The sequence below is a fragment of the Ictalurus punctatus genome, chromosome 16 (assembly GCF_001660625.3).
Source record: "Ictalurus punctatus breed USDA103 chromosome 16, Coco_2.0, whole genome shotgun sequence".
NCBI classification, from domain to species: domain Eukaryota; kingdom Metazoa; phylum Chordata; class Actinopteri; order Siluriformes; family Ictaluridae; genus Ictalurus; species Ictalurus punctatus.
This window is the reverse complement of record NC_030431.2, coordinates 16,463,692-16,607,870: the sequence shown is the minus strand read 5'-3', so window position 1 is coordinate 16,607,870 and position 144,179 is coordinate 16,463,692. Positions and strand designations below refer to the sequence as shown.

Genomic DNA, 144,179 nt, shown 5'->3' with positions numbered 1-144,179 from the left:
GCTTTCATAAGCCAAAATAGGCTAATAAATAATATATTTCTTATAATTTACAGAATATTGTAAATATAAATATCCTTAAAATGTTTTACTGTGTACTTATATTGCCTTTAACATATTGTAGAGTCTAATAATACAAATACAATTTAGTAAAACATCTCAGGCAATTTTACAATGACAATTACTCAAATAAATATATGTTATTGTTACAGGGGATGGCCAGTAGTGGAATTAGGCGCAGGAATTTCGAAAACCGATCGACGATCACCAGTATCACGGTGTTACCTTGTGCCTCCGGCAAGTCCGTTATGAAATCCAGAGCCAGGTGGGACCACGGGCGTTCAAGAGTGGGTAGAGGTACCAATTTTCTGGCTGGTAGCACACGCTGCACCTTAGACTGCGCGCAAGTGGAGCATGAGGATACGACGTGCTGTACCTCCCTAGGCATGTGGGGCCAACAATATTTCTCAGCCAGCAGTTGGTAAGTGCGGCGAGCTCCCGAATGACCTGTCGCTAGTGTCGTGTGGGCCCAGGTGATGAGTTCCAGATGGTACCGTTCCGGTACAAACTGTTTACCGGGAGGACAGGCTGTTGGGATTCATGACCTGGGGATACGGGATAAGGCTTGATCTAGGGTCCACTCCAAGGTGCCAACTATACAGGAGGGGGGCAAGATATAACTTTCCTGGTCCACCTGACGTTCTGGGGAGTGGATTCGAGACAGTGCATCAGCCTTCGTGTTCTTTGTTCCTGGCCTATAAGACAGAGTAAACTGGAACCTGGAAAAGAACAGGGACCAGTGAGCCTGGCGGGGCGTGAGATGTTTGGCGGTCCTCAGGTACACTAAATTTTTATGGTCCGTGTAGATTATGAATGGGTGGACGGCACCCTCCAGCCAGTGTCTCCACTCCTCTCCTCAATTTAACTGCCAGGAGTTTTCGGTTCCCCACGTCATAGTTGTGTTCAGCGGGCGATAACTTTTGAGAAAAGAATGCTACGGGATGCAACTTGGGTTTGTTTCCAAATCTTTGAGACAGAACAGCCCTCACTACCACCTCAGAAGCATCAACCTCCACGAAGAACAGTCTGGAGGGATCCGGGTGTCTGAGGATGGGGGCCATGGTAAAGGCCCGTTTCAGCTTCTGCAGAGCCTCCTGGGCCGATAAAAGTTTGCGAAACCAAGGAAACATTGCAACTCCCTGACGGTCCGGGGAGTGGGCCATTCCATGACCACTTGGATCTTGCGTTGGTCCATGGCGACTCCCCTCTGACACACCCTAGGGTAATGACATACTCTAGGAATGAGATCATGTGTTGGTGGAACTCACACTTCTCGGCCTTTACATAAAGCTGGTATCGCAGCAGGCGGCACAATACTTGTCGGACATGCTTGATGTGCTCCTCTAGGGATGTCGAATATACCAAGATATTGTCAATGTAGGTGATGATGCACCTCCCCAGCATGTCCCTCAGGACGTCATTGATTAGGTTCTGGAACACTGAGGGGGCGTTAGCGAGCCCATACGGCATGACTGAGTACTCGTAGTGCCCGGAGGTGGTACTAAAGGCCGTTTTCCACCCGTCCCCCTCCCTGATGCCAATCAGGTCGTACGCGCTATGTAGGTCCAGCTTCGTGAAGATGGTCGGGGCCATAGCTGTTCAAGGGCTGCAGGAACGAGTGGCAGGGGATACCGGTACTTCACTGTCACCTGGTTGAGGCCCCAATAATTACTACATGGTCGAAGGCCCCCTCTTATCTTCTCTATGAAGAAGAACCCGGCAGACGCAGGGGACGTGGAGGGTCAAATGTACCCCTGCTGGAGTGCCTCCTGAATGTGCTCCTCCATGGCCCGATGTTCAGCTTGGGAGAGCGGTACACATGGCCCCGAGGTGGGCTGGCCCCAGGTAGGAGGTCGATGGCACAGTTGTAGGGTCTGTGTGGTGGCAAACCGCTTGCTCTTTCCTTGTTGAACACCTCACAGAGGTAACGATATTCTGGAGGGACCTCGACAGGAACATGGGACTTAGGACTCTCCACTGTCGTGCTGGCCACAGGGACCGTGGAGTCCCTCAGACAGTTGTGCAAACAGTACAGGGACCATTGGGCAATTTGTTTGTCCATCCAAGAGACCTGGGGGTTCTGAAGCTCTAGCCAGGGTAGGCCGAGAATGACGGGATGTCTGGTAGAAACCGCGAGGTATAGGACGATGGTTTCGTGGTGGAAGGCACTAACTTGTATGTTGATTGGCAGCATGCTGTGAGATATTACTCCTCCTCCTATGGGGGACCTGTCTATGGACTGGATTTCACGAGGTCGGAGCAGGGGACGTATGGGGAGGCCAAGATTCTGCGCCGTCCTCTCATCTATGAAGTTCTCGGCTGCTCCGGAGTCAATGAACACTGAAAGTACAAGAGACTGGTCTGAATGTTCTATTACAACAGGTAAAGCAAATATGTGAGAAGAGTATAACTGGGTTGGACTCACCCGATGGCGACGAGGTCGGCTGTCTGTGCTCCCTTCGGTCAATTGTGGCCTTTTATGGGGGCACTGACGAATGACGTGGGTGCCCTCACCGCAATAGAAGCACCGTGACTCGTGACATTGCCTCTCCATCTCCTCCTCGTGGGTCCGGGTATGCCTGAGCTACATGGGTTCAGCTGGTGTGACCGGCTCTGGTGGCAGTGGACTACAAAGCATGGGGTGGTTCGTATGGTGCAGACGGTCCAGCCGTATTGCTAGGTCTATGAGGTCATCAAGGGTTAGCTGCTCGCCCCGACATGCCAACTCTCGAACTCAGAGTTCAGCCCCTGATGGAAAGCGGTCTTGAGTGCCGGCTCATTCCACCCGCTCTGGGCAGCGATGGTGCGGAACTCCAGGGCGTATTCTACCATGTCACGTGAGCCTTGTGTGATATTCAGGAGTTCTTGGCCAGTCTCCCAGCCATCAGGGGAATGATCAAAGGTGCATTGGAAATGGGCGAGGAGGTCCGCTAACGAGGGTCTGACACCACCTCCTCGCTCCCACGCCACCGTAGCCCATGCCAGGGCACGTCTGGTGAGCAACTCCATGAAGTGGGTCAGTTTACGGACCTCCAGCATGTCCAGGTGGCTCTCAAAAAACAACACGCATTGTAGCAGGAAGCCCTCACATTGTTCCGGCTCCCCAGCGTATCTCTCTGGTGTAAGCAGAGGCGGGTGGTGCACCGCCGGCGTGGCTGGAATGTGCGCAGCCGGCGTGGCTGGAATGTGCGCAGCCAGCGCTGGCTGGGCATACATTGGGGCGGCCGGCGGTGGATGCATAGTTGTAGCAGAAGGCGTCGCGGTCGGAAACGCGGAAGCGTTCAGGTGCAAAACTTGCTCGTGTAACTGCGATATCTGGTCCCGCTGCACAGCTATCACGCGGTTTTGTTCCAGGATGAAGCGTTGCCACTCTGGGGTGTCCGCTGTCTCCGTAGTAGGCGAAGTAATCTGTTACAGTACCTTGTCGGAGACAAGCGCGGACGAACAGTTTAGAGTGCGTGGATCAGGTGAAAGACGAAACACGGAAGGCTATAAAGGTCAGGCGATAGAGAAAACAATCCTAACAGGGCAAGGCAGAGAATCGTTATCCAGAACAGGCAGAAAATCCAAAACCCGGGAAAATCCAGACTACTAATAACGGCTTGGTGAAACGACTGAGAGAAGACTGCAGAGCATTTACTTCACGAGACGCTGAAGTTAACGAGGCCCTTATAACTTATGGTGAAGCACAGGTGTTCGTACTCAGTACACCGGCGAACTCGAGCGCGGGCATGGCTGGGAAGTGTAGTCCTCGTCCGCCATGTTTGTAGGCGGCACTGTATGCTGAGAACTGCAACTGTGAGTTCGCCGTGGGGTAACAGTTATGGTTATGGTAATGCATCATGCATAGAGGACCATACTGACTGACTTACTGATGACAGCAATTAATGCTATGCGTTAAAAGCATTCATGTATTATCATTTGCATGCAGTGATCTTTCAACTAAATATTTGTATCAGTTTTAAGTACAATACTGTGAATTCTAAGTAGTAATGAGAAAGTTTTGGATACATAGTTTTGGATAAAACTTATTTGAGTGAAAAAAATGAATTTTTAAATAGAAGGATGTAATCATTAACTGCAGGAAGAATGGGTACATACCAATGGATTATTCGAGAGAGTTCTGGCCCAGGCGTCTCTGATCCAAACTGCATCACATTTGCTTACTACTCCACTGTGAACTTCATTAAGGTGATTCTTATGAGTAGTGAATGAACACATGCACATTATAGTACCTTATAATAGTACCCTATTATAAACTAAGTATATTGATCTTTATACTTAATATGTTTTAACACTGATCATTCACTTAAGATGCATAAATTCATAATTATAGATAAAAACATTAATCATACCATGGCCTTTTAGGAAAAAAAATATAGCAGCATATGAATTTAACTTAAATGGAGCCTAACTGTAAGACCTAAATGCAAACTGGTCTTTGATTTACTGTAGACGACCTGGAGGAGTGGTAACTCTCCACAGAGTGGCAGCAGTAACCTAATGAAGGGCATTGCAATGTGATTCAGTACTAAATGAATGAATATTCTGGTGAAAACCCCCCAAAAGCTATTTACAAGCATTTCTTTAACACCCAAGAAATGAAATAAAAAAAGCTATAAATTTGACTCATATGTTGCCTGAACAAAGGAGAAGGGATGTTTATTTTATGACGGGGAAAAACTGTTTGTGCTTGCAAATCGTTGATCGTTTTGATTTGACTATTCATTTTCAAGATTGATATTAGAAGTGTGAGATGTTTTGAGGAAATTCAAATTTAATATCTAGCTAAACAAGTTAGCATGTCATAGACTATTTTTGACATTATGAACTTAACATGATGTGACAACTTGTTTGCTGTTGAATTGGATATTTAGGACACAGTCAGTGGGCTAATTGGACCCCTGGTGATCTGCAGGAAAGGGACACTAGACCAGAGAAGAAAAAGACAAGATGTGGATGCAGAGTTTGCTCTCCTTTTCTTTATCTTTGATGAGAACATGTCATGGTACCTGGAGCAAAACATTAAAACCCACTACAACAGCTCAAAACCATTGATCAGAAATGATGACTTTGTAGAGAGCAATAAAATGCATGGTGAGACGTTCCTATATTCTTGACTTCTTACCAAATGACCCAGGCCATAGGTGTTCGTTTTATATCTTTTATAATGTAAAAATAATTTTATAATATGCAATGTTGTGGGTCCATAATCAGTATATCCATTGAGTTCTATACTCGTCCCTCATGCTATTCCTCCTGCTTTTCTCAGCAATTAATGGCAAGGTGTATGGAAACCTTCAGGGATTGAACATGCAAGTAGGGCAGAAGGTAAACTGGTATCTGCTTGGGATGGGTAATGAAGTGAATCTGCACACAGTACATCTACATGGCCAGACCTTCATCTACAAGGTGATAATGAAAACAGATCATGCTAGACAAGATTCTTCAGCATGCTAATAGAACACAACAATTAAAAAAAAAAAAATTCTTTAACCAAAACCAACTATACACAATTTACAAGCTTGTTTCTTTCTTTCTTTAATTCTCTTCTTTGGAGCAGACAGACCTGCCCCACCGGGCCGATGTGTTTGACTTGTTTCCAGGCATATTTCAGACACTGGAGATGATGGCAGAGACTGAGGGAACGTGGCTGCTGCACTGCCATGTGGATGACCACATCCATGCAGGCATGGAGACCACCTACACCATCAAAAGTGTTACACCCTCCAAGCCAGGTAATTATTATTAGTATTTTTATTTTTATTTTACTTTACTACCAAAACACAACAAACAAAATCTCAAAATAGTTTATTTTAATCAAAACACCAGCACTTCTCTTTTACTAAGAGTGTGAATCATGACACAATGACCAAAAAACAAACAACTGTTGTGCAGTATACTGCATTGTTAACATTTAAACAATATTGCATGAGCAACAGTATCAGCACTGAATATCAGCATAGCTGTGTTTTGGCCATAGACATGAGGCTGATATTCAGTACAACAGCACAACTGAAAGTGTAAAATTGCGTTTATACAACAGTTCTAAAAACAAGAAATTAATATTAAGTAACTGAACTTTCAGACACAACACAATATGTACAAATATTTTGTTTATTTTTACTCCGTCAAAAAAATAGATCCCAGAGAAGCCACAGCTGGATGGATTGTTGCATGCAATGCACAGACTAACTGACAGCCCTTAGTAAGTGTATGGTTTCAGTAACGAAACATTGCTAGAATTTGAATTTTATCTAGAGAACACTGACAAGTGATACATACAGTACACGGAAATATATAGGAGCTGTTATAATAAATAATAGTCTTGAAATGCTGCTTCTCTAATCAAATATATGGACTCCAACTAACTGATGTATAACATAGGTTTTCATATTGTATTTGTTGAGTTTAGAAATGTTTGATTCCAAACAGACCAAGAATGACACGTCTTTAATGAATACATAATACACTGCACAACATGGGAAAAACTATTACAAATTAAAAGTACTAGGAGTAAATTCTTAAGTACCAAAAAAAAAAAAACAAGCTTGATCATAAACTTTCCACCTATTCTGGGTGGCTAATAGGAATTGTACCAGAGGTCAGTTGAATTCTCGAATCTGATTGGTCAGACAGTGTGAAATATAGTCATGTGAAAAAATAAGTACACCCCATGGAAATTGTTGGTTTGTAGTAATGTTCACATTTTAAATTAACAACAACAACAAAAAACCCCAGAACAGTCACATGGAAAAAGTAAGTACACCCTTACATTTATCATACCTTCAAATAGATATACATCTTTCCACCGTAAGGAAAATAATCTACAAATTGCTGCCAATTTGTCCAGTACTGGCTGTCCCAACAAATTCAGCCCAAGAGCAGACCATCTGATGCCAAAAGAAGTCTCCAAGAACCACAAAAATTTCATCACAGGATCTGCTAGTAAGTCTTGCAACTGTTGGTGCATTCATTGATTCAACTGTTGATGCATTCATTGATTCAACTATAAATTCTGCATCATATAAAGATAATTATGAGGCCAGTTATTTCTGCTAAAGGAGACAATACTGGTTTCTGAGGCCAAGGGTGTACTTGGGTGTGCTTTCCACAGAAGAATATCACATATATTGATATTTCTGTTGAATAAATGATTGAAAATGCTAATTGTCCTTGTGGTTTTGTTCAAATATATCAACTTTATTAATATGAACTGTTTCAAAGATAATCAAATGTTTGCTTGTCCAAATATGTCAAAAAAGCCAACAATTTCCATGGGGTGCTCTTATTTTTTCACATGACTATACCCTGTCCTAGAGCAACATCCAGCTTCATTCCATTCACCAATAATAAATTAATCCATTTTGGAAAAAGCACTGCTGAAGTTTATTCTGGTTTTACTGTGTGTCTTGTCGTTATGTTTTTGTTTTCAAGACGCAAAGTGATATTTTTGTTCACAGGACAGAAATCTGGCTGACTGACCGAGATAGAGCGGTGATGAATTTGTGTTGTGAAGGGCCTATAAAACAAACCTTCCAGACCTGAGGGCGAGTGTCCAAAATTTTTGTTTTTGTTTTATATCATTTATTACTATTATGTTTTAATATCATTTCTACATATTTTATCACTCTATGTGTACTAATAAGAAATGAAAAATATTGACCGTTGTACCTTTAATGTGCTTGTTCTAATATGCTGTTTTTTCTGTAGTAACATCTTATACAAAGGGACTTGTATGGCAGGTGCTCCACATAATCTAAGAGTAACAATAAACAAATAAAAAATGTTTTTTTTTTTTTGTTTTTTTTTATTAAATAATTTTTGTTAGGATAAATATATTTGACATTTATAGAAGGAGTCTTTAGTGTCAGTTGCAAAGTTTCTGAGCATGCTTTTTGGAGATAATGGTCTCTGGTTTCTCTGTAAAATGACAAGTTGCGGTTTTTGAGAGAGAGAGAGAGAGATGCTGGTGAGGGAACAACTGTATTGTTGATATACACCGATCAGCCACATAACATTAAAACCACTGACAGGTAAAGTGAATAACATTGATTATCTCATTACAATAGCACTTGCCAAGGGGTGAGATATATTAGGCAGCAAGTGAACAGTCAGTTCTCAAAGTTGATGTGTTGGAAGCAGGAAAAATGGGCAAGCGTAAGGATCTGAGTCACTTTGACAAGGTCAAATTGTAATGGCTATAGATGACTGGGTCAGGGCATCTCTAAAACGGCAGGTCTTGTAGGTGTTCCTGGTATGCAGTGGTTAGTACCTACCAACAGTGGTCCAAAGAAGGACAACCAGTGAACCATCAACAGGATCATGGGCACCCAAGTATCATTAATGCATGTGGGGAGTTGGGCTAGCTGAGAAAGTTAATGCTGGCTGTGATAGAAAGGTGTCAGAACATACAGTGTATTGCAGCTTGCTGCATATGGGGCTCTGTAGCTGCAGACCGGTCAGAGGTCAGAGTACCCATACTGATCCCTGTCCAATGCCGAAAGTGCCTACAATGGGCATGTGAGCATCAGAACCGGACCATGGAGCAATGGAAGAAAGTAGCTTTGTCCGCTGAATGACATTTTCTTTTACATCATGTGGACAGACGGGTGTGTGTGTGCGTCACATACTTGGGGAAGAGATGGCACCAGGATGCACTAGGGGAAGAAGGCAAACTGACAGACAGTGTGATGCTCTGGGAAATGTTCTGCTGGGAAACCTTGGGTCTTGGCATTCATGTGGATATTGACACGTACCACCTACCTAAACATTGTGCAGACCAAGTATACCCCTTCATGTAAGATGGCTGAGGAACTATAAGTTGTTAAAATGTGTGATGTGCTGTTTTAATAATAAATTAAACATTGTAATCATTGGTAAATAGCTGTGGTATAAGTGGAATAACAACATCCAGACGTGCTGTTATGTAAATGTAAATGTAAAATAATCCACTTTTCGGTGGTGTAACCGCATGGTCTATTGTGTGTTCTTTGTTACTTGTAGGATGAAAAGTGACTCCATTTTGAAATGGACTGAAAATAACAATGGAATATCCCATGAAAATAATCTGTATGTTTTCGTACCTGGTTACTCAAAAATTATATTAGACACTCTGTATTGTATGGGCAGGTTTGAGGTTTGTGGTATAGGAATCTATTAGATAATATTCCTGCACACATGGTGCAATTAATTCCTCTGATGCAGAACATTCGCTATGGTCATTTTTTCTTTATCTCTATTCAGTTTTAAGGTGTTGATTTAGTTCAATATACTATTTGCTGGCTAACATGGCTAACTGCTACCAATGTAATATCTAAATACTGAGATTGCTTTTTTTAAAATTACATTTGCAGATTGGTTCAACCCCCTTAAAAGTTGTCAGATTCCAAATGACACACAAATTGTTCCAGCCTGTATTTTTACTGCAAACCAATACGCTCTTAAAGTAAATTTAAAAAAAATTGTAAAGTCAGAATTCATTATTTACCAGCATTGTTTGCATTTGTTTGGAGGTGATTTTCACCCATTCTTCTTGTCAGATTTGCTCCAGCTTCATCAGATTGGTTGGATGTTGTTTGTTGACTACAATTCTCAGTGAGATTCAGATGTGGACTTGGCCACTTTTTAACTACTCTCTCTTTGTGTTTGGGACCATTGTCTAACTGAAAGGTGAAGTTTCTCTGATGCTTGCTTTATTTATTTATTTATTTATTTATTTATCAGCCTGAAGCAGGTTACTTTGTAATATCCCCTGTATTTTGCTCCATCCATTCTCTCTTCAGTTTTGACAAGAAGCCCAGGTTTTGAGGATGAAAAGTGTCCGGAGAGCCTTTCTGTAGATTCTCTCACTAGTCTCTATATTGTTTTTAAGTTAAGTTTTGAGGGAGGGCCAGGACTAGTAGTGCTTGGGTAGTTTGATGCAGCTTCCACTTCCTCACTATTGATCCAACAGTGTTTACTAGGATATCCAAGCTCTTTGATATAATTTTACATCCTAAATTCCTGTTATGAAACTCATTATCTTTAGCTCCCTTAGGATTCTCCATAGCCTTCATTTTCACTCCTTTCCATCAGACTGAGTCTTTTAAATGACAGTTCAACTTAATTAGCAATTAATTGCTTTGCTCTCAGGACATATCAGGGCATATGCTAAAATTTTAACAAATGCTAAAATATGCTAAAACATTTACTTAATTCTTTCTTTCATTAATCTTCTTAACTGCTATATTCTGCTCAAGGTAATTCTGGTGCCACTCCCGGTTACACTGGGTGCAAGATGGGAGAATTCACCCTGGATGGGACACCAGTCCATTGCAGAACATCATGCATACACACATTCACACCTAAGGAAAATTTAAAGTAGCTAATCTGGGAAGAAACAGTAGAACTAGACAAAAACCCACCAAACACAGAGAGAACATGCACAACTTACACACAGACAGACATATTTTTTTGTTTATATTATGCAGGAAACAAATGACTCTTTAAAAAAAAAATACAACACAGGTGTCAACCTGCAAAAAATTTTTAAAACTGGGAATATACAGTATAATGAACAAAAAAGTTTACTTCCCATGGATGAAGTGAATTTTAATCATATACAATGAATGGATATAAAAAGTCTACACACCCCTGTAAAAATCTCACTTGTCACAAGGTATCGATCAGGTGAGGGGTATACAAGAATTTCCAAAACATTAGATGTACCATGGAACACCATGAAGGCCATCACCAACAAATAGAAAAAATGGAGCACCACAATGACGTGAACAAAAACAGGACATCCTTCCAAAATTGACAAAAGTACAAGACAAAAAATTACCAATTACCAGGCAGGCTGCCAACAGACCTACAACAGCATTAAAGGAGTTGCTGGGATATCTGAGAAGTACTGTTTACTCTCTGCATGTGACAAAAAATCTCTTGTATTCTTCACATATCTGGGCTGTGGGGTAAGGTGGCAAGACAGAAGCCCTTTCTCGCAAAAAAAAAAACAACCAAAAAAACAGCCAAGCTCAACTAAATCACCCCAACCCATGTGGCAAAATGTTTTATGGTCTGATGAGACCAATTCTGAAAGGTATAATAATTCAACAATTCCAAAAGGTATGTTTGGTGAAAAAAAGCACATCACCAAAAGAACACCATACTCACGGTGCAGCATGGTGGTGGCAGCATCATGCCAGAACTGGGGCTTTTATCAAGGTGGTGGGAAATACCAGTCAATTTTAGTCCAAAACCTGCTAGTAAGATGAAGATTAAAAGGCATTTCACTCAGCATGACAATAACCCAAAGCATACATCCAAATTAACAAAGGAATGCGTTTACCAAAAGAAGATCAATGTTTATGAATACAACTAAAAATCTGTGTCATGACCTGAAGCAAACTGTGCACAGGAGACGCCCTTAGAATTTGATGGATCTAGAAAGTTTTTTGCACGAAAGAGTGGGAAAATATTGCCAAGTCAAAGATGTGCTATGCTGATAGACTCTTCCCCAAAAAGACTGAGTGAAATCAAAATCAAAAGGTGATTCAACAAAATATAGTTTAGGGGTGTGCACATGTATGCAACTAGGTTATTGTAACTTTTTAAATTTTTCCTATTTTTCTCTAAAATGTTCGATTGTTTTTCATTTAAATTTTGTACGTTGTAATTTTACGTTGAGGATGGAAAAAGTTCTGACATGATTTATCTTGGTTTCTTTTTTTTTTTACGTCACAAAAACCTGCCATTTTAACATGGTTGTGTAGACTTTTTATATTGATTGTAGCTATAGGCTATAGTGCTTATACAAAGGATCAATCTTTAACTTGCACTTAATACAAGAAGCAAGCATATGCATGTCAGTATGTGGAAAGTATGAAATTTAAACAACATTAAGCAATTTAACGCCGCTATAAATATTAGCCTATGATACAGGTTTTCTCTCTTATTGGTCCTTGCTTGCTGTGCGGGGCTCAGTTTCCTCATGCTTTTGGGATGTTTCATGTTTCACACAGGCTGAACCTTTCTGTCATCTGTCACCCTCCTCAGCATTCTTACCTTTCAGTGCACCTCATAGCCAACACGCTGCAGTCCACACTATGGACTTTCATATAAATCGGTGGTGTTTATTTAGTTTAATCAGTTTTTGCACTCTCGTTGGACAAAATGAAGGCATCACAAGAACCTTCTTCATCGGGATAAGAGAAGAAAACTGGGATTATGCGCCAGGTGGTTATAACCACATCACTGGGAAACCATTTACTCAGGATGAGTGAGTTTCAATATTTTGTAATTTTTTCGCAGTATTTTATTATTATATCAAGCTTGGCTCAATATATCAATATTATATCATTATATCACACAGCACTACATAAAACAAACACTGAGATAAGGTGTTATGTGATATGATTAAAAAGGCAATATGTTATTGAATAATATGAAACTTGTTTTTTGTTATTTGTTAACAAATTTGTTATTTGTTAATGTGTGTGTGTGTGTGTGTTTCAAAATAAATTAGCACATTTAAGATTCTTAAAAGCTAAAATTAAGTAATCAAGGACTGAGAAATTATCCCCTACTTAAGGGAAAGTAATTTAGAGATAGCGTTAAAATCTTACTCAATTAAAAAGTACTTAATCACAAAATGCAGTTAAGTGACAGTTAAAATGTTGCTATACTTTTAAAAATATTCTCACTGACCAGATGAGGGAAGAAAGACCTTTTATATTTGAAGGTTTAAATAAAAATATCAGGAGTATAAAAGTTTTCCTTAGATTGTTAATGCCCCAAAATTATAATTACATGCAGTATGGTATTTTCCACCCCTGAATTTTATTCTTATAATCAGTTTGCAATACATATAAGAAAAAATAGATGCACTTTAAAGACCATTTAATATGTATAACCACTTGTCTGGTTCAGTTTCAGGTACACAATTCATTGTCATGTTCCCTTTCAAATGAACAACTCAATGCAGGCTAATGTAGTGTCAGGTTTTGCCTTTTAATGCCATTAATACACATATTCTGACATGATTACCTTATCTTAGACCAGTTCTTTTGCTCCAAAATATTTATGTCAATTATTAATGTAAGTCAAATATGTAACAAGATACATATGCACATACATACCGCATATGCACACATATCCACACATATACAAATGTGGTTATATAAACCACGTTTAGTTTTACTTTCACGTTTCATTTAGATTTTTAGAAGCATTGACATCCTTTATTTCATGCTTATTATGCTGAAAATAATACTAATATTAGAAACCATTGTGTTGTTTGTTGTGTTCTAGACACGCATCTCTGTTCCTGCTTCAAGGTCCCCATCGGATTGGCCATGTGTATAAGAAAGCCATATATAGGCAGTACACAGATGCGACATACACACAGGAGATCCTCAAACCCATTTGGCTGGGTTACCTGGGGCCTGTAATTCGGGCTGAGGTTGAAGACGTCATAGTGATCCACCTGAAGAACTTTGCCTCCAGAAGATATTCAATTCACCCACACGGAGTCCACTACGAGAAGGACTCAGAGGGTAAAATGTTATTTAAAAAATAATAATCTTTTTAAAACACATTGAATAAACTTTAAAAATATTTGGTTTTAAAATTCAACAGCAATAAAGCAGAATGAAGTCAATGCAATGAAACATTTATTTAGTAGATCAGCTTCATGCTCAGGGCCAACTGTGGTAACTGTGGTTTGGTTTTGTTACTTGAAAACAAAACACCTTCCTTTGAAGAAAACAGGATTCCAGTAATGTGAATAATCATGAAAGATGTTTTGCGTCATAATGCAGTCATTATCTTCTATGTAGGACATCCTATTTCTTCAGTTTTATTCATATGATGTAGACTAAACTTGATAAGGTCTTGGAAATGACTAGGCTTTTTCTTTATCTTTTATTGTTTCTTAGTCAATAGGTTTTTTTTTTCTAGTACACTGACACCTAATATAGAGGAAGTCCTGTAGCCATAAAGTCGGAGCTCAGTTAGTGCCATTGTTACTCCTTTGGGCAGAGGGACACTGAACTGAAGCCAACCTCATAATGAGCTAACATTCTACACTGGCAAAATGTATTATCTTGAGACTGAAGGGCAGTTTATGAAGGCATGTTGAAAGTTGCTGATATTCAATTGCCAAAAAAGAAGAGCTTGTTCAACAGTATACCTCAATCAGCATAACCTCTTAACTCAAACCTATTACCTCTTAACTGATATCTTTACCAGTGATATCCCATATTTAGAAGACTGCAATGCTAGGACTAATTTTATTTTATGTGTACTAGGAGCCCTATATCCAGATGGGACCTCTGGAGCAAAGAAGCAGGATGACAATGTTCCTCCTGGTGGAAATTATACTTATAGGTGGACAGTAAAGCCAGAGTTTGCTCCCACTCAGGGAGATCCCAACTGTCTGACTTGGGCTTACCATTCACATGTGATTGCTTTCAAAGACATCTCTTCTGGACTTATAGGAGCCCTGCTAACTTGCAAGAAAGGTACTTTCATTTCAAATGATGAGTATTTCAAATGACACTCATTTGTTGTTTCCAGGCATTCACATACAGTATACAGTGTAAACACCTAGTAACTAACACTTAATCACTGAGATAAGGCATACAAGTAAGACATACTTGGTATTCTAACATAACTTTCATATCATATTGCTATAAAATTTTCAATGTATATCCATGTATATCTGACTTGCAGGAAATGTACAGCTCTCAGCCATGAAACAATGGAGTTATTGAACATTCCCTTCCATTATTTCCATTCACTTACACTATATGCACACCTCTGTCAACGGGGAGGGGGGGATATACAAGCATGTGAAGGGCTTTTGTGTGTTTGTTTTGGGAAATACCATTTATTTTGCTAATAATTTAGTTTTCTTTTACAAAACAAAAAACAAAACTTTTACGTCATATTGGTATAAAATTTAAACAGATTTCCTGGGCCAATGTATATCTATAGACAAGTGGTAGTAATTTGACTATTGTGTCTCTGGTTTCATTGTTCATTAAGTAAGACTATTATTAGGGGTAAAAGCCAAGGACATTATCTGTATCTGTCCAGTGCTTAAAATATTGATATCTCTTTTCACACTCAGATTTAAATCAGAAGTGGGCATGATCTACATCAGAAGTGTGTGTGTGTGTGTGTGTGTGTGTGTGTGTGTGTGTGTGTGTGTGTGTGTGTGTGTGTGTGTGTTTTAACTAACACACCCTGTGGAACTTTCTGACAAGCTTTAATGTAATATGGCTGAATAAGCAGGATAACTGTTTCAAAATAGTGATGTCTATCCCAAATCACAAAACTTAGGCTACAATAATAACTTAATACAATATGTTTTTTAGGCTACAGTAATAACATCTAATAATGTTTTTCCAGATTTACTTTTTTTTTTTTTTTTAGGTTTATTTTGCATTCCAGAAAGATTACAAATGTTCTCTGGACACCTTATCAGAATATATTATAAACCTGGGACACACTGGTTTACATGGGATCCTTTAAGTGGTATTTCATTATAATACCCATATGATTTTTTGAGAACATTTTATTTTAATAATGTTGGAGATTGATTATTTATAAATTACGAAAAACACGTGCAATGAATGTACAAGATTTATTGTATTTTAAAAATGAATTTGTGTTACAGGGGGTTAGTGGTTAGCACTTTTGCCATGTGCCTCCAGGGTTGGAGGGTCACTTTGGCCTCTGCCATGTGTGCGCGGAGTTTGCATGTTCTCCCCGTGCTTCAGGGGTTTCCTCTGGGTACTCTGGTTTCCTCCTCCAGTGCAAAGACATACATTGTTGGCTGATTGGCATTTCCAAATTTTCCATAGTGTGTGAATGGGTGTGTGAGTTTGTGTGCAATTGTGCTCTGTGATGGGTTGGCATCCAATCCAGGGTGTCCCCCACCTTATGCCATGATGCCAGGGTGTCCCCTGTGATAGGCTTCAGGCTCCCCACGACCCTGTGTAGGACAAGCTGTACAGAAATGGATGGATGAATTAGTGTTACACCACTGTTAACTTTTTTCCCCTGAATTTTGTTTGAATTTGTATTTGTATTCATTTAGGATACATTTTCTGGTCAATCCAAATAATGCCAAATATTCTATTTCTATTAATTTACAACCCCTAATATCCATGGTCTGTTTCAATCAGGAATCCTGCAGCCTGTTTCCGAAGTGAACTATTCCCAGGTATCATCAGTGTTTACCAACTCTCAGGTACTAAGGACAGATGTTGATAAGGACTTCCTCCTATTATTCACCGTGGTGAATGAAAACCTGAGCTGGTACCTAGATGAAAACATCCAAACATTCTGTTTGGATCCAGCTAATGTCAACCACTCTGATCCTGATTTCAAACGCTCTAACCAGATAAATGGTAAGTGTTTCTTTGGACTGTATACCTATCTTTGGGTCAGTTTTTGTAAATGTCATAACCAGAGGTAAAATTCTAAAAAAACAAACAAACAAACAAACAAACAAACAAAAAAACAACGATCAGAAAAAACTATCCATAGAATATCATTCTTCATCTTATTTTATAGCTATTAATGGATATGTGTATGGGAACCTTCCTGGGATTGAGATGTGCCAAAACAAAAAAGTTTCATGGCATTTTATTGGCATGGGCAATGAGGTGGACATCCACTCGGCATATTTTCATGGGCAGACGTTGCTGATTCAAGGACATCGTGTCGACAGTGTCAGCCTGTTTCCTGCCTCTTTCATGACTGCAGAGATGGAGCCCTTAACACTAGGAAGATGGCTGCTGAACTGTCAGGTTAACAGCCATATGCAAGGTACAGTTTTAGCTTTGAGGAAGGTACACTTTTAGCTTTCATTTGAAAGTATCTTCAAGAATGCATGACATAGATACAGATACTGTGTTTACTACAATCCCCATAAATTTTGTCTGAAAAAAGAAAACGTGCATCTATTTTATCATTTATCTACAAAATAAATAGAATTCCACATTGTTATAAAAGGTGTGTGTATCCTGTTCTTCCATGACAAAGGTGGTATTTGTACAAATCGTAACAAATATGTCAGAAGATTGGACAAACAACTTACTAGACTTAGAAGTTGGGAAGAATGCACATGGAGTACTTGGGTCGGGAGGATTGAATATTGCAGCTGGGTTGGTTTAAAAAGATTTGCAATCATATGATCAGAGATGAGTTATATTGCATTTATAAACAGATATGCAAACTATTTATATTGCAACTATATTTATTGTTATTTAGACAATATATTATGAATATCGTAAAATACATTTTAAAAAGTGGGTTTCTGAAACATCAATAAACAAATAAAAAACAAATAAATTATTTAAAAATTGTGGAACAGAATTTGTACTTTTTAAAAATTCTTATTTTTTAAACATTCATTGTCGGAAGTAAAGCAGACTATTATTTTGAAAACTGTGTTTTAGTGTATTTTATAAGAATATTTCTCCCATATTGTGTATGTACAGTTGATAGTCTACACACCCCTGTTAAAATAGCATGTTTTTGTGCTGTAAAAAACAAAAACAAAAAAAAACAAAACCTAGATAAATCATGTCAGAACTTTTTCCACCCTCAATGCAAAATTACAATGTAAAAAAAATAAGTGAAAAACAATCCGAAACATTTTAGGAAAAAATAGGAAAAATAAAAAAGTTACAATGACCCGGTTACATATGTGCACACCCTTTTATAATTGGGGATGTGACTGTACCACGGAACACTGTGAAGGCCATCATCATCAAGTGGAGAAAATGGAGCACCACAGTGACATTACCAAGAACAGGACATTCCTCCAAAATTTATAAAAGGACAAGAAAAAAAAAACCTTAACAGGGAGGCTGCCAATTGACCTGCGGCAACATTAAAGGAGCTGCAGGAATATCTGACAGGTACTGATTACTCTCTGCATGTCACAACAATCTCTCGTATTCTTTACATGTCCACGCTTTGGGGTAGGGCGGCTAGACGGAAGCCCTTTCTCACAAAAAGCATCCAAGCTCAACTAAATCACCCCAAACCATGTGACAAAATGTGTTATGGTCTGATGAGACCAATTCCAAAAAGTATAATAAGTCCATAATTCAAAAAGGTATGTTTGGTGCAAAAAAAGCACATCACCAAAAGAACACCATACCCACAGTGAAGCATGGTTGTGGCAGCATCATGTTTTAGGGCTGCTTTTCTTCAGCCAGACCTGGGGCTTTTATCAAGGTGGAGGGAATCATGAATAGCTACAAATACCAGTCGATTTTAGTGCAAAACCTCCAGGTGTCTGCTAGTTAGCTGAAAATGAAAATGAGTTTCACCTTCTAGCACAACAGTGACACAAAGCATATATCCAAATCACCAAAGGAATGGTTTAATCAAAAGAAGATGCTTTTAAATGACCAAGCCAGAGCCCAGAACTGAATCCAACAAAAAATCTGTGGGGTGATCTGAAGCAGGCTGTGCACAGGAGATGCCCGTACAATTTTATGGATCTTGAATGCTTTTGCAAGAAAGAGTGGGAAAATATTGCCAGGTCAAGATGTACCAACCTGATAGACTCTTACCCAAAAAGACAGTGGTGCAATAAAATCAAATGGTGCTTCAACAAAGTATTAGTTTAGGGGTGTGCACACTTATGTACCTATGTTACTGTAACTTTTTTCTTTTTTCCCTAAAAAGTTTTTATTGTTTTTTTCACTTATTTGTATACTTTGCAATTTCATATTGGTGGGGAAAAAGGTGGGAAAAGGTAGGAAAAGATCTAACACAATTTATCATAGTGTCATTCTTTTACTTCACAAAAGCCTGACATTTGGGTGTGTAGACTTTTTATATCCACTGTATATTCTGTGGAAGTACCATCATGAGATGACAGTATTACCATGACTGGAACAACATTTCCACAGATATACATTTTCTTTTGCCTTAAACAAACAAAAAAAAATACATGCATTGTGTGCACTAAGCTGGATTGTTAAGTAAAACTGTGTGAGTGTTGCATGTCTACTCAGCTGTGTTGTCATGCTGGATATAGTAGTGGTGTTTGTGTGCAGATGGTATGCAGGCACTGTTCAATGTTTCACTGTGTGCTGGTGAGACAAACTCTGTCATTCCTCTGAATGGGACAGTGAGGAAGTACTTCATTGCTGCTGAGCTGGTTCGATGGAACTACGCCCCATCAGGGATAGACAGTCTGACTAACCTTTCACTAACTGAAAATAAGAGGTATGGAGCTGCACTAGTTTCAATTCATTTTCTTGTTTCTATTTCATAATGACATTATATCATCCTAATGTCAAACTTTGTTGACTACCTGTACAGTTTTTGTCTAGAATTTCCTCTTGCATCATTCAAATGCTATACTCTATCAGCATTCTTTTTTTTTTTACTCTTCTTAGGCATTCAGAGTTGTATTTTGGGAAGGGTAATGGTCATCTCGGTGGAGAATATACAAAGGTGGTATATAGAGCATACACAGATGAAACATTTGTGGAAAAGAGCAGCACGGATGCACACCTGGGCATACTAGGTAGACATCCCTTTTTTACATTATTTGGTAGTATTTGGTATATAAAGGTTCGCCAGTTATGGGAATAAATAATGATATGAATGAAAACATTATTATTGTTATATAAAAACAGTATGGGGGTTGTAACCAGAGATCATGATTTACATTCCAAACATATAAAATGTCACAGATACAGTAATTATATTTCCATATCATTCAGATACAGTAGTATCATTCAAATAGGGAGATTTTGAAATGTTCTGTTTTACTGATATTTCTATTGCCCTGTTCTCTACTATTTGCTTTTGTTTCTCTTCAGGTCCTGTACTAAGAGCTGAGGTTGGGGATACTTTACAAGTCACATTTCTGAACAAAGCTGATAGAAATTACAGTATCCAGCCCCATGGCCTCCAGTATACAAAGTCATCTGAGGGAGCTCAATATGAGGATGGTAAGAAGACAATGATACAGAACCACAACCAAGCATCTTCTTCCTTCATTTCCCAGTTATATTTTGCTGCTGTAATTTCATCTTTATCCTATATTTTACATGAGAAACATCTGGTAACAAATAAACTGAAGTTAAAGTTAAAAAGTATTCCCACTTTAAATGTAACCTAGTACTTAAAAGTAAAAATGAAATGATTTAAATTAAGGCACTGGTATTAAATATGAACTGACTTCAGGTGGTGTGTTGGCAGTCATTGTGCAAAAATAGCTATTTACTGTATCCATATATCCATGTATTGTTGTAATTTGATTTGATCAGTCCTGGCTCGTGACCATACATTTTATTGGGGCTGGACAACATTAATAAGGCCATAACCTCATACAGAAAGGTCAAGAGGCTTATGCTACAAACTACTACTGTATCTAGTGAATTTTTTTGAGTAATCCCTTAATTGCAGTTGAGAGATGACAACATACAGTCATCCAGCATACAAATTAGCAGCTTGTTTTTGAGTGGTATTAGAAGAAGAAGGACATGGTATCCTTTGTTCAGCTAACCCTTGTTCAGTTGTGTTTGAGGTATAATAATTAACCAGTGTTTATAGGTTTCAGCAGAACGTCCAGCCCAACTACATCTCAGAAACCACACAATCTGAAACAAGCCCAAAAAGTTCAGGAATTTTAAAAGGGAGACATGATTGTTCTTTTCCTCAACCTTTTCATGGGAAAAGTACTTCATATGTATTTTTGATGTGTGGACATTATCCACAGAATAATCCTTCTTTCCATCTCCTAATATTTGCAATATATCTTACAATAGAAATGGTTCTGGTTTTTAGACACAGTGTATGCACTTACAGTTTGCCTTTTTTATGGAAATGTATTACATATAATTCTTTCCCCCAGTAAAATTGCCCCTGCTCTTATGGCCTCTATTAACGCATGTTGCAGTTCCCATTATTGACCACAAGGTGCAATAATACTGTACGGAAGTGCACCCTGAAATGCTGTAAAAATAGTGATACTTTTTGTAAATTGCCGGTCACTTATAAAGATATAATTAGTATTTCAATGTAATTAAAATGCATGGAGTCAATGAGGAATTCAAACATTTGTATATATATATATATATATATATATATATATATATATATATATATATATATATATAGAGAGAGAGAGAGAGAGAGAGAGAGAGAGAGAGAGAGAGATGAATAGGTAGGTTTCCAGGTTTATCATGCTTGGTGTCTTTTATATTTGATTTTTAGATACAGAAAAAAATGGATCTCACGTGAAGTCAGGGGATTCCTTCAACTACACGTGGCATGTGAGAGAGGGACCATCTAAGACTGATCAGGACTGCATCTCTTACCTGTACTTCTCCTCAAGTGACCCCATCAGAGACACCAACTCTGGCCTCTTTGGACCTCTACTTGTGTGTAAGAGAGGTACACTGAGCTCCAATAATACTCAGGTATTATATTCTCTACAGTTTACTGCATATACCAAGGGAATACCAAGAAAATTATATGCATTTAGGAATACGAACATTTCCAATAATATATTTTTAAAATTTTTTTAATTCTTTGCTGATAATATGAGAAAAATGTGGACAAAGAGTTCTTCCTGCTCTTCACTATGATGGATGAAAACCTGAGCTGGTATCTGAAGAAGAACATTCAGACATATGGGACAAATGAATCAGACCCAGAGAATGAGGGATTTCAGGAGAGCAACAAAATGCATGGTAGCATACACATTCATTTCACTTACTCAACTCATAGAACTGAATTTTAAGTTTCATTTTCAATGTGAAAACATGGGAGTTGTTAAAGGTTTTGAATCATTCAACATTTTAATTTCTTTTAGGCAATCTGGTTTTCATTAATTACAATATGAAAATATGATATTACATGCTGGCTAGTTTGATCTGTGCGTTTCATCGTCGATGTGGTACAGCGGTGAATGGCTACATGTACGGGAATCTACCAGGACTGGAGATGTGTGTGAGTGAACGGGTCAGATGGCATGTCCTAGGACTTGGCACAGATGTGGATATGCATGGGATTTACTTCCAGGGAAACACCTTCAGCAGAGACGGAATCACCCGCGACACTCTCGCTGTGTTTCCACACACTGCTGTCAGGGTTTTCATGCAACCAAATAAAACCGGTCAGTCATGCCTTTGGTAAATTTGCTTATACTAATGTTTTTCTTTAAAATGATAATTTGTCTGGTTCTCCAGCTTCTTCCCACCATTCAATCAGGGGCTGATAGGTGGATTGGTGAATACATTAAATTGTCCATAGATGTATGTGAATGTTGGTGTATAGTTGTGCACTACTGAAGGTCTGGCAGGGTCCATTTTCACTTTGCACCCAGTGTTCCCAGGATAGGCTCCAGATACACCAGGTGATACTTCAGATGAGTAGGATAAGGTTGCTGTTGACGAGGAATAAATTAATTTCATTTAAAGCAAAATTTCAAACAACTAAATGGAATTAACCCAAAACACCTGTTTTGTGTCAGACATTCAGTGTAAAAAAAAATTGCAAGCATGAAAGTCATGTTTAGTGAACTATGTGAATTTGCATTATTGCCAAATAGTGCAGCTTATGTAGCTTTGTTAATAGCTTTGTAACGTGGTGCTGGAAAAGCACTGTGAAAACATAAAATTTTATAAACTACTACCTGACAACTATAAATTATTTCATGAAAGGATGTAACACATTAAGCAGTCAGTTGGAAGGCTGCATAAGACTGTGTGTTTACTTAATTATTCTACTTAATTTTTAATACTTTGCAGTTTTTAAATATTTCTCTAATATGTAATATTTTTTTAATCACTACAAATATACCACCGCTCAGGGGAAAATGCTAACCCCATCTGTTATGGTATGGTTCAGTGTGGACCCAAGTGCAGAGTGAAAACCTGTGCTTGCTTATAAATAAATGAGCAAGCAGGGTTTATATATAGGTAAGATGAAGGTTTAAGAGAAGGGTATGGGTGTGTTTATGTGCACTTTGAAAAACATCCCTGAATGGGACTCGAATAAGGAATGTCCACACTCTGCATTCTTCCACTGCACTACCAGGTACATTGGGCTACAGATGGGGCAGGCACTCCTGCAATGCAGAGTCAGGAAAAAAGTGGGAAAACTAATCAAAAGAGACACAAAAATTGCATCCTAAAACAATGGAATCTTTCTTACTAAATACAGACAAATAAAATGTGATTAGGCTCATGCAACTTAGAAATATCCAGGGGGGTGTTTCAAAGATGCCTTTTATCCATTAGTTCTCTCTTCTTTTCCATGATGTCATATATCTTTGTCTTAGTTTCTTTCTCTTTTCTTGGCCATATCTTAAATCTCTTTTGTCCCTTCTCTCTTTCACTTTCTAGCTGCTTTTCTTTTCAGCTTCTTTTTTATTCTTACTTTTCTTTTCATACTATACATACCATACAAGTCACCTTTCTACAAAATTGCTATGAAAGACTGTGTCAAAGGCTGGCCTTAAGTATCCTGTATGGCAGGTGCAGGCATTTCAAGTTAATCAGCCTGCTGGAGAATTCTGGGCAACTCAAGTTTTCGCACATGGCTGCTCTCACTGTGAGTTGCTGCTGCTCTCTGCTGGATGCCAGCAGTGTTCGCAGCCTCTTACACCATCACCCATTTAAATGAATACCACTTGCCAGTACATAGTCTGATGCTGTTGTTTTGCATACATGGGCAGGAATGGTTTTTGGGTTCAATGAGTTAAAATTGTCCAGCATTCTTGTATTTACTTAACCACTATAGCTATAATTTTGACTAAGGGTGTTTTCACACTTGGTCTATTTCAGTGCTCCAAGTGGTCTCAGATCAATCATTCTGCATGTTTATGTGCATATATGAACACAAAAAATGTCATCATATTTCAGCCAAATGATAGCATCATGTTAAGCAAGCATTTTGAATGACACTATACAATGTTACACATATTCACATATTCACTGTTAAACTATGGTAAAAGAGGAATGGCATGAACAAGTGCTCTGAGATCTCATCAATGCTAAAAGGTCCAGAAAGAGAACTGAGTTCCCTTTTGAGTCCACTTGGACTGTGAACACCAAAAGCACTGAGGCCATTTGCAGCTAGTTCCTTTTGGGTCCACTTTAACAGGCCTGAGTATGGTTAATATAAAAAGAACTATATGTAAAAACACTCTAAAGCACTTTTAATGTTAAAGTGCAGAGAATCACTGACTTATCACTCTTCTGTTTTTAGACTTTCAGCTGCTCTTCAGTGATGTGTATAAGAGGATTAGTTAAACCCACTGGCCTGTTGAACTGTGGGTGGTTCATATGTTATATGTGCATGTGTGTCTGGTTGTGTGTGAATACAGGGCTTTTTGAGGTGAGCTGCAAAGTGAGTGACCATTACATGGGAGGGATGAGGCAGCAGTACAGAGTGAAGAATTGTGGACAGAACTTGTCTGCTCTTCCCTCTGCTCCCACAGCACACTACTACATCTCTGCAGAAGAGCTAGAGTGGGACTACTCACCAAATCGCACCTGGGAGCTCCATCTCTTCAATGTTACAGAGGAGAATAGGTATATACAAACACACACAGACACACACACAGAAAACTCAGGTATCTAGACCAACAGAAATGGCATGACCAAATTTTTTCTTTTTTTTTTGCATTGAACAAATTGAATAAATTGAATTGAATAAATTGCATGACTTAGCGCTTTTGTACAGAATGTCATTATACAACAGAAAATGCAACAGAAGCACCTATAATTTTATAAAGAAATCCTTACTCTGTGACTATGGAAATTTGAAACACCCCTAAACTGATGTGGACTGTCTCCTATTACTAGTAAATTGGTAAGGCATGGTTTGAATTTGCATATTGGAAGCCTTATATGGAAGTTCAGATATTTTCTGACACAGTAAAATTGATCTGTCACATGTCCAATACAAACACATAGAGTGCACTTCAAAAGTATTCAGTCCCCTGAAAAGTCATCGGAATTGTCTTGATTACAAATAAAACAGACTGTTCCAGACAGTTTTTTTTTATTATTCCAAATCAATATAGTCTTAATTTAATTTTTCAATGTCAGAATTTATTATATGTCATCAGATCTTAACAAAAAATAAAACCATCATATTTCACCAACATATTTCACTGTAGGTATGGTGTTAATTGAAATATGGCCTGCAATAAAGCTGTAGCCCTGAAGTTTTTTTTTTTAGCCTCAAATAATTTTCCACATGAAGCAGTTTGTCACTATGTACAGTAACTGAACGTCAGTCAAAGAAGATGGCCGTGTTGTAATTTTCTATCTTCACTGAACGGAGGCAAGACCAATCAGACAGGGTTTACAGGAAAATACATGGAAATACTTGTCTTATTGGCTTACAGCTCTAAAATCTACCAAACACTAGCTCACCCATTCAGTTAGTGTGAGGGGGAAAAAAGAATATATATGTCATTTTATTTTTTTTTACCAGTAAAGGGGTTGAAACAGAAACACAAACATCCTTTCATGCTGAGCAGGAAAACAAGGTGTGTAAATTTTGAACATGATATGAGAGGAGCATAAGGACAGTTAATGTACTTTGCATGGCACTGTAGCAGCTAAACCCATGATAGCTTAGTTGTCTGGTGCACCCTCACTCCACTCTCAGCCACTGTACTCTGTAACTCCTTCAGAGTGATTGTTGGCCTCACTGTGGCTTCTGTCACCAGTGTCTGTCTAGATTTTAAGCTGAGTTTTGAAGGACGGCCTTGTCTAGGTAATGCTTAGGTGGTGTGATGCAGCTTCTACTTCCTCACTATTGATCCAGTAGTGTTTACTGGGATGTCTAACCTGTTAGATATAATTTTACTTCCTATTCCTAAGTTCCATTACCTTATATTGCCAGATATAGTTTTTTTTGTGTTTTTATTATTGTTGCAGTCTTTATTGAACTTGTAATGGATGCCTTGCTTCTTAGTCCAGGGAGTGTATTTGTGGGGACTGGTGAGAACAGGCTTGGCTCCAAATATATAAAAGTGGTTTATAGAGAGTACACGGATGCCACCTTCAGCACCAGGAAGCAGCGGCAGTCTTCAGAGAAACATCTGGAAATACTGGGTACAAAGTTATGGTTCTCTAACTGTTCTAAATGCTTTTGTTGCCATTAGTTAATTGTCATCTAGTGTGACTGTCATCTGTAAACCAATGACTCTATGTGTCTGTACTTGGGCATATTTTGTTAGGTCCAATCATCAGGGCAGAGGTCGGTGAAGTTCTTCATATTACATTTCTTAATAAGGCTAGCCGTCCATACTCTGTCCAGCCTCATGGAGTGAAAACCTCACCTCAGAATCCAAAACCTGTGTTGCCCGGTGAGGAATCTTCAACATCATATTGCAAACCAAACCTACAACACTGCTTAATAAAACAAGTTTTAAAGGTCTTGCTATCATAAGCCAATTTAGGCTAATAAATAATGTTACTTTTAACTGATTTAATATTGCAAATATATCGTATACTTAAAGTTTTAGTATGTATTTATATTGGCTTTAAACATATAGTAGAGTTCAATCTGAGTCTTTATTTCATTAGTTAATTATATTAATGCAATTTAGTAAAGACCTCAGGCAATATCACAATTACAATTACTCAATTGAATATTTAGATTGACAAAGCAGCAGAAGTTATGATAATGCATCATGCATAGATGACCATGCCAATAATTATATATACTGTGAATTCTAAGTAGTAATGAGACATATATCATTTTGGATATAATAAAAACATATTTGAATTAATCTGATGTAATCATTAACTACAGGAAACATGAGTATGTACCAGTGGATTGTTCCAGAGAGTTCCGGCCCAGGAGTCGCCGATCCAAACTGCATCACATTTGCTTACTACTCTACTGTGGACTTCATTAAGGTGATCTCTTAAGAGTAGTGTATGAATACATGCACATATTGGGACCTTGACATAGATTTTATTATAAACTACATATATTGTTCTTTATATACTGTATGTCATGTTTATCAGCGATCTGTCACATGCCTACGATGCCTAAATGGGTCATTATAGATCAAAACCTTAATGATAACATAGGCTTTAAAAAAATTATGTTTAACCAATAACTGTGAATTAGACTTGCAGCAGTGAGTAATGATGGGCATTACAATGTACTAAATACTAAATGAATTAATATTCTGATGAAAATCTCTAAAAAGCTAGTGACAGGCATCTGTTTATCAGACAAAAAATGAAAGCTAAACATCAGATATCAGAAGCTAAACATTTTAGTCACAGCCTGATTAATGCAGTATGGGTGCTTGTTTTGTGAAGAAAGAACTATTCTTTTGTGCTTGCAAATCCATCTGTCTTCAGAAAAGAGTTCATTTATTTTGATTCACTGATTGCACTAAATGGCCAAATCCCAAAGGTGTTCAGTGAGGTTGAGGTCAGGGCTCTGTGCAGGCCACTCAAATTCTGCCACACTAATCTTGGCAAACCATATCTTCATGGACCTCGCTTTGTGCACAGGGGTATTGTCATACTGGGCCTCTTAGTTCCAGTGAAGGGAAATTGCAAAGCCACAGCTTACAAATACTTCCTATACAACTATGTGCTTCCAACTTTATGGCAAGAGTTTGAGGAAGGCCCACATATGGGTGTGATGGTCAAGTGTTCAAAAGCTTTTGGCCATATAGTGTATATTATACAGTTACGAATAATACACAATATCTAAAGTCACTGCATCCAGAATATAAATACATTTTTGACATTATGAACTGAACATGGTGTGACAAATTTTCGTTTGTTGAATTGTATATTTAGGACACAGTCAGTGGGCTAATTGGACCCCTGGTGATCTGCAGGAAAGGGATACTAAACCAAAGAAGACAAAGACTGGATGTGGATAGAGAGTTCGCTCTTCTTTTCTTTATCTTTGATGAGAACATGTCATGGTACCTGGAGCAAAACATCCAAACCTACTACAACAGCTCAAAACCTCCAATCAGAAATGACGACTTTGTAGAGAGTAATAAAATGCATGGTGAGACTTTACCTCTTAACCTTCATTATCTTGACTTATTACCATAGCTGTTCATTTTATAGCTTTTAAATGGTAAATGGCACACTTACATAGCGCTTTTATCCAAATCGCTTTACACTGTGTCTCATTCACCCACACACTCACACACACACTCACACACACACACTCACACACACACTCACACACATACTCACACACATACTCACACACTCACACACACACACTCACACACACCAATGGTCGCAGAGCTGCCATGCAATGCGCTAACTTGCTATCGGGAGCAACTTAGGGTTCAGTGTCCAAGGACACTTTGGCACGTGGAGTCATGTGGGCCAGGAATCGAACCGCCAACCCTACAATTAGTGGACAACCCGCTCTACCACCTGAGCCACAGCTGCCCATGTTTATACCTTTACAATTATTTACAAATACTCAAAATTGAGGGTCCACCGTCAGTATTGTGCTATTCATTTCGATTTCTCAGCAATTAATGGCAAGGTGTATGGAAACCTTCAGGGAGTGGAAATGCGGCAAGGGGAGAAAGCAAACTGGTATCTCCTTGCGCTGGGTAATGAAGTGGATCTGCACACAGTGCATCTACATGGCCAGACCTTCATCTACAAGGTGATAATGAAATACAACAAGTTATGGTAGTCTTAATTATTCAGATGCAAATAAATAACATCAATAGAAATTTATTTTTTAAAACAAGAAACTGACCAAATGTAATTATCTTTCTTTAATTCTGTTCCATGGAGCAGACAGACCTTCCCCACCGGGCTGATGTGTTTGACCTGATTCCAGGCACATTTCAGACACTGGAGATAGTGGCAGACACTGAGGGAACGTGGCTGCTGCACTGCCATTTGGATGACCACATTCTTGCAGGCATGGAGACCACCTATATCGTCAAGAGATCAGGTGATTTTTTAAAGCTTTTTTTTTTTACTCTCTATGCAAAAACACATAAATTGCAGTTCATTTCATGACCACACCTTTTAATGAAAACACCAGCACCATTTATCTTCTACCAAAAACACAACAAGCAAAAATCACAAACTGTTAGTTAGTGTAAGAGATTATTTACAAATGATAATAAAATAACTTTTATAACTACCTTGATTGGCTGCAAACAAGCTGAAGGTGTTAATGTTCCATCAAGACATCAAGGGAAGTCAGCATATGGTGGGACATAAAGTTTTGTTACAGTCCACATAGGGAGTTGAGTACTGAGAAAGCTAGCTTTGAACTAAACTGCTTGTTAGCAATTATTTAAAAATGTAAGATGTAGAAGAGATTGCGCAATTGTTTTATGTTTTATATGAAAATTGTGTTTTAGGTGCCAGTGCTGTGACTCATCACCTGGGCGTAGTCTCCATCTTGGCCTTTATCTCCACCCTTGGACTAAAGTGTTTTAGTAACTAATTAAAGAATAGTTTATAGATACTTTATAGATACTTTATAGGTTTTGTTAAAAAAACAACATACATATATCTATTGTTTTAGTGGTGCATAATAAATGGAAGATTATCAACCAAAATCTTAGTTATACAGTCACTAACACAGAAATTCCAAAACCTTGAAGAAAATTTTATACATATTTTCTTCAGTTATGATATATTTTTTCTTAAAAGTTAGGCAATGTTCACCTGCTACACACAAATTTCATACCTAAACTCTTTTGCATTAAAAGCACATTTAATCCAACAGCACACTTAACCTTACTTTGTCATTCAATACACATCATTCCACTCAGCATAATTCAACTCAAATGAAATGTAGTTCTCATGGACTAAGCGCAAGCTTAAATGTTAACACATATTTCTAAAGTATTTCACACTGAATACACAGATAAAAAAAAAAAAAAAGTACTCAGGTGAGCTCTTTTGTATGTTTGGTGACATGAAGAGAGGCCAAATAGAGAAGGAGAAGGTCGAAGAGGAGAGAATGTGTCAAAGAAGATGAAGAGGAACAACCAAAGAAATATATGCAACTACCTATGAGAGAACCCAGACAGACCAGACATCTAAACCTCTGTTGTGTCTAAATCACTTCAGTAATCAGGATGGATGAAGAAGACTCTCTATATCTGTTTGCTTTTGCCAGACAGAGATGCATTTTAGTGAATTGATTTTGAGTGTTTAGATTTATATTTAGGGTTTAACTGTTTTAGCTGTTTAATTAAAACATGACTATAGCCTTTAAAAGTCTATAACATGACTTTTGTGTATCTTACAGAGCCCTGCTGGTGATATCCCTTTTTTAGAAAAATCATGTGAGGCCTGATTAATGCAAGGGAACTGGATCCAACTGCATAGCCATAACTTAGTAAGGCGCCATGGCTACCCTATGCTTTACTATGTGATCAGAAGCACGGCTTACTGAGAATAATTTTTAATGACATGTTTAGTAATGTGGGATACATAATTTCACTGTGTAGACCATTATGTATATAGGTGTAGGTCTTTACTTTCATCCTCAATAAAAAAAAATAATACTTTTATATATGTTTATAGAATTTAATGTAATATTTATTCATGGCATCAATGAATGAACGTTCAAAAACAAGAAAAGTCTTCAAAAGACCTTCAGCATATTCTAATACTAAGACAAATAAGTAAATATTACTACGTATTAAGATGTTGGTCTCAGTGACATTTTATAATTCATTTCTTATAGCAATAATAACAACAACAACAACAACAACAGGTAAAAAACAAATTGTTAATAAAAAATCAACATCAATTTCTAAAATCATTTGAAATCAGTACCTGAAATATCCCCGAACACTAGGCCTACTAAAATAATTCACTTATAAACATTTGTACATGATTTATATGTACTGTGTGTGTGTATATATATATATATATATATATATATATATATATATATATATATATATATATATATATATATATTCACAGTATATTATTTCTATATGGATCATAAATATGTGGAATCTATTAATCATGATGATTTTATAACTTCAGGAATAATCAATGCTTATATACTGTAATTGTTCCTACCTCAAGCTTTCGGGGTCACCACACTCCCTTATATGATTTTACATGAATTAAGTATGTTATGTCTATCAAGCAGTTTTAATGTAAGGATTAGTAATAGTTTTGACTTTGAATTCTCAGGGCAGAAAATAAATGCAGCAAAGTTAAACTGTCTCAATCTTTCTGAATATATCCAAAATTCAGCATATCCTTTAGGGTTTTTAGAGTTTAATATTATGATAAAGCCATTCTTTTGCGTAATATCTAAACTTATATCTCCTGCTTCCGGCACAAGGCATGCAGTAGTGCTAGCTCCCCACACAGTGGCACTAGTGGGTATCAATGTCATTATGACTTTCTTTGATTTGTCCATCCATCCATCCATCCATCTTTATACCGCTTATCCTTTTCAGGGTCATGGGGAACCTGGAGCACCCTGGACACGGTGCTAATTTCTTTGATTTGTTTCTTTCGAAATTATATGTTTATATAAAACAAACAATGTGGATGTGAGTTGTTGCTTCACCACTTACAGTGGTAACATCCAATATCTCAGTGACAAAACAGGGAGGCGGGTGAATTTGGGTAACAAAGTAAGAATTTCTGTTTGTGTAATTGGTAGACTATTACACAGGATTTCAGAAATAGATAATGTCATAACATATTGACAGGTAGCTATTTGTCAACAGATTCACCAATCGCAATAAATTTGAACTTGCTCTAATGCTGAAGAATGCTTCATATAATATGAATAAGATCAATAAACCAGCTCAGGTATATGAACTATGGGTGTAATGACCAGACGATTTGGATTGATGCATCTGTCAAGGCAACAATCATAAATTGATTACTATCTATTGGAATAGATTATGAATTGATTATTATCAAGGTGGACAGACAAATACTTAATATTTTTAAACCAGTTTGTAAACAGGCTAGCTGATTTGGCTGTAACTCTGATCTTTAAAATAGTCTTTCTCTACATTATCATTCGCAAATTAAGCATAGGCCTACCCCGGATTTTAAATGAGGCTGGTCACATATCAGTTTGAGACATATTGAGGCTAGTATCGTGGGTAGTAAATCATATATAGTATCAAAACACATTCAATGGTATGATCAAATGTCGAACCGTTGCCTTATTAACTGAAATTTAAAATCATATAATTGAAATCATATTGTAGTACTGTGATGGGTTGGCACCCTGTCCAGGGTGTCCCTTACCTTGCTCCTCAAGTCTCCTGGGATAGGCTCCAGGCTTCCCACGACCCTGTGTAGGATAAGCTGTACAGAAAATGGATAGATGGATCCTATTGTAGATTCAGTGGGATCTTCAAACTATCAAATAATTGCCTTAAGAATCTAAGTCTTATTGTATCATAGCAGTTTAAGTAGTATCATCAAATACTGAATAATTTCTGTAAAAATTGACATCCTTTCAAAACATATGGAGCCTGAGGTTTACATCCGTAGCAGGGAATGTACCAGGATAAAATACTGAGGTTGGAAGACCCAGGAAACAGCAATGATCAAGGAGAAGTGCCTTCCTAAAAACCACAGAACCACTGATGAAGGGATGCTATAGGCATTTAATAAGTCTTTAGGTCTAAACAGAAGTCAGGTCTGTGACGCCAGGCGAATCTTAAACGTCAGATGATGTGTGAGAACAATAACCTGTAGTTACAAAACCGTCTTAGGTCTTATTAAAAAAAAAGTCGCTGTTTAAGGGCCGGTTACACACCTGAAATAATCATCGACGTGTCCGTGCAATTCATCATGTAGGCTTTCCAGAATAAGCTGTTCTTTCAAGGATTAGATCCTTTGTAAGAACGACCTTAATGCTCCATTTTGCCGGTAAATCACCAGGGCGCACGAGCTCCACGACATCAGATTTTCTCATTCCAAAACTAACAACTCCCTGTTCACGGAGCCACCATGTGATCTTGTTTTCTTGTATGATTTTGAATCCCAGTTCTCCACTTTATGTGTAATTGTTATCATTATCATTACAACCGCGAGACATTGCTAACAACCCCGAAGTGGCGCATCTAAGAAAATGTAGTCCTTTGTTATTTTTGAGTAAAGACTCCGATTAAAGCGCAAGACATCTGAGGGACAATTTCCGGATGCTTAAGACTTTTTTTTATGGAGACGGAAAAGAATGCAGTCTGTAGTTAAGCGTGCGATAAGGATGAGTGATTGTGCTGATCAGGCTGTTCAACAACTGAACGCTGGTTGTGCAACAGGTCATCAAGTGGAGAAGAGTTGTGCAACACGTGAGCGAGTCGAAACTGACATCATCATAATCATCATCATCAATTCTCGACCGCGGAGAGCGTGCAAAGCTAGAAATCTTTACAACTGACAACATGCCAAAGATTTTTACAGGGCTGAACTTACACGTTGATCCCAGTGACATTTCTGCCAGCTTAGAAGGAAAAAAACATAAGTGAACAGCTCTGACTAAGCCCATGTGTGGAGAACAAGCTGTTGCGTAAAACTCTGCTGGGCATTTTTTTTAAACGCATGCAGCATTTTACTCTTGTTAACAGAGCTGTTTTTCTCTGCTTTGCATTGACAGGAAAACGTTTTTGCTTGTTTAGATTTTCGCTTATCTGCAGTGTTGCAATATTGCACTCGCATATAGCCTGTTTCCATAACCATTGACCAACAACTATTTAACAGCTAGTCATTGTCTTACAAGTCTATAAAAGTAGCCTATAAAATAGTAACTTAATATTAATTTGCTAGAAAATTAGTAAAACGTAAGGTTATTGTCACTTAAGTTGTTGATCTTTTCACAAAATGAGACAGAATTCTATAATAAATTATAGACTGCTTGTTGATCCATACACCTCATTTCTTTAAAAAAAAAAATAAAACAAATAATATAGTACTCGAACGGATTTATTTATTTATTTATTTGGCAATTACATCGACATTTCCCCCATGTCTAGCAATGATAGTGATGCTGCTGCTGATGATTATGATAATGATGGTGATGATGATTATTATCTCTCTCTCTCTCTCTCTCTCTCTCTCTCTCTCTCTATATATATATATATATATATATATATATATATATATATATATATATATATATATACTACTGCTACTATTATTATTATTATTATTATTATTATTATTATTATTGGATAATGTTCAGTGCCTCATCTCTTCTACTAAATTGTGGCTATGAGTGTATGTATGTATGCGCATTACCTGTTCACATTTAATCAGTGTACTTCCAACCTCACCGCTGATTGGCTGGCAGCTTCCACAGTTAGCCAATCAAAATCTTCCAGTGTTTTTATGCTTCAGCTCCTATAAATCGGGCCATTGCCAGATTGAATTTCTCGAGTGACGAGAGAGCACGAGAGAGAGAGAGAGCATCGACCTGTTTCTCAAAGGTAGGCTTTGAATCCATGAGTTATATACTGAAAATAAATATAGTCTGCATGTAGGAAGTGTGATTTTTTTATTAAGCATTGGACATGCTACTAATAGATTTATTTTTTTTAAATATCTGGTTTAATTATTGTATAAATCGTGATGTAGTGTAAAAACATATGGAAAATATATGATAGATATAAGAAGCTAACATTTAAGTGTTTAATTGTTTTAGTGGTTATGTTTGTAATTGCATTGATTCAAAAACCACATTTACTGGTAGTATTACTCAAATGTATGACATTACATACAGTTTCATGAGTTGCTAAATTTGTTCTGTTTTACAAAGACCCTAAATCTGACATAAAGAAACTCTGAAAAAAGGGAGTTAATCTTGCAATACCTTATACAAATTCTAAAGTTCATAATGCCTCTGATGACCAAAGATGCCCACAAGGCTGTTTTTGCAGGGAAAGAAATAGGTGTGATCACTTTATTTAAAGTTTCAGTTGCCCAAAAGATATCTAATTCCGTGTCATCTGTTTTTTAAATGACTGTCACTTCTCTCGTTCAGTTACAGATCTGAGCTGGTGTTTACATCAGTCCTCTCGTAGACCTCTCTCTTGTTCACTATGGCGCCTACACTGTCCACGGCGTTTGCTCGCCGCTGGTGGATGGCGGTGACGGCCATCATTGAGAACCTGCTGTTCTCTGCTGTACTGCTAGGCTGGGGCTCCCTTCTCATCATGCTCAAATCTGAAGGCTTCTACTCCTATCTCTGCACAGATCATAGTAAGAAACTCAAGTTCATTCAAGTCCTAAGAACAAGTATGCAGTAACAGAGATGCATGTAGCATGCCTTGCTAAGTTGATCATGTCTTGGTAGTGAAATTTGGTCATGGTTTAGATAAGGTTCCATGTGTAGGTTGAAAGGCCTTGTTTGACTTATATAGTGCTGTATATCAACAAATCAACACCTACTGTCTTGAATTTAAAAGGCTTGGAATGCATTGTCCTACAACAGTGCTAAAAGGCTTTTATCAGCTCATCAGCTGTAAACAAGCCGTAAAAGCCCTTTGTGCTCTTTTTCACCACGGATGAAAAATGGGTTCATCCTCCATGAGCTACTCCACTGGAGATTCTTAATCAGAGTCTCTGCATGTAGAGCGCTCTATAGAGCTTTGAAGACAAGAAGTTATTCCACTGGGATTCACTGACCTAACCAGTTCAGCCATAAATTGAGAGGCCTAAGGCTATAAAAGGTTTACAACCTTAAAGAACAGCTTAATAACAGTTTACCTCTGTGTAGTTTGGTGTTTTTCAACTTTGAAACATTCTTTTTTTTTTTTTTTTGCGTGACACAGTATTAGTCTTATTGATTGTGGTCTCAATTGATTAATTGACTTAAACATCGATCTCAAGGCTCAGCAGGGTCTAAAGATTGCACCTGAACACTCCTTGTTCCTGGAATTTTCTTTGGTTCCCTTGAATTTGAATCAGTGAGAAACTAGAAAAGTCACAAAAGTCATGCTAATGGACACAAAAGAGCAAAAAACAAGCTGCTTATGAATGGAAACAGTAGGAGCACAGAGACCTGCCCAAAATAATCTCTAATAGTGGATACTTAGAAACATTTGGTACACTTTAAAGTACACTTTTTTACTGTCTAGGTCCTACTGATTTAGGAGTTTATATTTGGACAGAATGCATTTTTAGTATGTCAAAGACATATTTAGAGCTTTAATCTTTAATCTATATTAGTTAAAGTCACTTGAAGGTAAAGAACTAGCATCAAGTGTAATCAGATGGGTTAGTCAGTTCAATCTGATTTAATTCATTATAGGTCTTAATGCCAATATATAAACTCAAAATCAGTCAGTAGGTCTCTTTTGTACACGATGAAGCTTGATGCTTGTGACCAAGCATAGGAGGACCCAGGTGTTCTAATCAACTTTTTCTTGGCATTGCAGTCTGATAAAAGCTCTCCTATGGTGCCAAAGTTCCAGTATTGCACATAGTATACAGGTTCCTCAGCAAAAACCTTAGCAATACAAGCCTGTGCCCTCGTCTTGAGTATATCTGAGTGCAAGGTGGCCTCATGTACCCTCTGTTCCTGAGTTTATCAGATCTGGACAGCACACTGTACTGGCAGTAAATAAGAAAGGACATTATCAGTTCTCACGTTAGTTTCTCAAGTCTTGCTTTTTTCTTTCACAATTTGCGACCTTTCAGTTCTCTCAAACTGAGAGTTACTTAAATGAGGTACTTAATGAGTTACCTAATAAGCACATACATACTCTCCATTACCACAAACTCCATCCACCTTGTGCTTTTCTTAACAAAGTCTACTATTTTTAGAGTGTATAGGCACTATTGCTGCTCATGCATATATAGTAGAGTTCTTTGTGCACAGCTTACTTACAGTACTTACAGTAATTAAACTCTATAAACTAAACACTTAATGAAATTAAATTAATCATACCAAAATTTATAAGATATAAAACGATAGAAAAAAATGTAAGATATTAAAATCCATTAAATTACATTACATTACAGCTGTAGATGTGCCTAGCCTTTATTTTCAAGTAGGTACAACTATTACTGACCTTGTTCTAAGTATCACACAAGATCAGCAGGTCAATGAGTTTTAATAAAGCACTGGATGAAAGAAACTGAAAAGGAACTGAAACCTACTGTAACTGACTGTTTTTACTATGTTTTTTTCTTTCGCTGTTAAATAAAAGCAGTTTCTGGTGAACCCTATGATAATGGTGATATATATATATTTTATAAGAGCAGTGATAAAATGTATGGTATGGTTGGTGTAAGATTTAATCATTTTGAAAATATGACTCTGTGCTGAACTTTCAAAATTATGTACTCCCTTATCCAGAGTGACTTAAATTCTGGTTACCGTCAGGTATCTTGGTGCTTGATGAATGCAGCTGTAACTGCACTATGCCCAGTTGTAAAAAATTTATGGCACCTGACTGGGTGCCAACACAATATTACAAATAAAAAAAAAAATGTTAAGACAGGGGGTTATGTTTCCCCAAACATGCTGCTCAGTCACTTGGATGGTTCACAATTAAAATTCAAGTTAACATTTATCTGAGCATTCTACAGGTTAAAATGTCATGGTTATGTCATGGCATGCCTGACTTCTCAGAAGTGTGAATAAGCAGTGTGTGCAGGGTTTTGGGGCCATGTGTGGATCTTTTGCATATCTAGCATATCTAGCATTAGCAAAGTGTGTAAATGTTTTCCAAGGCCAAACTGAACTAAAAGTTTTTGTCAAATTTGTCAAATGCTGACTGAACTGTGACAAAGTGTGTCCTAAGCACAGCATGAGTTAAAACTTCCAGTAATGCAGCTCAGCCACTGCAGCACATCAGCTATTATTCTTTGTTTTTTTTTTTACAACAGTATTTCTTTTGCTTCTTTTGTTTTCTTTTAAGTCAGTAATATGTATTTCACACATTTTTCATTAAATTCATGTGTTTAACTGAAATAAATAAATAATGCAAGCTTTAGAGAATAATCCATTTATACAAGTGCAGTAATTCACACCAGTTATACAATCTGAAGGTTTTCATTAGTGAATCTCCTTACATGTAAATTTCTAAAAACTCAGAAACTCTCACTAGAAAGAAGCACTTTTACGAACTAAGTGGATTTTCACAAATACCACATTTTTTTACTTAAATGCTTTTGCGAATGATTGCAAATAAATTAATTTATATCCAGTTTGAATAATGAGGCCCATTGTGAATGATTTAGAAGCCTTGACCTCCATTACTCATTTTTATATTCAAAGCTGTTTATAATCTTCTCAGTCTATTACAGTCACTTTTTTAGGTCATGTTTACAAACCTTACTTTTAAATGATCCTACCAGCAGTTACACTAAGGCACAGGGGATAAAATATGAACAGCTTGCAGTTTTTTGTAGCCAGAAGAAAGCTGGGTAAAGCTGGGTGGCGTTCTGCTGACTTAATTCTAGTCCTAAGAGCTCACACTTTTTTCTGTGTCAGCTCACTCTGAGGCCTTCTGCTGAATGAAGTAAGTAGGGGCAGTTCCAGTTACAGGCGGAGGGATTATGTAACATACCCAGAGTGCGACAGTAAACTATTCCAGCAGTATATAATAAAAGACCAGCAAATTGGTGCTTTCCTTCTGCCTATCACAATCTTATCTCAGTATTTTACTGAACTCTCCATGCTAATCAGCACTTTACTGCTTGCACAAGGTCATATGGTAAAGCTAAAAGGTAAAGTTTTGCTCTTATTGTACATGTTAATACCATGGCTTAATTATCATTAGATGGCTTGAAGGATACAATAAAATAACCCTTTGCCCTCAGATTGGACAGTCATAAATGCTAATATATTGGGCACCAAAGAAGATTTTATTGATAATACATCAGAAATCATGTAAGGGTGTAATATACAATACAAAATGAGCATAACATTTCTCACTCATTGTTTTGCTCTCATTTATAATATATATATATATAATATATAATATAATATATGGAAACATATATTAGGCATGCTTGCATATTATGTGAGGGTTTGATTTTTCCATGAACCGCTGTGCAATTCCTGGAGCAGCATGTGAGGCAGTGTCATAGAACAGCTAGTCCATCTATAAAAAACTAAATCTTATCTCACCTCAGACTTTCATTTGACTCATATGACACATGCTCCATTAGTGCTCATCTGTGCTGGGTCTATTGACCTCTCATTCTCTCTTAGACTTGTTACATTTGCATTCAACAGCAGAAACCATCAGCTGATTGTGAAGATGTTTTTGTGCTGTGATTGTAGTTTCTGAAACAAGTGTTAAAACTCGGAGTGTAAATACATATCCTGAACGTAAAAATCATGAATAGCAAGTTTGGACAGTGCAGACTTTGTTGTTACAGAAAGTTTGAACTGATAATGGTTTGATAATTGTCTGTCAAAATTTAATTTTCTTCTTTTTAGAAGTTATCAAATGTAATTTGTTTGACTCAGGTTTGTGGTGTTCTAAAGTCTTATTCGCAATGGTTAAAGACTTTTCCTGTGAGATTTCCTTTGAGTTTTCATATGGACTGTTAAATACACCCCTTGAAACACTGCATATTAAATAATAATAAAAAAAATCTTAGGAATGTTCAAGGAAACACTAACTATTGACTGTCTCTATGGTTCAGCTGATAACTTGCACTGATAACTAAACCATTATACAGCATACTATTGTGCTACTGTCCTTATTTCGAGTTCCTTGTATATATATATATATATATATATATATATATATATATATATATATATATATATAACAGTATTATGTTGATTTCTAGAGCGATCTAGATGAAATGAATTTGCTGAACTTGCTCTTACTCCCATTCTATTTTCCAGCTAACAGTACCACTTTCAACATCTCTACAAAAGCAGTGGCTCCACCAGCAGCAGTTGAGGAAGACTACATTTATGAGGACTTTCCACATGGCAATGAGGTAGAGATAGTTCCTCTGAAGCCAGTGGATGAGCCTCTGCATTTGAATGGCTGGCTGATCTGTAAAGAGCAGGATGAAATGCTAAATCTTGCTTTCACCGTCGGCTCATTCCTCCTCAGTGCCATCGCTCTTCCTCTTGGCATTGTCATGGACAAATATGGGCCACGCAAACTCCGTCTGACTGGCAGGTTAGTCCCATGTTCAGTAATTTTGGTCTTAAGGCTGTAAATAATTTTTTTCTGACTGTCGTCTTTCTTTTTTCAGTGCCTGCTTTGGCTTGTCCTGCCTGCTTATTGCCTACGGAGCCAGCAACCCCAAAGGTAGGACTATGGCTAATCCAACATCATGAGAACATTAATTAGATATATTGGTATGGGTGCAGTAAACTGACAAATGCTGTGTGTTTTTATTCCAGAACTTTCTGTACTCATCTTTATCGCATTGATTTTTAATGGCTTTGGAGGAATGTGCATGACGTTCACTTCCCTCACAGTAAGTGTGTTTTACTTGCATATTCTATTTGCTCTTGTGCTGTTCATTAAGTTCTATTTTCATTATATTTCTTTTCTCTTGCACACTCCCTTTACTGCTCTTCATCATTTTTTTCTGCCCTGTTTCCCTTGCTGCCACTTGGCTGAGTGCTTAAGCTTCTCTTTCATGAAGACCATCAGCCAATAGCCATTAAGGATGTTACCAGAGGCTCTGGGGTGATGAGTGGAGGGAGGAAAGAATGAGAGACTTTGTTTTTCTGTTTTCTAGCAACAGAAAACTTCTCTCTCTCTCTCTCTCTCTCTCTCTCTCTCTCTCTTTCTTTCGACCTGTTAGTGTACACTAGGTTAATTATTAGGCCCATCTCCCTTTCATACTTCTCTTTCTTGTTCCTGTTGACTGGGTTTTGCTGAGGCGTGAGCTTTCCAGTGTTCATTCCTGTTTGAGCAGTAGAGCGCTGACCTGGCAACAGCAGCCCAGGGTCATCACCAGCTCCAGGAATGCTTATGGAGTTGTGCAACCTTGACAGCATCTTGAACATTATGACTGTTTTTCCATTGCCAAGAAACTTTCTCAGAGGACTGATGGCATATTCAGTTTGGAAGGGTCACTTTTATGGTTTCAGAGGATAACAGTACTGAAAAGAAAGTATTCAGGTTACCAAACTACTTAAACTTTCGCAGTGTTTATGTACCAGCATTATTAAACTGCTGCTTAATAATGCCGGCGCTAGTATCATGACAGCACTAGTTTCTTAAAAGACAGCAGAGGAATGAGTGATGACTACACTGGTCCTATTAAAGAAACAAAGAGAAATAAGGACTATTTCAAGCTCCATGCACTGTAACATTTCTCTGCTCACTCAGAACTTAGGCTCTTTAATACGCTAGAATTCCAGACTAAATAAAATCCCTGTTATTTTGCTCATAGCCCTTAATTACCCCATGTTTCCACTCCATTGAGCAGTTCACGCAGCCCAGAGCTGTTCCGATCAGTCTCACACAGTGATCTGCACAGAATGCTGGTGTTCAGATAATAAGAGACAGCAAGAAGTATTGTAACTTGCACTAAATAGATAAAATAAGATAAAAAATATGTTTTGTTTGTCTTTTTAGCTACCCAACATGTTTGGAGACCTGCGTTCCACCTTTATTTCACTCATGATCGGCTCGTATGCGTCCTCAGCTGTCACTTTTCCTGGAGTTAAGGTGTGTAAACAAATTACAATCAAACTACATTCCTAGAGCATAGACTTCATGATAATAATGATATTTAGTCACTATTTGGATTTTTGTACAGTGCACTGTTTCCATCCATTGCATGCATACCCATTATACTGAGAAATCAAAATGAGAAAAGACATAAGGACAAAAAGAAACAACAAATGTCAAATGGAAGGTCAAGGTTTCAATGTGTTTTATTTGTCTCTTCATAGGTGATCTATGACTTGGGAGTGAACTTCATCACTATCCTGGTAGTGTGGGCGGTGTGTGCTGGCCTCGTCTTCCTCAACTGTTTCCTAAACTGGCCTCTTGAATCCTTCCCTGGCCCTGAAGACATGGACTACACGTAAGACATAAGCATATGTTAAACATATGTTAGCATAATGTTTCTTAATATGGTAGAAAATTGTAGATAAAAATAATATAATGCAATAGTATTGTTCTGTACTGTATTATTCTGTACTGAATACTGTAATAATGTAAAAAAAAAAATGGCCCATGAGAATTCCAAGTGGATTGTTAGTGTGCGTGTTTTCATATTCTGTGATATCAGTATTGCAAAAATATACCGATATTGTGTTAATTTATATATATATATATATATATATATATATATATATATATATATATATATATATATATATATAGACACACACACACACACACACACATTGCACATCCCTATTTCTTACCTGTCATTTTCTGGTTGGTCTTTTCTCCAGTGTGAAGATCAAGTTTAGCTGGTTGGGTTTTGACCACAAGATCACTGGAAAGGAGTTTTATAAGCAGGTGACAACAGTGGGCAAACGATTAAGTACAAATAACTCTCCCACACAGAAGGAGCTGGCTAACACTGAAGGTCACAAACTCTGCCTCTCCACCATGGACCTGGAGGTGCAGTGTGAGCCTAAAGATGAATGTAAGAACCAATGATTTTAATTTTGTTTCATTAATTATATGCATAACAGCTTGCAGAACCTGTTCCATAGTTTAATCAAGGTAGAAGAAATAAATTGTAAAGACACAGAATTGTCTAGAATATGGAAAAATAGAATAGAATACAGATATACTGTATGTAATGGTGTCTAAAATGTGTTGCTGTTTTTGGTTGCAGCTCAGTCTTTCATGCAGAGCATCTTCAGCCCCCTGTTCCTGCTCAGCCTGGTTACAATGTGTGTCACTCAGCTGCGTCTGATCTTCTACATGGGAGCCATGAACAGCATCTTGGAGTCCATGAGCCATGGAGACCTTGATACAGGTGCATGAAGTTTAAATGGAGAGATTGTTAGAGAGTTTTCTTTTCTCCTTGTGTATGAATTATTGCACATGGTGACAGTGGGTCAGTAGCTTTCACTGTTTTCGTGGTAATTAGTACTGCAATGGTATTTTGTGTTTCTTCAGTGGCATTGACTATTCTTTTTTCTGTTCCTCTTCTGTTAAATTCACCATGCTTCTTGGACATTTTCTGCAGTTGAGAGAATGGAGTTGGGTAAGAAATTGGTGGTTGTATATAGGGATGGGTGGTATGGTATCGATATTGCGATAAATGACACCATGATACAATTTTATGATAGTATCATGGTATCGTCAGTACTACAACAACACTGACTGACCCCAAAATCACTCACAGTAACAGCTAGCTTCTTTTTGTCATTTTATTTGAGCTGATTTTCAAAATGTCTGTTTTTATCTGTTTGCTATAAATATTACAGCAAAACTAAATATGATACATATTGTATTGTATTGTATTGTACTGTGGTTTGATATTTTTGCCATATCACCCACCACTATTTATAAGCTAGCCTAAATCACAGAATGTGCTTTCAGCTGCTTTGCTGACCCAGTAATTAACCTTCACCCATACAGGTAGCTGCTGGACAAAAATATTCCCTCAGTTCTGGCTGTCCTGTTTTTTGTGACATTGGAAACTAAACTTATTAATGCTTACCATGACTCATTCATTAACCACAGTAGTTACTGACTGACCTATGATTATTCATTAAAATGTACACTAATAAATAGTCCTCTTGCTTTCTCTATTATTCACAGTGAGTCTGTACTCCTCTATTTTTGGTGTGATGCAACTGCTGTGCCTCTTGACCACTCCAGTCATTGGTCAGATCATGGACTGGAAGCTGAAGGACTGTGATGATGAAACTGACATGAAAGATGCCAGCAAGTGCGTTGGCATCATACACCACATCAACACATTACAATACTATTCTGATACATCACTATATAGTATTAATACTTAACATATATTAGAATGTCAGAATCTGTATATAGTAAAACTTGTTATAATGTACTAATGGAAAATCTGTGTGGTTGTGTGGTTGCGCATAACTTCTTCAAATACACACTCGCAAACAGCATTTCTGCTATGATTGATCTGCTATGCAAGTTGTTACCATGCACTTGGTTGACACTGTATGTTTTTAGCTGATATGCAATGGCCTCAATGATCACCTAACAGTCCAGAATTGTTTGTCTTTTTTAAAAGAACGTCAATATCAGGCCGAACTAATTTTAGCCGCAAAAAACCAAAGCCATCTTTATAAAAGTTTGGTTTGAAGTTTTGCTTTTGTGTTTAGTAGTTACATGTAGTTGATGCTCTCTAAGCGATCTTTTCTCTTTGTAAATCTTTTCTCTTTGCATTATTTTTCAGAGATGAGCCACAGCCCAAGCGAAGAGACAGAAAAATCCAAAAGATAACCAATGCCACAAGAGCCTTTGCCTTAACTAACTTCATCCTTGTCGGTTTTGGCATCACTTGTCTTATCCCTATTCTTCAACTGCAGGTAAGTGAATGCAAACCTTTTTGCTCCCAGAAATGAAAACTTAGATGACTTGCCCTTACATGAACACTGTCAGGCAGGTGGATGTAAGCACAAGCTTAACCTTTATTAATGATTATTATTAATCTTTATTACGGATTATCCAAAAGGGAAGACAGAATTGTGGTTAAAAAAAACAAGAAGAAGAGGACAAACAACCTTCAATACAGAGAAGCCAGATCAAAACCAAGAAAACAATATTGCTCAGAGTTACTATTTGAAAAGATGGCAAATCCTCACAAAGAACAGACTGAGTTGCTTAAACACACAGTTTATTATGAAAAAACAGGAAACAGGTGTGTTATTGTTCAGGTGTGTGTGAGTGTTGTAAAGTCTCGGCTGGATTCGGATTGGGATGAAGAGTGGAAATAGGTCTGACAAACATTCACCATAAGCAGCACAAACCTGCTCTTGAATAATTGTTCCCTAAACTTAAATATGTAGTATTACCAGGTTATCCACATTTTTTGCCAACTTCCCCTATAACTAGTAAACCATTCTCCAATAATAACTGCCTTGAATCTGTAATTTCTGTACATTGTCTCCTCCCAGAGGACAAACTGACCAAATGCTTTACAAATAACACAGTATTAATAATTTTATCATATACAGTATATACATAGTTATTGGGCTTGAAATGAACACCCCAGTAGGTCTGGCTTGTATGTCTCCATGCTCTTGTGTGCTTTCCTCACTTACCATTCTCCCACCACTATGATTTCTATACAGTTTATCTGTTCTCACCTTGCAAAAGCTTAACTAGACAACATGCTGTGATAATTACCGGTCAAGTAAAAATGTAACAAGCAGCGTGTAATAAAGCATAAAGGGTGCAAAAGGCAAACAATTCCCAGTGGACATGTTATGGATGTCTTCCCTGAAACGGCTATCTTTAATATTTGATGACTCAGCTAAAGTATTGCCATGATTGTGTCTCTTATGATAAGGTTTTATGGCCACAAGTGTGCCAAATTCATCCAGTTAATCAGGACCGACAACTGCACACATGCAGTGTCCTTGCAGTAATGTGTAATAGATTGCTGTATGTTTGTTTTAATAATACGTAATAAATTAATGATAGAATTCACTCAGTTTTGAAATATAAGATGTAACATTTTTGGATATTGAAAAGACTGAATTTCTGCAGAGTCAATGTCATGCCTTGTATACCATTAAACAATAAAATTTAAAGATGTGTTCATTAACAACTAACTCACTTAGATACATAGGATTAATTGATACATGAAAGATTAGGTGATTTAAGCTCAGATCTTAACCAGCAATCTCTCTCACCAGATGCTGTCTTTTGTTCTGCATACCATTGTCAGAGGTTTTATCCACTCCGCTGTTGGAGGACTTTATGCTGCTGTGTAAGTCAAACTTTTAAACAGAGTTTAAGAGTCAACCAGAGATTAAGAGTCAATCGCCAGTGTAGAACTCCTCGTTGTAATTTAATAATTGACCATTCTTATGGATGTGCGTTTTTGTGTGTTTCTTTACAGCTACCCATCTTCTCAGTTTGGAACCCTGACAGGGATGCAGTCTCTGATTAGTGCCCTTTTTGCCCTGCTCCAGCAACCTCTTTTTATGGCTATGATGGGGCCACTGGAGGGAAATCCACTCTGGGTATAACCACACACATATTATCAGAATGAATTGCACTGTTAAGCAGAGGAACAGGAAGAATCTCCCCTGTGGAGTGTTGAGATCACAGATCTCTAAACTTTGTCGCTACATATTCACACTCATACAATCTCAGTTTCACATAGTGTGTAATAAAAGTGGTGGTGCAGTATTTGATGAACCCCTTCTTCTTTCCGTCCTCTGTCTTTGTGTATCTGTTCCAGGTGGATGTGGGTCTCCTCGTCCTCAGTATGTTTGGTTTCCTGTTGCCCCTTTACCTGCTGTGTTTCCGCAAAAACCTTCACCAAAAGAGGAAAGAGAAAGAAAACGAAGCCAAGATCTACATCAAAATCAATGGCAGTGACAAGACGGAAGCCTTTGTCTAGACCCAGGCCAGACCCAAAAACTGAAGCAAGGATATACAGAGACAGAGAGAATGTGTGTAATTTTTATTATGACACACGCATTCACATACACTTCTTGCTTAGAGGTTCAGTGAACTAATAATGCTGTCTTGGAAACTGCTATATCATCACTGTGAACTCATGCTTACAACAACAACAAAAAAGAAAGACAAAAAAACAAGTGGAATTAGTGAGGAGTTGTGTGTTAAACTGTATATTATCAATGTGAACTCATGCTTACAACAACAACAAAAAAGAAAGACAAAAAACAAGTGGAATTATTGAGGAGTTGTGTGTTAAACTGTATATTAACTCTTCTCACTGTGATGTGTGGAGAAAAAAAAAACATTTGCACATTCACGTTCTGCTGGCTAACTCTTGGTGGCTTACCGATGTGCTGTGCAAAAAAACACCAATAAGAATGGTAATGAGAATTTTGGTAATAAGAATTTTATATTTGTATGAGTTTATAAAGATACATTAAACAAGCTGGTCCATATGAGTTGGTTGAATGAATTGTGAATATTAGTGACTACATTTCTGTGCCACTTCCTCAATTAGAAATTCAATAACAGCAACAATCAATCAGGAAGTGCATATTAAACCCAGTAAGAGCCCTCCTGCTATAGTATTTGGATGGACTTAAAAATCCTGACCTGTGTCACTCCCTAGAGGCAAAAGTGGGAAAGGCTAAACTATAAATTCAGCTAGTGTTCTGTATTCTTCTGCTGCACACCACTTCATGGAGGCAGTATTTAACCAAAATCAAACACATTTCTGCCTGGTTATAGAGATTATGACAGGTACAGTAACTTAAGAGGTGCTATGGAACATCTACCTGTCAGGGATTTTATTTATTTACAATGAAGCATGTCATCAAATCCATAATATATTGGATTATTATTGTTATTATTATTATTATTTAAAATAAAATTAAATAATGTAATACAGAGAAGCATAAGCCGTGCACATAGTTATTCATAATTTCATAAACTTATGCATATATTGTAGGTTTCTATACATTCACACATTATAGTGTATACTATATACTGTAATTATATAAAGGTGGCTTTAGTTTTTCACACAGATTGTAACTGGAGAGAATGTTTGCTACTTTGGTCCACCTTTTATTGGGAACTACAGCACTTTTATTTTATACATATCTTTTAAATCCCCACATTCCCCTGCAGCTGTTCCTTCTGAATTGTTGGAATTCTGTTGATATCTTATGGACTGTATTCTTTTATTGTCAGACAGAGATCACAAATAATGTGTCCTTTAAAAAGTACAAAGATTTGGGAGAAAAATGCATAATGTTGAAATGCTCTGAACTGTGTATTTATTTGCTCTATTTCTTAAACTTTATATACAAGCAACGTGCTTTTTAGCTTGATAACCAGCTAGCAAACTATTTTCTGTTTTTTTTTTTTGTTTGTTTTTTTTTTTGAGGAATTGATATTAAGGAATAATGTCAAATAAAATGTGACTTTCCTCATTACTTATTTTGCCTTTACTCCCTTAAATGCAATTTTCTGTAAATGTCAGAATGTAATTTCCAATAAAACAATAACAATATTTATTTATATAGCACATAAAAACAACACATGTTGACCAATGTGCTTTACATGCCAAGGACCTAACAATACAAAATAAATAATATAATTAGACACACTAAGTAAAGTCAAAAGCAAGAGCGAAGTGGTAAGTCTTCAAATAAGATTTAAAAGCATCAAGGTTAGTACAGACATGGGGCTGCAACAAAGAAAAACCTATTACTTTTGATATTAAGTGAGACCTGGGAGTAATTAAATGGAAACTCTTCAATGACCTTAAAGATCTAGAAGACGTATATTGCTGAAGGAGTTCCGTAATGTAGGGAGGTGCCAAGCCATTTAGACCCTTAAAAACAAATAGTAAAACCTTATATTGAATTCTGAATTTAACTGGGAGCCAGTGGACAGACGCCAACACAGGTGAAATACTAGCATGTTTTCTAGTCCCAGTCAAAAGCCTAGCTGCAGCATTTTGGACTAACTGTAGACGTGATAATGAGGCATGAGAAATACCATAATACAATGAATTACAATAATCCAATCTGGAAGAAATAAAAGCATGTATAACAATCTTCAGATCCTTAAAAGACAAAAGGGGTTTCAATTTTGCAATAGTCCTTAGTTGAAAAAAGCCAGTTCTTAACACAGAATTTATATGCCTATGAAACTTTAAGTTGGAATCAAAAATCACACCAAGATTTCTTGCCTCATTGTGTAATTTACATGTGAAAGGTCCTAGTTGATTAATTTATAGATTTAGCAGAACTAGGGGGGCTGAACACTACCACTATAGTTTTAGAATCATTAAGCTGAATAAAATTTATTGCCATCCATTTTTTAATATCATTAAAACATTAAAAGGGTGATTATAAAACAGAATTGTCCCCTGGCTTTAAATGGAGATAAAGCTGAGTATCATCAGTATAACAATGGTAAGATATATTGTGTTTTTGACAAATATGGGCAAAGGAAGCATATATAAAGAAAATAAAACTGGACCAAATATGGAGCATTGTGGAACTCTGCTGGTAATTGCTGCAGAGGAGGAAGACACAATTCTACAGAGAAAGTTTTCCCTTTAAGATAAGAGGAAAACCATTCAAGGGTAGTCACTTGAATTCCTGCCCACTGAAATTTGCAAAAATACCATTTCCTTTTTTTTAAAAAAAGAACAGAGCTGATGATAAACAACCTTCTCTAGGATTTTTGATAAAAGGAGAGTTTAGAAATTAGTAAATAATTACTTAGTACTGTCGGATCCAGGTTGGATTTTTTAAAAAGAGGTTGCACCACAGCATGCTTAAAGCAGGATGGCACAGTACCACTTAACAAACTGCAGTTCACTATCAACAGTAGACTTAAACCAACGACATCCATAACTTGGATAAGAAGACGAGGGGCAACAATATCAAAACAACATGTGCAGGCTTCATTTGCTGGACTAAATCCACTAAGCAAGAGAGTGATACAGGTTCAAACTCACATAAGTGGGCTACTAATGAGGGTGGGCTAATATAATCTTTAAAATGATCTTCATCAAGATCAGAAGGTGAAATACTAGATCTAAAAGCATTAATTTTACTTGCGAAAAACTTTTAAAAATCTTCACAGGCTGCTTGAGTAATTTCAGGGAATGTACCTTTGACAGGATTTAGCACTAAATTTATTGTGCTAAATAAAGCTTTTGGACTATAGGAAATATTTTTGATAAGATCTGAAAAATAATGTGTCTTTGCAGCTTTAACCGACTGCTGACATTTGATCATGCAATCCTTTAGCATATCTTGACTGAGAAGACACCTGCAGCTTATCTTTCTTCCATTTCCTCTCTGCTTTCCTACATATTTGCTGAAGACCACAGGCATTATAATTGAGCCACGGCTGGAGTCAAATTTTTGGAGCTAAAGTTTTAAAAGGAGCACAACTGTCCATAATGACACTACAAGTAGAGTTAAACATTGATAATAACTCGCTTGAATCCAAACCAGAAGGCAGAGAGATTAAGGTACAAAATAGCAGAGACGATGTATATGCCTCACAAAACTGGCCAACTGTTGAGGAATTTGCAAAATGGACACAAGGGTTCACCAATGAGTTAGAGAAAGTAGTCTTAAAAATAACTGAGTTGTGATCAGAGAATCAAACATCCTCTATGTCCACATTATAAACTGGAACACCCAAAGATAAGACCAGATCCAAAGTATGACCTTGTTTGTGAGTAGGACTTACAGACTGAGTAAAATTAAATGAATTAATAAGATGTAAAAATTCAGTAGGCTTACTAGGACGGCAAACGTATATTAAAATCACCAAGTATTAGAACACTGTCAGAATTAGGTACCACAGCAGATAAAAACTCAGAAAATTCTTGAATTAAATATTTGTTATAATTTGGGGGTCTATTTATAAGTGCACAAGTAACTGGACTATTTAAATCTATCTTAAACAGCTGTAAGTCGAAACTAGAATAGCTTTTCAATAAGCGGCATTTGAATCGATTTCTGAATATTGTGGAAACTCCTGCGCCCCTACCCACTGTCCGTGGAGAGCTCAAAAAGTTAAAGCCACATTGAGAGGCTTCTGATAAATAGTCCATATCACCAGTATTGAGCCAAGTCTCTGTCACAACTAAATACAACTAAACGATCCAGTTCTGGAAGGTAGGAGAAAGTTTATTTATTTCGATAATTATTTTAAAGACATCATTCTGTCAAAATGATAACTAAATGCAGATACTTGTCATGAAATCAGTAAGGGAACTCTGAACTACAGTTCCCAACAGCCATTGCATCACTTTTGTACTTTGTTTCTTTATTAAAACTGTAAATTCTGCATTTGCATCCATCTCCACCTTTGAATCGTGACAATACTGAGCATTTTATAAGAGGTTTGGAGTTTTACATGTGCAATATATTTAATATGATGTTAAGCATAACATGATCAGATGCAAAATAAAAGCAAGTGAGTAGCTGATACTTCTTCTATAGAATGTCAGTTACATTTCTTAAATTAGTAAATTGTTTTATGAAGAATGGGACATAATACAGCTCAATAAAATAGTTGAGCCACTATTGGATAATGACTTTATCATCCATCATTGCAAATTTTTTCTAGTATGATTAGGTTTATGAAGATTTTGTTCTGCTACCACATTGATTGTCAATTACGCGAGGAGTCTTTTTATGACGGTTTGCTGACAGCACAAAACAATGATGTCCAGCATCTCATTTTTAGGTCTCTTGACAAAAAAAAGCTGTTTTCAGTGTTCAGAAGGTGGTGTGTGGGACCAGAAGCAGAGAAGAGACAGTGAAATAGAGATGCATCTCGTGTTGATCTGCCAGAAATATAAGCCCATAATTACATAAACATTTGAGAAAATAATTTTTTCCCCCTTACTTATATTCCCTAACTACATAAGAAAAGATGAGCTGTCTGTTTGGAGAAATTTGAAGAAGTGCATATATCTTTGTAAATTTGTACTTCTTGTACTCTTCACATTATAAGAAAAGAAACAAACAAAACTTCTCACACCAATCAACCATAACATTAAAACCACCTGCCTAATATTGTGTAGGGCCCCCTTGTGCTGCCAAAATAGCCCTGACCTGTCGATGCATGGACTCCATAAAACATATTTATATGACATATATAACGTCCTCTAACATACAACTGCTTTTATTTCCAGCATATTTCTTAACATGTGCAAATATGTGTATTAGCATAAAAACATTCAACAACTGAGACATAAACTGAACACTTCACAGAAAAACAGAAATGGAATAATGAGTCCTTGAAAAAAAGGGGGGGGGGGGGGGTGGTGGTGTCAATATCAGAAGTAACAGTGATTATCTGGTGTGGCCACCAGCTGCTTTAAGTACTACAGTGCATCTCTTCCACCAAGGCATTTGCAAGTTCTCGATCACGTCTGGGGGGACACATGGTTACAAGTGGTTTGCCACTGCAAGGATGATCAGCTCTCCATCCTGTCTCTTTGTAGCACTGTCTCAGGCATCTTACATTACAGACATTGCAGTTTATTGATCTGGCCACATCTGCAGACCTCATGCCTCCCTGCAGCAGGCCTATGGCATGTTCACGCAGGTGAGCAGGAACCCTAGACATATTTCTTCTGGTGTTTTTCAGAGTCAGCAGAAAGGTCTCTTTAGTGTCCTAAGTTATTGTAACTGTGACCTTAATTGCTTACCGCTGGTAAACTGTTCATGTCTTAAGGACTGTAACACAGGTGCACGTGCAGTAATTGTTAAAATAACAATTGTGTGGTCCTCACCAACTTCTATAAACAAATATCCTCAGGTGACAACAACAACAACAACAACAACAACAACAACAACAACAATAATAATAATAATAATAATAATAATAATACAGAAACACAAACACAATAGATTTCAAAATGTAGTAATTTGTTCCAAAAAGTAACCCAACATTCAGAAACCAGGTGGGAAAAATAAGTACACCCCATAACTCAGTAGCAAGTACAACCACCTTTAGCAACAATAACTTGAAGTGTACTTTCTGAGTTTATCAATCTCTCATATCGTTTTCTGAGAAATTTTGACCCACTCTTCTTTACAATATTGGTTTATTTCATTGATGTTTTAATTCCATTTAAATGTTAGTTTGCTGGTGTGCTTGGCATCATTGTCCTGTTGCATGCCTCAATGTCAGTCCAACTTAGGCTGCTGGACAGATGACCTCACATTTGTCTCAAAAATATTCTCGTATAAAGTGGATATCATTGTTTTCTCAATTACTGCAAGGTCCTGTGGCTACAAAACAAGCCCAAAACATTACCCCTCCACCACCATGCTTGACAGTTGGTATGAGGTGTTTGTGGTGATATGCTGGGTTTAGTTTTTGCCAAGCATGACACTGTGCATGATGACCAAACATTTCCACCTTAGTCTCACCAGTCCAAAGGTGAGCATAAACATGCTCCATATTCTTTTTGGATAGAAGGGGCTTTTTCCTAGCAACCTTACCATGAAAGCCATACTTGTTTGGATGTGTGCCCAGGGTATCCCCTGGCTTGTGCCCTGAGTTCCTGGGGATAGGCTCCAGGCTCCCCTGCGACCCTGTGTAGGATAAGCAGTAAAGAAAATGGCTGGATGGATATAACATCGATGAATGCCAGGATCCAAGGTTTACGACCAGATCTTTGCCTAGTGTATTACACTTCCTCTGCCAACTTGCCTTCTTCCCATAGTGCATCCTGGTGCCATCTCTTCCCCAGGTAAGCAACGCACATTCACTCGCACATTCACTGAACACACATTCACCAACCGATGTAAAAGAAAACATTTTTTATCAGACCAGGCCGCCTTCTACCATTGCTCCATGGTCCAGTTCTAAGGCTCACATGCCCATTGTAGGCACTTTTGACGGTGGGCAGGGGTCAGCATGAGCACTCTGAGTGGTCTGCAGCTATGCAGCCCCATACACAGACCAAGTACACTCCTTCATGGCAACAGTATTCCCTAATAGCAGTGGCCTCCGTATTGAAATGGTTTTTCAATAATAATTATAGTTGACAATTATGTAGCAACACATCATTGCCTGTGAGAAAAAAAAACAACCCCAAACCATTACTACTTCACAACCACCTATGGAAGTTTAGATGTTGTTTGACTCTACATCTTTTGTTTTTCTTTATTATTATTATTATTATTATTATTATTATTATTATTATTATTATTATGTGGAACAGCAGGTAGTGTTCCTGCCACACAGATCCAGAGACCTGGGTTGGATTCTGAGCTCAGATTACTGTTTGTGTGGACAATTTAGCATGTTCTTGCTGTGTCCACTTGGGTTTCTTCTGGGTTCTTTGGATATCTCCTACCTCCTAAACATGGTGGTAGGTGAATTGGCTACTATAAATTAGAGAGAGAGAGAGAGAGGGAGAGAGAGAGGGAGAGAGAGAGAGAGAGAGAGAGAGAGAGAGAGAGAGAGAGAGAGAGATTTATGCAGAGTATTATGCAGGCATGATATAATGCTATAAACCGATGCAGGTTTACTGTTACATAATTTCTGGCAGCTTTGTAGTGGAGATCACCGAGCCTTACATTCCACCAACCAGATGCCATCTCTCACTGGCCACAGTTTATACATTAAACCTGTAGACGGTTTAACACAAATTTCCCCATAGGTGTTCTAATGGGTTGAGACATATAATTTAATGTAATTATAAAAAATGTTAAGAGAGAACCCTGAACAATTCAAGGACCTCTGTCTGAAACGTTCAAAAAGATGTAGCTTTTTTTTTTTTTATATAAACAAATGCAAATAAATATGGCTTATAATATATATATATATATATATATATATATATATATATATATATATATATATATAAATTCCATGCCGTATATACTTGCATAAATATATATATATTTCTATGTATTTAGAGTCCCCTCCTGTAGTGTGACGTCACGCTGCTTACGCCACGGCTTCTGCTTGCGCGTTAGGGCGAGTGCGCCGCGCCCCCTCGGCCCCGATCAGGAAGCGGATCGGAGAGGAAAAGCGCTGTCTAGAATGACACAGAAGCAGCGCTGAGCTGTAGGAGAGACTGCGGTTAAACAGAGGACCAGCTCCAGCACGGCATCACAGCGTCATCTCACCAAAACACACAGCAACGAGAAAAATGCTCATCAAAGAATTGTAAGTAAGCGTTGTTCCCCCCTCCTCTCTTTCTTTTCTTATGGATGGGTTGGGAAAAGGCAGCATCCTCCTGAGTAGTGCAGGTGGACTGGCGTTCCTCTGATCCAGGCCATGGCGACATTGTAAAACTTGACTTTGACGTCAGATTTCGTCATTTTTTTCTGCTATATTTCTGACATACTGTCTAGATATATACACTATTGACCTGATCCTTATTGTGACGTCACCAACTGATATACCGTTAGTGAAGGGAACCATCTCGATACAACCTAGTACACTACACAATAGCACACTGTGTTCCTAAATTCACTGTATTTTAGGAACTCGTTTTTTTTGTTTTGTTTGTTTTTTAGCTTAACGTTATTAACATTTCGTTACACCTTTTTGTAGCGTACATTACCCTGTAGCTAATGCTGTGGTTTTTGGTCATCCTTTTTTGAACGTGTGTAATTTGAGAAGCTGTGCTTGTTGGTTTAGCATCGAATGATGGACTACATATCCAAACATACCTACCGGCATCCTGAAGTGTAATGAACGTGCTCCCTCCTTTAGGCTGCCAGTGGGGACATATCGTTTATCAAGGTCATTACCGAGATGAAGTTATCTAAAAACAAACAAGGTCGAATCAAGAGAGATCTTCTATAATATCACACTAAATTAGGATACTAGAAAATGTAGGATACATGTTAAGTAGCAGCTCGTCAGTATTGTTATTATTCGTTTGGAGCGCCAGGAAGGATAACGAAGACCTGCTCGAGCACAATACACAGTCAGAGTCTGTGATTGGTCTGTTCAGACTCGTGCGTTATCGCTGAAACGCACTCAAGGACCTCACGCGCACTGGAGTCCTGAGCTATGGCTGCTGAGGTCGCAACCTACTACTGTAATGTAGTCTACTGTTCAGTATTTGTAGTATACGGGTCGAGACGTGAGTTTCCAACCGCTTATTTTCACGCCATAGTTTTAAAGGTCACGGGCTATGAAGATTTAATATTTTTAACGGATGTATGTAGTTGTTTTGGAAGAAAAGCTTGCCTTTCTTCTTCAAGAAATAGTAAGAAATGTATATATTTGGATGTAAATATGGACAAAAGAATCGATTATAAACACAGTCAATATATTTTTACTGCTTCTTACCTTTTCTGTAAGTGAAATCCTCCTTTGAAGCATTCCACCTAAAACCATTTCCCTTGAGGACCAGTGCTACATGGGACATTAATGTCAAGGAATGTAGATTTGCTCATATCTTTTAAATTTGCATGTGTAGTTCAGGGCAGTACAGTGGTGCAATGGATAACATTGCCCTCTTACAGCTTTAGGGTCCTGGATTAGTTCCTGAGCTTTGGGTTACTGTTTTTGTGAAGTTTCTGTTCATGTTCTCCTTATATCTGTGTGGGTTTCCTCCAGGTTCTCCAGTTTACTCCAACCTCCCAAAAACATACATGTAGGTGGATTGCCTCCATGAAATTGCCCATAGGTGCAAATAATTGTGTGCCTGGTACCCAATCATGTACAGGGTATATTCCCACCTCATGCCTAGTGTTCCCCGGATAGCTAGCTATTTGTTTTACTGCAAAATAACAACAACAACAACAACAACAATAATAATAATAATAATAATAAACAACTATTGGACTGGTTATGGGTCTAGAACTGGCTTTTAGCATGCGCTGTCCATGGTACCTGATTTTGCCTGGTTTGTAGCACAGGTTAAAACTAATTTTGTTCAATTGCATGCAAGCCAAATATAATATTCTGACTCATATCTTCCTGACTGAATTATGTTAATTTGATTCACAAGGTCACAGTCAAGTTATGCTGTTAAAATGTTTAGGAATGTTTATGGTTTGGGAATTTGGGCATGTACATCAGGTGAAGCAGTGATTTCTGTCTACTTCGTTCTCTTGTGTTAGACCCACTTCTTGTTCAGAACCCTGTCTTCTTTGCTGGACTGGATCATCACCTGTATCATTTACAAATGTAAGACTAAAAAGTCAGAAAATAGAATCAAAGGGAGCAGTTGTACATTAAGTAAATCCAGCATTTAGGTAGCTGGGCACTGTGACTCAGATAGACGTTCATAATGCAGGAGATTGTGTTGTCATGGAGGCAGAGGAGAACAGAGACACCAGATCTCCTATAGTGACTGCTAGTGACTGCGCAGGCTATAGAGGTGCTCCGGCAGAAAAGGTGACTCTTTCTGGTGTACAGTAATTTTTACTTTACAATGCCTGCAGCCTTAGGAGGCTAGAGCTGAACTAGTCAGCACACTTTGTGTCAGACTTATGGCCATGTATATCAGTGAAGATGCAGCTGAGAATTTTGTGGTGTTTGATGTCTTAAGACAGATCGGAATGTAGATGGGAAGAGTCTAAGGCCAGTGAGCTACCGGTGTCATCTTACCCTTGAAGAGTATTGCTAAAAAATGCAGGCAGTTCAGAATGAGCTACACTGCCAGTGCCAATAAGAAGCACAAATAGCATCTTTAAAGTGCTGTTTCACAAGTTTCTGTGCAAGAGATTATTTGAACACACATGGAGCAAACAAGTATAGGATCACTTCAGAAAAACTAGTACAATGGGACCAAATGGGGCCATTTCAGAAAAGTGTTAAAGATGGAAAGAAATGAAGTTGGCTCTATCATAAGGAATGAATAGTTTAGCCTATGGCCACCAAGATTTACTCCGCCAGACACCTATGAATAAATGGTTTGCATATGCAAAGTATCCAGACTTCATGGTCACACTGGCATGACCTGTCTGCATTTGTCATGTCACAGGTATAAGAAAAGGAAACCCGGTTGTGAGAAGGTATGTTAAAGATTATGATTAAATCTGTTCCAGTTTCAAGTAAATGTTAATTAAGCAAGCAAGTAGACTTGAAATGCCCCCTACATTTGATGTACCAAAAGCTTTTTATTGTCTTTTAACTTTCAGTAAGGAAAACTCTCTGAGACTAGGTTTTAGCATGAATGTAATTAGATTCCACATTATTTTGTAGAACTGTATTGACTAACATGATGGTGATACTGATGTGGATGATAGTGAGGCCCATTGTTGGGTAAGTTACTCAAAAAAAGTAATCCATTACAGATTACTAATTACTACATTAAAATTACATTAAAATCTGATTACATTACTGATTACTGCATGTAAAAAGTAATCAGATTAGTAATTACTTTACTTTCACGTTTCTTTCAAAACCTACCAAACCTACAAAAATACACTACAAAGTGAAACTCATAGTTCTTTCAGTAATTTTAGTGCGCAATGTATGACATGATCAGAAAAAGTCAAATTTATCATGACACTTGCCTTGGGTGTTATCACTGTTTGTAGGACTACCAGACCAATAAAGTATAAAACTTTTCTAACTAGGCTAGTTTGGTGTCGCTAGCCAAGGGGAGGCACCACTGAACTATCATTGCATGAGTTTACCTGCTACAGTGCCAGTTCATTATCTTTCCTTATGCTCTGCTCATATCATATTCACGTAAACTGGAACTCATAAAGACATTTTACACACCTTGTTTTCCTGCTCAGCATCAGAAGATGTTAGTGTTTCAGTTTCAACCGATTTACTGGTTTAAAAAAAAATCAGCATATATACATTTTTCCTCACACTGACTGTGAGTTAGTGTTTGGCAGAATTGAGCCAGTAAGTGTGTTTCCACGTATTTTCCTGTCAACTATGTCTCATTGGTCTCACCTCTGTTGAATGAAGATATAAAATTACAGACGGTCTTCTTTTACTGACGTTCAGTTACGTAGTGACAAACCGCTCCAAGTAGAGAATTATTCGGGGCTAAAGAAAAAATCTTCTGAGCAAAACATGATTTATTTTAAAAGCATTTTACTTAATATTGTTTTCTTAATGGTAAATTTGTAACACAAGTAAGGTAATTTTATTCACATCAGTAAATATAACCAAATTACATAAATTTACAGTCTAATGCGTTACATTACTGCATTATCAAAAAAGTAATTAGATTACAGTAATGCATTATGCACAACTCTGGTGAAGCCGTTGGTGAAAAGGATGAGGCAGTGATAATGGTGATGGAAACAATGAAAATTGTGAAACAGTGCTGATTATGGTGGCAGTTATAACAATGGTAACCATGTCAACATTGGGGAACATAAACATTAGATCAGTACTTTTATGCTGGCTGGTTTGTGATCTGTATTTTTTGCTCTTATCGTTTCAGTCGAGTGATCCTACCCATTTCTGTGGAGGAGGTAAGTGCTAAGTGTGCACTCATTTTTTGTGTGTGTGTTTGTGCACATATGTGGTGCGAAGCAGGGTTTTGCACAGCGAATTCATTATTCATACTGGCTGCAAAAAACCTCAGAGTTATGATTTCTTTGCTTGTTTACAAAGGCTTGCCTTTGTCATTTCAAATCAGATCGCTCTCATGCATGTCACTGAGCTGTGTATTAGTCAGCTCAACAGGGAGTGAGTCCTTTCACTAAGTCTTGCTGTGTGTTCTTTTTACACACTTTAAAAATGACAAAATTACTGCTTACCTATCTGCCTGCCAATATTAAAAGCTGTGTCAGCAATTGTAGCCTCATCAGCAAGTCTCTCTCTCTCTGACTTTAATAATCCAAATGTAGCCACACAATACACTAATCAAGACATGTTTTCAAATTGGACAATTTTTCCCCTGTCATTAAATATTGTATTCATGTCTTACTCATCTTCTAGGTTCCTGTCACTGCCTCTGTATCTCATATGATTCTTTAGCATGTCACTCAGTTCAGCAGTTGCCTGGTGTTGAATAGCCAGTGAGATATCCAATATCACACTGTATCCTGCTCTTTCTGTTTCTCTTTCTCTCACACTCTCTCTCATGCTCCCTACCTTTCCATGCATTAATTTCTATCTTTATACTTTCATTCATGTCTTTTTCTGTCAGTTAGTATGTACAGTATAATTACGCTACTTACAAGTGTATAATTGCCCTATGCAAACTATAGCAAATATATATAAGAACACAAACACACCAGAGCAATATTTACTTGCTTGAGTACTGGGAAATCTCCTCCTGATTATTTATCAGTATAATTAAGGGGTGGATTATTGAATCTTTTCTCCAACTAATGCTGGGGGAATCCAGATATTAACAGAACAGAAAGGTACTGCCAGGAAGGCAGGTTTCATTGGATATAAAAAAACATAATTTTGTTTATGTCCTTTCAATTGTCCATATACATGATTTACTTGAGAAATGACTCATCATATGACTTTTTACAGTTTGATATTGCACAGTGATATCCAGCTAAAAGAGTACACACAAGCACTGTAAAAAGAAGCAAGCTGTCCGAAATTATGATAATAATTATATATAAATAATTTTTCTCCACAATTTGGTCCCCTGCCAATTCCCACCCTCCAGCCAGCTCTCCTCTATCATACAGTATCTCACAAAAGTGAGTACACCCCTCACATTTTTGTAAATATTTGATTATAATTTTTCATGTGACAACACTGAATAAATGACACTTTGCTACAATGTAAAGTAGTGAATGTATAGCTTTTATAACAGTGTAAATTTGCTGTCCCCTCAAAATAACTCAACACACAGCCATTAATGTCTAAACCGCAGGCAACAAAAGTGAGTACAACCTTAAGTGAAAATGTCCAAATTGGGCTCAATTAGCCATTTTCCCTCCCCGGAGTCACGTGACTTGTTAGGTCTCAGGTGTGAATGGGGAGCAGGTGTGTTAAATTTGGTGTCATCGCTCTCACACTCCCTCATACTGGCCACTGGAAGTTCAACATGGCACCTAATGGTAAAGAACTCTCTGAGGATCTGAAAAAAATAATTGTTGCTCTACATAAAGAGGGCCTAGGCTATAAGAAGATTGCCAAGACCCTGACACTGAGCTACAGCACAGTGGCCAAGACCATACAGCGGTTTAACAGGACAGGTTCCACTCAGAACAGGCCTCCCCATGGTCGACCAAAGAAGTTGAGTGCACGTGCTCAGCATCATATCCAGAGGTTGTCTTTGGGAAATAGACTATGAGTGCTGCCAGCATTGCTGCAGAGGTTGAAGGGGTGGGATGTCAGCCTGTCAGTGCTCAGAGCATACGCCACACACTGCATCAAATTGGTCTGCATGCCTGTCGTCCCAGAAGGAAGCCTCTTCTAAAGATGATGCACAAGAAAGCCTGCAAACAGTTTGCTGAAGACAAGCAGACTAAGGACATGGATTACTGGAACCATGTTCTGTGGTCTGATGAGACCAAGATAAACTTATTTGGTTCAGATGGTGTCACGCGTGTGTGGCGGCAAGCAGGTGAGGAGTACAAAGACAAGTGTGTCTTGCCTACAGTCAAGCATGGTGGTAGGAGTGTCATGGTCTGGGGCTGCATGAGTGCTGATGGCACTGGGGAGCAACAGTTCATTGAGGGAACCATGAATGCCAACATGTTCTGTGACATACTGAAGCAGAGCATGATCCCCTCCCTTCGGAGACTGGGCTGCAGGGCAGTATTCCAGCATGATAACGACCCCAAACACACCTCCAAGATGACCACTGCCTTGCTAAAGAAGCTGAGGGTGAAGGTGATGGACTAAACCCTATTGAGCATCTGTGGGGCATCCTCAAACGAAGGTGGAGGAGCACAAGGTCTCTAACATCCACCAGCTCCGTGATGTCGTCATGGAGGAGTGGAAGAGGACTCCAGTGGCAGCCTGTGAAGCTCTGGTGAACTCCATGCCCAAGAGGGTTAAGGCAGTGCTGGAAAATAATGGTGGCCACACAAAATATTGACACTTTGGGCCCAATTTGGACATTTTCACTTAGGGGTGTACTCACTTTTGTTGCCAGCGGTTTAGACATTAATGGCTGTGTGTTGAGTTATTTTGAGGGGACAGCAAATTTACACTGTAATACAAGCTGTACACTAACTACTTTACATTGTAGCAAAGTGTCATTTCGTCAGTGTTACATTAAAAGATTAAAAGATATAATCAAAAGATATAAAATATTTACAAAAATGTGAGGGGTGTACTCACTTTTGTGAGATACTGTACAACAAAAAACAACTAGGGAGGGTGAAATCTGGTATGTAATTCCTCCAAGATACATGAAGCCATCCAATCTCATGTTTTTACAACTGCTCATGATAAGTCACAGCACCGTATAACCTACTCATTTACGGCATTTGGCAGACACCCTTATCCAGAGCAACTTGTATTTGGAGGGCTCAACAGTGACAGTTTGGTAGTGCTTTGAACTCATGACTTTCAGGAATCCACTGTCAGGAGTCCACTGTCTTAACCACTGAGCTACCACCTCCCACAGGAAAAAATCTGAAGCAATTGGAGGAAATCTATCCTGTTCTGCATATATGAGCTCACAGATGGTATGATTGGCTGGTGTCACTGTCATTGACAGGGGAGAGAGTCTATATCCTCGCTTTCAACCAAACAGCACAGTGAATTTTGCTCTCTTGGTTCCTGGCCATGGATGGCTTTGGCATCAATGGGTTTTGTACTCGTAATCTCCCCACTCATTTAAAATTCTGGGAAACAGTACAAAATAACACCTCTTTGTATTTACCATACTTGCATGCACTGCACTTCACAGGCATATTTTAATAGAATCTTTGATAAATTATGTTTGACAAAGAAAACAGCTATTATAATAATGCAAATACTACGTCTAGCTAGGATTTTGGTGGGGATTCCCAATGATTGCAAGATGCAATATTTACATATAGCATGTGATAATTATTGAAAATTGTGAATTCTGCAAAATTATGAGATGCTGAGGCTGAGAGATGCAATACTGTGCTATGTAACCTGACAAATAACCTATCAAATGCTAGCTTTATGGCAGAATGCTTACCCCTTTTAAGCTGCTTACACCAGGACTAATGCCTGAACATGTGCATGGGAGTATCTAAATCTCATGCATGGAGTTTTATAAGAATTTTAAATTTACACATTAGACAGCCAATGAAAATAACAGATACTAGATATTCAGAAAGAAACCCCTGAATGTAGCTTTTATTCTTAGCTGCAGTGAGGGTCTTATTCATTAAGTGATTTGATAAAAGGTTATGGAAAGAGATTTTTCAAATTAATGTTAATGGTCCATGACTCTGTTTGTGTGGCTGTTGTCTTCTTGTAGCCTGTTCTGAATAATTGCGTAACATAAGCTCATGGAAACACTTTTTTTTTTTCTTCTGACTTTGTAAATTCATAAATGTGTAAAAGAGATAGTATAGAAGCATGCTGACTCATCTAGAATTTCGCTCAAGTGCAATTACTCAAGTCTGCATATAGTTGTGGGATGAGCATCAAGATTATCATTGTTAATTTATGGATGTATTTATGTCTATTATGCATGCAACTATATGTGACAGGGATATGATGTAATTTAAACTGTTGCGTTAAACATTTCAATGCCATCAAAATATCCCACTTTCTAGTCTCATCTCATACTCCTACCCTATAAAAAAATATAGAATTTAATATATGTTTTATTCATTAATTTATTAAATTATTTGTTATGTTATATTATGTTTTATTAAATTATTCATATATATGAATAAGTAGAATTTACAGTAATTTACCAGCAGCAGAGTTGAATTATGAAATTAAATATATCCCATGTGCCTGAGGCTTTTATCCAGAGTGACTTACAGGCTGGATACAACTGAGCAGTTGAAGGTTAAGGGCTTTGCTCAAGGACCAACCAAAAAAGCTTGGCAGTGCTGGGAGTTCACAACTGATCTGTAGCTCAAATGTGCCACCACTTCCCTCAACCACCACTAAGCCACCATTTCCCTCAAATAGCTTGCACTGATTCACTTGCACTAAAAGACTAGTTTTAGTCCTTTACTAAAATGAAGTGTCTGCTTGCATATACACATACAACAAAAGGATTTATGTTTCCCTAGAATATTCGCTACAATACATGGCACAAAAATGCTCCACTAATTTTCAGATGTTGACACAAAAAGAATCTTTAGCATTCCCACTCCCATCCTACAATTCATGCCTTTTTTCTGGCATTTTACTGTAAACCAATTTCCCACATAGAATCAATAGTGTTTACAGCACAATTCTGTAAAATCATAGATGATTATGTTGCTGTTAAATTAAGTGCTGTAATTTTACAGCAGTTTTTAAAGTGTATTCCTGTAGTGGATCTGTGTAGTCTTAATGAAGTACTTTCACAGGTATGTATTGCCATAATAAAACATTTGCATTCATTTTCATATTTACCTACCTGGCATGTCAGGGGTGGTACCACTACTCCAAAAGTGGTGGGTCAAAAGTTTTGTCTAAGAGAAGAGGTACATCAGTCATTTTCTATAAAATCATACAGACTATTTATTTTGCTTTTAGCGCTATATGGGGCCAGGGTCTGATTATAATACAATAACAGGGTACAAAACACCTTTTAATAAATGTCAGAGTAGTTTGTTTCAACATGCTTCATTTTGCAGTTTACTCCTCAGGTAGCTAATAAGAGCAAAAAATTAGTTCACAAAGTTAGATAGCACTAATTCTAAAATAGGTTTGAAAAAATCGAAGACATGTTCACATTCTACAGTAGGCTATTTGTCACTGTAGTAACTGTCTGTTTCAATAACATTTTCCCAGCAACCTTACTTACATTATTTGAAGAATATCATTCGAGGAATGTTCATGCAATTGATTCAGAATACAGAATATGTGCATATGTCACTTAAAATATTGAAACATTAGCAATACTGTTTCAACACACGATTATTAAGCTCTAGTGAGTGCCAAAGTGCAGATAACCCTTTATCACTCATAGGAGATCCCCTTTAGTAGAAATGTCCCCCCCACCCCAGCTGAACTGGAAGCTTTGATTGGTTTTTCAACTGAGTCAGACCTGTCTGTTATTGCCTGAAGTGCTGGGTCACCGTCCAAGTAGGTTGAAAAGTGGCGGGTCAAATGCCAGCTTGGCCCTATTGCTCTGGTGGCCCTGTGGCATGTACCTTTTGGATTTTGGAAAGTTGGTCAAATTACTAGTGTGCAATGACCTCACACAGTAAGATCAGCAGCTTTAAATTAACACCTCTGCTGTAGATTGGAGAAAGCTGGAACATAATGCACTTTGGAGAGCGCTTTATTAAAAGGTGTTAATTAAAGATTTTGCTTCACAGAAGTGGGTTTGGCTGGTGGTTCTGTTTTAAGCTGTAGCTAAATTAATGTTAAAATGGATTCAGAGGAACAGCATGGTTAATAAAGGACTGATTTACCTTCTGTGTTACTTCTCCCTTCCACTATATTTCATTTTTTAAGAATATGGGATCTAGTTTGTTCAGTGTGTTGATTTGTCTATTGCTGATTTGTCTGAGAGTGTTTTGGACAAGAAGTCTAGAACCTATCCAGAGCCTCAGCAAACCTTATTGAAAAAGAGGTTACAGTAAATGTAGGTTATTGTGATATATCAGTCCGTACAGGATTTTGCAGAGTTTTTTTGTGATTGTTGTGGCCAAAAATTCTTGATTTTGCTGCAGCTTTTTAAAAAATTGTGCGATGCAATTTGTTCAGTTTTTTGTGCTTTTTTTGGCAAAATTACAATTGCTAGATTCATGTCAAAGAGGGCTGTGATCGAATGCACATTGTGATGACAGCACATTATGCCTCTTGGGCCAAATCTGCAGAAAATCTGCGGTAATTATGAAAAATTGTAAGCTCCTCTGAATATTTTTCGAAGTTTGCTTGATTTTTTATTAATTTCTGTGATTGCAAAATTGTGAAATCCTGGAGGGACTGATATGTGGAATGCCAATGAATACATTGATACTGAATACAATACATTGCTTGAAGATGTTTTTCAAGGATATTCAGTGCCCTCCACTAATATTGGCACCCTTGGTAAATATGAGCAAAGAAAGCTGTGAAAAATTGTCTTTATTGTTTAACCTTTTGATCATTTGATGAAGAAGTTAATAAAAATACTCTGCTCTCATGGATATCAAACAATTGCAAAAAAATATCTTTGTTATATATAAGTGTGCAACAATTATTGGCACCCCTATGAATTCATATGAGAAAAAATATATTTGAAGTATATTCCCATTGATATGACATGACAAATAAACCACTCTGTACATTTGTAAGGTGTCTGAGGTCTGAAGGGCCATTACCACATTAGCTTGCTGTACTCCCCTGTGAAGGTATGTGTAAATCAAACTGAAGAACACAATATGGTTATTTTATTTTGTTGCTTTTAAGGTACATTTTTGTGCACTACATATCATGACGCATTATGACATTAAAAAGGTGCGCTGGATATTCCCCCATTATGTTTTGGATAGCACTACAAAATGGCAGACACCCAAAATAATGCACTATGTAGTGAATAGGGCATAGTTTTGGACACAGCTACTGAATTATTCAGTAATTGCAGTGAAACTAGTAATAAAGGCATGTAATTATGTAGGTGTGTGAGGGCACTTGGTCCCTTAGAAGGAACGGTCACTGCAAATCAGTGCAAAGTTATTCTGGCTGATCACCTTTATCCTATGATGAAAAATGTGTTACCTGTTCATATGCACATAAAAAAAAGACCTGACAACAAACAATAGCATTGTGGGATACCTTTGATTATGTTGCCATCTTCCAAACAACAGTAATCAAAGGCTCATAGTGAAAATATACAAATCAAAATTGTCTTTTTTTTTATTCACAGTGACAATAATACAGATATATTGTAGGAAATGCATATTTTGTGCAGGAAAGCAAAGTTACATAACATTTCACTCAGCTGATCGTGACTGGATTTTTTTTCTATCTGGGTAATAAAGCTGGCAGGAATGGAGCCAAACCCCAAAGCTGATCTTTTTTCTGTGAAGTAAAGTAGCATATTAAACCCATAAATCATTCACGTGAGAGATATATGGCCCTGTAGACTGAAGAAGAGGCAAATGCACTTCACCTTGTTCCTCTTTATTTCTCAATGTTGGTTCTTGTACATTACGTTCTTACACTGCTTCTCATTCCCTCTTACCATGTCTTTCTTTGGTTATACAAGCTTTCTGAAAATGTCTGTGTGTATGCATGTGTCTATATCTATCTATCTCTCTCTCTCTCTCTCTCTCTCTCTCTCTATATATATATATATATATATATATATATATATATATATATATATATATACATATGTATGTATGTATGTATGTATGTATGTGTGTGTGTGTGTGTGTGTGTGCGTGTGCTGTATGTGCTGCACAGTGACATGTAGTGTTTGTGGACTGGGATTGGTTGGAAAATGTAGCCTTTGATTGGTTGGGAGAGGATGGTGCAGAAGATGCTGCTGGTGTAATATCTCAGGCTTAGTGATGTCACACACACACATACACACACACACACATACACACACACACACAATGTTATTTTGTCCTTCTATACAGCTCATCTGAACATCTAAATGTGTTTACTTAATAGTCAATCTCATCACTCATCTCTCTCTCTCTCTCTCTCTCTCTCTCTCTCTCTCACTCACTCTCTCATTTTGCCATCTTCCTGTCATATAATCCTTGACACAGCACTAAAAATAAAGGCAACTGAAGATGCATCTCTGCACACCCTCCTCTTTTTTCTCCTTGGCCAGTGTAGTGTGGATGTTTGTGCTAAAAATAGTCTAGTCTGCATTGCTTTCTCTGTGTCTATGTTATAGATGCACACATTCTATATGAAGACACACATACACACACGCACAGACCTGTGACCTCTATTTTCTAAAAATAACACTTTCTTATATGTTTTGTTTTAATCTCAGTTATATATTCGATGCATGACCATAATGAGAATAATCACTTCAGAATTCATGCATTATCCTTCCATATTTTCATCACACTTTCCTTGTGCATATCACTACTGGCTCCTGCACTCACACATCTATCAGCACAGAAGTGCCAATAATAGGTGCAAAAAGATCAAAAGCTGGCCTTATCTGTATCTATCAGTCACTTATTTCTATGGATTGTAATTGTATTGTAAAAGTTTGTAAAATCGTAAAAGTTTCTAAATTTTACAGTAAATTTACATGTTCCAGTCTGAGTGCAGACACAAAGTCAATATATATAACAGTGTTTCCCATGGGTTGACAATTTACTTGTGGTGGTGGTTGGCGCGGCGTGTGTTCAGTAATAAACTAGTCAAACAAAGGTTTATGAATAAATATTTATTGCAAACAAATAAATAACTAGTCAAAATAAATAACTATATGTCAACATAAATAACTATTAAGAAATAAATAGCTACATATTAAAATACATTTTCCATTTTCAAAATATATTAAAGAACAAAACACAGACTCTGCTTTTTGATGAACATGTCAAAATAAAATAACTATTCAAAATAAATAACTTTACATTATGGAATACATTTTCAAATGTGCCTATTTGCATAGTTGGCATTGCTTGCTGGAACATTTAATTTTCCTTGGCTTGGAAAAAATCTTTTCCAGTGCCTGTCTGTAGGGGTATGCTTATTGATAAGCGTGTTATCAATACTTAGTTTGAAGATGGACGCTACAATTATATAAACAAAGTGTCTGCTCCATGACTGTCTGCAGCAGCAGACAGTCATGAAGACTGTCTAATCAGACTTGGAGACTGTCTAATCAGACTGATTAGAGCTGCACAACCCTGCCATGAGTACAAAGATAACATTAAAATTAAAGTCAGGCTTGTTGTCGGCTTCCTGACTAATTTTTAAAAAGATGACAGAGCGAGCTGACAGTACGGAGCGAGAGAGAGAGACAGCGAGAGCAGTGGTAGTTGAGCGAGCTAGACAGCTAATGAAGAGAGCGAGTGGTGGTAGCAAGAAAGCCGGTGAATGGGAGAAATAAAACGTACCCAAAAGTTGGTAGTTGTACGCTCTTGATAATGTTATCTAACATCAGTAAGCTGTTGTCTTAACTTATCGATAATATTAGAGCTCCGTCATTTTGACTGAGTGTTCAGTTCGGTGTCAAGGCTAGCTCTACCATTACTTGACAGCTCGCTAGCCTGACCAACTAATGTTACTATACCCTTGTAAGTTAAAATAATGTGTAGCGTTAACGTTTAAACATTTAACGTTAACACATTAGATACAAAAAAAGCATACTTTTTTAGGCATCCAATATCCTAAATTGCTAAGTGTGGTGTTTTTATTATCGAGTTATTATCTAAAAATTTACTTACTGTACCTCAAAAAAAGTTGCCGTTGCTAGTCTCCTGTTGAATTTTGATGTACCAACTGAATCGCAGTGTCATGCACGTCTGATACGCACATTGTCTTGAGAAGGGGGGGCGGGATGAAGGTCTGCTGGTTTGTATGCTTTAACTAACAGGTAAACAATACATAAACAGATCTATTTGTTGAGACAAAAAAACATATTACATCATAACATGGGTGTTTTTCACATGAACAAACATTTAAATAGAAGCTAACAAGAAACTGCATAGAAATGTAAGCTAAAATTCTGGGATTACAAAATACAGTGTAGCACTAAATTAAGTGAGCTTAATATATGACTCACAATAAATGTTCATTGCGGGTCCAAAAATTTGAATGTCCACATTTTCTAGAAGTGAGACGTTTCCTTCTCTAAAGCTGCAGAATCTGCAATTTCCTTCTCCATCTTTGTTGGAAGACAGACATTGTTATATATGGAAATATTTATTTTCTCTTCTTTAATTAAGTTCATTGAGATATTTGCCTGATTTCAGCAGCACAACTGTGTTTTATTTTTTAACCATTATAACCACCAAATGCTGTGAGAATCACTTGGATACCAAGATCGTTCAACAATTTCACATAGGAGAGTATGATGCCCTATTTGCATCTTTCCATTTCTTCTTCACGTCTCATATATCAGACCATAGCTATCCACTTGGCAGCGAGTGAGTACAGTTGGAGCTATAGTTTTCCTGTCCTCTAAAGCTGGGGATAGTATCCTCACATCTCATCTGTTCTACCTTGGTGAGTAAATTTTATATACAATACTAGCATATTTTTGTTAGAACAGTCCATGAAAACTTATTATCTACCACTCACCAAGCTGTTCATGAAGTTTGCTATGACCTCCAGTGTGTAGTTTTTCCTTTCTGCTTGGTAAGCAACACTTACCTCTCTTTCTCCCTGCTAGCACTACATCAGGATGCGCACTGATACATGCAGAAGTAATGTTGATTTTCTATGGATAACTTACAATATTGCACCATGTGTGGCACACAGTGCCAATACATTACTGTCTTACTGTTAGCACCAGAGCAATCTGTCCAACTATGGACTAATCTGGTTCTTTTTAATATACTGAAGTTGTCAAAAGTTCAAGCCATTCAACTACAGGACGGTACAGGTAGGTGGACAAGCACAATGCTTATTTTCTTGTGCTCTTCCAGGGTCAGACAATCCAATTAAAAGCCAATCCATTCAGCCTCTCTCTAGCACCATGGGTGATTTAAAGTTGTATGCAAGTAGCTTCTATTGGCCCCCATCAAGGAGAATTATGGCTTGGTCTCAAGGGTGAACTCAGAAATGAGGTGCATAACACTGAAGCAAGTCATATAATTCATCTGCCACAAAGGCCACAAACCAAAATATGTCCTTGTCTCAATGAGACGAGCACCCAGAATTGGTAGCCAGTATCTGGGAAATGTTTGGCAACATGCAGGTGATCTGCATAATGCCAATGTCATGTCAATACATTGCAGATTTGGGTTTTTCCTGGCAGAGCTGGACTGTTCGTTCGGACTATCTTACCATCCACTGTACACATTTCCTTCTTCAAAGCTGATTCTTCCCACATTGCATAGAATTCTGTATCCACAGAGTCATAAGCCACAGAGTCTTGCTTGTTGCCCTGAAGTGGTAGGCAATACCTTGTTTTACACTACTGCTTTTTGTGGTCAGATCACTATGGTGGCTTCAGGTCTGCTGTCCCAAATGGATGAACGATTTGCCACTCATAAAGGTCACCTCTCCTTGTGGGTTTGGCCAACTGTACCCCAGCAGTCCAGGAAACACTCCTGAATCTTAAAGCCACTAGTATACATGCCTTGTATACCCTTAGGTGGTGGGTCTAATAAGCTTATTACAGTCTTTCCCAATGGGGCAAGGTGCTGCAATCTGCCAAAAGGCTTGTGTGTTATCTCCCTTATTTGCTGGAGTCCCTTAAGGCCCCTTCTTACAAGACTATGGAACTGAAAGGACTGCTTCTGAAAACTGAAATTTGCTGATGATCACTTTGGCAAAAAGAGGGGGAAAAATTGCATGCTCTGGCAGTAAGGCAGGTGAATCTAGGTTGACCTTGAATCTGGGATTCCTGCCCAAGGTCATATTGAGCAGTTTTGTGAATCAATCAGTTTTCCTTGCAGTGTTCTATGAGGGTGAACCTAGAGAGCATTTCGTTTTGTGCCTGGTACATTCCCTACTGTACCCTTTTCACTCATTTCTACTTTAAAATGAGTCCTGTTCCTCATGACATTGTTGGCATAGGTTATCCAGGTGATTGTCACCCCCCTTGGAAATTATGAAAAATAAATCTCTAGTTAAACACACGTAATTGTGTTTACAAGAACCTTGGATAACTGCCATGGTTCTGTGTCCTTTGGAACCAGCACCAACCTGGTATCTTGCTGAGATGGTACCAGGGAAAGATGGCTGCATGACAGAGGTACTTAATGGAAATGTAATATGCCAGTATGTTACTTTGTTAGAAGTTTTTGGCATGCATGTATATTCCCAAGAAGGTAGGGCTGCAAAAAATATTGATACATTTTAGGTCAGTACTTAAATAAAGTTAAAATATTAAATTAATTAGAAAATGGTCAAACATTTAGAATTATTGACAGTGTTATTATTAAAATGTGGTTTGGTAAAATCCTTTTCCTCTTGGTTCCTCTTGTGGAAAAAATTAAATGGCACAATAGCACAACTTGCAAGAGCACATCTTGGTGAGACCTCAAGTAAGAGCTCCATAATGTTGACCTAACATTAACCTAGCCATTGGTAAAAGAATATTTAACCATATTGTAATAGGAAAAACAACTGATATTATTGAAGTCCCCAAAAATTAAGTACATGCTACAATTTTTTAAATACTTCATGGTGACAGTAACAGTCTTAAGAGCAGGTGCATTCTGGAAGTTTTCTATAAATCTGGTCTGTAAGTTTGCAGTGCTGAAAGTCTAGAATTAAATGCAAGTAACTGACAGCATCCTACTCTATCTCTGAAGGCATTGTTTACAGAGACAATAGCATTTAGTGCATGCTCTGGTACAAATATGAACCTCATTTATCATTATTACCAACAGAATACAATCTAAATAAAAGGTTCAAAGGTACAAACCACCATGTGCAAGTCCCCACATAAGGACACAAATTCTTTTATTAGGCTGTAAAAAAAATGCGGATTAAAAACTCAGTCTTAACCTTTTATTTAGATTGTATTCTGTTGATGGGATTTATGAAATCAATGTAAAAAACAATCTTGAGCTTTTCTTATTCATATAGAATTTTTTAATATCCTGGCCATTGTTCATCCGGATATTCAAAAACAAAAATAGTCTATACTTGCAGCTCTAGTATCATACTATAATGTCTTCTCATACTTGATTAATGGTATAGAAAGTAATTTGGCACTGGTATGTCCAAATACACTGATGTACAGTATTTATAAGTCCAGTGTCAGCCAACCTTCAAAGTATATAATCTTGTGCTGTTAGGTCATTTATTTTATTGCTACCACAATTATTGATTGCCTCACAAATTAGTGGACCATGCATGTTATTGATTTGGAAAATGTATGCTTGCAGATTGGATCATGACAGAGGTCTGTTTACACTTATAATATATATGGATAATCTGAACTGTTATTGGATCTGAGCAAAATAATGTGTTGAGCAATGAGGCTGGATGAACATGGATACAGCCTAAATATAACCAAATTACATTCTGAATCACTGCTAGGTGCTTTTAGTTTAATAGTGGTTTGAAATTAAGGGAGCACAACCCTGTACAGATGGATGTAATTCATAAACTCACAATGATCCATGAAAATCCACATTTATTTGTTAGTTTAATATCACAATTTCAAATGTTACCTGGTTAAACAATATGGAAATGTAATTTGTTTTGATATGATTTTTGTATTTATGGAAACTGAAGCACAATAAAAACTCTACATACACTTGCCTAATAGTTAGAATTTTTGTTTTTAATTTTGTTGCAGTAGCTCAGTGACTGACCCACAGTGGGAGGAGCAATATTTGATTGTTGATCTCTTTTGCTGAAATGTACTGAAATGTAAATTTTGTACCATCTCAAAGTTCAGTGTGAGCTTTTATGTTGTTTTCTGGTATAAAACCTGTAAGATTAGAACTAACTGCAAAGTGTTGCAGCAGAGTGAAATCAGCTTATTGTAACAAATCCTTAAGTCCTCACTAATATGCTTGAACTCATTTACACAATTACATTTTTGTTCTTCATGCTCATTTTCTGCATTTGTTTTTAAACAATCTTGCCTGGTTAGTGTACTGTATGTGATCTTAGGCTCTTTTGCACAATGTTGGAGGTGATTAAAGAGTGAAAGAAACCTTTGTTCAGTATGCACTGTGTGTGCACTACATGGAATAATGGCGAAAGGGTAGAAAATAGAGAATGAGGGAGGGAGAGCATGAGAGAGACAGCAGTTATACTTGAATGATGGCATTAAATAACGAGATTGAATTTGTGTAGATTCAACTGTCTTCTTAATTGAAAAGTATTATTTGGGTATCTGTATTTGCAATTAATCCAAATATCACAAGATTGTTTCATTGTATTGAGCTGAAACTGCTGTCTTAGTGTTTCTATTTGTGTGTGTGTGTTGTATAGTACCAGGTAGGTCAGCTGTACTCTGTAGCCGAGGCAAGTAAGAATGAGACGGGGGGAGGAGAGGGCGTGGAGGTCCTGAAGAATGAACCATACGAGAAAGATGGAGAAAAAGGCCAATACACACACAAAATCTACCACCTGCAGAGGTGAGTTAACACACACACATACCTATAATAATACGCATACATCATAAATACATGTGAGAAACACGCTGTGTCACACAAGCTTTTCTTCAATCCATTTTTCTGTCTTGCTGTTTTTCTCTTTTAGTAAAGTACCATCATTTGTGAGAATGCTAGCACCAGCTTCAGCTCTTAACATTCATGAGAAAGCCTGGAATGCATACCCATACTGTCGCACAGGTAACACACACACACACAATCACTAACTTCTATCTCTCTGTTAAATAATTAACTGATTGAGCAGAGTGGGAGTGGAGTTACAGCACAGGGAACGGAGGTTACCATGATGGCTCACACACGCATGCACACGCACGCACACACACACATTTAATTGACATAATTAAATTAATGCAGCTAAGTAATGCTAGCCCTTACCTTAACCTCAATAACCTTTTGAATCTTTCAATTTATAAATAAAATAATAGCTGTGTTATTGTCAAAAAAAACAACAACAGCAAAGGTTTTCCTCATGGGCAGCTAAACCTCCCTACAAGTTCAAATCTGTTAGATATTGTTATCCTCGTGGGAACATTTGGTCTCCACTAAGATATATAAACATGCCCACACACACAAACTGTTTTGTATATTTTTGTAGAGTATATACTGTGCATGTGAACATATACTTTATAGAGAAATGTACTATAGATACTATAAAATATATTATATCTGATGTGTCCTTTCTCCTTCCTTGTCATTTCTCTCCCTGTCTACAGTAATCACGGTGAGTAGATAACCACTTATACTTCACCTCACACATACACAGGCCACTGCACATGCACACACACACACACACACACACACACACACACACACACCAATAAATGTCAAATATCACTTCACCATGATTAATTTAATATATTGTATACTAATAATAACAATGCTCTTATCCTGCAGAACGAGTACATGAAAGAGAATTTCCTCATCAAGATAGAAACATGGCATAAACCTGACATGGGTCATCAGGAGAATGTGAGTACTCTTTATTTGCCTGAAAGGTCACTGCTGGGGTCACGCTTTCTCAGAGGAACTGAATGTGACTTTGAGTGTGTGTTTCGATTGGCCTGTGCAGGTGCACGGTCTGGACCCTGACACCTGGAAGAAGGTGGATGTGGTGTATATTGACATCGCTGACAGAAGTCAGGTGGAGCCAAAGGTAAAAACAGGCTTCTTGTCTGGCTGAATGAAAAAGGAAGAAAGAAAATGTTATTATTTCTCATTTTAAACTCCTTGAATATGCAGAGCACAACTGGAATGAAATTTATTTTGGCTTGTCTAAAAATACATATGTCAAAAAAATCATCATGGTTCAACTGACTTCAATTCAATTTCACTATAGATAGGAAAGTTACCAGAAAGCACAGAGGTAATTTTACTTTGTTCAACATTGTAAAACTCATTGAAGGCGCTTTTTTCTTACTCTTATATACGCATTTCATGTCTTATAGAAATTTTTCTTGATCAATACAGACTAGATTGTATGTCAGTATGTCACAGATCAATGATACTGCAAGAAAATAGTCAATTTCTACTTCTGACTATTTTTGCCTGCATTGGAAGATGACAGTTCCCCGACTACTATTATGTGGTATTTTATAATAAATTCTGCATCACTTAATAGCTTGTAAACAAGCAGACATATCAGACTTTTCTCATGTTTACTATTGTCAAAACAGAATAAGCTGCACTGCTATCTCTTTTAAACACTACACATAGGCCAAACATTTCAAAACATTTAGTTGTTCCCTAGCCTTTCTGAATTAAATTGATTGTGGAGAAAAAATTAAAATACTTTAAATCCATTAGCCTCATTTGTCTTTACCAAAGCAGGAACTTCAAAGGACATTCTGGCATTTAGTATGAGCTAGATCATCTCATCATCTCATCATGAGAATGTACTGCAATTTTATCAGATTAAGTTCTGTCTAAATTATCTTTAGTTTAATGTGTTTTTTGCTTCTTAGAAAACCTTATTAATCTATTTTTTGCAACCACTATTTTGATTTCGAGAAAATCCTTATAAAACACTATAATATACCAACTACATACAGTATGTACTGTGCTTTTTGTGTACCTAAATAGCTGGTGAGTTTAACTGTTTGACTATGTTTTAAACAGTTTTGACTTAAATATGTAATGATTTCAATGGACAACATTGCTCTGATTAGGTCTTAATCCTAGTCCAGGTGATCCCACACACCTTTCCTTCAAAAGGTCTGAAGGAAGTCTTCAAAAGAAAATTGCTTCCGGAAATCAGAAACCTGTACATGACAGGACTCATGGCACAGAAATCACCAGACAGATGAAGTACCTGGCTCAAGTGTTCAGTGCATTCAGATATCCCCACTGAGTCATTTTTCAGCTGAATAAGTAAAATCGGAGAAGTGGAAATGTGATTTTGAGGAATAACGTGTAATGCTGCCCTCTGCAGGACTACAAACCAGATGAAGATCCGGCCAAGTTTAAATCTGCCAAGACGGCCCGAGGACCCCTTGGGCCTGACTGGAAGGTACACAGTATACTACTTTAATATCTGTTCTTTTATTCTGACATTTTTTTTTTTTAAATACATTGTGTGTCTATGTGTGGTTGCAGAAAGAACTGCCTAAAAAGACAGACTGTCCGCACATGTGTGCCTACAAACTGGTAACAGTGAAGTTCAAGTGGTGGGGACTGCAAAACAAAGTGGAGAACTTCATTCAGAAGGTGAGTTCTCGTGCATTTAACTCTGAGGCAATGTCTGTTTATGCCTCAGATGATCCTTCGCGAAGCCTGCATCCTTTCAAGCTCTACATCAACAATGGGGTCTTCAAAGAGCAGATGAATTAACACATGAAATTCTAAGTAATTTTTGAAGCAATTCCTCCAATATTTCAGAAAACATAATATCAACAGAATAAAAAATTATGTAAGTAGTCTGTAGGTAAAACCTACAGATCCCCTGTCAAAATGTCAGGGATTTCCTCCCCAATTTGGTCACTTGACTATTCCCGCCCACCAGGTGGCTCGCCCATATCATACGGCAACTATCAACCAGGGAGGTTAACACATGGTTCCTTTGAGACATGTGAAGTCATCCAACTACATTTTTACAAACTGTTGCTCATGCTGTGTTTCAGGGCAGTATAAAATAAGAAAGCGCTATCCTCCTTCTTATGCATACATGAGCTCACAGATGGCCAGGACTGGCTAGTGTCTTTGTGATTGACACGGGAGAGAGAGTAATGCCATCCCTCCCATGCAGAGAGCACAGTATATTGGTTCTTTAAAGCACCAATATTGGTTCTTTAAATATCAAGCCATGAGGATTCAGACTTGTCATCTCCACTTTTCTGCTGTGGGTTTTGAGCAAACTTTTCCTTGTAGTACATGTGTTTTATATATATAGCACTGTTATATAACACATTTACAATTACATTTGTATACATTTATTCATTTAGCAGACACTTTTATCCAAAGCGATATGCCAAGAGAGAAGATTAAAAACAGCAAGATTTTTAATTGAGTGCTAGAGGAGCAAAGTGCACAGAGTAAAGGTGTAAGTGCAGATTTTTTTTGGTGTAAGTGCAGATTATTATTTTGAGTGGGGACAAGTTAGTTAAGTGTAGTTGAAGATAGTAACAGATTGTGCTGTCCGGATTGAAGTTGGAAGTTTATTCCACCACTGAGGGACAGTCACTTTGTAGGTTCTGGAAAGGGACCTCACGTCCCACTGAGTAGGCACTACCAGGTGTCAGTTGTTAACTGATTGCAGGTTGTGGAAGGGAACATAAACCTCAAGGAGGGTGTTGAGGTATGGGGGTGCCGTTCTAGACAAGGTCTTGTACGTGAATGTCAAGGCCTTGAATTTGATGCGAGTGGCTACAGGAAGCCAGTGGAGGGAGACAAAGAGGGGTGTGATGTGGGTCCTTTTGGGCTGGTTGAAAACAAGGTTTGCTGCTGCATTCTAAATGATCTGAAGCGGTTTGATGGAGCTGGCTGGTAGGTATGGGAGTACTGCATTTTAGTAATCCAGTTTTGAGATTACCAGAGACTGGACTAGAAGCTATGTGGCCTGATCAGTGTCATAGGGTCTAATTTTCTTGCCGTTATACTGAACGAACCTACAAGACTGTGTAGTTGTTGAAATATGGTCTGTAAAGTTCAGATGGTCGTTGAAAGTCACATGAAGGTTTCTGGTTGTCCTGGTTGCCTAGAGTGTTGTTGAGCCTAGCTGTACAGTGAGGTTGTGTTTGATTGAGGGTCAGGCAGGGATGATGAGAAGGTCCATTTTTGCCAAGGTGATCTTAAAGGTGGCGTTTCTTCATCCATTCTGAGATGTCATTTATCAAGATGTATGAATAATAATAATAATTCTACTTCTTTCCCTCTGCCAACAGCAAGAGAAACGCTTGTTCACTAATTTCCACCGGCAACTATTCTGCTGGATTGACAACTGGATTGAACTGAACATGGATGACATTCGCAGGATGGAGGAGGAGACTAGGAGGGAGCTGGATGAGGTGAGCGACAGAGATATATAGAGAGAGAATGTGTGTGAGGGAGAGAAATACAGCACACATCAGACCATTGCTCTGCCATCTGTTTATATCTATTGCATTATAATACTGATTTTTCTTCTTCATTATGTGCATTCTTAATATGTAATGAGCATTTTATTTGTTTTGTTTTTTAACATGTTCAAATATTTTTTATAATATTTCTTATATTTCTTCATATCAATTATTGAGTGAAGCTGATAATGAGGCACAGAGTGTGAGGACAAAAGAGTGTGAGCAGCCAAGCAGAGCAGGACACAGCTAAACTAGTCAGATGTTCTCCTCACATTTTAGTAGCTGTCAATAAAATGTCTCTGTAGCACCACTGGATCTGTAAATATAAATTTATTCATTTATCTTCAGTAACTGCTTTATCCTGGTCAAGTCATGGTGTATCCCATTAACATTGCAGGTTATGTACACACATTCACACATTTATTCACACTTAAGGGTAATTTAGGCTAGCCCATTCACCTACAGACATGTTTTTTGAGAGGTGGGAGGAAACTGTAGAACCTGGAGGAAACCTACATGGACACAGGAACAACATGCAAGACTACACACTGACAGTAACCCTAGCTCAGGATTGAAACAGGGACTCTGGAACTACTTGCTACATCAGCATGCTGCCCCATCACTATATATAGTTACTTAAATGTAAAACTATTTTTCCACATAATTCTGCTGCATATTTTCAAATACACCCTGCTCATATAACTTCAGGGTACACCTGAATGTTGACAACAGAAAAGGCCAGGTTTGTCATTGTGGTTTATCGTTCTATTACTCAGAACCCTTAAAGCCTTAGTTTACTTAATGCAAAGATGATGTTCTTGTGGTTTCAGCAAATAATATGACATAATTGCAGAGAAGACGAACAACAGAGGTCATGTGGAGGCTTTGCTCAGTGTGTCGTGCACATGGCAGCTGTGTGAAATCTGCAAATGACCATGCGACATGACAAAGCATGTGATTGGATCATTCATATGTGACAGCCAAAATGAAACTGCAGAGATTATGTGAGCTTTTAAACTTGAGAAGTTGGTTTCAGCTTCTCACAACCTTCACAAAATTAATTTCTCTGAAAGTATACTGTTTGCTCAGTGGTTTTATGAGTCACCTTTATTTATTTATTACATTTAAATGCAATCAAATGAATTGTATTTGATGGCTTTCCAACAAATAATTTTTTTTTTAATGTTTGCAAAAATGTATCGTGAGAATATTGTATACTTCACATAAAACATGACTTAGTCTACTTCTCTTCAAGTGTACTTAAAACGGGTAGTATGGGGTAGGGGTTGCATGGCTGATAATTTTTACTAGTCTGCCAGCAATTTAAAAAAGTAGTTAACTAATCTTTTCCTTAAAACAAAGCTTTAAAGCAAAATCGGTTTCATCTGTATTTTTAGGCTGTTTTATGTGTTCAACAAAAAATGTGTCAAACCACACTGTACAGATGTGGCTTTTGAAAACGCACCTCAAATGAAAAAGGATCCTGCAATTTCATGCGGGATCACGTGTTATCACGCACATGCTGCAGGCGCAGGAAAGACAAGACTAGTAGGGGGCAGTCATGTTTCATTTGACCAAACCGGTCTTGCTAGTAGATACAGTAGTTCTGCCAGGACATATGCTGTATACAGCATATATTCTTTTACCAACCAAACGGTGCTGTTTCTTGTACTGAAGCCCATGATCTGCTTGTGCTTAGCCCGCAAATCTGAGAACCTCTCTCAGAACCATTTGCAACAAGCAGCAGAGCACATTAAACATTGTTGAGCCTGAAAAAAATGGAATGTGTGGTCGGTTAGATTTAAGAAAAAAATACATATGGTTTACATAAAAATATTACGTTTCTCATCGAAACTTATGCTAAACCTTATTTAAACAAGCCTCTAATTACAAGATTGAAGTATACATAGTAGTAAGTCAGCAACCAGGGTTTGAGCCTCAGCTCAGTTGAGAGTTCATTTAATGAGCACTTTTTTTCAGTGTAGAAAGTTGATTCGTGTGTGCATGTGTAAATATGAATGTACTTCCTCAAAGTATCATTGTATGAATTCCATTTTCTCCTTTCTTGCCAATGGAAACCTTTCTTCTTTTCTTAGATTTAAAGTTTCACTATTGAAAAAAACTGGTTTAAAGTGAACACACAAGTCCACACACTGAAAAAAGCTCACTGAATTTACTGAATTTGGATGAGTATATATTGGTTCCATATGATTGAATTGAGTTACATTAACATAATTTGTTTCTGTACATTAAACATGATTTGATCATATATTTTCAATGTCCTGAATAAAATTAAACTTCACACGAGCTGAGGATTGAACCTCGATTGCCCCATGTTAATTTAAATACTATAGTTATGGCACCTGTACTGTGTGAATCGATCAAAATGAAGCCAAATATTGAAACATTTTATGTATTAATTTAAACAAGTGGCAACATTGATCAAATGTGGTGTTACAGAAAGAGCATATTCACAACATGATTTACAGGTCCTGACTATCACGGATAGTAGTGTATTGGTGTCATTTTGTGCAGACTTTGTCATAGGGTAGTTCCGTCTCGGACCAATACAGGGCACCCATGTTCCCTGTGTAGAATTTCTTCCTCTGTTGTCTCCTTCCATTTTCTGTGTAACCATACTCATGTGTTTCTTATTTCCCTGATTGGTTAGTGCTCTATTGAACTTCCCTGTGTTTCTTCTTTAGTTGTTGGAGCATTGTTTCATGTCAGGTTATGTTTGTTATGCTTGTGTTATTTGTTTTTGATTATTTAGCATTTTTCTTAGTGTTTATTTTCAAGTTTATTAAGTTCTGATAGTCCTGGTTCCTAGTGTGTCTACTCCTCATGTTTGTCCCTAAAGATTGTATTCTTGAGCCTGTTCCCCATGTTAACCCGATAAAGTTCTGCACGTATATCCGTTTCCATGGACTCTCCCTCGTGACAGATGCAGGTTGTAATAGTGCGTTTAGGTTGTGAATGAATCTGATTAATCTCTTATAGGATGCGTTTAGGTGAGTTAATTAACCTGCTAGTAAAGTGCCTTAGTTTACTGGTTTTCATTCAAACAGGTCACCCCTGCTGATGTCTATATCACTACTTTAGACCACCACGTCTTTATCTCCACCACTTTTCAATACAAAGTGATGCCCATGTATTGCCTGAACAAATACATTTCTGATCATTTTTGAATAAAATTAAGTTTTTATTAAATATTATTAGCAAACAGTATGCAGTAATTATTATCAGAATGATTTTAATCCAATGATTTTAGCAGTAGTTGTAGTATGTTTGTTCTGTGGATTTAAAATGCTGATTGAAGTCAGTTGTCTGTTTTGGGGAAGTTGGATGTGAGGTGGGGAAAAAAGTTCATCAAATGAACATTCTCAACTGAGCTGAGGCTTGAACTCTTCTGCACTGTTCTAGCACACACTGTTTTAGCCACATGAATTTAAATACTATAATTATTATACCTGTACTACGTGATTCGATCATGCTTACTTTGTATTGTTGAATCTTGTAATTAGAAAATTGTTTAAATTAGGTTTAGCACAAATTTTGATGAGAAATGTATTGTTTTTATGTGAAACATACATATTTTTTTTTCTTAAATCTAACCGACCACACATTCCATTTTTTTTTTTTTTACCATATTATTTGTTCAGCTACAGTATGTTGTACCATGAGCCACCTGGTGGTTATTGTGTGAAGCACAACAAATGAATTTAAATTCTGAGAACCTTAGGGTGTGGCATGATCACACAAGACTAATCTTGAAACCATGTGAAAAAATGCATACTCTTAAAGGCCACATCTGTAAATGAGAGCGATACATAGGCTACAAATTACACATTTCTAGCTCCACTGCTTTTTTCAGGCTACACTGTGAATAACAAAATAATCTGCTGTAATACATGTGCCAATTTAAAATCTGTTTCATGTTACACAATTTAATTACACATTTTTAAAATTAACTCGTATGGATGAGAAACAGAAATAGCTGATTCTAAACTGAGACTGCACAATGCAGATGTTCCTTATAGCTTAGTGATGAGTTGAGGATACGGTGTCTGCAGGAGCATCTGGAAGGTTTTTCCACCACATTCAACTCTGCATCTGATTTAACCTGAAATAAGATGCTGCTCTGACTGGGATTAGATAGTAATGTGCAACCTGTGGCTCCAAAAGTGCTCTTTCACACAGCATTGGACACAATGAAATTCTCACTGCAACAGTGCAACGATTTGATTTACATTTTATTTAGCTTTAAGGGAGACCAAAAAATAACTGTTGGAGGAATTCCTTCAGTAGTGGACAAGTGTTTGATTAAAAAAACAGCCTTGTGCACACCTCTACACTTCATGCAAAGTGATATCAAATTGTTAACGGTCCATTAAAGCAAAAGGAAATTTAAAAAAATACTTTTTCCAGAGTGATTGTTAAATTGGTTTTATCTAGTCTGAAATCTTTTCAGACTAACAATTTAACATTTAACCTTTTTTCCACCACCCCCAACTAGTTACCATCTCCCCATAACTGTGATTAGTGAATGTTTTAGTTGACTAGTTTATGCAACGCCTAGCAAGTATGCTTTATACTAAGTGTACTTCTCTACAAGTAAACATTTTTTTTTTCAGTAAACTTGGGTAAACCTTAAGTGTATACTTGAATTTACTGTTTGACAATTTCTCTTGTTTTGGAAAGGGAAATTTTCTGTCTGCATGCTTGTCAATAACGTTGCAAGCATATTGGGAACACTATAAGAAGATTTCGAGTGAAAACCCCCCAGCTAGCTTTAACAGTTCAATTACTTATTGATGGAGTTACTAGTATTAAAAAGAGGAATAACCAACTTTGTCTTTATTTCTGTCTCTCTGTTGTCCCCTTTCTCAGATGAGAGTGAAGGACCCCGTAAAAGGGATGGTGGCTCTTGAAGATTGAATCTTCTGTATATAGACGGAGTGTGCTACAATTTTTATTGGTGTGTAACAGAGGTGCCGGCTGCATTGCCGTATTGTGAAATTATAGGCTTCCCATGTCGTCACTTGTTAGGAAAAATTCCCTCGAAATATACATTATAAATGACTTAATTCTACTTAATGAGTGGCCTCATGTTACACAGTTGTGAGTTTGAAAATTTCTCATCCTTCATCTTTCTCCTCGTACTTCTTGATAAGTAATGTAATCTAAGTTACAATCTCTCTCACTCTCTCTCTAGCACTCATTTATATAAATATTAGACATCAGCTTCATCAAATTGGAAGAATTCATAAATGAAAATAACCAGGCTGATAATAGAGTATAAGAAATAGACACACAAAAAAGATGAATAGCACTTATATATAACAAAACAATCATTTCCCATGCACCATCACAAAACTGACACACCACAGAGAGACACAATAAGCTAATTAATATGTCAATATCAGATGGTGGTTCTGTATATATTCCCTACATATTGGGAGGTGAGCTATTTTCAGAGCTGTATAAACAGTTTTTCCAGTAATTACTCTTAGTAATTAATCTTAGATGTGTTTTGCGGACCAAGCCGACTCTCCTCAGTGCTCTGTTTTGAACTTCTCGTGATGTCCTTATTGTTATTTTAAAATCTTATAATATTAATTACATCTTCCACTGAAGCGAGAGCTCATTTGAAAAGTGGGCCTCCAGAATGACAGGTGCTCATTTGTGTATTCAGAGGTCAAGGCAGGGTGCCAGCCTACTATATTAAATATATTATTATTCATCATAAGGCAGAGAAAGTCAATAAAATAAGAACACTGCAGTGATTGCTCTGTGCCTTCTTGAGCTTCATACAAGTTTACCAGCACATCCTTTGTCTCACAGAGCAAGTGTTGATCAGTACATTGTGCTTCTCTATGGATCATGTAGGATGTTTCACAACCTTTTTTCGTCCTCTGTAAACAGAATTTGTGCTTAAACATTGTCCTTTTCCTCTATTTCTGTCATTAAGTGCTCAATTTCCTTGTCATTTCCTGTTTGCATGTGGGAAAGGGCAAAAGAGAGTTACAGAAATAAGGAAAGTACATGTCTGTGTGTGCATGCAAATTTATGCTAGAGTGTACATGGCTCAAGCATCCAGTCTCCAGCCATTTTTTGTTGAGATGACTTCACAGATCAACAAAGCATGCCAGATTTTAATAGTGCACAGGTAAAATATCTGTTTATGTGTATTTTTTTTTCATTTATGCATTTTCATTGATGTATACTAATTTCCTCTGAAACGTAGACTCTACTTGAAAGATAACAAAGGTTTGTTGTGCTTATTTGAAGTCTTTGGCCCATTCTCACACTTCTAACTGATAAAAGGAAACTTTTATCCAGATTTTAGCAATAATGTTCACATTTCCATCTCATCTCACAGCTTTTTTCAAAACTAAAACTTGACTCAGTGTCTTTTAGTGATTAATTCATACTGTTCCCAAAATGTTGCTAAGTGTCAGCACTCGACTGGATTCAGGAAACAAGGATTAATTTGAGTATGGTTGTCTGACTGTATTTTCTATGTATAACACAGTGTGTGTGTGTGTGTGTGTGTGTGTGTGTGTGTGTGTGTGTGTGTGTGTGTGTGTGTGTATCTGAAGTTATGTTATCAGTGTTTGAGGGATGTTTAAAATATGGATGGGCTGAGGGTTGCACTCTCATCCATGTAACTGAGTTACACATTCAACACTGTACTATCCCATTAGCAATACTCCACAACTGCATCGGCCCTCAGAACCCTATCATGGAGCTGTTTGGATGTATGTATTGAATTGTACATAGTATATATATATATATATATATATATATATATATATATATATATATATATATATATATATATATATATAGTTCAGACTGTCCTGCCAACCCATCAGCACTCGTCTTACACTTACACTATACTGTGTTTGCAGGATCGTGTACTTTAAGGGAAAACCCTAATGCTGCTGTTACTCCATCAAGGCCAATCTGAATTGCAGTAACACACTGATTTGCTTTTTGCACTACTTAGTGCAGTTTGGTTCTGTTCTTTCAGGATGAACAGCTGGAATGAGAATCGATTCTGAACTATTCGGTTCTGCTCTTTAAATCATAAAATGTAATAAATTGTTAACATAATGGCTTTTCAGTGTCCTCAGACACCACCTCTTTGGCAGGATAGTGTCGAAAAATATATTTTTGTTCCCTATTGTCGTCGTACCTGCAGTATGTCTTTAGTCTCCGAGCTCTGCTGCTGCCTATTATAATAGGTGAGGTCCTTCCCAGATGTCACCACCACTTTTTACTGGGCTCAGAGCAGTTTTGCCATTTCTTCATTATACTAAAATAGAGCAAAACTGGACCAGTACAGGGAAGCTTCTATCCAGAACATTTTAATAAAAATGAGAGTCTGAATAAGAGGTGACTTAAAAGCAGAATATCAAATGACCTGATTCCTCACCTGTACAGGAAGCAGATAATTGTGCAAAGAGACTCTCATATAGCTATGTTATTATTAAAGTTCTCGTTTTGTCATCAGGTTTACAAATCGGTTATTTCAGAATTAGAAATGATTCATTTTTAAATGTTTTTGTTTAATGTTGCTCCCTTGCTTGTTATCTGTTTTTAGTTAATTTTACTGTGAATTTGTGCCTTTTGTCATTTTATCTTCTGAACTACATGGAGATGTGAATAAAATAAATATGGAAAAAAATGTGGTGTTCTTGAATTTTTATGGTTTATGAATTTCAACACAAATCTAGTTCCATTTTGGACTTTATTGGAAGTTGCAAAGATGCAAAACAGGCCCAAACCACAATACCACCTCCACCATGTTTCACAGATGGGATAAGGTACTTATGCTGGAATTTAGCATTTTCCTTTCTCCAAACTTAGCACTTCTCATTTAAACCAAAAAGTTCTATTTTGGTCTCATCTATTCACAAAACATTTTTTTCCATTAGCCTTCTGGCTTGTCCACGTTATTTTCTGCAAACTGCACATGGACAGCAATGTTCTTTTTGGAGAGCAGTGACTTTCTCCTTACAACCCTGCCATGCACACTATTGTTGTTCAGTGTTATCCTGATGGTGAACATTAACCAATGTGAGAGAGGCCTTTAGTTGCTTAGAAATTATCCCGGGTTCCTTTGTGACTTCATGGACTATTACACGTCTTGCTCTTTGAGTGATCTTTGTTGGTTGACCATTTCTGGGGAGGGTAACAATGGTCTTGAAATTTCTTCATTTGTATGCTATCTGTCTGAGTGTGGATTGGTGGAATCAAACTAAATCAAACTATTTAGAGATTTTCTTGTAACCTTTTCCAGCCTGATGAGCATCAATAACTCTTTTCCTGAGGTCCTCAGAAATCTCTTTTATTTGTGCCATAATACACTTCCATAAATATGTCTTGTGAAGACCAGACTTTGATAGTTCCCTGTTCTGTAAATAAAACAAGGTGCTCACTCACACCTGATTGTCATCACACTGATGTCATCACCTACAAATGAACTGCAATCCTAGAGGTTCACATACTTTTGCCACTGACAGATATATAATATTAGATAATTTTCCTCAGTAAATAAATGACCAAGTATAATATTTTTTGTCTTATTTGTTTAACTGGTTCTCTGTCTACTTTTAGGATGTGTTAAAATCTGATCTGTTTTAGGTCATCTTTATGCAGGTATATAGAAAATTCTAAAAGTTTCACAAACTGTCACATCACTCTGGTCAAAAAGGGTGCTAATGCTACCAAACAACTGGGGTATAACTGCAATCTCCAATCACATTCTTTTTAGCATACATACAACAAAGTGACCACAGCTGCATCCCCCCTAGACATGGCTGATCAAATAGGGTCCATCGTGTCTTCATGAATTCTTTGGTATAATCGCCTTAGCATTTGTCCAACTCACTGGTTCTGAATGGTGAATTGAATTATTATTGAGTTATTTTTTATTTTTATCATAGAAAAGGTAACTGACAAGGTTTTATTTTGTCTTACAACAGATCACTGCTGTACAGATTTTTGGTATTTTTCCCCCCCATTTTAGTACTCTGACAATTCTCAAGCTACCAACCAGGGAAGGTGAAAGTTAACACATGATTCCTCTGAGACACCTGAGACCAGCCACCACATCTTTTCAAACTGCTGTTTATCCTGTATCACAGGGTGATAGGCATCACACACTCAGAGAAAAGCACTATCTGCCCTCTTCTGCATACATGAGCAGACACCTCTGATTGACTAGTGTCCCTGTGATTGACAGGGGAGAGAGAATTTATCACAATCACTTCTGAAATTCTTCAAAAATGTTTTTGAGTTCACGTCACTACCCAAAGGTAGTGAATTGTCAAAAGAAATACATGACATATGCCTGAGTAGTAAATACAGTCCCCTTTGAAACACCAAAGTACTGGAATAGCAAGGCCTATTCTATTGTTTTCACCATACATTATAGACATTTGGGTTTGAGATTAAAAGATGAATATGAGACAAAAGATCAGAATTTCAACTTTCATTTCCTCATATTTACATCTCGATTTATTAAACAACTGAAAGCATGGCACCTTTGGTTGCAGACCATCCGATTTTTAGGTGAGCAATATTATAAGAACAGATAAAGTAAATTAAGAAAAGTGCATCAAGTCAGTGACCCACTGATATCACCAAACTATTGCATATTTATTTTGTGTTGCTTTTCCAGGCTTGTATAACAGTTTATTTCAGTTGTTATTTGTTTTGGGGGGTTTCTCCCTTCAGTCTCCTCTTCAGGAGGTGAAATGCTGCTCAATTGGGTTAAGGTCTGGTGATTGACTTGGCCAATCTAAAACCTTCCACTTTCCCCCTGATGAGGTACTTTGTAGTGTTGGCGGTGCTTTCTGGGTCATTGTCTGCATGATGAAGTTCCTTCCAATTAGATTGGATGCATTTCTATGTAAATTTGAAGACAGATTGTTTCTGTAGACTTCTATAGACTAAAATCATGAGTTACATCATCAACAAAGATTAGTGAGCCCATTAAAGAAGCAGTCATGCAAGCCAAAGTCATGATACTAGCTCCACCATGCTTGACTGTTAAGCTTCTATGTTTTTGATAATGAGCAGATCCATTCTTTCTTCATACATTGGCTTTTCCATCACTTTGGTAGAGGTTAATATTGGTTCCAGAAGCTTTGTGACTCATCTCTATACTTCTTTGTGAATTCCAATCTGGCTTTCTGATTCTTACTGCTCAAGAGGGGTTTGCATCTTGTGGTACAGCCTCTATATGTTGACTAAGTCTTAGTCTTGGGCAGTTAGAACAGTTAAAACTCAATTTGGAAGCAAAGGAGAGGGAGATTCCTAAAAGTAAAAAAGAAGCACAGTTTTTAGTAGACTGGAAGGCATTTATTGAATGTCAGAGTGAGGTACATAAAAGAGAGAAAAAATGTCAGGCAGGGCCCTCATCTGTTTCTCAGTGTGCTAAGTTACAGAAAGCTGATCCTGACCTGGACTCTGCCCCTCCATGGTGAACACAACCAGCAGCAGAAGTGCATCCCTCAGCACCATCATCAGATTCACATTTCTATCTAGACCTCACTGCGCTGGAAGCTCCACTTTACTCAGAAAGTGCAATGCAGGACTTCTCACCACTAGGCACAAAATCAGGACTCAACCTCAGGAGGACAAAACAACTGTCTGAAGCACATGTCCACACCTCCCCAAACAAACAGGGATCTGTACATAAGGTAATAACAGCCCCTATGGTGGAGGTGGCAGGGCCTGATGTGGCAATGCTCATCCACCGGCCCTGGGCAATGGCAGACTGGACCCAGGATGGCAATGCAGCCTACACAGGAGCGATTGCAGCTCTCCAACAATGACTAATTGAAGCCTTTCCTGTGCGAATGGACATGAAAAAAATAGCAATGTGCAAGCAGCAAGATTCAGAGACTGTGTCCCAGTATCTATCTCGTCTCACTGAAGTCCATGATGCAAATTCAGGATTGGAAAGGCCAGTAGCACTGGCAGATGGACAAGCAGCCAAAGTCACGGCATGGGAAGCACATCTCAGAAACAGCTTCATGAATGGTATGAAATCAGAGATCGCTGCTCTCGTAAAACATTACCGCATCACCTGGGACACTGGAAATCTGACTCAGGTAGAACGATATGCAATCCACGCGGAGAAGCTCCTACAAGATGCAAAGGAAAGAAAGATGAAGAAGAGAGGAAGAGACCTTCACACAGCCTCTCTCACCGTGATGCAAGCCATCAACACACAAGCACAGCAAATGGAAGGCAGAGGAAGAGGCCCAGGGTGGAGAGAAAAACCAAAAGGACGTGGACGTGGAAGGCCAGGTGGCAACCCCCATAGATACAACTTTGCATGTTTTATCTGCGGAAAAGTTGGACATTTGCAAGAGACTGTCCAGAGCAGAACCAAGAGGAGGCCAACTGAGGGGAAGAGGAAAGGAAGGGTGAGGCACCTGGGAACAGAAGAAGTGACATCAGACACCCAAACTGTGAGTTAGCTCATAAAGAGCAGGCATATACACATACATGTACACCCAACACTGGTCAGACTAATAATTCCCAAATGCCTATACCAGTTATAGCCCTTAACCTTTTTAAATACAATACCTATATTGTATTTAAATACAATACATAAATACAATTTATAAATACAATACATTTTATATACAATATATTTTATATACAATAAATACAATTTAAATCTCCCTCTCTACACTTACCATGCATAGCTCTTGTAATTAATGGGCAGAGTGTCACATTTTTGGTGGACTCGGGGGCAACATATTCAGTACTAAAGCACAGCGAACTAAAAGAATCCCCAAAAATGAGTACACAGTCACTGCCCTCCATGGGCGGGACATTCAGTAATAGAACGTTTTTCTGAACTGTTGGTCTGTGAATGTGAAAATGGTAAAAGTGTAACCCATCAATTCCTAATCCCATCCTCATGCCCAGTTAACTTGCTCGGCAGAGACTTGTGTAATTAAGTAAATTAAGAAAACAAATAAATTTGATTTCCTCACCCCAGGGCCTGACAGTGACCGATAAATCATTGATGGGAATTGAATCTTTCACAAACAAAGAGCTATGTGTTTACAAATGATCCATGTGTTGGACAAATGTGGACAGATATGTTGATTTTATGTTGTCCTCTGCCCTCCATTGCACAGCACAAGTGCATGAAGTAAGAGACTTTAATTTTGAGAACGTATGGTTTATGGATATCCCAGAAAGTGAAGAGCTGTCCCTAAAGGCACTATATTGGTGTGACAAATTTTGTGCATGTTCAGTCAAATTAAGTGACACGCAGTTGTGTGCATTTTTCATCCCAGATTCAGTGACTTACATCTCACTAGCGAAATCGGGAAGCAGACTTTGGAAAGACGTAGGCCCATGGGTCAGATTATGTGAGAGTGGGAAAATTACAGACTGGAAACAGAAACCCATCTCTAACATATGGTACAGCCCAACGCTAGGAGTCTATAAAAAAGAATATTTCAAGAAACGTGTAAGGTTAACCAGGAGGTGATGTGGCATGACAAGGGGATGTTTCTGAACCTTGGGACAAGCCCCACACCCCTACAGACACACCTAAAGCTGAAAGAGGTGCCTCTTGGGCTGTGGGCCCAAAGGAAACATGATGTAGGCTTAATTAGAAGTGTACCACCAGTCGTGATCATGCCGAAAACTTATTTCAGACCTAGACAATCTCAATACCCTCTTATATCAGAAGCTATTGAGGGAATTAGGAGAGTATTTAATTCACTACTAAAAGCAGAGGTCATTGTTCCCTGTCCTAATTTCTCAGTGCACACTCCAATATTTCCAGTGAGAGAAGTAAGAAAAAAACCCACAACCTGATGAATGGAGATTTGTACAAGATTTGCAAGCGGTTAATTCAGCAGTAAAACAGAGAGCTCCAGATGTGCCAAGTTCTTACACTATATTAAGCCAGCAACTAGTGAAAGGTTTTCAGTCGTAGATTTGCGTTTTTCAGTATACCTCATGATAAAGATGGTCAGTTTTGGTTTGCATTCATATTTGACAGACATCCTTACACCTTCACTCGCTTGTGTCAGGGGTATTGTGAGTCACTAACGATATACAACCAAATGCTAAAGGACAGCTTAGCACCTCTAACGCTTTCTCCAGGGCACAGTGTGAAACTGACACTATTAAATTGTTGCAGCATCTTGCCAAAGAAGGCCACAAAGCCAGTCTCTGCAAATTACAGTATGTACAAGAAATGAGATTTCTAGGACACGACATCTCTGCCTGTGGAAAGAAACTCTCAGCGGACATAATATCTGACATTCAGAAGATTCCCAAGCCTCTGACGAAGAAACAAGTTCTCTCTTTCCTAGGTATGTGTTCGTATTGAAGAACTTTCATTCCAAACTATTCCATTCTAGAAGCACCGCTCAGAGAGATGGCAGATGCGACAGGTTCTATCCTGTATTCATCTCTCTGTAATAAAACATTTGCACCTGAGAGGATGAATCTACTGGCGTTTGTCTAAATTTCCACCACAATGTCAGCACTTCTTCCAATGGGTGATTGTATACCTTCAACCCTCCCATGTGGATGTTGTTAGTGAAGTCACTAACTATTGTTTTAGGGTTTTTCTTCACAGCTCTCACAATGTTTCTGTCATCAACTGCTGCTTTCAATGGCCTACCTATTTCATGTCTGGTTGTTAGAACACAGTGGTTTCTTTCTTTTTCAGGATATTCCAAATTGTTGTATTAGCTGTGCTCAATGCTTGTGCGATGGCTCTGATAGATTTCCCCTCTTTTCAGAGCTTCAAAATGGCTTTCTTTTCTCCCATAGACAGCTCTTTGATCTTCGTTGGTTTAACCTTTTTATCAAAAAATTAAGTCTTAACTGGCAAAACCCAGGGAGCAAATCAAGAGTAGCTATTCAAATCTATTAATTCTTTAAACAATCAATTTAACTGGGCACACCTGTGCAGTAAGAAACACTTATAAGTCATGTGTTCCAGTACTTTTGGTCACTTGAAACAATAGGTGGTTTAAACAAAAGATGCCATGTTCTAAGTTGTATCTAGATATATTGTCTCATATTCATCTTTTTACCTCAAACCCAATAGTTTTCAATGTATAGTGAAAAAATAGAATTGGCCTTGGTATTCCAATAATTTCAGAGGAGACTGTACATCAAGAATTACCTAGTCAGATCTCTTACCAATTAAGAAATTGTACAGAGGACTGAGATGGTTGCTATAAGTGAATGACTTTGTTCTGTGCATGGAAAAAGTAATGAAAGCCTGATAAGCCCTGTGAAAACTTTGGCCTAATCAGGATTTGGATAGATACAGTCAGATTGGTCTAACCCCGTGTTGACAAGGTTAGATTAGTCTAATCCTGTGTTCTTTATTTGGATCTCAGCCTGTGTGACTTGAATTATATGTTACTCTAATTTTTTAATTAGATGTAGAACCTAAATTAAATACATGCAGAACTCAGAACAAGTAGACACTTAGCAGTTATTTTAGCTAGTTATAAAAATATTAACTAACCATAACCATAATAAATAACCAGTCTACATAACTTTTTCCATCCTACTTAACTGCATTTTCTTATGAATGAAAATGTCTCGCTTGTTTAATTCTTAGTTATTGAGTAACCTAGTTCTACCTGATTTTTGACCATACTATTACAAGGTGGAATTTAACATTTTATATCCAGGAATGTCAGCCACTCAGAGACACCAGTTTCTCACCATTCTGAAACTCCAACAGGGCACATTGTTTCAAAGGCAACCATCAACAACCAATAAGAGAAGACATTTGAGCAGCACTAGTGTGGCGTTCCCAAGTGGAGGGAAACGTTTATCCTGCCGACTACACAAAAATGTGGCATTCCTAAGTGGAGGGAAAATGTTTATCCCAAATATAGTAAATCGAACTACGCCACCCTGGGGGAGAACCAGGTAAATACTCCCAAATAAAGGCACACAGATAAGTTTCACCAATCGGGGCAAGGAACATGAGAGTGAGATGCGAGTATGAATATAAATATTATATTTTATTATGACACTTAAGCATCATTAAAACTTAACATACAAATATAAAATTGCTCTCCCATGAAGCACAATTAGGATTTTAAAACTAAGCACTTCTCCAGGCCCAGGCTTGGCGGGAACAAGGCAGGCCAGCTACAGCTCGGGAGGTCATCCAAAGCCACTGCAAGTCACACTAAAATCATCAAACACTACCTACACGATAAGTTGGCACACTGAGCACGCTGTGAAGCACACACCACCAAATAAATGCAGCTAGCCTCCCCTGTCCCACCAAGACTCACTAGCTCCTGGAGAGAAAGAAGACACCGGTTAACCCAAAATTACACAAAAATAAACTAAAAGAAAAATTATCGACACCATGAGGTGGTGCTAGATTACCCAGGCCCACTGACACCACAACATAAATTAGAGGCAGTTAACAGCACCTAAGCAGGATCAAAATTATGGTAAACAGTAAATAAAATGAAAAATATAGCAACTATAGCATGGAGAAAGTAACGCTTAACGTACACCCTCTCAATAGTAAGGTGGTTGTGTGGAACATCAAACCTGAAACAGGTTTGAGACTGGAAAACATTAATTTACCACTTAGCCTCTCAGACTACATGTGGTTGCAGAGCATAAGCCAAACATACATCCAAAACTAAAGTCAACAAAACAGACACTAGCACAACAAACAATACTAGACAAAGCAAGACAATAAATAAAACAATGAAGCAAAACAGATCAAGAAAATGACCGTAAGACAAAACACTGAAGTAAAGCAAAACAGCAGCGGCGTCACATGTAGCGTCTTCGGCTAGGGATTTGTCTTAGAGAAGACTTAGCTGTTCAACTCCCCACTCTCACCTTAACACAAAGATCAGAGTGTCAACCTAAATCTACCAAGTCCCAATGTGAAAAAGGGAGAGGTGCACCATTGGGTTGAACAAATCACCAGACGCGAAGTGGTATGATTACTCACAGGTACCGTGGCTCGACATACATATACAGTGCATCCGGAAAGTATTCACAGCACTTCACTTTTCCCACATTTTTTATGTTACAGCCTTATTCCAAAATGGATTAAATTCATTATTTTCCTCAAAATTCTAAAAACAATACCCCATAATGACAACATGAAAGAAGTTTGTTTGAAATCTTTGCAAATTTATTAAAAATAAAAGACAAAAAAAAAGCACATTTACATAAGAATTCACAGCCTTTGCTCGATACTTTGTTGAAGCACCTTTGGCACCAATTACAGCCTCAAGTCTTTTTGAGTATGATGCTACAAGCTTGGCACACCCATTTTTGGGCAGTTTCTCCCATTCTTCTTTGCAGGACCTCTCAAGCTCCATCACGTTGGATGGGGAGCATCGGTGCACAGCCATTTTCAGATCTCTCCAGAGATGTTCAATCGGGTTCAAGTCTGGGCTCTGGCTGGGCCACTCAAGGACATTCACAGAGTTATCCTGTAGCCACTCCTTTGTTATCTTGGCTGTGTGCTTAGGGTCATTGTCCTGTTGGAAGATGAACCTTCGCCCCAGTCTGAGGTCCAGAGCACTCTGGAGCAGGTTTTCATCAAGGATGTCTCTGAACATTGCTGCATTCATCTTTTTATTCGATCCTGACTAGTCTCCCAGTTCCTGCCGTTGAAAAACATCCCCACAGTGTGATGCTGCCAACACCATGCTCCAGTGTAGGGATAGTATTGGCCAGGTGATGACTGGTGCCTGGTTTCCTTCAGACATGATGCTTGACATTCAGGCCAAAGAGTTCAATCTTTGTCCAATGTTTGGTCTGAGAGTCCTTCAGGTGCCTTTTGGCAAACTCCAGGTGGGCTGTCATGTGCCTTTTACTGAGGAGAGGCTTCCATCTGGCCACTCTACCATTCAGGCCTGATTGATGGAGTTCTGCAGAGATGGTTGTTCTTCTGGAAGGTTCTCCTCTCTCCACAGAGACATGCTGGAGCTCTGTCAGAGTGACCATCAGGTTTTTGGTCACCTCCCTGACTAAGGCCCTTCTCCCCCGATCGCTCAGTTTGGCCAGGCCTCCAGCTCTAGGAAGAGTCCTGCTGGTTCCAGACTTCTTCCATTTACAGATGATGGAGGCCACTGTGCTCATTGGGACCTTCAATGCTGCAGAAATGTTTCTATGTAATTCATTTTAGTAGATCTTTGTGTTAACAAATAATATTTTTTCTGTTATGCATTCTATAAAGAAAGTACAGAAACCAAATCTCTTCCCAATTCTCTGCTATTCATTTAGACCCACAATAAACAGAGCTGTTCACATCGAAAAAAATACATAAAAACTATCAAATGAAAACAACGAAAACAAACTGCAAAAAGGAGGTGTTATTTTGGAGTCCCTAACCGTATATTTAACATTTGGTCCATATTTCCAGACAAATGTAAGTTTACTTTCTCTCTTTGACTGAGCTGAAAGGAAGTAATCACATTACTAGTGCAAATATTCTTACAAAACCAATTAGCATTTCAATGCCTTCCAGTTTCTTTGTCCAAATATGTTAAGAAAACACTTAGCAATATAAAGATCAGTGCATATTTTGAGCCACTTAAAGATTACATCAACAAAGCTCAGTCACTCATTTTCACATACATTCTTCCAAAAGCCTGTATTCTTACTGCCACATAACTGCCTGGGTACTGTGGAACCAGTCTCAACCTGAAAACAAGGTTATACCACATGACTTCCTTTGTAGTACTTTTTTTGGCAAGTGTGTGGCAAATTCAGTGGCGCTACATAGACACCTGCTGCAAACAAACAGAGTGCAAAATCAGGAAGTGACCTTCTATGCTTCTGTGTGTTTTTGTAGTATCTATGTGAGGGGAAAAAGGCAAAAAAAAAAACAAAAGACATCAAGGAAAGAGTAACCTGCATTAGAAAAATTATAGGACTTCAGTCTCCTGAGATCTGAGTGACCTTTCCATTTTTGCTCATTCGGTCTCAATATTAATCATTATTATCTATTCAGAACTTCCTCTGTGGATTTTTTTTTTAATCAAAAGTAGGACAGATTCCTGAAATAATTTTGGACAGTATCTTAAAGCATATACATTGCCCTTGGGCCTGACTAATTCTTTAGAGCCTGGTTTTACTATGTAGTGGTTCGGCAGTGGTAGTAAAATGGCGATGGTGTTGGAAGGTACCCGAGCGCATTTAGATAGCAACAAAAGCACCAGGTCCAACAGGATGTGTTTACGCCAGAGCCCCTTACAGCTGCTCACTGTGTGGAGGACCTCAGCTTGATGAAGCCATCGAAGAGGTGTCCCGTACCCTGCTCCAAGCCTTCCAGCTCTGTGGTAGATATAGCAGGGAGTTTTCCAGGTGCCTGCTTTTGACTGTGATGGTTTTTCTTTCTTATTTCACCACTATTCATTAAATGCATGAGACCATACAAGCAAACCAACTTTATTTATAAGTGCTTGGGGGAAGAACAGACAACTAAGCTATTACCCTGGTAAGCTATTCCCCTGGAATTCCATCTAAGCTATTCCCCTAGTATTAATACTATGATTCTAGTATTAATACCAGGGGAATAGCTTAGGTGGAATCAAAAGTAGACATGTTTCCTATTTTGTTTTCTTTTTTCAGAATCAAGTTGCAAGAATGACCTTCTTTTAATTTGATCAGTACTTGTCTCAATGTTTCTAGAAGAATACACACACTTCAACTTAAATGACAAATATGTGTTTAGCTGATTTAAGCATATTAGGATGAATAGCAGAAGTTTTACACTGAAGAATAATGCAAATAATGTATGTGGTTTCATGGTATGAAAATGAAAATGAAATGTTTGCTTCCACACAACCAATGCTGATCATTCCAGTGCACCATTTGTGCACCATTCTGCATCATTTTGTGGTTTATTTTTCTTTGCTTATGGTTTGACCCTTTAGCATTCTGACACCTTCTGCTTTTGGTAAGCTTTGGGATGTCCTTTGACTCAAATTTTGTAACTAGGCATTTCGGTGCTCATGTTTTTATTTTTAAGGTACAAACATATAGCTTGTCCTTTAATTTTCAATTTGATAATTTCCCTCTCTCAGTCACTCTCTGTGTCTCAATTTCATTCTCTCTCTTTCTATCAGACCACATATAGTGACATGGACCGTTGGCACAGCAGATCCTCCAGTTGATGTGAGGTTACTCTTACAGCTTGACTTTGAGATTGATCTTTATGTAATATGGTGAGATATTTACATACACACAGAAAAGTACCAAACTCTATAATTTCTTGTCACTGGAGTGGTACCAGTGCTATCTTTTGTACCTTAAGTATATATCTTTTCTTGGGAAGGTGCATATGGTGTACCTTTGTTAGCTTTTGGAATAAATCTTTAAAGGTAGTCAATAAGTTCCAGTCATCTACTTTAAACAGGTACAAATGATTCTTGATAATACCACCCCAGCTTCAAAGAAAAGTATGGTTTGGTAGCTTTATTTCTGAGAATGCATGATTTTGATGTTCTCATATTTTGTAGTTATGTCACTTGAAATTTTTTTTCATTCTTATTTATTAACTTATGTTATAGGCTTTATTTTTTTCCGGCTTTATTTTATTCCTCTAATAACTGTGTAGTTACAAATAAATTATATATGGAATTATGGTATAATTACTGTGGATGTATGCAGTTTTACAACTAGACTGCAATATTATTTATTTATATAAACTGTCCTGTTAATATTGACACTTATGTACTTTAACAAGTTAACATTGTAGTTAACATTGTAGTTACACGTGTTGCAGTCTGCAGGAAGTGAGAGCCACTCCAGTGAAGTATGTGTTTGATCTGATAGCAGAAGACTCATGGAGCCACCTCTTCATGGATACTCTTGCACCATATTACTTTGTCAAGGAACAACACTGGACTGGGGGAATGATCTCATGATCAAATTTGGTTATGATGTGGTGCTGTTATTCTGCTATTCAGTTGAAAACGGACTAGGAAAACAATAGCCAGTTTCATGCACCCCCTCATTAGAAGAAGAGAGAACAGTGGCCTCTTTGTATTTCACCAGACTTGTGATGGAATCAAGATTTTGAATGGTTGACCTATTTCTAAGTAGAGTGAATAACTGCTTCCACAATGGAGTCAGGGCAGGCCGGTCTCCTTCTCCCTGATATTTTGCTGTTACTGCAGAGAAATAAAATGCTACAGTGACTGAATTTCTGGACTGAAAATGCTACAAAGGCTAAGATAACTATAGCACTGTCCAATTATAGCAGGTATTCAAATTTTTGTAAATAATATTACTGAACATGTAATTTAATATTGCCATAGACAGAATAAACACTAATAGTAGCGCTACACTATGCATTCTATAGCCATAGAAATGGACAGCATTAACAGTAAGCATAATCATGAGATGGCAACAGGATATTTTTAGTGCATAGTATGTGCTAAAATGTAATAATATATTTTGATTTGTCTTTTATTTATTTATTTCCAATACAAATGTGAAACAAAAAAGGCTCAATCATTCCTCACATGTAATAGAAACCAAAAAAGACCTACTATGAAGATGGGGGAAAATATAAGGTTAACATAATACATGTAATTAAAATAAAATATTGAGAAAAAAAAAAAAATCCACTTCACTATATAACCTACACTACAAAAATGAACAACTACCCCGATAATAAAAAGAGGAGAAAAAAAAACAAACAAAAAAAAGGCACAGCAACCCAGCTTATTGTACGATTTGTATAGTCATACATATTTATTTTTAATTAATACATTTAATATTGATATTCAATTACTATTATTAACAGGTAGGCCTAAACCCAAACAAGCTCCTATTTATTATTTATGTTCAATAGTGCACTATAAGGCTACCATTTGAGATAAAGCCCCAGAAAACTATTAAGTGTCTCATTATCTTTCTTAATTAAAATTAATGTAAAAATTATACATTTGAAAAGTATCATTTAAAATGTTTTAAACCATTATATATAATTTATATGCATTTTTGTATTTGTGTATATTGCATTAGGGGACTTCTGTGAGGATGCAGGGTTTTCTCCTCCTCCTGTTTGCTAAACAGGCCCATCTTCCTTTTATCCGTGACATCCAGACCACATACACCCACACCGGATTCTTTGGATATTGGGTACTACAGACACATGCAAACTTTCAGCCTTGCCTTGAGTTTATGCTTTAAAACTCTCAGAATTATTAATTATCCTTATCATTATATAATCATATGGTAGGGATCATACTGTATGATGCACAAGTTATCTCTTTACCTTCACAGGGGAATAAAGGTGGCATGTCTGTGCGGTTCTCCTTCTATGGTCACATCCTGTGTTTCCTAAATTGCCACCTTGCAGCACACCTGAATTATGCTATGTAGCGTGTGCATAAGTTTGAGTACTGTACATCCTAAGCTCACAAGATTTCGACTTTGACAATACACAACATGTGCTCGACCACAAGTCAGTGCTGCACCTCATTCACACATGCACTTAAATATTCAACCACATATATTGCAAATGTAGGAAGGTAAAATGGTGCCAAAAGATTTGCATGCACGGGGTAAGATTTGTAAAAGTGTACATAAGATTGCAAATGTAGCAATGTGGCGCGTTCATTTCGTACCAACTACGCCACCCCGAGAAAATGAGGAGAATAACCCAAATAAGGACACACAAGTACATTCCACTTAGAACAGGCAAGAGGCATGGGTTTCCATACAAAAAATACATTTTATTTTGAAGTTAAAAAGACTGGCCAAGAACTATTTTAAAAGAAACAGCCAACGCGGTCAGGCATTGGTCAAATAAAACAGTCACAAGAGGAAGCTAACAATAATCATAGGAGGGCTGAGGCTTCCTGTATGAAGGGCAGGCTAGTACGAAAGCACCAGCTATACAAAAGAGAAAAGCACCCCACTAATCAGAATCATACCCACAAAATTCACTGCAAATAAAGACAGCAATAATGACGATCCTTAATTAAGTAAAGCCTAAAGGTGCAGCAAAGAACTCCCCCCAGCCTCAGGAAGCACTCAGCTCCTACAAGGAGAAAACAAAAACACAAAGTCAATTACAATATGCACAAAACAGACAAAAGAATAAAACAAAACAAAAACAAGCTTACTGTCACAAAAACACAGATGACCCACACTTAAACTGAGTACAAGTAGCAAGTTTACCAAAGCTGACCAAAATCACTACTACCACATAGCAGTATCAGCATAACTGAAAGACTATTTCACAGTTGAATGAAAGAAAACTGATCTCAGTGACAGAAACCAACACAAAACAAAACAAAACCAAATCAAAACAAACAGAATCAAGCAGCACCAATCATCAAGCAGCACCAATCAAGCAGGCAAGCCCTAAGAATCAAGCAGCAAAGCGGCTCCCTGAGTGAGGGGGAGGCGCTATACCGAAACGACCACATCTCACTCAGCCAGCCTTAACGCATGCAAAATCGAGGACCCTAAGAACAAACAGGTGTTACAACCTCAATTTGGAAAGCATGCAAGATAGTTTAGCTCAAATAACAGAACTAAACGATTTACCTACCGTGATCCGAAGATATGATACTCACGATGGTACATACGAATAATAGCGTCTTTAATAGTTGTGACGACAACAGCTGGCGCTCCGACCGGAGCTACGTTAAATTATCATGCTACACAGCTGGGAGCCTTGACAGCACAGCGCACTGATTGTAAGCAGCACATCACACCCACACACAGTCTCAGTAGCCCAACGTCACACTAAACAAATAAAGCGCATGGTAAATAGACAACGCTAGCATCACACAGCTAAGCAACAAAGCTAAAAACACATACCTCTGTAGTCCGTAGCAACGAAAGGAAAGGGCGGGTTTTCGACTATGACACATTCTGAGAGGCCTCAACGACCATTTATATACTGTGGTAGGAACGAGCCCAATGGCCACGTAGTTAATAAGGGTGACGTTTTAACCACGACACACACCCCACTACACAAACATAAATTAAGTGAAATAATTTGGCTATATTACAACCCGCTATCTTGGGACAGGAAGTTTTTGTGTGCTGTGACATTTTGTGTGCAGGTCCGAACTCCCTCCCAGACATTCCTTTCCAATATACCACAACCTTTTTCACACAACCTTGTTGGGTTGTTATTCCCTTATTTAAAGATCAAACCAATGGAATCCCGGGCTGGTTACTCTGTGCGGCCCAACCTAAACTGGGCTGTAACAGCTACAAGAAGAAAGTAGACCCACCTTCCCCCTCATGCTTGCAAAACTCTAATGAGTGAGAGAATCAGGTCAAAATTGTAAGTGCAGCTAAAATGTTTTCCCTATGTACACAATAAGTTATTTAGACATTTGCAACAGCTTATTTTTTACACATACAGATTGGTTCTACACAGTCAATCTGTTTTTGAAGTTCTTCAAACCATTGTATTTGCTTGCAAATCACTGTTCACAGGCTTGCAATTCTTTTGGCCGTATTTCAGCAAAAAAAAAAGTGCCAAAAGTGTAAGCGCAGAAAAAATGGAGGTCAAAAGAATACAGATCATATTTATTTCAAGTCAACATGAAGCTGCAGTTTGACAACACATGAATTACACTTCCAAAAAAGTAAAATGCTTAAATCTTTTTTCCTTATGCTTGAAACTTGATTTACACCTTTTATAAAGCTTCAATTGTGCATGCAAATTTAATTTATACTTGCAATCTTATGTACATGTTCACAAATATTACCCTATGCATGCACATATGTTTGGTATCATTTTACCTTCATACAAATGCACCACAGTACAGACACACAAGCACAGTTTTTATACTGGCATACATATATTTAACAGATGAAGAACAACTTTATAAAATAAATTAATAAATAATTGTGAAATTGCTATGGTATAAGAATAAAATTCAACACTTAGGGATGCGTAGTTATTTGGAAAAGAATCAACTCCCACTTGGTAACAAATGCGCTTACATTTATATCCATTCATACTTTGGTTCATATTGTTGCACTTATTTTAAATACTTGTGTGTGTGTGTGTGTATGTGTGTGTGTGTGTGTGTGTGTGTGTGTGTGTGTGTGTGTGTGTGTAGGGTGGTATTTTTGTTTGGTGATCTCAACTTCCTCATTACAGATCATGGTCTGCACTTCCTGCGCTCCTCCATCGACAGTGGTCACTTCAACCTGCTGTGGAATAAAGACCAAGTCACGCACACACACACCAAACTCTGTAAATGTCCTGTGGATGATGTGGTGTGTAAATAATGTGTTTGCACTCTCATATCATGTCTGTGGATGCTCCTGTGTGTGTGAGTGTGTGAGTGTGTGTGTGTGTGTGTGTGTGTGTGTGTGTGTGTGTGTGTGTATTAGCTGATGATGATGAAAAAGAAGGAGTCACTTCTGCAGGAGTTTGAAGAAGGACTGGTAGAGTTCAAACCAACATACAAATTTACCCGATTCTCTGAGGCCTATGACAAGAGGTAAAATCCCTCGTCGCTCAGTAAATATACACGACACACACATACACACCAAACCTCCCATCAGAGAGAGGTTTGTGACTTCTCTCAGACTCAATAAACACTCTTCTTTCATTTCTCCCACAGCCTGGAGGAGACATGGTTTGGTTTTACGTAAGATGCTTTTCCAACCTAAATTCCTCACTCATCTTAACAAAGAGCACTAAACACTTCCATAACCCCCTTTCCCCCTTTCTCTACACACAGCTCTAACAAACTTGCTCTAGATGTCTGTACTGTGACAGTTGCCCCTACAGGATGACCTACAACAGAAACTGCATTTTATTTGGACATTGTATAATATTTGCAATGCAGTAAGAGGCTTACTAAAGTAGGATTAGGGATGCTATATCCGCTTTCTGTACTAGGACCTATAAAGTGTGTGCTTAATTCCACTGCAGTAGGTATTAAGCTGTAAGTGCAGAGTGGCAGTATGTCTCTGTGGGGTCAGTAACCATGTGTCAATAATCATTTGTACAACATAATCACAATATTCAACCAGCACAATTTGCTGAATGTTTTGTGGAAATCTACTTGAATTGGCAAAATTGCAATTGCATGAAATTGTTTTGCATAGTCTTTTGCAGTTTGCTGGTAAATGAGACCTTTTAGCTATACTCATGTTCGATGCATGTGAATTGAAGACGGCTTTGGCTGAATGCACATTGCTATAACATCACATGGCACATTGTGATGACGTGACTTAACGCATCTTGGCCCAAATATGCGGTAATTTTTAAAAATTGCAAACTCCTTGGAATATTGCGGAGTATTTCTTCGATTTTGAGTTAATTTCTGCGATTGCACAATCGCAAAATCCTGGAAGGACTGAAAACAGTTTTACAGCATGCAGTTTTATATAAACAGAAAACAGACATTTCTTTTAGTATACACTAGTAGACACCTCAAAATAATTTACAAAACCTTATACCACAGAACTTGAATCTGAATAATTTTACACCGAACATCCATAACTTTAAAACCACTAGTGAGGTGAATAACACTGATTATCTCATTACAATGGCACCTGTCAAACACCAGCTTGCTGTGTATGGGGCTGCATAGCCACAGACCAGTCAGAGTGCCCATGCTGACCCCTGTCCATCGCTGAAAGCACCTACAATGGGAACATGAGCATCGGAATTGGACCATGGATCAATGGAATAAGATGGTCTGGTCTGATGAATCACATTTTTTCTTGCATCATGTGGACGACCGGGTGCATGTGCATCACTTACCTGAGGAAGAGTTGGCACCAAGATGCCGGCGGAAGCAGTGTGATGCTCTGGGCAATATTCTGCTGGGAAACCTTGGGTCCTGGCATGCATGTAGATGTTACTTTGTTACTATGTACCACATACCTAAACATTGTTGCAAACCAAGTACAACCCTTCATGGCAACTGTATTCCCTAACTGTATTATCCTCTTTCAGCAGGATAATGTGCCCTGTTCAAGGAGTTCAAGGTGGTGACTTGGCCTCCAAATTCCCCAGATCTCAATCCGATCGAGCATCTGTGGGATGTGCTAGACAAACAAGTCTGATCAATGGAGGCCTGACCTCACAGCTTACAGGACTTAAAGGATCTGCTATCTGCTGCTAATGTCTTGGTGCCAGATACCACAGCACAAGTTCAGAGGTCTTGTGCAGTCCATGCCTCGACAGGTCAGAGCTATTTTGGTGGTGTACTTATACAATATTAGGCAGGTGGTTTTAATGTTATGCCTGTTTTGTAACAAAGAAAAACACATTTAGTTGATTTGGAGAAGGTTTCTATTAGGAGGCATTTATTAGAGAAATAAAACACTATGGACAGTGCTGTTTTCAGTATGACAGTTGTGCATCATGTCGCCCTGTTGTTGATTATTTTCCTGTAATAGCATGCTCTGTCATATTTTATTCATCATTTATTACCTAGTAAGCTTTAGTTATCTCTGTGTAGTTTAATGAAATCATCATTGTCTGCAGTTTGTAATCTTTGGGAATCAGAGACTAGGACACTGTCAAAGTGTGCTGTGATTGGTTGGACAGTAAAAAAAAAATATAAATACGGCACTCATGATTTGATCGACTAGAGAGATATAAAATGTTTATTTCTAACATTATGCAAGAGGCTTCCTGCAGCTCCACTGAACAATAGCACTGCTGATCATGTTGGTAACACTTTATTAGAAGGGTAGCCTACCTGCCTTCATAATTAATTTACAAGGATTGCATAAATATTTCATAAAGCAATACTGGAGGATTTATGTAAGGCTCATGTCAAAACCTAAAGGTTTTTATGAAGCATATTGCTTTGCCTTTACATGAACAAGAGAAAAAGGAAAAACCCTCAGTTACATTATGTGTTGACTGAGACTATATGTGGAATCTTTTACATTTTATCTTGAAATGTATTAAGAGCATATTCATAGAAAATTTCTCAATATTTCATGAAGTGTTCTGTCATTTTACCTTTTTGTAGATGTATTCACTGCATCTACCTAATAGGAGCATGGAATTGTATCAGGATTAAAATATGAGTATGATTTCAGAGATCCAATTCTCACTTATTTTCTTGCAGTTCTTCTTTATGTTGCAAGAAAAGGGGTAAAGAAAGTGCCCAAAATTATCCCTTCAGGTGCACTTGCTAAGTAAGTCTTTGTTTCCTTAGGCACTGGAATGTAGCTTTGACATGTAGCACATGGTTCAAGAGCTTAAGTCTGTTAAAGGAATACATTAATGGAATGGAGAACAAGTTTATGAGATCAGGGATTTTTTTTTCTGATTCCTTTTATTTTACCTAGCATGCCAAGTAGTGGTTAAAAGTAGGACATGTCATTCCTTAATTAAAAAATAATAATTGGCAAATTGCTGAGATATGAGAGAAAAAAAAAAAAAAAAAACTTTGGACAGTGCTGTTTTAGGGGTGTAAAGTCACACTACCCTGTAGCTGATTATTTTCCTGTAAATCACATTGTCCGGAATCCTGACATTTTATGAAAAACTGCTCAGAAAGTGTTATTATTATTATTATTATTATTATTATTATTATTATTATTATTATTATTATTATTTTACATTGGAATTGATTGGTGCATATACAAACCATTATTTCATGTGCATCTATGGCATGGCATGTCTCTAGCCAGTAACTCTAGCCACTAAATACACTGTGCATGTGTAGATGCACTTCTGTATAAGAGACATGTATGTTTTTGAACATGTGTTCGTATGTCAACTCTAAGGTATGTATGCTTTTGAACACAGATGTGCATGTAAAGTCTCGTTTGGTATATCTATATAAACACAGCTGTTAGTCATATTTCATCCTGTTTTTGTCTTTTTCAAAACATCAAAGCACCAAATAACTAAGTGTGTTGCCCTGATCATTTATATGGTAATGAATATACCAATAGGTTGTGAGAGGTACCACATGTAAAGTAATACAATAAGATGTGTGCTATACACATTGTTGACATGAAAAACAGACTTTTCAGACATATTTATAGCAATTTACTTCTTAAATCCACTAGGGGGAAGTGTTTTGCAAGTTTTTACAGTAAAAACCTTAAGTCCAATAGTAAACTCTGTTCAAAGGCTGCCACAAAGGAGTGACTCAGGTTCATCACCTCTAAAGCTGTGTCTAGACACCAGGACGTAATGACTCAGATCACATTTGTGTTCTTCTTTATCTGATTGATTTGGAATTGATCCAGTAGGCTATGGAAAGTTCAAATTTATCTGCCTGACTGCAGACTGGCTACAGCACTCTGTCCTGGATTTTGATCCATACACATTATCTATAACACTGAAACGTTGTTATATGCCTATAAATGCACAGTAGAAAGAAATGGAGGCCTGCCTGGACCGATCGGATCCTGTGGAGGATACAGCCTAAACGCTCACAAGATGAGAAAGAGAGTGGCTCAACAACATCATCAGCAGACAAAAAAGAATTTTCTTTGAAGGTGGTACAGCACAAGTACACATGCGACACATCATATGGTGTTAGTGACCATAAACCTGTCATTGGCACTTTTAACCTGGAGGTAAGCTCTGCTTTCTCTGAACTCTGAAAACCAAAATGCAAATTTAATGCTGTTATGTTGTAAGAACTGGTTATGTTAGTTACAGAATTTTATATTTCAAATACCACCGAACATTCTTCCTGTATAATTTTACATGTACAAAATAAAAGAGATTTGCTGCACAAATATGTGCCCCATGTTAATATTTACACAAATTAAATATTTAGTAAAAAGGAGCAGAAGGGTGTGTATTGATATTTTAGTGCCTTCATCGTCATCAGAACTTGTGTGTTTTGTATATTTGCTTCCAGATGCAGAAGAAGGTGGAGAAGACTTTAGTATGTGTGAGCAGTGAGGCCCACTGGAGCTCTGATGAGGATGCAGTCCTGACCTACAGCATCCAGGATAATTTTGCTGTCTGCACCTCAGACTGGATCGGCCTCTACAAGGTCACACAGTGAGGCGTGTAAACAGATAGACAGAGAGAATAGGATGGATTGCGATACACAAGGAGATCAAAAAGGAAAAAAAAAACAGTAAAAAGAGAAAAAGAGAATTAGCATTCATCATAACTGGGAGTGGGTGCTGAAGTCTGTTTTATGCTGAACATTTCTTCCCTTTAGACTAACTTCAAGAGTCCCTCTGATTACATCACCTTTGTGGGGGTCAACGAGGATAAGATTGCAGAAATCAATGAAATTGTCCAGGTATTAATGGAAAATTAACAAACGATGGCTTTTTGTAATGTTTCATGTGTGAATTTTTGAATGATTTGTGCATCTGTTTCAACTCTACCAGTTGAGAATGAATAAAGATGACCTCCCCTTGCTGGCAGGGGATTACATTCTGGGTTACTTCAGCAGGAACATGCAGTCCCTGTTGGTCTTGAGCCCTACTTTTCAGGTAGGATCCATTATACATTATACTTACAAATCACGATAAGTAAGGATTGTATTCAGAGTTGGCGACTTAACTAGGCCACTTAAATTTAAAAGATAAGTCAATAGCTTTAATGCATTGGAAGTTATTATGCTAAGCAGGTACCTTGACTTTCTGGGTGGACCCTTAGATTATTTAAAATGCATATTTGCATTTCTGGAGTTTTTTTTGACTGTCTAGGCCACCCATTTCAGCACAAGTACTTGCTTTTATGCCTTAAACATACTGATAAAACAGCTTCTTTTATGGGTCAGATAGCAGTGATTGTGGCTGTGGCTCAGGTGGTAGAGCAGGTTGTCCACTAATCGTAGGGTTGGTGGTTCGATTCCTGGCCCACATGCCTTGGGCAAGACACTGAACCCAAAGTTGCTCCGGATAGCAAGCTAGCACCTTGCATGGCTGCTCTGCTACCGATGGTTTGTGAGTGTGTATGGGTGAATGAGAACCAGTGTAAAGTGCTTTGGAACCACTAATGTTTAAAAAAGTGCTATATAAGTGCAGACCATTTACCATTACTTTATACAACAGCTACTTCTGGTCTATTAATTTATTTTGATAAGTGGCGTTTTGGTACATTTCACTGTTTGTATCACTCTGATTAGCCATAACATTAAAAGTACTGACAGGTGAAGTAAATAACATTTATTATCTCGATATAATGGCACCTGTCAACGTTTGGGATTTGTTAGGCAGCAAGTGAATATTCAGTCTTAAAGTTGATGTGTTGGAAGCAGGAAAAACCCGCAAGCATAAGGATCTGAGAGACTTTGACCAAAGGGCCAAATTGTGATGGCTAAACAACTGGATCAGAGCCTCTCCAAAACAGCAGGTCTTGTGGGCTGTTCCTGGTATGCAGTGGTTAGTACTTAACAAAAGTTATCCAAGGAAGGACAACCGGTGAACTGGCGACATGGTCATGGGCGCCCAAGGCTCATTGATGTGCGTGGGGAGCGAAGTCTGCGTAGCTGTGAACCAGTCAGAATGCCAATGCTGAGCCCTGTCCACCAGCGAAAGCCACATAAGAATCAGAACTGGACCATGGAGCAATAGAAGAAGGTGGTCTGGTCTGATGTATCATGTTTTCTTTTACATCAGCTGGGTGTGTGTGTGTGTCATTTGCCTGGGGAAGAGATGGCACCTTCATGTGTCTGTTACTTTGACACGTACCACCTACATAAACATTGTTGTAGATCAAGTACACTCATTCATGGCAATGGTATTCCTTACTGGCCTCTATCAGCAAGATGGTTTGAGGAACAAGGTGTTGACTTGGCCTCCAAATTCCCCAGATCTCAGTTTGATTGAGCATCTGTGGTATGTGCTGAACAGACATGTCTGATCCATGGAGGCCCCACCTCGCAACTTACAGAACTTAAAGGATCTGCTGCTAATGTCTTGGTGCCAGATACCACAGCACACCTTCAGATATTTTGTGGAGTCCATGCCTCGACACGTCAGAGCTGTTTTGGCAGCACAAGGGGGACCTACACAAATGTATAATTACAGAAAACTTCACCATGTCATGCTTTTCTTTGAAAATTAGTGTATTTTCAATCTGTTTAATATTAGGCTTAGATTATATTTAGCAAGTGACAAGTACATGTGAATTAACTGTTACTACAGAAATGATAACACATTAGAATGAGTGCTTTAAAATATAATATAGGAACCTGTGATTGGATTGCAGCTGACACTACTGTCATAAAAAGAAATATATGAAACTGTCAGCCACCACTGGGGATACCTATCTAGAATACAGGATACCTGAGACTGTTTTTGATTATATTGAGCTCTGAATACCAAATAGCTGAATAATACTCATCACTATGTCATTTCACAAATATGATAAGCCACCTCTTCAGTTTCATTTTTCATCTTAGACAAATCTAATGCAGTATTTACAATCAGTTATTGAGCTGAAACTCATACCATGCTTTGGTTTGTGTGTTTCAGATAATGGAGTCTAGGTTCGCTCTACTAGAAGACTTGGTGCCTGAGAATATTAATTAACTGCAGCCACAGTAACTTCATCCACAGAAAATAACTGAATGTTTAATTGTCAAAAATCTCAGACTAAACTGTACTGTGTAAACTGTTACTGTACTGTACTTGATTTGAGCATGGGAGCTGGTTACACCACTACTCCTTCTTCTCCCGTATGGTGCCTTCTTCATTGAGCACACAATCCATCCCCTGTGCACAAACACTCTTTAATAAGTCAAATAACAATCAATGACATTTGGGCAAATTTTCATTCAATGGGCACAGATTGGAAAGCGTGTGTATAAATAAAAACATGGTGAAAGCTCACTGACCAAAGGTGAGATTGAATGAATAATATAGTAAGTGTTGATGGTTAGCCAGTAGTGTGTAGATATTTACACACAATATAATCTACAGTAGCTGAACTTAATGTTCTAATTAAAAGGAGATTCAGCTGTGCTGACATCCTCTATTTTTGCACAAATCATAGCAAGGGGGAATCTGAGCAGATGTGTCATGTACAATTGCCAGCAAATGAGGAAATTAGGAAAACCAAAATATTACTAATTGAAAAAAAGTACAGTCTACATCACTTGATTGCTCAAGCATAATTTTTTTTTTGCCCAATTAGGCATCTGCTTAGTTCATACTGTATCAAGATTATTTGGCATTATTTTTTCATTTTTTATTAAATTGATTTTAGAATTTTTCATTTTTTATGAAATTAAAAACACATTAGAATGTGGGACTAATACGTTAAAAAAGGCTGTTCTGGTAATACAAACCGCATGGGCCTGCATTGCCTATTCATCTGAATATGAGACTGAAGATGGTAAAGCAGTTTAATTTTATAGAATGCTACCATTTCTTTTATAGGAAATGGATTGAAATACAGTGCATAAGAGAACTGGCTCCTGGTATAAACAATGCTGAAGTACTTTATAGTGGTAGCAGAGTGTTATTATAATCAATCAAGATGTAGCAAAATAGTTAGGTACTGTAGATGACATTCGACTTGCAAAGTCATGTGCAAAGTGCAATGCGAATAAGATTCTCATGCACAGATGATCAAATTTTGAGTAAAAAAAATTAAAAGACATTTTGCAACACTGTGCACTTTACATGTGTGGCCATTAACCGAATGTGATGTATAGGCTAACATACAGTGATCTCATTCTTAGTGGGTGAATCATCCAGCATCAGAGAAAGCTCCTCATAACATTCAGTGTAATCTTATTTATAAATTTTAGACAGATCTAAAATTAGTAGATCTAAAACATCTTATAGTCTATGCATTTGTCTGCTCCATTAAAGCATCTGCATATATAGTGCTTTCTTATGTTTTTGTGTATATCTCATACTAAATTGTTTCAGAAATTAAAACAAAATCTAAGATAAAACAAAGGCAGCCTTAATAAATACACAATGCAGTTTTTAAATGATAAATGTTATTTATTGAAGCAAAAAAGTGACCCAATATCAACTGGGTCTGTGTGAAAATATATTTGCCCCCGTAGTTACAAATTCCCCAAGTCTATGAAACTGAATTCATAATGAGGTTCAACTGGACTACACACAACCAGGCCTGATTACTGCAAACCATGCTCAGTCAAATCAACACTTAAATATAACTTTTTCAACAGCATGAATTTGGTTAAAAGGTCTTACCCAGTATCACACGATGCCAAAATTGAAAGAAATTCCAGAAATTATGAGGAAGAAGGTGATTGAAATACACCAGTCTGGGAAGGGTTACAAAGCTATTTCAAAGTCTCTGGGACTCCAAAGAACCACAGTGAGAGACATTATTTCCAAATGGAAAAACTTGGCACAGTAGTGAACCTTCGCAGAAGTGGCTGACCTTCCATAATTCCTCCAAGAGCACAGCATCTACTCATCCAGGCAGTCACAAAAGAGCTAAAGACAACATCAAATGACCTACAGGCCTCTCTTGCATCAATAAAGGTCACTTTCCATGACTCCACTATCAGAAAGCCACTGGGCAAAAATGGCATCCATGGAAGAGTGGCGAGGTGAAAATGACTGCTAACCCAGAAGAACATTAAGGCTTGTCTGAATTTTGCCAAAACACACCTTGATGATCCTCAGAATTTTGGGAGAATGTTCTGTGGACTGATGAGTCGAAAGTGGAACTCTTTGGAAGACAGGGTTCCTGTTAAATCTAGCATAAACCAAACAACGAATTCCACAAAAAGAACATCATACCTAAGGTCAAACATGGTGTTGGAGGTGTGATGGTGTGGGGAGGCTTTGCTGCTTCAGGGCCTGGGCAACTTGGCAAATATGAAAACTTGGGAAATATGAATTCTGCTCTCTACCAGAAAATCCTAAAGGAGAATGTCTGGTCTTAAGTTTGTAAGCTGAAACTCAAGTGCAACTGGATTATGCAGCAAGACAATGATCCAAAGCATAGGAGTAAGTCCTAGTCCTATAAGTAAGTGAAAGACTGATCTCCAGTTATCAGAAGTGTTTGGTTGCAGTTATAAATAAAATACTTTTTCACAGCAGAGTTTTTGTTTTCTGTTCTCATCTCATCAAACAGGAGCCTGTGTGAACTCATTTTTGTTAGTAATAGGATTAAAATGGATATTTGACCTTTTATATATCATATTTTGTTTGATTTTGAATTTGAAGACATTTGTCTAATTGTAATTTTCTTATGATGAAAAATACATGCTACAGGTTGAGTGCTATTTAAATGATTTGAGAATGTGTGTAGGCTACTGATAGCATTAATAGCACTGCTTGTTGTTCATTACTCCCCACAGATGGCAGTGTTGCTACTTGAATAATTATTCAAACCCTGTTTTCAAACATAATCGTTATTACTGTACAAATTATGACTAAGCTGATAATACCATAATCAGTGACCTTTTTTCTTGAAGGGTCCTAGTTATGTTGTTGTGGTTTAGTTAGATATGATTAAGTAGGTGACAGAGAAGGGCAGACGCAACCAACAGTGCCACATTGTGTGTGTTGGATTAAGTGTTCTAGAGGGTGAATGTGTGAAAAGAGTCTGGAGTATTTGTGGTGAATTTGCAGGATGAGATGTGTCTGATGCCCAACGTCTGATGCCCAACGTGAAAGAACAAATGCTGTTGTTCATAATTAAAGCACTGTTCATTTCACAGTCCAGTATTTCTGTTTATGTTGTTAGCGAAATAACTAATATTCTAACAGCAGCCCTTTTAATCAATGTTCTCAAACAGCTGTAGCACCCAGACGGGTAAGGTGCTCCAGAAACCCAGCACTCGATCAATTCTGGTGTGATTTAACCTTCATGATTCCAGCACACACACACACACACACACACACACACACACACACACACACACCACACACAGACACACACACACACACACACACATACACACACACACACATACATACACACATACATACACACACACACAAACATAGCTGTGGAGATGGTGTGTTGCACCAACTGGGAGTGTTTTCATGCATAATTACAGCCATAAATCAGCCTGAGGCACCTGCTCTGCTCCTCAACACATGCAGCCAGGAGAGCAAAGCTCAGATACCTCACCTCAAGCCTGCATATCTGCTCAAACACCAGCAAATCAGCACAAGCAGACTTGAAGCTATGCTCCATTCCTTCATTCCCTAGGGTACTGAGGCTGTTAGATCTATCAGAGATTTATCACACATATGCACAAACACACACACACAGACACACACATACACATGTGGGGTGGTTGTAAACAATAGGACCTTCATTATGAATTATTAGACATGGTCTTACCTCCCTAAAGTTTTGCAGAGAGATGGAGAGAACTACTACTGTATTCAATAAATACATTATAACTACATTAGGCAAGGTAATAAAAAAATGAAAATGCTGCAAACAAACATTTCAGCTACTTATATACTGAATAAACCTGAGATATGGATGACTACAGGTCAAAAAACATAAGTTCACATCCTTATTTTGCAACTTTGACTTACTTACCAGTAAAACACCAAAATTGTCAGCTAATGTAAAGTTACTAGCTAATGTTATCTGATGTTATACGACAGCTCTGTTGAATTCTCAAATCTGATTGGGCAGAAGGTGTTGAATAAAAAATAAGTTTTATATTAATGTGCTCAATTCTAATATTTCTACAGTAAATCATTCATAGATTGAAAAGTTTAAAAAGTGTTATTTAACAAAGCACAGTGTATTCATTGATGTTAGGAAGCTTTCTGTACAGAGATGGAAAAGTGTTCAGGACACCTCATGGGCACAGACTTGCCCAAACTGGACAGCTGAAGACTGGAAAAAGGCCAGGTAATTTTTTTTCTAATCTTAAACTGTCCAGTTTGGATGAGTCTGTGCCCATGATAGCCTCAGATTCTTGTTCTTGGCTAAGAGGAGTGGAACCCAATGTGGTCTTCTGCTGTTGTAGCCCATCCACCTCAAGGTTCAATGTTTTGTGCATGCCGGGATGCTTTTCTGCTCACCATGGTTTTAAAGAGTGATCATTTGAGTTACTATGTCTTTTCTTGGCAGCTCGAACCAATCTGGCAATTTTCCTCTGACGTCTTATCAACAAGATGTTTCCACCCACACAGCTATCCCATATTCAATGTTTTTTGTTTTTCACACTGGTGTAAACTCTAGAAAAAGTGTTTTGTGTGTAAATCCCAGGAGATCTGCAGTTTCTAAAATACTCAAACAAGCCTTCTGGTGCCAACAACCATGGCAAGGTTACAGTCACAGAGATCACACTTTTCTTCATTCTAATATATGACGTGAACATTAACTGAAGCTCTTGACCTGTATCTGCATGATTTTATGCATTGTGCTGCTGCCACATGATTGGTGGATTGAATAACTGTATAAATGAGCAACTGTACAGGTGTTCCTATTAAAGTGTTAATAGTAATAATAAAGTGCTCATTTATGTAGTTTTTTAATCAGCCAACCATGTGACAGCAGCAAAAATACATTTGTTCATCCCATATATGCATATCCAATACAACAGTAGTAACAAAGTTACAAATATGGTATACACAAATGTCTTTACATGATTCATAGAGATCACTTATGCACCTTCCAATTTTGCTATAATATAAGGATGTAGCAGACAGCAGGCTGATAAACACAGCTATTAGTGTCCAAATGCTTGAGAGGACTGCTTGGGTAAAATTAAAGCATTGCAATACATGATGCCAAAGTGATGTAATTAAATGAATTAAAGACAAAAATAATTAAGAATTGGTCATTAGAGTGATTAAGAGGGAGTTGGTCTCCTGCTCCATCACCATTACTGTTTGGCAGAGTTCTCTTTTCCAAGGGAACACACTCATTTGTACAAGAACCCTAAAGCCTAGGGCACTAAAAGGATTTTACTGCATCATGAGGTCACCTAATTCTACAAAAACTATTAATGCAGCACTAAATTAAACTTATGGACCTAAGATATTTAATGAATGTTGTAGTGAGATAAAGATGAGAGTATGTGTGTGTGTGTGAGTGTGAGAGAGAGAGAGAGAGAGAAAGAGAGAGAGAGAGAGAGAGAGAGAGAGAATGAATTAGTACAATATTTAAAGGTAAAGATGAAGGTACCATGCAGATGTTTAACACCTTAACTTCAGCACATGGCTGCAGGGTCCAAGCACACTTTGCAATTACCCAGTGGCCAGTCCTCGCCAAGTTATACAATACATATAGATTATAGAACAATAGAGAGACCATACATGAATATACTTTGTATATGTTTGTAATGATAGCTCAATGCTAACTGTATAAGATGCCTACTGAAAACTGATTTGCTGAAGGTGGCTGTGTTTTTAAGTAATTCAGTTATAATTAAAAATCCAGTTACACATTAGCAGACAAATGCAGCACACCAAATTTCAGTTCAATCAGACTTTTGGTTACTGGGAAATAAGTATTTGGTCTTAACCTCACCTTAACTTCATCTCCCGTAACTTCACACCCCTCATTGGCCATGTCCCAACATCCCCAGGACCTTGGATTGAACATGGCTTCCATGTTTGGTTGAAATCCATACAATCAATCCTGAAATTATGAACAAATTATGGACAAAGGTTACAACAGCTATTTGAGTAAACCAAATTTGCCTCCTTGGACATGGTCCATCTGTCCATCCATTTTCTTTACCACTTATCCTACACAGTATCATGGGGAGCCTGGGGCCTTTCCCAGGGGACTCAGGGCATGAGGCAGTGGACACCCTGGATGGGGTGTCAACCCATTGCAGGGCACAATTACACATGCACGTAAATCCATTCACATACTACAGACAATTTGGAAATGCCAATCAAGCTACAATGAATGTCTTTGGACTGAGGGAGGAAACCAGAATACCCAGAGGAAACCTCAGAAGCACGGGTAGAGTACATGCAGGGCAAAGGTGGGAATCAAACCCCCAACATTGGAGGTGTGAGGTAAATGTGCTAACTAGTAAGTTAAGCCAGTAAGGCCAATTTGAGTGACATTGAAAGAGCTGGAAATTACACAAACCTACCACTCAAGTTTTGTGATGATAGCTCAATATTTGCCCTGCCAAATGTCTGCATTTCTTTTTTAATTAATTGGGTCATCAATTATCCAACATTAGCACATAGATGCACTCTAGCAAAATTCAGCTCTAGTGACTTATCTGACCTAAGCTCCACCCCTATGTATGACCATGTGCATACACAGAATTTTGACCTGTATATGCTTTTCAAGTTCCATGCAAATCCTCACAAGCAATCATGAGTTACAGCTGTCTGAGTAAATTAGGTTTCACTTTGTTAGAATTGATTGACTGATTTGGTGGCCAATACTGTTTAAAAATGTAAACTTTTTTGTTAATTAGTGAGTTTCACACTATGTTGAGTAGTTTGCCATCAAATGTATGACGGTAACCCAAAAATCCTAGAACTAGTTCACATTAGTTTAGCTGATTAGCAGAATATATATAATTAAATTAGTGGCCAGGGGCTAGAGCAATTTAGCTTAAGCCAAGAAAAAAGAAGGAAATTTATTTTGAATGTTGAACTTATGGTCCTTGAAATATGGTCCAAAATTTTAAAGCTTGTGCTATAGCACCTGGCACCTGTTTGCCTGGGTATGAGCACGATTACTAATGGTTGACAAAGTTTCACATCTGTACAACTTGTGGTTTCGTCTGCATAATTAATTTCAATGGAGAATCAGAAGACGAGCAAGAAGAGGAAGGAGGAGAACAAGAAGATGAAGAAGAAAGTTTTCTTTCTATTTAGAAAGTTAAGGATGTATGGTGGCTGATAAACTAAAAATGCAATGCATATTTTATGACACACATGCTAAATTTGGAACAATTTTCCCAAAACACATGGTGTTTATCATCAGTACTGATATTTTTAACAGTGAAAGGGAATTTGAAATCATCTCTTCGTTTGTGTGTGACTGAGCAGCGCAGATTGGACCGGGTGTGGGTGGGCGATTATGGACAAAGGTTGAACATAACATGGAGACTTTTTGGTCAATGCATGAAACAACAATCAGGAAGCCATTTAGGTGCAAAATAGTGACAAGATAAAAAAAGATAAAACATAAAACTCTGAATGAAAAACAGAAAAGAAAGGAAAATATAATGACAGAGAGAAGTGGTTTAAAACAACTTTTCTGTTGTTGGAAATGTGCCATGCCCTACGCATTACATAGTGTGAAACACATTAAGAAATTTGAAATCATGAATGCATTTGCAATCTGCCTGTAAAAATTAACATTACAGAAACACCTTCACCATGAACAGTGCACTCTAGAGATGCAGATCACTGGGTTAAGCAAGCATATATACAGTATATCAGAAGCAGGGGGTTGGGGTAATCATGTATAAACTAAAAGCTGAGGTATAAGAGCAGACCAAAACCTCTTATCATCAACTTGCTGACCACAAAAAGAAGACATACATGAATTATGATTGACTCATGGTCAGTAGACACAGAACAGGGTTGGAAATCCAGGACAGCAAACCAGAAAAACAAACACCATTAACAACAACAACAACTAATAGAGTATTAACCTAGTTAATTGGCTATAATTTTGGTAGCTAGCTAATTAGTGACCAAGTAAAATATCTTACTAATTGTTTGAAACAAACAAGCAAGAAAACAATATTTGCTCTCAATTTCCTTGCCACTCTCTGAACTTCTATTATTTTAATTATTATTATATTTTGGGTTTTACTATTGATGATGCCAAATGCAATAACATGATTAGAATTTAGATTTATCCTATCTTTACAACACTGTTTGTTGCAATATGTATTCAATGGCCTTGAATTTGGCCTCTATAACTGTAAAGAGCAATCCCAATAGAGCTGGTGGATTAGGTGATTTAATTAATAATAATTTTGTGTAATTTTTGGGTTTTGTACACCACTTTGCAATTTTAGTGTTCTACTGAACACCATTAAACATTCCAAGCAGTAATTAACTCCTGCTTTGACCCATACATTCACTGGTCACTTTGCTCACCATATGGTTTAATGCGGAGTTCGATCTGCCACCACTGTCTGTTCTCATATCCAAGAATACGCACCAAACATGACCACAATCTGTATTAATGAATGCTCTGTATTTGTTTTAAGTACTTCAGTGAGTTTTTTATTGCTATTTTTTTTTTTGGTCAATAGGTGTTGAAAGAACTCATGAAATAGGTAGATTTAAGAAAAAATGATCAATCTAGTCATTTGTAGTTACACAATGCCATCTTCATTATTGACCCTGGTGATCATATTGTATGTACTGCAGTGTCCTGAGGTGCCTGGCAGAATAGTAAGAACAGGTTTTGTGCTGTTTTGTGTCTGCCAGAAGCACTGCACGCCAAGAATTGATTGGACGTGGTACAGGCTATGTACTAAATGGCATTTCTCTTTGGGAAAATGGATGTATGGGCCCAAATGTGTCCTGAATAGCCCAGAGTGTGTGTGGAGATGGGTGGGAAGGGGCACTTCTGTGCAGCAGGTAGAGGCTGATTTCCTCAGGGAACTGCTGGACAACTTCATTAACTGGGCTGGAATCCAAGAAGAGCTCCATCCCTGCCAATGAACCATTTCACCCTAGCTTCTGACACCAGCAAGAGACGACTGCTGATCCAGTGAAGGCAGCTTTACAGGGTTCCTATGGAAACATCGGACCAGAGTCTGTGTGAACAGTGTGAAGCTGCTGTGAAAAGCAGACACTTTTTGTAGTACTTAAAGAATATTATTCCATGGTGTTTACACCCAGACACTTAAACACAATAGCTGGAAAAAATACTAATGCTAAAATTCTGTCATTGTGGTCAACCTGTCTGAAAAAAATGGAATCGGGGTTTTACTCACACAAACACCAAGCCTGTTAATACACAGTGTCCTGATTATTTTAAGATGCTATATAGGTCTGGGAAAGCTGCAATAATGCTAAAAAAAAATCCACACTGATGAAAGCCATCTCAGAATTGGTCCATCAGATAGTTGTACTGTATAAACAAGCACAGAGTGGAAATGGGACCTAGAAATTAAGACTACTATAGCCATACTGATCTGTATTCTTTTATTCCTTCTGTATTCTCATTCAGTTTTTTTCATTCTGTTTAGAAAATGTAAAATATATATATATATATATATATATATATATATATATATATATATATATATATATATATATATATATATATTACATAAGTTCCTGCTTTCAAATCTGTTTTCAGCTGATTTGCCAAGTGATTATTGTCTGCATTAGCATTTAAACTAAACGTTTTTTTTTTTATCATCAGTCATTTCTTCACTTTCTTTTTCATTGTTGTATTTTTCTCTTTCGGTTTTTGTTGATTCTTCACTTTTATTTTGTTGTTGTTGTTGTTGTTGTTTAAAGAAGCAAATGGTGGTCATCCACTTCAGCTCTGCCTGTAATCTTCACCAGAAAGCTACGACTAAATGTTTGTGTACTGTATTAATTTCAGCATGGCCAACATTAAGCTTATATAGTTTGTTGAGTCAGGATGCTTAGTCATTCTACTTCTGTAATTACCAATACATTAATTGTGTGATAAGCATATATTAGTTAGCACTTGGTTGAGAATATTGCAGCATTAGAGGTGTGCATCCAGACTCAGCGGCACAATTGCTAAGCCAAAGCTAATGCTAAGGCTCACCCACGGGAGCACCACTCATCTCTGGTTCACAGATCAAACACGTTTGCTCTCCTCAGTAAAGCACCTGCTGAGAAGCCAGTCGAAAGAGTTGTGATTATATGAAGCTTTATTCTATGGCACATTAAATTAGTTAGGCCTTAAGGGGCACCATGCACATTAGTTAGCTGTGTACCAGGAGCCAGGGTGCTAGACATTACAGGTCATATTAGAGTCTTAGGCAAGCCTAGGTTTTCAAAGATAGTTATCCATGTAGAAGCTAAAGATGTGCACCTTTGTGAGTCACTCAGGAAGCTGAAGCTCCCATTTCTTGTAGCATAGTCTCAGAACTGGCCTAGTTAATGTGTGACAATTTAGTCAATTTAGTGTGACATTCAGTCATCACTTACACTGCAAAAAAGTAATTTCAAGAAAGTAAAAAAAAAAAAAGCCTTGTTTCTTATTTTTTGTGTATAAAGAAAAATAATCTTGTCAATTGCATTAGAAAAGTAAATCTAATTTTAAGAAAATACCTAACTTTGTCTGAATAAGGTATTACAGCTAATATTGAGCACGATTTAACCAGTAACAAGCTACAACGATGGTTTGCATAATATACCAGCAGAGGAACAAGATATTTTTCCTTATTTTAAGACTAAGACCACTTGCACACATACATTTTTCATTGAAGCAGCTATGTGTCATGGTTATGCTGACATCTACACTGAACTACATTACGCATCAACGCCAGCATGTCACATGACCATGTCACATGTCCCACTGATCACTCACACCTGTTCTATGTTTCCCCTAATAAGCACCCCCTATAGAAGTTCTAGGCTGCGTCCAAAATCGTGCACTACCCTACTACACAGTAAGTGAAAAGCAGTACGCCAGAGGTGAGAAATACCCAGATGGCGTACTGCTTGTGGCGAGATTTTGCAGTATGCAATCGATGGACACTATATGAGCCAAAAATCTCATAATGCAACGGGACAGGTGCAGATGAGCTCAGAAAAAAAGAAAAGAAAAAACATTGTGGAAGACAGTGCGTCGGCTCTCTTTAAGTGTAAGTCTTAAAACTAGGTTAAACAGTACTTGGTTAACAATACACAAATAAAGTGTTAGGTTGTTGAAGGTTTAAACAAGAAAACAGTTGTCACAGTGTTTGAAACCTTTTTACTGATCTCCAACATTCAATTAAATTTTATTTGTATAGCACTTTTTACAATGGACATTGTCTCAAAGCAGCTTCACAGAAACATATAAACACGGAGTAATGATTGGCTATGATGATGTCATGTGGGGTCAGGGAGCGTGGTCGCTGCTTTGCTCTCTCTCTCTCTGTGACCTTCACATCATGTGCTGACACGCGGTCTCATGTTAGGTACCATTTTTGGGATGTTTCACTCGGTCAATCCTCTCTAATGACTGACCTGTAACCATGAGTAAGCCTATAGTATCCTTCATGTAATAAACAGAGAACAGCACTTTCACTCCATGTCCGGCTGAGTTATATTATCTTTCCTGTGCAACCCATGAGGATCTAGCCGGATCCTTACAATTGGTACCCAAACTGAACCGAGTGAACTTTAAATGTAGCTTCCGTACTCGATGAACATTAAGCAAGTGAACTGTATGCGAAGTTTCGTTCGTACTGGACTTTTAGTTAGCTGGCATGCATGCTAGCGGGATAGACTAGCTACCACCGAAGTCTCACTACTGTGTTGGAGGAGAGAACCCGTGGGATAATTATTATTTTTTTTGCCACTATAGGTTTTCTAACTGTTGCGTCTACGTTTTTCGAAGGGAATTTCCCTCGCTATTTTTCTGCGTTTCCGAGTTTTTACTTTTTTTTCTTAAAGGGAAAAGAAGAGATAGGAGAACTTTTTGTGACTTTTGCTTGTGTGGCTTTGTTGTGAGAAATTGTGAGCAGCGGCATCGTCAGAGACCCGTGCATGCAAGGCAAGGACTTTGGACAAGGAAAGGCACGTTTCTGATTGACTGATTCGACAACACACCTCGGCGAGCTCCGGCTACTGCTGGCCTGCATAGTGGAGGAGAGGACAAGGCAGGACATTTGTGTCTGGATTCTATGGACAAACGAGCTAAGTAGCACTTCGTGAGCAGAGAAAAAAATGCACCTTGTGTTTAATACTTATGTGATCGGTGATTTAAAAAAAAAAAAAAAAAAAGTAAACACCCATTCATTTAAACTGTTGGATTTAAGGTTATCTGTTGCTATTGGGAGTACATGCAGTGACTGGGTATTTTGGGATACATGTATATATACATGTATATATTTTTTTTCTTCTATATATGTGTCTTAGGATCATCACTGCTGTCCACTGAGATACATTCTCTTAATGATGTTAATGTTAACTAATGTTAAGCAATTTTTTCCCCTTCTCATTTAATTATTGATAGGGTGTTCTGCAAGAGTATAACCACATTTCTTACTCAACTTTTGCAATGGCTAAGTGTTTTGACATATTCACATATGGGGGTGGTAATGATGAGGGTAGTTTGGTTTCACCTGAAATTTTGGATGGTGGGTCTTTCATAGTTCAGCGCCTTGCTGCTCAGGTAGATAAGTTGCAACGACAGGTAGACACACTGACATCGGCATTTAGTATGTCTGTTGACTTACAACGCAGCCTGCTGCAGCAGTTAGAAGATCTGACTTCTCAGCATTCACGTAGACAGGACACAAGGGCACACCCTATACTTACCTCAACCCCTGCAACGTGCACACTCGCTAGCCACACCAACCAAGATCATCAGACTTCTCAACAGACACAGGGACAAGCCTCTAATGCCTACCCTGTATTTAGCTCAACCCCGGTTACACACACTCTCACTGGCCACACTGGGCTGTTACATCCACTGACACCTGCTGTTCATTCAGCCCATCTCCCTGGACTTACGCCTTGATGGGGGTAAATCTCTTGACCCAGAAGAATGGCTTCAGTCTGTTTCTTTGTACACGACAATGCTTGGTTTATCTGACACTCAGTTCTTCCTTGAATTGACAAGGTTATTTGGAAAGGAGCCCCGGAAGTGGTATTCTGCCATGCAGCCTCACGTACTCTCATGGGAGCATTTCTCACATCTCTTTCGACAGGCCTTCCTGCCTACAGACAATGTAGAGAAAATCTGGAGAGGGATTTTGAACAGAGTTCAGACTTCAAATGAGCCACTCCCCACTTTTGTAGCTCACCTAGTGACTGAGTTCAAGCAACTAAAGCAACCGCCCTCTGAGTGAGAACAGATTGAAGTAATCTGCCGGCATGTCTCTGATCAGTATAGACTAGCCCTTCATGCTACCACACCTACAGACCTACCACACCTACAGAGCCCCCATTTCCCCGACACCTCCTCACCAGGACCTATACTGCTACAAATGTTTGACTCTGGGGGTCACCACACACAATTGTGGGAACTGTAGGAAAAATAGGCAGAGTGGTAGTGCTGAACCTACCGAAGGGGTAGCTGTAGAGTCTAAGATAGGCCAGGAGACCCCAGGTACTTCTGAGGTCACTAGAGGTGAGACTGGTGCTTCAAAGGTTTCAAAGGGCTCGTATGGGTAAGCAGAGAATGGAGTCAGGGACCAGTGCACAACAGACAGAGAGTTCACACATAGTTAATTTGGTGCGAAACAGCTCAAAGAGGTCAAAGAATACTCCACTGACGGCAGTGGTGGTTGTCAATCAGGTTTCATTGAAGGCAACCCTGGATACAGGCGCATCCATTTCAGCAGTCCATCCATTCACCCTTCTTAAAGTAATAGAAGGAGATGCCGTTCTTCCTTGGAATTTTTCCCCGCTGGAGTTGGCAGACTTAAAACAATGCACCCCATCTGGTGTTGTATGGCTACCTGTTCAACTACTGGAGCAACCGTTTACTCACTGCTTTGCCGTGATTCCAGACCTGTCTTGTCCCATTCTCTTAGGGACAGATTTTATGATTCAGGCTGATGTCCACATCCACCCAGCCACAGGAAGCGTTAAATTGGGAGATAATGCCACCTCAGCACCAGACCTATGCTTCGTGGAGTTTGATGATTTGGAGGGCCACGTAGCTAGCATCACCTTTAAGGATGTCCAGATTGATCTTGGTCCAGTGGTGGAACAAGCAGCCCTGTCTTCAGCGGACAAGAAAAAACTGGCACACCTATTGGGAGACTTTGTTGATCTTTTTGGGGCAAAGCTGGGACGTACTTCATTGGTTGAGCACACAATAGACACAGGGACTTCAAAGCCAGTGCGTCTTCCTCCCTACCGTGCTTCACCTGCAAAAAGAAAGGTTATCGAGGAGCAGATTTCCAGAATGTTGGAGGATGGCATTATTGAGCCCGTTCAGGGCCCTGGGCCTCTCCAATTGTGATAGTCAAAAAGCCAGGCACAGATCCAAGATTTTGTGTAGACTTTAGGAAAGTGAACAAATATACAGTGAAGGACTCCTACCCACTTCCAAGAGTGGATGACTCTCTAGATTTTTTGGCACGTGGTAGATTTATTTCCACGCTGGACCTTGCTTGGGGTTACTGGCAAGTGTCAGTGGCCCCAGATGCAAAACCAAAGGCAGCTTTCGTGTCCCACAAAGGGCTCTGTCAGTTCAAAGTTATGCCTTTCGGGTTATCAAATGCACCTGTAACATTTCAAAGACTGATGAATACTGTATTGGCAGGGCTCACCCAAAACTGCTGTATGGCATATCTGGACGACATGATGGTCGCCTCACCGACCTTCGACCAGCACCTGGAAGACCTCACCAGTGAGTTAGGGCGTTTGGCAGATGCAGGTCTTTCCTTGAAGCTGGCTAAGTGCCATTTTTGCACACCAAAGTTACGCTACTTGGGTTACCTGGTGACACCAGAAGGCCTTGGCCCTGACGAGGGTAAGGTGGCTGCGTTTAAACAGTTTTCCACACCGAAGACAGTTAAAAATGTGCAACAATTCCTAGGAATGATGAGTTACTACCGTAGGTTCATCTCAGGGTACGCCCGTATTGCCGAGCCGATGATTGCTCTCATGAGGGAAGATGCCTCATTTGTGTGGTCCACTGACTGCCAGGTGTCTTTTGATTATTTAAAACAACAGCTAATCAGTGCCCCAGTACTAATTTTGCCTGGCTTTAAGAATCCTTTTGCAGTACACACGGATGCCTGTGATATGGGCCTTGGTGCCGCATTGACCCAGATTGGTGAGGATGGCTTGGAGAGGGCTGTCGCTTTTGCGAGCCGTACCCTGCACAAGTCGGAACGCCTGAATTCCGCTTCAGAGAAGGAGTGCCTGGGGGTAATTTGGGCTCTGGAACATTTTCGTCCATACATTGAGGGCTCTAGTGTCACAGTGGTGATGGACCACAATAGCTTGAGGTGGCTGATGACAAGACCCTCCCCCTCAGGACGGCTGGCTCAATGGTGCTTGCGGCTGCAGGACTTTGACTTTGAGGTTGTCCACAGACCCAGCTCGGCCAATTTAGTTCTGGATGCACTCTCGTGAAAACTCTACCAGTGACCCTTCAGGACCTATAGACCTGTTACCACCTTACGCCTCAGTTGGCTCATTAAACCTAAGGTGCCAACCACTAATGGTGTTGGAAGACAAGGAACAGCTTCAGTCGCTCCAGCAGCTGACAAAGTCATCTCATCAATATATACTGACTTGGTGAGTGGCTCCTGTGTGGACTTGCCAGACTTCTGTATTCAGGATCTGGTTTACTTTATGGAAAAGAGGACTTCCTGCCGGCTTCATCCACACAAGGATCTATACTTCTATGTGCCAGAAGCTCTGAGGGGCACTCTGCTCAAATACTTCCATGATCACCCCATGGATAGCCACTTGGGTGTAACCAAGACACTTGGGCGTTTTCAGAAGTGAGTCTACTGGCCAGGTATGCAGGGTGATGTTAAAAAGTATGTACTGTCCTGTGTAACCTGCCACTTGTTACACATTTTATTTTTTTAATACTATTTATTTATTTATTTATTTTTTTTTTTTAATACTATGTCTATGAAGGCCTTATATTGGTTTGGCAGTCTATTGTTTTACAGGAGTATACATTTCTTAATTGGGTGACATACTGTGACATACTACTCCATCCATCCATCATAGATCTTCTACCGCTTACTCCTTCTTGTGACATACTGCTTTGTTTTTGAAATACTGTTAATGCCTATGTATCTAGAGGTTTTGATGTTACGTTATTATTTCAAACAATGTGAAGTTCTGAAAATGTTAATTGGAAAAAAAAAGAAATGCTGTTTTTGTTGCAGAATGTTGGACTGTAGTTACGTGGAACAGGCAAAGGAGTGATTAATGGTACTGCTTTCTGTAGCCCTATGTATGGCAGCTGTCACACAGGCACCTAGGCACTTTTAAGTTTCCTTTATATTACGGCCTGAGGACAGCCCTTGTTTTAAGTGGGGGGGATATGTAATGACCGGCTATGATGATGTCATGTGGGGTCAAGGGGCGTGGTAGCCACCTTGCTCTCTCTCTCTCTCTGTGACCTTCACATCATGTGCTGACACGCGGTCTCATGTAAGGTACCATTTTTGGGATGTTTCACTCGGTTAATCCACTCTAATGACTGACCTGTAACCATGCGTAAGCCTATGGTATCCTTCGTGAAATAAACGGAGAACAGCACTTTCACTCTATGTCTGGCTGAGTTATATTAACTTTCCTGAGCAACCCATGAGGATCTAGCTGGATCCTTACAATGGGATCCATCCAGAGGTAGGGCATCTGAATGGATCAGGCAGGTCCAGCGAGCAGAAAGGATCAGGATCTCTAGTATCTCCATAAAATCGTGTGTGACTCGACAGAAGGAGAGAGGGAGAGAAGAGATTATTAGGACTGTGCTTTGCGTAACAGAAAGTCTACTCATGGTAGGCTTGAGTAACGTTTTATGCCTAGACTTAAACACTGAGACTGTGTCTGAGTCCCGGACACTAATTGGAAGGCTATTCCATAATTGTGGGGCTTTATAAGAGAAAGCTCTTCCCCCTGCTGTAGCCTTCACTATTCGAGGTACCGTCAAATAGTCTGCACCTTATGACTTAAGTAGGCGTGGCGGATCATAGAAAACCAAAAGTTCGTTTAGATACTGTGGCGTGAGATCATTTAGTGATTTATAAGTCAATAATAGTATTTTATAATTAATGCATGATTTCCCTGGGAGCCAATGAAGTGTTGATAAGATCAGGGTGATGTGGTCGTATCTTCTGGTTCTAGTTAGGACTCTAGCAGCTGCAATCTGGACTAACTGGAGTTTGTTTATGCACCTACTGCAACATCCAGACAAAATGGCTTTATTATTACAATAATTTAGTCCAGAGATGATGAAAGCATCCATCCATCTTCTACCGCTTACTCCTTTTCAGGGTCACGAGGACCCTTTACAGGGTTCACGATCCTGGACGTGTGAGGTGTGAGGCGAACGTGCTAACCACTAAGCCACTGTGTGCCTGGTGATGAATCCTAGAAATATTATCTACATGAACATCAAATGATAGACTGGAGTCAGTAATCACTCCAAGGTCTTTTACTGCTGCACATGATGAAATGGAAAGTCCATCCAGAGTTACTATGTGATCAGAAAGCTTACTTCTAGCTACACGTGGTCCTAGTACAAGTACTTATGTCTTATCAGAATTAAGTAAGAGGAAGTTAATAAGCATCCAACGTCTAATGTCTTTTACACATTCCTCAACTTTATTAAGCTGCTGTCATCTGGCTTTGCTGAAACATACAACTGTGTATCATCAGCATAACAGTGGAAGCTAATTCCATGTTTACGAATAATTTGACCCAGAGGTAGAATATATAAAGTAAAAAGCAGTGGGCCTAAAACAGAACCTTGTAGAACACCAAATTTAACCTTGGTATGCATGGAGAAGTTGCCATTTATATCTATGAACTGATAGTGATTGGTCAAATAAGACCTGAGCCAGGAGAGGACCATTCCCTTAATGCCAACAACATTTTCTAATCTATCAAGGAGAATAGTATGATCTATATTATCAAAAGCTGCACTAAGGTCAAGTAATACAAGCAGCGAGACACAACCCTGATCAGAAGCCAGTAGTAGGTCGTTTACTACTTTAACTAACGCTGTCTCTGTGCTATGATGAGGTCTAAACCCCAACTGATACATTTCATGAATGTTGTTACTATGTAAGTACGAGCATAGCTTCTGTGCTACAACATTTTCTTATATCTTGGAGAAAAAGGGAAAATTTGATATAGGTCTATAGCTGGACAGTTGAGAGGGGTCAAGGTCATGTTTTTTAATCAGATGTTTAATAACTGATAATTTAAATGATTTTGGTACATAGCTAGTGCTAAAGGAAGAATTGATTATATTTAGAAGGGGTTAAATTGCTCCAGGACAAATCTGCTTAAAGAAACATGTAGGTAAAGGATCAAGTATGCAAGTTAATGATTTCGCTGAAGAGATTAATGAAGTTAGTTCGGTCTCTCCAAGGGGAGTAAAACATTCTAATCATTGATCAGATATTGCTGCATTATCATCTACAGGGTTAGTTATAAAACTGCCTGGTTTTAATTTAATAGCCTGAATTTCACATCTAATATTTTCAACTGTACCAATGAAACAATTCATGAAATCTTTGCTGCTATGTAATGATTGTGTGCTTCTTTCTGTAGTAGTTTTATTCCTAGTTAATTTTGCTACTGTGTTGAATAGAAATCTGGAATTGTTTTTGTAATCTCCTATTAAGGTGGAGAGATAGACTTTTCTAGCATCACTAAGAGATTTTCTATAGTTTAGGAGGCTCTCCTTCCATGCTGTTTGAAATACTACCAATTTGGTTTGATGCCATTTACGTTCTAATTGTAATCATGACTTAGCCAGCCAAGCTAACGGTAACGAATTTACCTAAGCCTGTTAACACTGCCTACATTAAATTACTAATTCAGTTTAACTTTCCTGATGTGCACTGTGCCATTATTGCGGTTGCTTTAATCTGGTAGTCCCTTCAAGATTTTTGTGTTTATGATGAAGGTGAAGGTCACATGACAATGCCAACATGGCAGATGTAGTAGGTCACATGACAATGCCAACATGGCGGATGTAGTATGTCCGGGACTGTATTCATACTACACACACACATACTGAGTAGTACGTACTGTTTCAACGGCTGTGCTGTATGTACTGTCACAGTATGCGATTTCGGATGCAGCCCTAGTTTTTCAGCACCTAATTGTCAAGCTCTAGTTGTTGTTGTGTTCATGTGTTATCATGTGTCCTACAGCCAGGGCCTGTACCCTGAAGCTGGTTTAGGAGGCTAGCCAGGTAAGTTTCAGTTTAGTTTCTGCCAACCCTGGATTTTAAATACCATGAAAGTGGCTCAGCTTTTACCGGTGTTCATCGCTATAGTAACTTGCGCTCCATGGCTAACCTGCTCCGGGGCAGGTTATGTTCTGGGTAAGAGGTTCTGGGTCCAAACTCAACTTGGACCAATCAGCTGTGAGCAAAGTGACATAAGTGACACAACTAATTCAACTCCCCAGCGCAAACTGTAAGAAGAGAACTTTGCAGAGAAACATTTTAATATAAACAATTTACATTTATATTAAATGAAATTACATGAAAGATGTAGGGGTTATAAGTTTTTAATCTGTATTCTCATTCTGAGCCTACAAATGTAAACTTGTGCATTTACACAATCCTGAGCTTTGGCAGCCGCAAAGGCAGTTGCTTTTTGCGGTTAGTGTAGGTTTAAATTCCTCTCATTGCCACAAAATAATTTCTTGCTTTTCAACCGGAAGTATGCACACCTGCTCCCCCAACACCCCCCACCCCCCATGATGAAAGCTATTGGCTGTTTGGTGTCGACGTCACACGTTTACGTGCATGCGCTTGTGGACTATTCATAGCTTAAGGCTCAAAGCCTGAGTTGACAGAGTATGTTGATAAGCAGCGTCATGGTACCAATAAAGCCTGATGGGATTGGTTTGGTTTTGTCAACTCGAAACTAACCCTGAGCACAGGGTTCATAGTACAGGCTGTACCATGTCTGACTATTTTTGCCTTGTGTCCATTGTTACCTTTATGGTTCTTGCTTTCACAATTTTGGTTGTTTTGCATTTTATTCAATAAAAAAAATTTTTTTTTGTATTTTGTTCATCATACCTTATCTCAGCATACATTCACATTCAGAGGGTAGGATGCATTTTGAAACGGTAATATTAATTGGTTTCACTACACGTGAGTGACAATTAATCTATATTCAATGGACAAAGAGCCTAGTCTCTTGCTGCCTGTCTTGATTGGTTGACTGGAGTATAGGGATGTGACTGTTATGCCTCCAAGCCTGAACCCTAGGCAATAGACCTTTTTAACAATGATGTCTGAAAATTTTCGCAAAGCATTGTATATGTACATGCATCGTGTATATGCATCATATTCTACGAGATGAAGGAGAAGCAGTGTATGCTCTTCTATTTATCTGCGGCAAAAGCACAAGCCAAATAGCTTAGCTTATGGCCTTGGCGTGTTTAAAGCAAAAAAAAATATTAATGAAACACACTCAGTTTTTGTTGCTATTGAGCAAAATCCCGGTGTAGCTCCTATCTCGGCGTCACCATCAGGGTGTCATTCATTATATGTTCGATGGTGACCGGGAGCCAGACCAGCTCTTTGGCCGTGGCCTCTGTTTCCTGGGTAAAGTGTCAGGCTTGCCGCTGAAGCAGCAACAAGCCGGGAATGTCACACAAGATAACAGCTACACTGGGCTTTCGCTTGATTGCAACAAAAAGTGAGTGTTTCATTATTACGGAGCCCCCCCTAGTGTCATGTAAGAAAAAAAAAATACAGCCATGTGTAATCCGTGCTCTCGGTTTTGCAATCCCTACCCTTGGTTTTGTAAACTGCGCATGCACCACGTTAAAGTTGGGTTTATATTGAACATTCGCTGTACATTCGAGCTTCTCTCTTCTATTTCTCAAGAAATAAACACACAAAAAGGACATAATGTGTATTGTCTTAATAATGGGTATTGAGTGGACATAGAACCATAGAACCAATATAACTGAATATATTTTTTAATTTTCTCCCGTTAACACCTGCGGAAGCGCTTTACAGTAATGGAGTCAGTAAGGGGCCGTCTAAAAAGTGCATGACCTGGGCAACTGTATAGGATTCTACTAAGTTTATAGTCGTCTACTTAACAGGATATCTAACCTATTGCAGTGTTAGGATACAGTATTGATAAAGAATTTTTTTTATAGCATATATATTATTAATGATATACCTTTATATTACACATATAAACTTATTGTGCCATATAAAAATCTTTTCTTACACAGTTGCCCACGTCATGCACTTTTTAGACGGTCCCTTACTGAATGCGCTGATGATCTACATTTCCCTAAACCCGCTTCCGCGGGTTTTAACGGGAGAAAATTTAAAAATATATTCAGTTGTATTGGTTCTATGTCCATTCACAGATTACGCAAGGCTGTTTTTTTTCTTACCTGGCACTAGGGGAGCTCCGTACAAAACAGATTTTTTTTATTACCTGACACTAGGGGGGCTCCGTACATTATTATTTATTTAATTAATATTTTTTGTTTGTTTGTTTTAAACCCACTAAGATCCTAAGCTGGACAATACAAGCAAGCTTACCTAATCAAACAGGTATTGCTCAATGAAGAATTTGAATTTATCAAGTTTAGAAAGTGTTGTAATTGTAAAATTACAAGCCTCTGTACATCATCTAGACATATTTCTGGCAGCTGTAGAAGGGACTGAGTAAACTCCATAGGTCCACTATGCTGGCAGAAGTAACCGTACACTGCTCTGAGTCAGAACCGAAGTTGAGTGATGTCATGTGAAAAGGGTCTATTGCCTACTCTGCCTATAGGTAGTGCTGGTGTCCTGACATTTCATCCTACCCGTCAGATTGTCCTACCAGGGTTTACTGCGCATGCGCACATCAATATTGCATCATTTTTGTCATGCTGAACAACATGCCCATCATTTTTTACTACTTGTACATGGACTTGGAATCTGATAGGGTATTTCGTACTGTCAAATGATCCTAACATTGCCTAATAAGAATCTTTGGCAAAGTTACAATAAATTCACAGTTTTAGTCACAGACGTGCAGCAGAAACCCGCAGTAGGATTTTTCGATGTGGTAGGATGGATCGATAGATATAGCTATAATTTTGCCCTACGGTAAGAAAATTGACAGAACACCGGTCCTGCACTTCATGCAGCTGACTACCACATCAAGTGTACAACCATGTTAGCTACAGTACAGTTTTATTGAAAATCTACCAGAGTTGTCAACCTCAACTGCATTAGATGACTGAATGCTTAGTCAAAATTCTGATATGGCAGGCACTTTTCTCCAGGGATTTCAGGACAGCGTAATAGATATTGCGTTACATCAGGTAAGTGTGGCCTATTCTGAGAATCTGCATAGGTCAACGATCATGTGCCGTTTGGGAAGAAAAGCCATTTGCTGCCGATCTGTCTGTGATCACAGGGTTTTACAGTCATACTGCTATAAATTCAGATACCCGTTCATGATCAAAGTGGTCTTGTGTCAAATACCCTTTTACATTTTGTGACAGAGGGCTCTGTCACAATCACGGCAGCACTACATTTACACGCACATGTGATCCACTATCCACCCATTTTCCTGTTTTCCCTGCCCTTGGGTTCATACTAGCGTCAGGTTAACGCTCCAGTTGCATACATAACGCACACATATCCACTCCATTACTGCATCCTTCCCCCATATCCCACAATAAACACATGCAGACACCAGAAAAATTCACCAATAAAGGCTTGTTGTACTTATCTGCACGTAATGTCTCATCTTCAGTTGTCTGTTTGTGTTGCGTCTTAGTCAAGGTTACCGGAAGTAAATGGCATTCCCCGGTCCCAATCCAGAAAACCAGATATCGCTGAATTCCCGCATTGTGCCTGAGAGAATGCTCCAGTAACTGGACCGTCTTAAATGTTGTTTGGGTGAGAGTTGGGAATACAAAACCCAACTCTAAATATAAAAAAATACAAAAGTTAATACATGTATGAAAATAAATATTATATATTATACAGTATGATGAATATTGATGATTGTGTATATGTGTTATGACACTGAATATTGTTATGTATATTGTTATTTATGAAAAGTTATTGTTTTACTACTTACGTCTGAAGAATGTTGAGGAGTCCATGTGGGTGGAGCTTCTGGGTTAAAAGCCATATTACACACACACACACACACACACACACACACACACACACACACACACACACAAAGTGTCTGTAGTGTATGAATGGGTGTGTGAATGTGTATGTGATTGTGCCCTGCGATGGACTGGCACCCTGAAAAGGAGTAAGTGGTTGAAGATGGATGTATGTATGTATACATATACATATATATATATATATATATATATATATATATATATATATATATATATATATATATATATATATATATATATATATATAAATTGTCCTCCATTTTCCCCATCTTCCCTATTTTTTTTGTCCTCATATGGACGTAACTATTTTCGTGCTCTTTTGGTGAATTGTAACTAGATTGTAAATAGGAGCACTGTCAAAAAACACTTTTGCACAAAAGTGCTATTGTGATCTTGACATAATTTTTCTTGTGCGGGACCATTCTTCTATTACGCCTCGTCACACATTTATACTGCTATACTGTAACTTCAGATACTGGTCTGTGATCACAGGGGTTTCGTGCCCAAATACCCTTTTACAATCATACTGCTATATCTTCAGATACCTGTCCGTGATTGCAGAGGTTTCATATTTGAAAAATACTATTGTCATGAAATGAGCATAGAAATAAGCTCAAAGTCTTACTGACCTTACATCAATTCTATTATGTGTCCTAAGACTTTTTAACCTTTCAGTTTCCTTTGCTGTTCCCCCATTATAAAAAACAAACTAAATTATCCATGTTTTCATACTCAACCTTATTTACACAGAAAAAGCAAAAGTTGCCAGTTTGAAGAACTAGTTAATTTAGCATTTACAGAATAATAAAAACAAAAAAGTTACCAATATGTCTGTTTTGTCCTTCATGTTACATCACTGATCCTGGGAATGCCAGTGCAAAAAAAAAAAAAAAAAAAAAAAAGCATTCTGCGCATGTTCTGTGACCTGAAATTTTTTTTAAGGGGGTGCCTTTGCCACACCTCCAGATATGCCCATTTTACATTGCGGTATTGAAACCCCTGGAATTTAGTGAATGCTGTTCTGCTACACTCTACAGTGCGATCCACTAATATTGGGCCCCTTGGTAAATATGACCAAAGAAGGCTGTGAAAAATTGTCTATTGTTTAACCTTTTGATCTTTTGTTTTAAAAAAAATAAATCACAAAAATACTCTGCTCTCATGGATATCATACAATTGCAAACACAACACAGGTTTATAATAAAAGAAGATCTTTCTTAAATCTAGGTGTGCAACAATTATTGGCACCCCATGAATTCATATGAGAAAATATATTTTAAGTATATTCCCATTGATATTTTAATTTTTTTAGTACACCTGGTTGACTAGGAACAGTTGTCACATAGGCAAAATTCCCTTAGTCATTCATAACAATGGGTAAGACCAAAGAATCTAGCTATGATGTGCGGCAAAAGGTTGTTGATCTTTACAAAATGGGAAGTGGCTATAACGAAATAGCAAAAAAAAAAAAAAAAAAAAAAGCCCATTTCCACCATCAGGGCAATAATTAAGAAGTCCCAGTCAGCTGGTATGTTTATGAATCAACCTGGAATTGGACACGTCTGTATTGTCTCAACGCTCTGTGATGAGGATGGTTTGAGTGGCCAAAAAATCTCCAAGGATCACAGCTGGAGAATTGCAAAAGTTAGTTGTGTCTTGGGGTCAGAAAGTCTCTAAAACTACAACCTGAAGTCACCTACATCACCACAAGCTGTTTGAAAGGGTTCCAAGAAAAAAGCCTCTACAGTCATGGCCAAAACTATTGGCAGTGACAAAAATTTTGTGTTTTGCAAAGTTCTACTTCAGTTGTTGTGGTAGATATCCTCCGCTTCGCAAGGGGGCAAAGAGGACAGACACTGATGTAAAGTATCTAAATCCTCAAGTTCCTTTTACTGATCGTTGGACGCCAGCCTGTGAAGTAGCTTTCAACAGAATCACTGAGAAACTTACTAGCGTTCCTGTTCTTGGGTTTGCAGATCTGAAACAGCCTTACATCCTGCACACGGACACAAGTACAATGGGCCTTGGAGCGGCTTTATATCAAGTGCAGGACGGAGAGTAGAGAGCCATTGCTTTCGCGAGTAGAGGGCTGTCCCGTAATGAAGCTAAATATCCAGCCCATAAACTGGAATTCCTTGCCTTAAAATGGGCAGTAACAGAGACATTTTTTGATTTCTTGTATGGGAATTCTTTTACAGTCGTCACTGACAATAATCCACTCACTTATATCTTAATGTCCGCAAAACTAGATGCCACCAGTTACAGATGGTTGTCTTCTTTGTCTACATTCTCATTCATCCTTCAGTACAGGGTGGGAAGACAAAATCAGGATGCTTATGCATTATCAAGGATTCCTCATGGAGAGTTGATAGATGACTATCTCCTAGAGCTTGTTTGTATGGATTTTCTGTCCATTGAACCTGATTGAAGCAACACAAAAGATGTCCTCGTCATTACGGACCACTTCACAAAATATGCAGTAGCTATATGAACAGCAAATCAGAAGGCTCGCTCTGTTGCCAAATGCCTGTGGGATAACTTTATCGTTCATTACGGATTTCCAGAGCGCCTGCATAGTGATCAAGGCCCTGACTTTGAGTCACGTACTATAAAGGAGCTCTGTGACCTTGCAGGAATTCGGAAAGTACGTACAACACCTTACCATCCCAGGGGTAATCCTGTTGGACGTTTTAATAGGACATTACTCAATATGCTTGGCACTTTAAAAGATCAGGAGAAGTCTCATTGGCATGACTTTGTGAAGCCTTTGGTCCACGCATATAATTGTACAAAGAATGAGGTAACTGGATTCACTCCCTATGAGCTCATGTTTGAGAGGCAACCACGGCTACCAGTAAACATAGCTTTTGGGCTACCTGCTAGAGAGTGTCCCCAGAAGTCTCATTCACAGTACGTGAAGAGACTGAAAGCACATCTGGAAGAGAGGTATTGAGTGGCAACCCAGAACTCTGTGAAGTCTGCTGACAGAATTGACACATATATCAGAGAGTCAACATTGGAAGTCGGAGATCGAGTCTTGGTTAAAATTTTTCGTATCCGAGGGAAGCATAAACTCGCAGACAAATGGGAGCCAGCAGTTCATGTTGTGGTGAAATGTGCTGGGGAAATTCCAGTGTATGCAGTTCGCCCAGAGAATAAGGAAGGCCCCCTGTCAACACTGCACAGGGATCTTCTTCTACCCTGTGGGTTTTTACCTGCCTCAGAGGAGGAGAACATACCCATCCCAGTTGAAGTTCGTAGACCCAAAACAAGGAGTCAAGCCATTAAAGAAAATGTGGATAAAGAAGACCGGCCTGATTCTGCAGATGAAAGCATGTTCTGTGTGGTACATTTCCAACAGAAGAGGCAAGGTTTACTTATGTCTATGACCTTAATTCACCTTCCACCGGTGTGGAAAATGCAGAGGAGAATTCAAAAGATGATTCAGTCCAGTCCAATCCAGATCCTCCAATTAATGACCTGTGCATTTTGAAGGAACTAACATATCCAAAGGTTCATGTAGCTCCAGTCATGAGGATCCTGTGGAGAATGGAGAGAATGACTTACCTGATTTAGCTGTGATGAGTGATGATACTGAAGACACTGATCCAGAATCCAGAACTTGGAGAGAGAAACCAAACAACTACTGAACCCCCTGTGAGACGTTCTCTCAGAACACATGTGGAACCACGAAGGTTTCACTACCCCAGTTAGGGAACCCCCTTATTTCAGTAGTGCATTCACTATTCCAAAGCCTTACTACAGGCATAGTCAATTCCATGAGTGGGGTTGAGACATCAGAAGTCTTACCAAATATTTCCCTAGACCATCTTGAGGTAGCGTAGAGTCCTTTAGCTATATGCCAAGAGACATGTTTACAGAGGGGATGGTGTAACCCAGCCTAGGCTATACAATTATAGAATTATTCTGGAAATTATTTAATTTGACATGTAGGGCAATTATTATGATTACGTTATTATTATTCTTTCTCGTAGTATTTTGGTTTATTTGTATTTTTTTTGTTATTATGGTCTTGGTGCTGTTGATTGAGATTTGAGCCAATAGGAAGGCAAGGGGGAGCGGAAGTCCTGCCTCCATGTAATATTTCTTTTGGCAGATGCCTGCTTTTTTTTCCTTTACCAATTGAGCCACGTAGCTGTCGCAACATTGGAGAACTATATATTTCTTATATATCAAACTGAAACTTTGCTTTGAAGCTTCCCAGTATATACTGCTACATAATCTTTTTATTTTGTGTAGCAAGAATGGATTTTGGTGAGTTATCTATTTGGAGTTTTTTTTTTTTTTTTTTTTGAACTTGTAATAGCAAGTTTAGCTAGCTAGCGTAGTTTCTGCATAGCATTACTGTTGCAGATAATTGATATGTTTACCTGTCCTAAAAATACTGATATCACAGAAATTACTTTTGTATTGCACGTACTTTAATTCATATTCGAAGAGAGACATGTTTTGTAAAGTCATGATTCAATCAAAGTGGTTGGCTGCCTCGTGGCATTTTAGTTAATTGAATCTTAGAATGGCGGGGCTCATGTGCTAAGAAAGAACACAAAGAGATATGCACCATTTTATTTTTCTACTTTATTGTGAAGGATGTGTGCAATGCATCATACTCAGAATTGTATGGTATTTTATGTTTGTTCAGGGTAATGCAATTAATACCCATTGCAGTTCTTTATACTTCATTGTTATTGCTCAGATTATGGGTAAATGCATTTGTGAAATTGAAATGGGTACTAAACAGTTGTACTACATTTAGAAATATAGTCTTGACAACATGATTAGGCTTACTGATTAAGAATCTATTTTTTGTGAATAATCCTATGCTGATGTTGTTTTTAAGTCTTTAAGAAGAACAGTGTAATGACCAGTATAGTGTTCAGATTAATAGAATGTAAGCAATGTCCTGTTTATTTTAATAAGTGAACAGGCCAGGTTTTTTGTGTGGCTGAACAGTCTACTGCAGAGGATTGACACCAGACAGAAGAGACACCAGCAGAGCTCCTGGAACCCCTCTTCCTTGAAACACTTGATCAAGATTTCCCTAATCAGGGAGTGGTGAGCCACCCAAACAATTGCATGCAGAAGATTTGATCACCTCCCTCAGGATATCTGCCTATGCGGCAGGACTGATACAATTTGTGGGTAGGATTTGAAACAGAAAGAACCCTTTTGTAAGGAAACCAGAAAACTGTAAATCCATTTATTTCCTTTTGATTTTATTGTGACTCTGTATTTTATTTTAATCAATAGTTCATAAGTAAAGCCAGCAACTTAACTATACCTACCTTGTCCACTGGTCTCAATCCATTTGGTTATTTATCAATGCACACACACACACGCACACACATACACACACACACATATATATACATACATATACATATATATATATATATATATATATATATATATATATATATATATATATATATATATATATATATATAAACGTATGTGGTTAATTAGTGTCATGCCAGTTACATGCACAACACATTACCTGACTGACTGAACTTTTACTCTTTTATGATCTGCCATGCCACACCTGCTTCAATAAAAAGGTGCAGGCTCTTTATTAGTACCTAGTATAATAAACTACAGCAGGGCACAGAACTTTTCTTACAAAGCTCCACTGTTATGGAACAGTCTTCCAATTAGTTTTTGGGAATTTTTAAGTCTAGGCTGAAAACTTCTTTGTTGATTCAAGCTTTTTGTTATTAGTGTTTCTCTTAGGTAAAGGTGCAAATCTGATGGGCTAATGGGCATAGATGGCTCTGGTAAAATTGGATATTTGGATGCTAGTCTCAAGTCAGTGGATTAAACTTCAATTGGAAACTATTTTTAAATCTAAAACACTAATGAAATCAAGAAATGACTGATGCTCATACTAAAAATCCTTTCAACACACTTAGCACTACTTGACTTTATAGCATACAAATGCAGTGAGTAATGACTCATAACTGCACTATCCAGTGTCACCTAGAACAGGATAGGTTCCTTTTGAGTTTGTTTCCTCTCAAGGTTTTTTCCTCATCTCTGGGAGTTTGTCCTTGTCTCATTAGGGATCAATCTAAATCCATATCAGGATTTCTGTACAGCTGCTTTTGTGAAATTGTCTATTGTTAAAAGCACTACATAAATAAAATGTAATTGAAATACATATATCATTAGACATCTCAGAGTGGGGACTGAATGTGTTCCTTTTCGTATATAGCTAGAGTTGCATTTGTTTAATTTAAATGCCCACTGTGATTAGCCAGATCTGTTAAAAAGGCACCTAAGCCAAAGTACAGTCAACAGGCTCATTGAGTCGATACATAAGCAACCTTAAGTGGACTAAACAGTAAGTAATCACAGTGCAAACCATTACCAACTTCACAGCCACCAGTGAGCAATGTGTAATCAATCACTGAAAATTTAGAGAATTAAACTCTTTGGCACTTATACAGGACTAGGCTTTTCTCCCCAAACCAGTGCGTACACCATATATACACAGTCATGTGAAAAATAAGTACACCCCATGGATTTTGTTTTTTTTTAAAACATATTTAGACTAGCAAATATTTGATCCACTTTCAAACAGTGCATATTAACAAAGGTGATACACTCAACTCAAATTACACATAAACTGACAATTTGTAGTAATTTTCACAATTTAAATGAACCAAAAAAAAAAAAAACCCACAATCAGTCACAAAGAAAAAGTAAGTACATACCTACATTTATCACACCTTCAAATGCATAAAATTAGATTCAGGTGTTCAAAATTGGGTGCCAGTGATCAGAACTTCCTTAAGGAGTGCAGGTGGAACCTGTCTTATTTAAACCAGAACATCTAGTGTTTGGTGTTCCCTTTGTTATTGAGGTGTTTGTGAAGAGATCTCTAAGGCCTTCAGGAAAAAAAAAAAAGGTTGTGGATGCTTATGAGTTTGTCAAGGGATTTAAAAAGTTCTCCAAATTATTTGAAATACATAATTTCACTGTAAGGAAAATCATCTACAAGTGGCACAGATTTCAAATGACTGCCAATTTGTCCAGGAGTGGCCATCCCAGAAAATTCAATGGAGGGCGATGGAATTGCCAAATCAAAGCCCGGATTTAAATTCCATTGAAATGTTGAGGGGGGATTTGAAATGGGCAGTACATGCAAGAAAACCCTCAAACATATTGCAACTGAAGAATATTGCATGTGATCAAACATTCCAGCAAGCTGATGTCAGAGACTGGTGAACAATTATGCAAAACACCTATAAGCAGTTATCTCAATTTCTATAGTAGAGATTTTTTAAAAATCCTTGTGCATTTACATTGGATAATTGAAAAAAATATTAGATTTGTGAAAATCCTGGCATTAATCATAGACATAATATTAGCTAAAGACTGAAAGAGAAGCAGTTAATATCCACCAGAAACTTTTTTTTTTCATAACGCTAAAAATATTGGGTATGTCGTTCTGTGAGACAATGAATGCAGGAAACTTTTGCATCAGGAAATACCTTCTTTTAAATTGGTAATAATAAAATGTCCCCCCCGTCAAACTCATGAGCACAATTCCAGTATTCCAGTTTTATACAGTCCCCTTGGACTATTGGAATAGCAAGGCCAATTCATTTGTTTGTGCTACACACCAAACATTTGGGTTTGAGATCGAAAGATGGATATAAGACAAGAATTTAGGATTTCAGCTTTTATATTCTGGTATTTACATCAAGATGCGGCAAACAACATTAACCATAGAACCTTTTGTATCAGACCACCCAATTTTTAGGTGAGCAAAATTATAGGAATAGATAAGTCTTTATGTAAATTAAAGTAAATAACACTTAATATTTGTTACATATTGTCAGGTCCATGCAGGCCACAAACTCCACTTCCCAGAATACACAGCAGCCTACTAAAATGGCTGCTCTGAACTATACACCATACAAGAGACTCACTCACTATGTTCTCTACGAAGTAATGCTCAGTTTATTTGACTTTACCAAGCCTTCTTGACTGGGCCTTCCCTGGATGAAGCTACATAACCTACAAATATGGAAGGACAACGAACGCAGTCCACTGCAGTCTACTAAGATGGCTGCTTTGAACTACACTCCCCAGAAACCACAACAGTTAACCTGCTCCCAATCACTGGACTTCTAATCACACACAAACCTGTTCCCAATCTAACACACTCAAGCACACTATACAAGAGACAGTTAAAAATTCCCTTCTTAAAGTAAAGGTTTAGGTGAATATCTTTATACTCAAAGACCTTGAGGCTTACAGTAAAGGAACACCATTCTTCATCTGAGCTGTTCTTGTTGCACCCCTGAAAAAGGGGAGAATAAACATGAAAGAGATATATACCACAGGGAACACAGTGCTGTTCTTCCTGCTTGTATAAAGTGCCATTGAACAAATTTTTCATATATATGTATAACACAAATTAATTCAAAACATATGCATCAATACATTCTCTTTACAATTTACATAAATTAGGCCAATAATGCACATACATAACAACAGGGATGTCACTAGAGATTTATGAATGGGGGGCTAAGCCTATTTTAGGGAGGTCTGGGCATACTCCCCATACTTTTTTAAAACCATCAAAACATCTTTTTATCATGTATATTTTATAGTAACAATGGGTGTGAAAATCTATGGAAATAAGTTTATTTTTGGTCAAGGTATACCTGTCTCATAATTTGTGTTAGAGACTGATCTAATATGACTTGCTTAAATTATATAAAAATAAAGAAATTAAAGTCTCCATCCATCCATCCACCAACAAAGGGCAAAAATGGCTGTGAGTGAGTTTATATTATATTTTATTTATATTGCATATTTTATATTTTATATTTTATTTTATATTTATAATTGCATATTTCTTCTTGTCATTATTTGTTTTGTGTTAAAGCTCTGGCAATATTGTTTTAAAAAATGTGCTAATAAAGGCATGATTTAAATTGAAATTCAAAAATTGAAATAGAGAGAGGAAAGTTCGATTTCAGTACAATTTCAGTAGGACTAAAGCATTTACATGACATTTTACAAGTCAAAATATTGCTTTAATCGATTTAAATCAAACTTTTAACATGCATGTAAACATGCTTACTGTATGGAGGTGCGCAGACAAAATCGGTGTGTAGCGTGTACAGCAGCCTCCCCCAGGTCCTAGTGCCCGCCCAGGAACTTGTTTAAGATGCGATGGAATCAAACTGTTGATTTGGTGAAGGAAAGAAAAAAGAAGAAGAAGAAGAAGAAAAAAAAAAGCCCAAAAGAAATAAAAAAATAAAATATACTGGCTGATATATTGATTTGCTTAGGGTGGGCTAATGAATATTTTGAAGGGCTAAAATAGGCCTAGTGATGTCACTGCATCACAACATTTCTTAACACTGTAAATAATGGATGTATTGTGTACATCGTAATAACATTTCTCCTTCATTCATGAAATGAACTTGCTTTAACAATTACGAAATTCTTCTTTTTCTTTTCCAGTGCCAGTACAGCATTGACTCCTCTTTAACTCCTCTTTGAAACCTCTCTAATGCATACAAATCTCTCCTCTGCATTTTTTGAACGCTGCATACGTCAATGGCTACATTTGCATTTCAGAGATATTGAACAGGTTTGGGCTTTCATGGGTTGAAGAGTGATGAACCTGAAGAGAAAGAGTTCAGAGAGATAAAGAGGAGGGAGATGGGGAAAACAAAGTAGCTGAATCAGCACTCTGGCTCGCTTTGCTACCCCAACAACATTAAACCCACTTCAAAACACTTCAAACATGTTTGTGTGCTACTTTGTAGAACAAAAAATTTTTGTTTTGCAACTAGTCAGCACAGCCTAAATGAGCGCTCATGAACTCTAACACTCACCATCTGTCTCATTGGGCACGCTGCAGACTAAAACCTGAAGCATGTATACAGGGCAAAAATTAATCCTACCTGAATGGTACCTGCAAAGATATTAATTTGCCAGTTTATTCAAGCTATTAATGTATGTAGTCCTCTATCATACATCCTAATTTATATTATATTGTATTAATCTACAGAAAGAAAGGGAGAATTATACATTTTGGGGAAAGTGTTATATGGATCATATTACTGCTACATATAATGCTGCTTTAACGCTGTAATATTTATTGACATATAAAGAGAAATACCAGATAAGCTCAAACTCATATTTTAAGGGTATTTCTCCTGTTCATGGCTCGTTAAATATTACTGGGAGCTTATAGTGACTCGACAGATATGTTAATGTTATGTCACATTAATGTCTATGCCCACTCCCAGTGATACCATGGAACCAGCAAACTATGTTTCCACACAATTTACACCCTGTCTCTCTGTCCGGTGATGAACAACAAGCCTTATCAAATGAATGATCACCAAAGTCCTTGTCAGCCTGTGCTTTCTTATAATCACTGGACTTCTGATCAAGCACACTTGCCTCTTAATACCATACCGATAAATAGAGATGTTACTGGATATCTAAACAAATACAGATACCAATAGGAGGTGGTTTAAATAAAAGATTGCCAGAAAGGTTGATATGTGTAGAGGTAGAGATGTGCATTTGGAATGGGATCTCAAGGGACACAACAAAAAAATCCTCATGAATGGAATGTTTTTACTTTCATGCGGGCATTTACAGCATCCTTAGTAAACGCCTGGTCAGGGTCTGGGAAATAGAACTATCTAAATTCATTACAAAATATAGAGAGGTATCATTCATCCATCCATCCTCTATACCGCTTATGCTTTTCAGGGTCACGGGGAACCTGGAGCCTATCCCACGGAGCATTGGCGGGGTACACCCTGGACAGGGTGTCCATCATCAAAAGTTATAGCTGTGCAAATAAGATTAAAAAACAGTCCTCCCTACTTTGTGACATCATGCTTC

The 144,179-nt window shown here is 38.0% G+C and overlaps 5 protein-coding genes and 1 long non-coding RNA gene across 8 annotated transcripts in view; 5 read left to right on the top strand and 1 right to left on the bottom strand.

Moving 5' to 3' along the window:
* LOC108277111 (ferroxidase HEPHL1) overlaps positions 1-9,027 on the top strand; it is a 21,938-nt gene extending 12,911 nt beyond the window's left edge. Inside the window, 6 exon segments of the mRNA XM_047160638.2 lie at positions 4,142-4,248; positions 4,935-5,154; positions 5,330-5,469; positions 5,621-5,795; positions 6,201-6,265; positions 7,521-9,027. Of these exon segments, the coding sequence (XP_047016594.2) occupies positions 4,142-4,248; positions 4,935-5,154; positions 5,330-5,469; positions 5,621-5,795; positions 6,201-6,256 (698 nt within the window). The 3' untranslated portion in view covers positions 6,257-6,265; positions 7,521-9,027.
* A 95-nt stretch (positions 9,028-9,122) lies between these two features.
* On the top strand, positions 9,123-30,867 carry LOC108276644 (ferroxidase HEPHL1). Its single transcript, XM_047160637.2, has 19 exons — positions 9,123-12,319; positions 13,351-13,595; positions 14,349-14,561; positions 16,233-16,457; positions 16,624-16,878; positions 19,128-19,299; positions 19,473-19,603; positions 19,902-20,033; positions 21,301-21,506; positions 21,635-21,779; positions 21,992-22,204; positions 24,419-24,626; positions 26,023-26,162; positions 26,288-26,416; positions 26,866-26,972; positions 27,879-28,098; positions 28,583-28,722; positions 28,860-29,019; positions 29,438-30,867. The coding sequence occupies exons 1-19, from the start codon at positions 12,147-12,149 to the stop codon at positions 29,521-29,523; spliced, it is 3,300 nt and encodes a 1,099-aa protein (XP_047016593.1). The 5' UTR covers positions 9,123-12,146; the 3' UTR covers positions 29,524-30,867.
* A 3,556-nt stretch (positions 30,868-34,423) lies between these two features.
* Positions 34,424-48,063, top strand: slc43a2b (solute carrier family 43 member 2b). 3 transcript variants are annotated; one of them, XM_047160639.2, is made up of 15 exons: positions 34,424-34,510; positions 35,065-35,282; positions 39,895-40,180; positions 40,257-40,312; positions 40,408-40,484; positions 41,597-41,689; positions 41,917-42,050; positions 42,427-42,623; positions 42,819-42,962; positions 43,176-43,193; positions 43,754-43,883; positions 44,370-44,502; positions 45,835-45,908; positions 46,041-46,164; positions 46,386-48,063. In XM_047160639.2, the coding sequence occupies exons 2-15, from the start codon at positions 35,123-35,125 to the stop codon at positions 46,545-46,547; spliced, it is 1,788 nt and encodes a 595-aa protein (XP_047016595.1). In that variant the 5' UTR covers positions 34,424-34,510; positions 35,065-35,122; the 3' UTR covers positions 46,548-48,063. The 3 variants fall into 3 exon arrangements, with proteins under 3 accessions (XP_047016595.1, XP_017345558.1, XP_053542995.1); XM_053687020.1 differs by having other exon boundaries at positions 34,466-34,510; positions 35,071-35,282; XM_017490069.3 differs by lacking the exon at positions 43,176-43,193.
* A 6,454-nt stretch (positions 48,064-54,517) lies between these two features.
* Positions 54,518-83,682, top strand: pitpnab (phosphatidylinositol transfer protein, alpha b). The gene is made up of 11 exons (XM_017488303.3): positions 54,518-54,799; positions 59,007-59,037; positions 73,670-73,815; positions 73,940-74,031; positions 74,565-74,572; positions 74,746-74,820; positions 74,921-75,004; positions 76,280-76,357; positions 76,444-76,554; positions 78,228-78,350; positions 83,292-83,682. Exons 1-11 carry the CDS (start codon positions 54,783-54,785, stop codon positions 83,337-83,339), a joined length of 813 nt encoding a protein of 270 aa, XP_017343792.1. The 5' UTR covers positions 54,518-54,782; the 3' UTR covers positions 83,340-83,682.
* A 12,899-nt stretch (positions 83,683-96,581) lies between these two features.
* On the top strand, positions 96,582-111,099 carry inpp5kb (inositol polyphosphate-5-phosphatase Kb). The gene is given in 15 exon segments (XM_017488456.3): positions 96,582-96,600; positions 96,692-96,782; positions 97,547-97,645; positions 98,206-98,316; positions 99,455-99,569; positions 99,714-99,833; positions 99,836-99,894; positions 102,524-102,635; positions 102,801-102,910; positions 103,034-103,060; positions 106,769-106,976; positions 107,267-107,404; positions 107,579-107,662; positions 107,754-107,858; positions 109,848-111,099. Coding segments are annotated over 15 exon segments (1,455 nt in total). The 3' UTR covers positions 109,905-111,099.
* On the bottom strand, positions 100,145-101,360 carry LOC108276544 (uncharacterized). The gene is made up of 3 exons (XR_001814925.3): positions 101,262-101,360; positions 100,990-101,186; positions 100,145-100,903 (listed from the first exon to the last, which is right to left on the bottom strand). It is a non-coding gene; the product is annotated as an uncharacterized LOC108276544 (long non-coding RNA).
* Positions 111,100-144,179: the final 33,080 nt, after the last annotated feature.

What these genes read in the sequence shown, in the direction of transcription:
- slc43a2b (XM_047160639.2), top strand. Translation starts at nt 35,123, where the DNA reads ATGGCGCCTACACTGTCCACGGCGTTTGCTCGCCGCTGGTGGATGGCG. An exon ending in CGGAGCCAGCAACCCCAAAG is followed by an intron (nt 40,313 to 40,407) that starts GTAGGACTATGG and finishes TTTTTATTCCAG; the next exon opens with AACTTTCTGTACTCATCTTT. An exon ending in TCACTTTTCCTGGAGTTAAG is followed by an intron (nt 41,690 to 41,916) that starts GTGTGTAAACAA and finishes GTCTCTTCATAG; the next exon opens with GTGATCTATGACTTGGGAGT.
- pitpnab (XM_017488303.3), top strand. An exon ending in AAAATCTACCACCTGCAGAG is followed by an intron (nt 73,816 to 73,939) that starts GTGAGTTAACAC and finishes TTTCTCTTTTAG; the next exon opens with TAAAGTACCATCATTTGTGA. An exon ending in GAAGTCAGGTGGAGCCAAAG is followed by an intron (nt 75,005 to 76,279) that starts GTAAAAACAGGC and finishes TGCCCTCTGCAG; the next exon opens with GACTACAAACCAGATGAAGA.
- LOC108276644 (XM_047160637.2), top strand. Translation starts at nt 12,147, where the DNA reads ATGGACTTTCATATAAATCGGTGGTGTTTATTTAGTTTAATCAGTTTT. An exon ending in CTACGAGAAGGACTCAGAGG is followed by an intron (nt 13,596 to 14,348) that starts GTAAAATGTTAT and finishes TATGTGTACTAG; the next exon opens with GAGCCCTATATCCAGATGGG. An exon ending in CTATATCGTCAAGAGATCAG is followed by an intron (nt 29,020 to 29,437) that starts GTGATTTTTTAA and finishes ATTGTGTTTTAG; the next exon opens with GTGCCAGTGCTGTGACTCAT.